We start from the raw sequence: 126,791 nt of genomic DNA on the forward strand, positions 1-126,791 counted from the left end.
GGAGCACCTAGACTGGAGCATCGCAGACCGCCCACAGCAACTCGTTTTCTAAAGGACTGCCACTACGTAACGGAGATCAATGGGAGGGCCGTGCAGTTTCCAGCGCAAGGCAAGGCACACGTCAAGGTGAAGATTGAGGGTCAGCAGTGCGACATGGAGGTGGACTCCGGATCTGCATTCACCATCGTGTCAGACCAGACCGCGAAGACATTCTTCCCCAGGGGTAAGTTGCCCCCTCTGGAGCCCTTTCCGGCAACCTTGCAGTCGTACTCAGCAGGCCGCATCCATGTTATGGGAATGTGTGCCGTGAGAGTACAGTTCCGGGACAAACAGGCTGTACTCAAACTGGTGATTGCGAAGGGCAGTCGCCCCAGTCTCCTGGGCACTGACTGGTTCCCTGCCCTGGGACTGAGTATCTCAGGGCTTAATTCAATCCAAACCTGCCCTGAGATGAGCGAGGTATTATGCAAGGAATTTGCTGGTCTCTTTAATGGAAAACTGGGTTGTTATAAAGGGCCCCCAGTTGACTTCGAGTTGGACCCCGGGGTGGCTCCAATCCGACTCAAACCAAGGCGAGTGCCATTTGCACTGCAACCCAAGATCGAGGCAGAGCTGGATAAATTGGTCAAGCAGGGAGTTCTCTCACCCGTGGACTCTGCTAAGTGGGAGACTCCAATCGTCACGCCCCTTAAAGCAAATGGGGAAGTCAGGATATGTGCAGATTACAAATGTACTATCAATAAGGCACTCAGGGGAAACTCATACCCCATTCCAGTTGTATCACATCTGTTGGCTAAACTGGCTGGGGGCAAGGTGTTCGCCAAAATTGACCTGGCACAAGCTTACCAACAGCTGCCAGTAACCCCACAATCAGCGGAAGCACAGACTATTGTCACACATAAAGGGGCGTTCAGAGTTAACAGATTACAGTTCGGCGTTTGTGTGGCCCCAGGGATTTTTCAAGGGCTCATGGAACGCCTGTTAAGAGGTCTGCCGGGGGTCTTGCCATTTTTTGATGACGTTTTGATTGCTGGAAAAGACCCACAGGAACTGGTTGCGCGTGTCCGTGCAGTGTTGCTCAAGTTCAAGGAGGTGGGGTTGCAACTGAAAAAGGAAAAATGCAGTTTTGGGGTGCCAACGGTGGATTTCTTGGGGTTTAAAACTGATGCATCAGGCATCCACCCCACAGATGCCAAGATTAAGGCCATCATCGAGGCACCACGACCACAGAACAAGACGGAGTTGCAGTCATTCCTGGGACTTATTAACTTTTATCATTCGTTCTTACCCCAGAAAGCTTCGGTAGCTGAACCATTACATAGACTATTGCAGAAAAAGAATGTGTGGCGATGGGGGCGGGAGCAGCAGAAGGCTTTTGACTCCTTGCGAGGAATGCTGAGTAGCAGGAGCGTCCTTGCTCATTATGATGAGTCAAAGCCGCTGGTCCTGGCATGTGATGCCTCTCAATACGGTCTGGGGGCTGTGCTGAGTCATAGGGAACCGGATGGGTCGGAAAAGCCCATCTCTTTCTATTCCCGTACGTTGTCGCCCACGGAGCGCAACTATGCTCAAATTGATAAAGAGGCACTGGCTATTGTGTCCGGAATCAAAAGGTTCTATGATTATTTGTACGGTCGCCAATTCTCCATTGAAACGGACCACAAACCACTGTTAGGGTTGTTCAACCCAAACAAACAAACGCCACAAATTCTCTCCCCCAGAATGTTGCGTTGGTCAATATTCCTGAATGGGTTCCAGTACACCTTGACCCATGTGCCGGGGAAACAATTGTGCCATGCTGATGCGCTGAGTCGCTTGCCCCTTCCTGGCGGGAGCAATGAGGATCCTGCTCCGGCGGAGCACATTATGATGCTAGAAACACTTCCGGGGACTCCTGTAACAGCTACGGATATAGCTGAGAAAACGAGGAAAGATGCTGTTCTCTCCCGTGTGCTCACTTGGGTGGGGAGGGGGTGGCCAGGTGGTCCGCATGAAGAAAAATTCAGGCCTTATGCGACAAGGCAGCACGAATTGTCCATGCATAAGGGTTGTCTCCTATGGGGAGATAGGGTGATCATCCCAGCACCACTGAGAAACAGGGTTCTTGAGACGCTTCACATGGGACACCCGGGAATGGTCAGGATGAAGTCGCTAGCCCGATGTTATGTGTGGTGGCCTGGAATGGACCAGAACATAGAACAATGGGTACGAACATGCAAGGCATGCCAAGAGGTGCGGCCAGAAGTGGCCAGAGCACCAGTCCACTGGTGGGAGCAGTCCAGGACTCCCTGGAGCCGGCTGCACATAGATTTTGCGGGGCCATTCCAAGGGAAGGTCTTTTTGGTTATCGTTGATGCATATTCCAAATGGTTAGAAGTGGCGATGGTCCCTAGCATGGCATCAGCTGCCGTAATCAAGGTGTTGAGGCAGCTGTTTGCTACCCACGGGTTACCTGAGACCATTGTATCAGATAATGGGGCAGCTTTTGTATCCCAAGAATTCTGGGCATTCTTGGCTGATAACTTCATAAGAGGGGTCACATCCGCGCCCTTTCACCCATCCTCCAATGGGCAGGCTGAGCGCATGGTAAGAACAGCCAAAGAATCCATTGCGCGCTTAATGGAGGGTAACTGGTCGGCTCGCATTGCGCGAATGTTATTTTTGCAGCATGCGACGCCGTGTACTGCGACGGGCAAGTCGCCAGCCGAGCTGCTCTTAGGTAGAAGACTGGTAACGGTGCTGGATTATGTCCACCCAGATAAAATGCCAAACCGTAATTCAAGAGCAACCCCCCAGGCTGAGACTGACACAACAAGGTATCTCGCCCCTGAAGATCTGGTCTGGGTGAGGAACTATTCACGAGGTCCGCGGTGGGTGGCTGGTGTGATCACCCGGGCTAGTGGACCTGTGTCCTATTATGTGACCTTGGAAAATGGGCAAGTTTGGAAGAGACATATAGATCAGCTGAGGCGCCGGGCGCTCAGCAGGGAGGAGTCAGATAATTCATCCCTGGCTAATGACGCACAGCTGCGAGACCAGAGTGAAAATGGTCCAGAGGTGCAGTCACCAGGGGCTTCAGCAAATGAACCAGGGTCTGCTAGTCCTCATGATGACGAGGTACAGGTCGGGGACCCTGAGATGTCTGGGACTCCCTCTGCTCCTGATGAAACCCCTATAGCAGCCCCTCCACCACAGGTAACACCCAATCCAGAACCTGCAACACCTGTTGTCAGGAGATCAGGTAGAAGTTGTAGGACCCCACAGTACCTGAGGGATTACGTCTGCTGTGCTCACTAGGGGGGGAGGGGTGTTGTGTATTGAGTCAAAGGATTTTATATCTGTATTATTATTGTCTGTATTTGCATTAGGATAAAGTAACTGCCTTTTGGTCCCAGAGGGTACAGCTACTATTGGTTCATTTAAGCTGCTGTATTTGGATCCTCTGTCTTATTGGTTTCCTCCAAAAGGCAGCACTGTGATTGCGTGATATTGTTCCCTCCAAAATGTATCCCTTCCTAGCTAGTCCCCTGTCCCTATAAATGTAGCTTTCCTCTCCTCAGTCTTCAGTCTTGTTCACTTTAATAAAGAGCTGTTACTAGAGAACTGTCTCCAGCATGTTTTGTCAAGAGAGCTGAAATCACAAACCCCACGTCACAACAATCCCTAGCATGAAATTTGCCTTCTTCATGGCCACCAAGCATTGGCTCGAAATCTTCACTGAGCTATCTGCTTCCTACTATGAACTACTACCGGTATGCAAAGGCCTTTGCATCACACTGCCAAGAACCGAGGCAGTAAAAAATGTCGCTCTCAGATCTGCAAGTCCTCAGAGGCCTCCTTTTTTTCTTTCCGGGATGGTCAGATCCCAGCAGACAAAACGCAAGAGAGCCTTGGCTGAAGTTGGTCCTTGCGCGACTGACCTACCTCGCAGGGTCACTGGGAGGATGATGGCAGGATGTTGCAAAGGACCGTTGAGAAAGGCCTGAGATCATCGTCCCGCAGTAATGGATGGGTTATTTCATTTGGAAAAGGGCCTGGAACAGAGGCTGCTGAATAATGAATGCTGCCTTCCCAGCCGCGTTAAGACAAAACGATCAGCTGGAAGCTGAATGCCTTGAAAGGGCAAGCCAATTAAAGCCGAGTTTATCTCTGGCACAAAGGACGGAAACGTCTCCCACCTGTTGCACCGCCAGGAGCCTGGACTGAAAAGGCCAGAGAAAGGGGTGTGTGACAAAGAAGGCGAGAAGGGTCTCTAGATACAGAGATCACAACCTTCAGGGGCCCTAAGCACCTAAGTTGGTGGTGGGCCCCCACATACATAACACAAAATAAAAAACAAGATGAAACCCTAAAACGAAATGTTAAAATAATGAAATGAAACATACGTCCAATTGCAACACATGATGGGATCTGATTTTTTCGCATTATTTCAATCTGCATTAGTAGGATGCGCCCCTGACTTAGGTGGGGATCAGTAGTGAAAAGGGAACAGAAAGATGAGGGAAGAGTGTGGAGTGTAAGGAAGTCTAATAAAGCCATGTATTATTATTATTATTATTATTATTATTATTATTATTATTATTATTATTACAGGTACTACTACTACTAAGCTAATGGGTTTCAAACAGCAAACTTGTTCAGCAGGGGGTCGGTCCACTGTCCCTCAGACCTTGTGGGGGGGGGACTATATGGGGGGGGGAGAACAAATTCTTATGCCCCACAAATAACCCAGAGATGCATTTTAAATAAAAGCACACATTGTACTCATGTAAAAACACACTGATTCCCGGACCATCCGCGGGCCGGATTTAGAAGGCGATTGAGCTGGATCCGGCCCCTGGGCCTTAGTTTGCCTACCCATTATCTAGGAGAAGGAAAACTCTGATCCTACGACTCTGCTACCTTTCAGAGAAAAGGCTAAGGCAGGGGTCAGCAAAGTATTTGTGCTTTGGACCGGTTCACGGTTCCACAGACGCCCCGGTAGGCCAGTGTGTGTGTGTGTGTGTGTGTGTGTGTGTGTGTGTGTGTGCGCGTGCACGCACGCGCAAAAGCTTTTTCTGGCGCTCTTTTCAGTGCGGAGGAGGTGTGCGCTTCCCATTGGCTGCAGGAGCTTCCTGCAGCCAATGGGAAGCAGGACAGCACCGCGGAAGACGGTCCCCGCTCTGCTTTCTGCCGGTTTAACACAATGCATGGGAGCCAACCGGGCAGGCGGCGGGGGTCCCCGAGCAGGTGACAGGGGTCCATGGGCCGGTTAAACGACCCCCATGGGCCGCTTGTGGCCCATGGTCCTTAGGTTGCCGACCCCTGGGCTAAGGGGTAAATCCTACACAAATGTGGAGCGGAATCCCTAAGACGATTGGATGGCGCCTTGCGTGCCTCCTTCCAGAAACTCCTGCAGCCCGACTGGTGCCAAACATCTTGCTCTGCTTTCCTTTGGACCACATTGGACCACAAGGGGGGGTCTTGTCATCTGGGCAGCCCAGCACCCCCAGACACAGTGCCCAGGCTTGTGCCCCAGGGAGGTCACTTCAGTGCTGCTAACACAGCAGCTTGACTTCACCCCTGGAGGCGCACTCCGTTGTCTCTCGAGACAGACGGATGCCAGCAACAACAACGTTGTTCCGTGTCTGCTGGATCCGGCCAGTGGGAACCAGCAAGCAGGACCCGATCGCAGGAGCCCTCTCCCGCCCTGCTGTTTCCAGCAACTGGTGCTCAGAACCATGGAGACAGAGCACAGCCATCAGGACTAGTAAGGAAGACATCTAGGCGCTGGTAAGGAGAGACCTGGAAACACATTCCACTGTGCTGATGTGCACAACTATTCACAAGTGCAATTCGAAACACAGTGCGGGAGGAAGGACCTCTCAGGTAATGTGCACACAGCCTTAGTGTGCCCAGGTTACACTGGTGGTGTCGAAGCAATGATTCTTCAACATCAACTTTGTTGGACTGGTCATGTTGTATGGATGCCTGATTGTCGTCTTCCAAAGCAACTACTCTATTCCAAATTTTAAAATGGAAAGCGTAATGCTGGTGGTCATCAGAAGAGGTTCAAAGACTCTCTTCAGGCAAATCTTTAAAAAGTAGGACAAACGCCGACAACTGGGAAACACCGGCCTGCGAGCGCTCCAATTGGAGAAAAGCCTTTACCAAAGGTGCCATGGACTTTGGAGACGCTCGAACTCAGGACGCAAGGGAGAAACGTGCAAAGCGGAAGGCACGCTTGGCAAACCCTCACCGTGATCAACTCCCGCCTGGAAACCAAAGTCCCCACTGTAGAAGGATGTGTGGGTCCAGAATTGGCCTCCGCAGTCACGTACAGACTCACTTTTAAAACCATGTTTATGGCAGACAATCTTACTCAGCTACGAGTGATTGTCCAAGAAGAAGAAGCCCATGGTAGTGTCCTGTTGCAGACATTGGATGCTACTACCCAAGCTGCCCAGCAGGGGAAGCCGAGGTCTTTCTTTCCAGCAAATTATTGACCGCCTCCATTGCTCGTTCCACGCCAGGCAGCCCTAAGGTGGATCTGCAGGACTCTTCTCGAAGGACCCTCCCAGAAAACAGTTGACAACCCCGGAGGAAGTATGGGTGGAGATGGAGAGAATGAGAAGGCTGGAGAAAAAAAAGACACACAAATGGCTCTTTCAGTGCAAACGACGCCAGTTGAAAGGGGGCGAGAAAAGGCTGTTGTGCAGGATGCTGGATACTGTCTGATGCCGTGCAAAAGAACCTCGTGCGTCCAAAGTGGCAATTGGGAAGCATATATTCAGTTGCCCTGATTTCACAGAACCATAGAGGTAGAAGGTCTTTCAAAGGTCATCTAAGCCAGCCTTCCCCAACCTGGCGCCCTCCAGATGTTTTGAACTACAACTCCCATTGGATGGTGGGAGTTGTAGTCCAAAACAGCTGGAGAGTGCCAGATTAGAATCATAGAATTGTAGAGCTGCAAGGGACACCAAGGCTCATCTAGTCCAACCCCCTGCAATGCAGGTTGAGGAAGTGCCTGCCACAAAATGTGTTCCCACTCTGTCCGTAGGTTCCAAAGCTTTCAGCTTTCAAAGACTACAGAGAGCCAGAGAATGAACCCAGCTTCCTCTCCCTGACACAGCAAAAAGCACTCCTCTTTTTTCCAGCCCCATCTCAATGCAGTAAGGGTTGCCAACTTTTTAAGCTGGTTCCGCTCCTGCGCCTTTCACCGTCCAGCCCAAATTAAGCAACCAATGGATGGATGGATTTATACCCCACCCTCCCTCCCCAAGGAGCCCAGTGCAGCCAAAGGACCTGCAATTCAAAGACAAAAACAAAGCACGAACAATCTAAGATGGTTAAAACAACCCAATAACAATAAAACCATATCTAAAACCAGCTGCAGCTTATAAAGTCTCAATTACAGTTAAAAATATCCACCCATCCAAGTTGCCAGGAACTGTAATAATTCCATCTCACATTGTCTCGACATCAGGAAAAGGCATCGCCAGTAAAATCCCTGTCCCTTGGGCTGCCTTTAAAGGCAAGAAAGCTGGTCCGGGTCTGACAAGGTGGCAACCATACTCACACATTGCTCAGCTTCCCAACCGAGAAGGGCCAGGGCTGGCTCAATACCATTTGCTGCCTGAGGACGCTACCTCTTTCTTGTCCCATGCACAAAAGCTGGCCAGCCTGCCAGTGGAACTTGGAAGACCACGAAGCAGGGTGGCAGCAGAGCCCTTTAGCCACTCTCTGCTTCTCCCCAGCTTTCAGAATTTGCCGCCTGAGGCAGTTGCCTCACTCTGGCTAATGGCAGTGCCGGCCCTGAAGCCAGGCAAGTTGGCCAACTCCTCCTCCCAGTAGTTACGAACATTAGAAGAACCTGCTGGATCAGGCCAGTGACTCACCTAGTCATAGAAACATAGAATTGTAGAGTTGGAAGGGACCACATGGGTCATCTAGTCCAATCCCCTGCAACACAGTTTGTTTGTTTTTTGCCCAAGGTGGGACTTGAACCCATGATCCTGAGATTAAGAGTCTCATGCTCTACCAACTGAGCTATCCCAGATAGCCAGCATCCTGTTCTCACAGTGGCCAACCACATGCCTAGGGGAAACTCAAAAGCAGTACCCGAGCACAAAAGCCCTCTCTCCTCCCGCGGTCTCCAGATCAATTGGTGTTTGGAAGCATCAATACCTCTGACTGTGGAGGCAGAGCAGAGCTGGGGGCATCGTGGGTAGTTGTTGCCATGGATAGCCTTATCCTCTGCGCCCTGGGGGAGCAAGTTCAGTACTTCATCTGTGCCCTCGTTGCAAATTCTTACGGTCTGGTTGTGGTTAAATCATGGGTGACTTAAGTTCCTGTTACTAGGCAGCCCTGGGGAGCCTGCAGCAGACTTTCCTCTGGATTGCATTAGGGCAGGTGGGTGGGTGGGTGGGGGCTCTGTCTGTATAATAAGGAATGAGTCTCGTTGACGGGGCAAGCTTTCATGCCTTTACTCAGCTGACGAGCCAGTTTGCAATCATTGAAGGAAGGAGAGAGAGAGAGAGAGAAATAAGCGTGGGAGTCTGGTTGGAAAAAAGAAAGCTATCAGCACCCATTGGGTGGGTAGACCAAGCCCCACCCACCCCGTCCCTCCCCAGTCCCCGCCTGCCTACTTGAGTAGAAAGCTACTCCCTTACGAGCTCATGACAGCTCAAATGTTCACCCACGCAAAGCCGGCAGAAGCCAGACACACTTTCGACGCTGGGCGACTCACTCGGAGGCAAGCAGACATCTTCACACCCGGCCAGGGATGGGATGGGACAGGCTCCCTCCCCAGATACACCATCCCAGAATTGTCACATCTGGGAACTCCTGAGCTGCAGGGGAAAACAGAGCCTTGGCTTAGCCCCTCTTCCTGCTCTCTGACTTTGCCGCTTTCCTAGAGCTGGGAGGAACAGAACCCAGGACCATCCACTCAGTCCTTTTTTTGGGGGGGGGTCCCCACCGCCACCTGCTTTAGCCAGGGGGCATGACCCCGTCCTGACCCTAACCCTGCTGGCTGAATTCTTGCTCCGTAATCTGCTGGACCCCGAAGTCTTCTTTTGCAGCTTCTGGGAACAGGACTCCGGGCTCATCTATCGTGACTAGGGGCTGCCCTCTAATGTGAATTAATTGGGAATAGAAAGCAGGAGGAAGAGGAGAAGCTGAACCCACCATTCCCCTTCTTCCTTCTCGAAACTCTGAGGCCTCACATCTGAGAACAAGAAGTTCCAAAGCTTCCCCCTTTCTCCTCCTGGCTTTCCCCCTCCGAGACCCCCAGCTCCCTCTCTGTGCCAATGCATGAGCCGCAAGCAAACCTGACCCCTCCGGAGGACTGCAGCGGCCTGACCCGACTGCAGAAGGATGGCAACCCGGGAATGAGCTCCTTCATGTTTGCGGCAGGGGTGGTGGGCAACGTGGCCGCCCTAGCCATCTTGGGCTTCCACCGGAAGGAGCTGCGGACCAAGAGCTCGGCCTTCTGCATCCTGGTGACTGGCCTGGCCATCACGGACCTGCTGGGCACCTGCGTGGTCAGCCCTGTGGTCTTTGTGGCCTATTCGCGAAACGCCACCGTGCTGGGCCTGGTGGATGGAGGGCACTGGCTGTGCGACCTCTTTGCCTTCTCAATGATGTATTTCAGCCAAGCAGCCATGCTCATCCTCTGCACCATGGCGGTGGAGCGGTGCCTAGCTATCAGCTACCCCTATTTCTACTCGCAGCATAACATCCGCCGGTGGGCCAAGCTCTCTCTGCCCGCCACCTATGCCTTCAGCGCCCTCTTCTGCAGTCTGCCCTTCCTGGGTGTTGGGCAGTACAAGCAGTACTGCCCGGGCACCTGGTGCTTTGTCCAGATGGACGTGGAGCTGACAGGGGGCGACCGCGGCAAGGCCGCCTTCTCGCTGTCCTACGCCACGCTGATGGCGCTGCTGATCCTCGCCATCTTCGTGTGCAACGGCCTGGTTATCATCAGCCTCTGCCAGATGTATCGCAAGCAGAGGGCCCGCCGGCGAGGCTCTATCAACGTGGCCCAGCAGCGGCGGCGCAAGAGCTGGCTCGGCCAAGGCGAGGAGGAGGTGGACCACCTCATCTTGCTGGCCCTCATGACGGTCATCTTCGTCATCTGCTCTTTGCCCCTCACGGTAAGTACTGCCATGGGGGTCACGGGGGGCAAGGAGGGATAACGGAGAGGGGCTGGTGAGGTGAGGGAGAACAGCTTGGCTCAAGGGAGGCAAATGTCTTGGGCTCAATGGAGGCAAATGTCTTGGCTCAATGATGGCAAATGTCTTGGCTCTATGGAGGAAAATGTCTTGGCTCAATGGAGGCAAATGTCTTGACACAATGGAGGCAAATGTCTTGGCTCAATGGTGGCAAATGTCTTGGCTCAATTATGGCAAATGTCTTGGGGACAAGAAGTGACATGATAAGGGTTGGCCAGGTTCTTAACTGAGACAACACAGTTTTCATCCAAGGTGGTCAAGAATTGTGGGCCGATCAGCTCCATCTTGCGACCAGGGAGCCTTGATTGCTCACCTGTGAGCGCAGTGGGAGAGTCAAGCTTCTCGTGACCTGCCACAGCCCGGGTCTTCCACATGGCCTCAGGTGGCTGTTGCAGGAGGCATTTCCACAGCCATATCCTGCACTGCCTGCCACAACAGCAAACACTGTGCCACATTTTCATCTCCCGCCTGCGTGTGAGTGAGGAGGGTGCACAAGACTGTCCCAGGCTGGGAGCTTTTTGCAACCTGCTTTCTGTAGGGGAAGGAATGTGGCTCAGTGGTTAGAGCAGCTGGAAGTCCCAGGTTCAATCCCCCTGGGATTCCTCCAGGCAGGGCTGAGACATGGAGGGGGGCCTCTGTTGGTCAGTGTAGACAACATTGAGCTAGATGGCTCAGTCTTTCTGTGCATGCAGTGACTTCACAGAGGCCCCAAGTGACAGAGGCCATTGTGCAGAAGCTGTCAAAACCAAGCTGAGATCCGTGGTGCGGTTGATGTGGTCCGATCAGCAAGTCACAGACTTCCTCACCAGAGAGATGCACACACACATAAGATTAGACAGTTACGCAGACGGGTCTGCAAACAGTTATTTAACCAAGACAGATATCCAGGTCAGGGACGATGTGAGACCAAGCTTCCGATCTGAATTTCAGTGCCCCTATTGCTGTGCCATAACTGTCATAACCAAAAATAACATGACATAAAGGATCTCCAGGTTCAGTGGCAGTCTATCTCTGAATATCAGAGTCTGGAGACGAACAGCAGAGGAAGCCCATTGTCCTTTTGCCATCCTTGGAAGCCACCTGGGCTCTGCTGGAGATGAAGTTTGGGCTAGCCTTGTTGGGTTTGGGGCACACAGTCCTTTAAGGGTGCCCTTTAGATCTGGCCCTGAGACACGCACGGCTAGAGAAATTGTGACATTCAGCCTGTATTTCTGGTTTGCTCCTCCGGCTACTAAAAGGAGGTTTAATTGGAGGGAGGATGAACTATAAAAACCTTTGCAGTGCTGTGGCCAGTGGGAGTTGTAGTACAAAACATCTGGAGTGCGCCTGGTGGGGGGAGGCTGATCTATAACATCACCATGATGGCAGATCTCTGTTCAGCCTGGGAGAAGACGAGGCCAGTGTAAAGCTAGCAAGGCAAAATGTTGGGAGCAGATGAAGAATGTGTGTGCCTTGAGATAAGAGGTAAGACCTCACACCCGTTCTCTGCTTCATATTCCATATCTTCCTTGCTCTGTTTCCTGTTCCTTTTCTTTCTCCATTTCCTGCTGTTTGCCCAATCGAAGAAACGCAACGGCAAAGAAATGCGTAATGTTTAGGTTATAAAAAAGGTTTGCTAAACAGCTGGAGCAAAACGGGCCCCCGGCCCATTTCTGAGCATTTCACAGCAGCTTAGGATCAGAAGGCTTTCAAGGCAGAGACATAGAATTGTAGAGTTGGAAGGGACTCCTGAGGGTCATCTATTCCAACCCGCTGCAATGCAAGAATCACAACTAAAGAATCCCTGATGGTTAACCTCTGCTGGGGGGGGGGAGAACCTCCAGTGAGGAAGAGCTCACCACCTTGTGAGCAGGGGCGGAGGAAGGTGGGGCAGACCACCCAGGGTGTCACCACTGAGGGGGGGTGACAAAATGCCAGGCGGGGCCTGCAGCGTCTCTCCTGGGAGTGATGCGGTGGCTTGGGGGCCCGCAGGCTCCGCGCTGCCCCAAACGGTCCACCCACCGCCTCCCCCCAGCTGTAGGGCGGCTGAGTGGGAGGAGGTAGGCAGGCTCCTTGGAGGCCCTGCGGAGCATCCTGCCCCGGCCCCGCGGGCAGCTGGCCCCACCCCTGGGCACAGGACACACGTGCCATCCCAGATGCCCAATCTGCTTGTGCGGTTTCTGGCAACCAAGCTGTTGTTAAAAGCAGAAGAGCGTGAGCCAGCAAAAGAATTGGCTACCCTACACACAGTCAGACACTCACACATAACCTGCCTGTATTAATACAGAAAACTAGACCTTAGTCTGCAGGGCACCAATGATTTCTTCATTTTCAGCTGGCAGGAGTTGAAGCCTATTGATGGCTCCTGGCTATGCTCTGCCTCCACGGTTGGAGGCAGCAAGGCTTCTGGATCCTGGTTGCTGGAAACCAAAGGAGGGAAGAGTTGCTCTTGTGTTCGAATCCTGCTTGCTGGTTCCCCACAGGCATCTGACTGGCCTCTGTGAGAACAGGATGCCAGACTAGATGGGCTATTGGCCGGATCCAGCAGGCTCTACTTACGTTCTGAAAGCAAACATCCACCTGCCATTGAGATTCCTACATTGCAGGGGGTTGGACTGGATGACCCTTGGGGTCCCTTCCAACTATTCTATGATTCTATTACCCTTCAGCCCTTTTCTTTCAGGAATGTCTGTTGCAGACATTTTGTAGTTGCCAATTCCCTTCCCAACGCCTTTCTTCTCTAACCAGTTCTCCTAGAAGCGTCCAGAACTGTCCCAGACATTCTCATGCTGCCTTTCCCAGTCCCCTGCCGCTGCCAGAGGGGAATCCAGCCTCAGACATGTGAATCAATTCCGGGAAGGGCCCTGCCCTTCTTCCGCATGAGGGACCTGGTGCATGTGTGGGCTAGAGTGACGAGGGAATGGAACGGCAGCGTGACTGTTCAGAAACTCTGGAGGGCCGGCAGCTGACGGGGCTGGATTCTGATGAGAAGGGAAGCTTTCATCATTTCCGTTCTTTGCAGATGGGGCAATGGCAGGGTTGCCAAAGAATGGGAGGGAAGGCCTCCTCCCATGCTTTTAAGAGCATCCTGGCCTGCAAAGCTGGGAGATAGGTAAGCATTATCAACTGATAATGCCTGCAGGGCATTAAGGCACAGGAGCAATGCTGGATACGAATAATGAGAAGCTTGCAACTAATGAGACTTTTAATCTCAGGGTCGTGGGTTCGAGCCCCGCTTTGGGCAAAAGATTCCTGCATTGCAGGGGGGTTGGACTAGACGACCCCCATTGTCCCTTTCAACTCTGCATTTCTATGACCCTAAAGTCATGGGGAGATTTATTCTCACCAATTACTTATTATTCTTATTGATTACCGTCTCACCTTTTCCCTAGGAGGCTCAGAGCAGCGTCAGCTGTGCACACGCTACATTTCATAGCTGCCAAGTTATCCCTTTTTTAAAGGGATTTTCCCTTATGCTGAATAGGCTTCCTCGCGAGAAAAGGGAAAACTTGGCAGCTATGTACATTTTAAAACCATCTCTCTCTTTCCCACCCACAACTACAGGAATTCTGGGAACTGCAGTTTAACAGGCCATGCACAGGTATAAGATAAAAGTGGGCTGCCTGGGGGAGTGAGCAAGGCTCCTTAGTGTCGACTCCCCAGCAAGATCCACGCCATTCATTTAAAGCAGGGTTTTCAAAACTTAGGTCTCCAGCCATGGGAGCCAACTCCTAGGGGCTGAAGGGGCTTCACTCCCCTAATAAAATATTTGAGGGGGCCGCCCCCCTCCAAGTTGATGAGCATTGCCATTCAAATGGCAGGACTGTGCCTAATCATGTTACCAATTATGCAGGGCGAAGCTTACCTGCCCCCCCCCCATTTTATTCCAGTGCGCACCCCTGTCTCCAGCTCTCTCTTTTTTTTTACTACAACTGCCATCATCCCTGGCTGCTCGTTACGCTAGCTAGTGTTGATGGAAGTTGAAGTCTGAAACCAGCTGGAGACGCAAGTTTGGGAAACCCTGATTCGAAGCATATTTGTGCCATTTTAACAACCGTGGCTCCTGAGAACTCTAGTTTACTAGGAGTCCCAGAATTCTTTTTGCGGGGAAACAGGACTGTTAGAGTGGTTTAAGAGTGCTTTAAATATATGGGGTGGATGTGACCCAAGTATCAGGGCCGCCACATTGGCCGTCGTTCAGAATGGGGTACACCGTGGATGGAAGCGCCAGTCGCTCTCTCCGCTTTAGTCTGAGGTGCCCACTTGCCCTCAGCCCGCCCCCACCTGCCTGCCTTCTCAATGACAATCTTCCCAGGCGGTTCACCCTGCTTGCCAGCTTCCTGCTCCTAATTTCTGTTGCTCAGCAGGCGGGAGGATGGGAACAAACCCAGAATTAACTGGCTCTGGCTCCCCCTACTGTTGACCTCCTTGCTTTACACCCTATCAGCTCCAATGGGGACCGGCCTCTGTAAAGTAAGACACACGGACACCCTAGCTTGGTTGAGCCGTGTCCCCTAGGTGAATTCCACACATGGGACTCTGAGGCATTTGCCCTACTTGCAAGACCCACTTACTTCCCCAAGCCCTGCTTCTCCCCTTCCCCACAGCTATGGGGCCTTCCTAGAACAAGCGCTGCCTCTGCCCCTCCAAAACATTTGGGTTTGCCACCCACGTCCAGGCCCAACCCAGCTGTTCCAAAACCTGGCCTTGAAGCTCTCACCCCGCCGCCTTGCAACCCGCCCACGCTGCAGAAGTGAGCAAATTGGCACAACCGGAATTGGCATGGAAAACAGCCAGACTCCCTGAGGTGTTGTCGATTTCCTGCATCTCCTCAGCTGCCCCACATCCTGCCACTGAGGCAGCCAAGTCGAGGCGAGTCGATCTGCAGTATCCGCCTGCGGGTGCCAACCTCTTCCAGGATGCCTGGTCCAGGAGCTGAGAGAGCTCACACAATTTACCAATATTGTCTCTTAGTTTTAGACAAACTCCCAGCGAAAGAGACCTTCAGAGCCTCCGAGTGTCCCTATTTTCCAGGACAGAAGCCATCCTGGTTTCTGACTTGTTCCTGCAATGCCCCGCTTTTCCTTAGGACACCCCTATTTTCACTGGAGAAATGTTGGAGGGTATGAACCTTTATTTGATAAGAGGTGCAGCAGGGCAGGATCGATGGGCCAAGTGCTGCTTCAACCTTCGCCAAACCTGTTGCCCTCCAGATGTGGATTGCAATTTCCAGCAGCCCCATCACCAAGCATCAGTTGAGCTATTGAATTTTATGGTTTCAGGACCAGCAGGGGAGGGTGGGCAAGGAGAGATACTCTAAACATCATTCCCAGGGGCTGTTGCTTTTTTGTGACCTAGTTCCCTACCCTAAGACATTAATCATTATTATTTACATTAGTGATTCCCAAACCTTTTGGGGCCACTGCCCTCTTGGCTCCATAAACTCATCCTCAGTGCCCCCTACCTTATAAAAAAACATTATTCAGAATAGAGATTTGCATGCCCCCACTAAGGAAGTTAAGAATGCAACGAAATTTGAAAGGGCCGTTTGTTCAACATCCGATTAAAACCAGTTGAAGTAATTCAACAACTGATGACCTCGATCCAGTGATACCAGATTTCCGAAGCCTGATAGTCATTCACAGCTCAGCAGCCCCCCTCACGTAACCCCACCCCAAGGGGTAGTACATCCCACTTCCACCGATTTACACTTATAGCCCACCTCTCGCTTCAAGGGGCTCAAGGCGACATGCATAGAATCACAGAATTGTAGAGTTGGATGGGACTCTGAGGATCATCTACTCCAACCCTCTGGAATGCAGCGGGGCTCAAACCGGCAAGCTTGGTGTTACCGCCACCACACTCTAACCAGCAGGATGGGTGTTGCAGCCAGCTTGCTGTTTGTGCCTCAGCTGGTGGTGTTTCCAGAACACAACTTGTCTTTCCTTGCTCATAAAGGACGGAATCAGGGTAGGCAGGGGGGGGGGGCCTGCCAGGCAGCTGAATTTGCTGGGGCTCCTCGGGCATCTGGTTGCGAATCCAGATCCGTAGGCTGACCAAAGGTGGCGGCAAGAGTCGGATCCTGTTATCTTTCCCCCTTGGGTGTGTCTCCGCAGGCCTCCTAACAAGGGTTAGGCAAACAGAGATACCTACAAGCAGGTATGAAACACGCTGCCAGTCCAAGGAGCTGTGCTTTCTAAGACACAGGTGCTAGGAGCAGAGGAAGCTGTTTTATTCCAAGTTCTGGGGTCCTCGAGGTGCTTACAGATGCTCCCACTTGGCATCTGCCAGGACCCCTCCAATTACTTTTTTTAAAATTGATTTTTAAAGAGAGGGTTGTTTGCTTGGAGCTCGTACATTCAGAGGAGTGGGTGGCGGTGGATGCTGCTGTTGTTTTGGCGGGGGCAGTCCGCTTTCTCGCCTCAAGGTTCAGTTTGCACTTAAGGGGGCACAAACTCAATTCTCGCTTTCCGAGGTTAGTGTGCATGCTGCCAGAGAAGGCACAAACCTGTGCTCTCAGAAGCAAGGTGCAAATGCAAACACAGCCGTCCTTGGAAATCTGCACCTGTCCAAATTTTGCAATGCAGTTCTCTAGGCAAGTAACATGCAGAGAGATACACAGGCAAAGTGTGCTTATGCTAGTAAAAAAGAAATTATACATAATTGCATAAGAGGGCAAGCTGCTTTGCAAAAAGGAAAAAGGAAAAGAGTGTATATTAAGGGAAATTGCACGAAATATATATATATATTAGGAGAAATTTGCACTATAATGCAGATGAATGTTCATGAGCGCTTTATAAAATGAATAAATTGCAAGCTAATGTGGAGAACTGAATGTAAGGCTGGGAAAACAAGGAACGGAGAGAAGGCAAAACTGAAGGGTTGTGCCCAATGCTCCTTCCAGATGACATTGTTTATTGAGCACTGAGCCTGATTTCTGTGCGAGAAGAATAGATGTCGATGGCTATTTAATGAACATTAATCCTGATTCGTTTGTGGGGAGGTTAGATGATGTTGCATTGCAGCAAATATTACCCGACACTTTCCACGACATTTCTGAATCACTTTCTTTTTTGTAAACAGTCTGATCTTTTGGGAGAAGTGGGTTAGTAACCTGAATATGCTAGTATATGTTTGCTTCCCACCAGCCAATAACGACAGTCTCCAAGTGTCCTGTGTTTTCAGGGTGGTGGTGGGAACGTGCTTTGCCTGTTTCCGGGGAGAATCTGAGCAGCGTCAGTTCTTCTTCTGTGAAATGGGTATTTTGCAGCGCCTACGACATTTTCTAACATTTCCATCTGTGCCAGCCTCAGGCCCAAAGAAGTTTGGGTTCCCCTAGTTAGACCTCTGGTCACTCTACCTCAGTGTTATCAACATGGTCCATGGCTGTCCCGGGTTTGGGGCATATAATTTGATCACAACAGATCTGTTTCTCCATTATGGTCAGCACTGCAGCAGGGGGCAAAGGGTTAAAGACCTGCTCCCCCTCCACAATTCCAATACAGCGGTACCTCGGTTTACAAGCACAGTTGGTTCCGGAAGTCTGTACTTAAACCTAAGCGTACTTAACCTGAAGCGAACTTTCCCATTGAAAGCAATGGAAAGTGGATTAATCCGTTCCAGACGATGAAAAACACGCCCTAAAACAGCAACTTAACACGAATTTTACTGTCTAATGAGGCCATTGATCCATAAAATGAAGGCAACAATCAATGTACTGTAAGGGACCCCTGACCATTAGGTCCAGTCGCGGACGACTCTGGGGTTGCGCGCTCATCTCGCATTATTGGCTGAGGGAGCCGGCGTACAGCTTCCAGGTCATGTGGCCAGCATGACAAAGCTGCTTCTGGCAAACCAGAGCAGCACATGGAAACGCCGTTTACCTTCCCGCTGTAGCGGTTCCTATTTATCTACTTGCATTTTGACGTGCTTTCGAACTGCTAGGTTGGCAGGAGCTGGGACTGAGCAACGGGAGCTCACCCCGTCACAGGGGTTCGAACTGCTGACCTTCTGATCAGCAAGCCCTAGGCTCAGTGGTTTAACCCACAGCGCCACCATTGAGCCATAAAATGAAGGCAATAATCAATGTACTGTACTATAAAATAATTAAGACAGTATTGTAGATGAATTTTTTTAAAAAAAATTATTACCTGGGCTGATGATAGTCATTGTTTGGATGGGGGCTCAGGGTCCTCTTCCACAATCACTTCTCTCCTGCCATTCCGCAGCTGTCCGGAGCGTCCACAACTGGGCCGCGGCCGCGGAAGCGCTCCGATGGCTCCGCGAAGGCCCGGAGCGGAGGCCCGGCCTCCGGAAGGCATCGGAGCGAAGGCCCCGCCTCCACGAAGGCATCGGAGCGTCGTAGGCCTTGGAAACCTCGGTTTACTTACTTCCGGGTTACGATTGTTCGTAAACCAAGGTTCCATTGTATAGCTTGGTGCCTGCCTGCCCCGCCCCATACTTCTGGTATATTACTTTATTTTTGAACCATGCATGGTGAAATAAAGTCATCCTGTCTACCTCAGCCCTCGGAAAGACTTATACTGAGTCAGAGAATTTGTCCAACTAGCTCAGTGTTGTCTACAGTGACTGGCAGTGATAGGGGTCTCTCCCAGCTCTACTTAGGAACATAGGTGTTATGATAATAATAATAATAATAATAATAATAATAATAATAATAATAAATTATTTATACCCCACCCTCCCCAGTCAAAACCGGGCTCAGGGCAGCTCACACTAATAAAATTACAATAAAACATAAAAAGCAATTAATTAAAATACAGACCAAAATACAGTATTAAATACAGTATTATGCTGAGTCCAGTGACTGTTCCAGCTAGCTCAGTGTTATTGCTCCAGCTAGCTCAGCAGTTTTGCTGTACAGGGGTACCTCGGGTTACGAACAGTCTTGCTTACGAACGCTTCGGGTTACAAACTTCACAAACCCGGAAGTAGTGTTCTTCCGGGTTGCAAACTTTGCCTTGGGATACAAATGCAATCCGCTTCCGGGGTCGCGGGAGGCCTATGTAGGGAATGTGCGCCTCAGGTTAAGAATGGACTTCCGGAACGAATTAAGTTCGTAATCTGAGGTACCACTGTAGTTAGTGTGGGATGGAACACTGGGGCAGACAAGTCACAACAGTTCCTAGAGTGTCCACTAAGATGAACTCACCTGGAGGGACACCTGACTAAGCTCAGCTTTCTGTTCCTCCAGATGAGATGGATTAGCTGGCAGACAAAAGCCCCTAGCCAGCAGCCATTCTCTCTCTTAGCCTTTTCTTCTTCAACGGGAACACATCTCCAGAGAATCTCCAGTTAGGATGGTTCTCCCTCTTGGCCTGCTGCTAAGAGAGAGACCAAATGGAGCCTCACTTTACTAAGTAGTCTCCAGATGTATATATTTGTAACTTTTCCACGTAAGCCTGCCTTTCTGAGATTATGCTGTTAACTCAGGATGTCATGTGAGTAAACTCTATCTTATTTTAATACTATTGTGTTGTATATTTCTTTTAAGAGGGACAAAGGGGATTTGCCAGGAAGTATAATATTGAAGTATAATATTGTTGCAAAGGTTCTAAAGGATCTATCTCAGGGGTCCCCAGACTACGGCCTGGGGGCCGGATGCGGCCCAATTAGCCTGCCAATCCGGCCCGTGACGACCCCCGCCGCTGCCGCCCGCTCTTACGGTGCGTAGCGCGGCAGCGCTCTTCCGGGTTGGGAAAAAAGCGCCTAAAATCCTTTGTGCGCATGCGTATGGGACTCTCCCGACCCGGAAGAAGTCATTTCTGGTGCACTTCCGGGTCGGGGGAGGCCCACGCGCATGCGCACAACGGATTTTCGACGCTTTTCCCACCCTGGAAGCGCGCCGCTGCGCCAGTAAGCGCCCGTGCGCATGCGCACAGGCACGCACTCCCCCGCCCGCCGGCCCGCCGTGCGATCGGCGCGGTGGGAACCGGCCCAAACGCCGGTAAGTCTGGGGACCCCTGATCTATCTAATAATATATCCTAATCCACATCCCTAACATTCCCACAGTTAGCTCAGTGTTATTGCTGTAGTTAGCTCAGTATTATTGCTCCGGTTAGCTCAGTATGATTACTCTGGCTAGCTCAGTACAGTATTATTGCTCCATCTAGCTCAGCATTATTGCTCCAACTAGCTCAGTATTTACACTGTTTGTTTGGCAGGGACTCTCTAGGATTTCCGGCAAGAGTCTTTTAAAGACTGACCTAGAGATGCTGGGCACTGAAGCTGGGACCTTCTGTAGGCCAAGCAGATTTCCTACCAACTGAACTCCAGCCTCCCCCCCCGCCCCCAACCCCTTTTCAATATTTCCCCATCTGAATCAGACCAGAGGCCCACGCAGCCAGCCAGCCAGAAGATTCTGGAAGCTCACGGCCAATATCAACAAACAAATAAAAAGTTTTCCCGTATTTTTTTTTTAAATGTTAATGATATGGCATTACTTACTAATTGACTTTAAGTGTTTTTATCTCCCATTCTCCACTTAAAGAAATGCTTAATCCACTTTGCAATCCAATAATCGTTAAAAAGGAAGATAAAATATAAAAGAAAAAGATGAATAAGGAAAACAAAAAGCAATATGAGAGAGAAGGAGAGAGGAAATGGCAGATAAAACATTTAACCTCCTGATTAAAATTTATTTAGAATTAACAACTGAGCAGGGTGAACGTCTGCTAGAAAATGAATCGCTTTGCATGGCGTAGGAAAGTCGTGGGGAAGTGGGTGCAATTGCAAATTTATTTGCAAATAAAGTGCAAATGCAGCTTAGATTGGCCTTTGCCAATCTAGCACCCTCCATATGTTTTGGACTACAACTCCCAGCAGCTCCAGGAAGCATGGCCAGTGGCCCGGAAAGATGGGAGTTGTAGTTCAGCAACAACTGGGGGACCAAAGTTTTCCTGCACCTGGAGGACATGGAGGTGAGCCTCCTCGGAAGATTACAAGGGACAGACGGGATCTTGGGAGAAAACAGTTCACTGGTAGGTTCATTATCTGCGGCAGCATTATCTGGGACCTTGCCTGTTCTCAGAAAAAATACGTCTCTGCCCATGTGCAGAGTGCCGTTTATTCAGCCCAAGTTGTTCACCTCCGTAACCTTTCCCCGCTACTGTCCTCATTTCTTCCTTCTGTAAACATTTCCCTGGAGATACACGGGGCCCGGAGATGAAGTCGAAAGGCCGGTTTTCATTTGCAAAAGAGGAGGGGGAGCCGTGAATCAGCCTCTGAAAGCCTGATGGCTGAACTGCTTGTTGCAGGAAATGCTGCCTGCTCTGCAATATTGTGCATAAGTGCATAAGGAGATGCTCTGAAGCCAATGCCACGGCGAACACAGCTCAGAGTTTCCAGGCCACATGTGCATCTGACTTGCGGATAAGCAATCTTATTAAACCACCCACAACAGTGTAAGAAGAGTCCTGTGGGATCAGGCCCATGGCTCATCTAGTCCAGCATCTCGGGGACCCCCTGCAAGCCAGGCTCGTGCATCTTCTTACGAACTGGTATTCAAAAGGATTGCTGCCTCCAACTGCGTCGGCAGAACACTGCCATCGTGCCTGGCAGCCATCGATAGCCCTCTCCTCCATGAATTTGTCCTCTCTCAAAGCTTTCCAAGTTGGTGGCCCTCCCTGCCTCCTGTGGCGGGGAGTTCCATAGTTTAACCATGAAGCAGTCATTCCTTTTATCTGTTTTGTATCCTCCAACATTCAGCTTCTTCACAAATCCACGAGTTCTGGTGTCACGAAGAGAGGGAGAAAAACCTTTGTCTGTCCTCTTTCTCCCCACCACACGCCATTTTATGAACATCTATCCTGTCTCCACTTTCTTGCCTTTTCGCTAAACCGAAAGCTCCCAAATGCTGCAACCGTTCTTCATCGGGAAGTCACCCCACCCCCTTGATCATGTTGGGGGTGCTTTTCTAACCCCGTGGGCACTGGGTCCCTTATAGGTGCCTCAAGCGCTCCTATTCCCTAGTTCTCAGGAGCCGGAGACAAGCATAGATCAGCAAAAGCCCCTACGGTGTCCGGGAAGTTAACGCTTTCTTCAAAGCAACAAAAACAGCACAGGTCTAGGAATCTCAGCAACTCTTCTTGTGGGTCTTGCCCCAATGAGGCAAGACTACAGACCCCTGCCTTCCCACAGCTGCCCAAGTTAGGGTTGCCATATTTCAAAAAGTGAAAAATCCAGACACAAAAGTTGTGAGGTTATGGGCTGCCGTACGCCCAGGTTTTCCCAGACATTTTAGTTGCTTTTCAAAAATTCTGCCCAGATGCCATTTTCGAAGGACAAACCTCGGCAAAGTCTGGGAAATTACGGGTGTATGGCAGCCCTACCTATTTTTATTTTTATTTTAAAATTGTTTATTTGGTTCTTCATAATATTATACATAACAAACATAACCATTGAAAGATAGAATTAAAACAAAAGGTTCCTCGAACCTTTGGACCTCCTCCCATCCCTCGATGGGTTCCATTTCAAACTTTCATTCCTGCATTTTTTACTGTAATTTAACTACCGGTACTAATTTTCCATGGTTTCCAAAGTTCATGTTACTTTACAAGTGTCTTTGTATTCCTGCTAGTGATTTCAACTGTTTACAGTGGTCTCTCAAAAAGCTATTCCAGTCTTCCATAAAAAAAATTGGTCTTCCTGGTTTTTGATCTTTCCTGTCAATATTGCCATTTCTGTGTACAGTACTGCAATTTGATCTGCCATTCTTCTCTGGTCGGTACAGTACTTTGTCTTCTTTCCATCTCTGGGCTAGTAACGTCCATGCTGCTGTCGTCACATACATGAACAGTCTTGTCTTTTCTTTCCTTAGTTCTGCACCTACCTACCAGTAAGTCCCCTCCTCTCCAGGGTTTTCACCAGGCAATCGCAGACTGCGTCTGAGCACAACCAATCTCTGTTCTGCTCTTTTCATTTCTCTGCATGCTCTCTAAGAGACCAGGCGGGAGGGGAGATGGTCGCAGCAAGAGGGGGAGACTTCTGGGATTCTTCAGCAGCCTGTGTCTGAGTCTGCACTGCTTTCTGCCACAGCCTCTTCCCTCTCACCAAACCCTGTTACTTCTTCCGCTTCCCACTCATTGTCATTTTACCGCAACAGCCTCTTCGTTTGACCAGTACCACCAACTCCCAAACGTGGTTTGCATGTGAGTAAAGGTGGCTGGGAGACAGAGACGCTCAAGGGGGAGGTAGATCTTTCTCCCTCTCATGAGAATGGGCCAGGGGAGGCGTTGAAGGGAATCAGGACGGGGGAGAAAAGATGGATATATTAGGAAGAGGAGGAATAAACAAACTAGGAGAAGATAAGAGAGGGAAGCTCTTGCAGGAGGAAGAAATGACCGTGGTGCAAATCGAGTGTGAAAGCAGCAGGAAAGGAGAGGAAATGGGTTAAAAGACTGAGAGGCCTGTGGGGGTGGAAAGGGAAATCTATCAAAGAAAAAGCCATCTCTGTTTAGAATCTCTGGATCAGCAAATGTTGCCTAAAACGGGGAGGCTGAGTCATGAGACCCCCGGAGCAAATGTCTACACATGTTTCAAGGAAAGCTGAGCTGTGGAACTCCTTGCCACAGGGGAAATTCTGTGGGAAAGAGCGTGGGGATTTCCGAAGATGGGTAAGATATCAGTAGAAAACAATGTCAGCAATTGATATTGGGTTCTGCCAAACTCTGTCCTCAGCTGCCACCATTTTGTGAGTGGCTCTGCCCCTGCACCGCCATTTTGTGACTGGTGGACCTCAGCCTCTATCCGGTGGGTAGAAAGTTTGAGAATGCCTGACCTGCAGTGTAGATTCCATGCCAATGTTTTGAGGGAGAAAATAAGAATGATAGAACATTTTGTGGCTGTTGTCAGATGAGACTGCCTCATATAGAGCCAAAGTTCCGTGTCTTGGGTACAAAATTCAGCACCATGAAAATCTCACCACAGACTGGGGAGGAAAAGACCAGACCAGTTAGAAATAATCTCGGGCAAAAATGTTAAAAAGTTAAATCTGCAGACAAAATGGCATTAGGAGGAATTCACATGAACATGTTCAAGAGCTTTCGGGAGGGTGCTTTCTTAAAAGAAAATTCACACATTGCTGCAGAAATGTGGAAAACCAAATTTAAGTTCATGAAAATGAGAAATGGAGAGAACCAGAATGGACCGATTCACCCCTCCCTAGTCATGATGGCTCTATGTAACCTTCTGGATCAGAGACAGGATGCCTTTGAAGAGGGTTGGGGAGCAAGTTAATAAAGTTTGCAATAATAATAATAATAATAATAATAATAATAATAATAATAATAATAATAATAATTTATTTGTACCCTGCCCATCCACTTGGGTTTCCCCAGCCACTCTGGGTGGCTTCCAACAAAGATTAAAATACATTAAAATGTCGTCACATATTAAAAACTTCCCTAAACAGGGCTGCCTTCAGATGTTTTTGAAATGTCAGGTACCGGTAGTTGTTTATCTCTTTGACATCTGATGATTTAAAGGCGAGCCCATGTGATTCGCGCTTTCCAAAATGCTATGTGAACCGAAACGCAGAACCTGACAAGAGCAGGTGCCAGGAACTTGTCAGCAACAACTCACATGGCTTCAGTGAACTTTTCATTTAAAGAAAGAAAGAAAAAACCAGCTCATGAGGCCAGTCCTAGTGAGCACAGCAACTCTTCCCAGTAGATCTTGCCCCAACGAGGCAGTTGTGAGGCCTGAAGTTCCCCGCCTTCCCACAGCTCCCTAAGTCTCCTCCCCCAAGTCCTTCCCAAGCAATCTGAGACTCTGTTGTCTTATCCATCTTTGCTCCACCCTCTTCATACCTCTTCTGGTCCTGGGAGACCAGGAGATACAGCCTGCCACATCTCTGCCTCTTGGCCTCCCTCCTCTCCAGCTTCTGCTTCTGCCTCCGATTCTGAACTGCTCTCTGCCACAGACTCTTCCTGCTCACTAAACCTTGTTACCTCTCCAGCTTCTGACACCTCCTCCACCTAGTCTGCTCCCTCTTCTCCCTCTCATCGTCATCCCACCATCACTCCCCTACCCTTCTTGCCCTGGGGATTCCCTTGGGTGTTCCCCAGCTTGTGGCTTTCACCTTTCAGCCAGTCCATAAACACCAGCCTTCAAAATCTTGCACTTCTCTGAATTTTGCATCTTTGGCCAAATTGCATTCAAAAGCCTGTACATTGTGCAAAATTTCACTAAACTACTGGTGAATTTTCACAAGGATTTTTTTTAAAAAAAGAATTCCATGTGTGGAAGCTGATGTGCAAATGCACTGAATATATGACTGGAAGGATGAGCAATGGGAACCGAAATGGGCACATCTGCCCATCCCTACCGCTGAGTAAAAGTTGCTAGGGGAGGGAAGGCGGAGTAAACGACTGGGCTCAAGTCCCAAAACATCTGCTTGGCTAATGTGGGAAATGGCCCATTGAACTTGACAGGCCTTAGCTCTCTTCCAGCAAAGCTCTTCTTCTATTTTGGTGAAAGAAGCTTGAAAAATGTTGGATGCTCCTGAGGGGAATCTCTCAGAACAGCCAGAGAGAATCACCAGAGCGGAAGACATTGCCCAAGGCACTCCATGAGGGGGCTTTGGTCTGTGCTTTAACCTGCATCGTCTAGACCCCAGAGCAGCCACAGTGGGCTCTCTGGCCTGGGAAAATTCAGGTTGTTTTAAAACCTCTGGGCCAGTACCAGGAATTTTAAAGTTAGTCTTTCGATCGTATGGGGGTAGCTCTTTAATAACTGGGTCTTTATGGCACCCGAGAATTTAACTGTTTCACCCACCCCTGCCATCACCCTGGAGGTTTCTGTGGTTGGTTTGAATACAGTGGAACCTCGGTTTATGAACACCTTGGGTTACGAATTTTTGGTTTACGAACGCCGCGGACCCATCTGGAACGGATTAATTCACATTCCATTACTTTCAATGGGAAAGTTCGCTTCAGTTTATGAACGCTTCAGTTTATGAACAGACTTCTGGAACCATTTGTGTTCATAAACCGAGGTACCACTGTAAAGCAAATCTAGACTGGTGACTGGGAACGGCCGCCGAGACCACATAGCACCAGTCTTGAAAGACCTACATTGGCTCCCAGTACATTTCCAAGCACAATTCAAAGTGTTGGTGCTCACCTTTAAAGCCCTAAACAGCCTCAAAGGCCCAGTATACCTGAAGGAGCGTCTCCACCCCCATCGTTCTGCCCAGACACTGAGGTCCAGCGCCGAGGGCCTTCTGGCGGTTCCCTCATTGCGAGAAGCAAAGTTACAGGGAACCAGGCAGAGGATCTTCTCGGTAGTGGCACCCACCCTGTGAAACGCCCTCCCATCAAATGTCAAGGAAATAAACAACTATCTGACATTTAGAAGACATCTGAAGGCAGCCCTGTTTAGGGAAGTTTTTAATGACTGATGTTTTAATATATTTTTAATCTTTTGTATGAAACCACCCAGAGTGGCTGGGGAAACCCAGCCAGATGGGCAGGGTATAGATGATGATGATGATGATGATGATGATGATGATGATGATGATGATGATTAACAACATGAGTTGTTATTTATTACGAACATGAGTTTGACCAAACTGTGGGAGGCAGTGGAAGACAGGAGTGCCTGGTGTGCTCTGGTCCATGGGGTCACGAAGGATCAGACACAACTAAATGACTAAACAACAACATTATTAACAATCAGCTCAGAATCTTTCTACAGTAGTAGTAGTAATAATAATAATAATAATAATAATAATAGCTTCCTTCCTTCCTTCCTTCCTTCCTTTTCCTCTGACAGGACTTAAGGTGGCTTACAGACAAAAATAGGAACCGTTCAAAACATTATTTTAGTAGTAATTGAATTTATACCCACCATTCCTCTCCCAGATGCCCAGGGCGGCAGTCTTAGAACAAGTGATGCAACAACAAAGCAAACACCTTTTTTGTGTTAACACCACTGAGCATGTACAGAGTGTCTCCCCTCCTCCCGCTGGCGCGCGCACACACACACACACACACACAGCTGAGCAACCCAAACCATTGCCCATCTATTTTGGATTAAAGAGAAAGAAGTCCAGGGTTCTGATTACCAGGCGGTTTTTAGAATTTAAAACAAATACAAATCCAACTCCTTTGTTAGCCTGCCTAGGAATAATAGATGAACCAACAATTATCTCACTGGGAGACGCTGACTTTTTTGCTGGTAGCTGCTCATTTAGAAATTGCTAAATGTTGGCCTGTCGACAGACGCACAGTGCGGTCTCAGATGTCAGGTTAGCACGGTCAGAAGCAAGTCGAGTCCTTTACCCTTTTTATAACACCAGGCATTCATTTATCTCCTCTATGAGACGATCAATGGAGGCAACATCTCTCCAGAAGCACGGAAACATCTGGAGAGACTTATTGGCCGAGATACTTTTGTGTGCATCGTAATAAACTTGTTCTAAGTAGTGGTTCCAACTTTAGACTGCTGTTACGCATCTTTCCAAGAAAGGGCAGGCGAGCTGCTACCGTACTTTGGTTGCCTGCTGTATACTATATGTGAGATAGCCATAAAATGTATATATTGTAAAAACAGAACAGCTTGCATCCATCGCCCATAAAATGCCAGGCAGTTCTAACCACCCACGGTGGGGTATCCGGCCCAAATCGGGGTTGTTGAAGGATTGTTTTGCATTACTGTGGCAACGAGAAAGGGGCAGGGCAGGGCTTTGTTGAAACAGCTGAGGATGCCAACTGGGCGTGGACAGAGGGTTGTGCTACAGGCAGGTGATAAGGAGCCTGGGCTCAAGATGCCAGAGGTGACTGCCGAGTTTGCTAGTGCCACGTGGCTGAATCCAAAGAACGGTGCTCTCTGGCACCGGCCTGGCAAAGGACAGGCTGTGCTTCCAGGGGCTGCTGTTCCTTGAGGAGAACTTGTAGGGGGATATCCCTGCAGCAGGGCCAAATTTCAGCAGCAATCGGAGCACACATCCTGGTTTCAGCGCCACATCTGGCGTGCCAAGCGACGGCAAGGGCAAGGAGGTCTCTGGGCGTGCTGCAAAGAGCCCATCTCCGCTTGCCGGCGAACCGCCGCAGCCACTCTCACGGTTAAGGCGCAAAGTGTCGTGGGTTCAGAATCGAGGCCACGCTGCGCGGTATCAGATGGAGACTTGCAGCTGCTAATTTCTGCACATCGAGCAGAAGTGCGGTTTCAGGTTTCAGCAGGGAAGAAATCAGCTTTTGGACACGGCAAGGAGAGGCCAAGGTTGAAAGCGCTTCGCTGTTCTAGATTCAGATGATAACTTGGGGGGGAAAGGCAATTCTTCAGAAGTCTTTGTGGTTATTACTTCACCTTATTTCTTTCCCGTGGGTTTAGCAATCAGAGATATTGTGAGCTTTTCCGCAAGTCCTCTGAGCGACCCAGAGGCCTCGGGACAAGAGCTGACAGAGGAGGCCCATCTCTCCACTTCCTGGGTGGAGTTTAGAAAACACCTCGAGGAGAATTAGTCCAGTTCAGCATTCATGGAAGACAGGGCTATCGATGGCTATGATGGCTCGGCTCTGCCTCCAGCAAGATTCCCTTATGTTCTTCTGAGTTTGGCGCAGCTCTGAATTACTTGGCTAGTGAAATGTACTCGGAGTCGAGAGTGAATTTCATGCTCTTTATTCAGCTCATAGTCATCAAGGAGAAGAGGAGAAGAAGAATGGCTCTTTCCCCAAAACCATCTGCTTATATACATTATTTACACAATGGGCCTTGCGTGATTGGCTACTTCAGGGCTACACCTGTGGGCCAATTATATTGTGGATTGACTTCTGCCTGCAGCCTGATTGGCTGCTCCTACAGGCCAATCAGGTAGCAGATTCACTTCTGCCCGCCGCCTGATTGGCTGCTCCAGCAGGCCAATCAGGTTGCGGATTCACTTCCACCTGGAGTTGGATTGGGTAGCTCCCGCTGTTTCTGAATCCTATTGTTCTAGGATTCAGCTCAGTACATAACAGCTATATTGGCTGTTTTCACCGGTGCCTTTTCAATTTGGATTTCTAAAATACATTTGAACTGTCCCTATTTTAGGCTACCTGTCCCAGATTAAAATGCTGCCCGTAATTTGTTCCTGCTTTGCTTGAGAAAGAGCACAGGCTGCTTTTCGGAAACGTTGCTTGTAGCCCTCCCTTTCCCCCAGAGTTGAAAGGGATTTCATTTCGACCCCCTCCGCCGGCTCCGGAAGCGTTTCAACCTTAGTGCGCCTGCAAATGCAAGTGAGCACATGGTCACCAAGGCACCCCAAAGCGTGCATGCTGCGACTGAAGTGCTATCATTTCTAAATGCGATTTTCATAGAATCATAGAATTGCAGAGTTGGAAGGGATCCAAAGGGTCATCTAGCCCAACCCCCTGCATTGCAGGAATCGGAACTGCAGCTGATGGGGAGAACTGAACTTTAGACTGGGGAAACCAGAAATCGAGAGAAATCAAAATTAATAGATTCACCCAACTCTACTAGACAGCATTCAGCAGGAGGGGTGTGTATGAGAGAGAAAGAGAGAGAGCATCCCTTAACATAAAAGCTTGTGCATTTTCTAAATACACAAGATAACGGTCCCTATTTCTATATCTGAAATTTCTGAGGATAGTATATATTTCTTTCGACGCTTGTGACTGTTGAAGCCACCCTCAAGCATAAGTCGTAAGATGCAGCTCATCTGTTCAAAAAACAAAATAGACAAGCCCAATGAGAAACGAGGAACAAGAAACCAAAAATCAATTAGGCAGCAAGCAGAACAGTTCAGATCAGGAAAAAGCCCAGACAGCATCACCTGGGCGTCTTTTCCCAGAGGTTTCAGGGAAGTGAGGTAGTGTCTACCTGTCGTTCACATATAGGTCAGAGAGGCAGAATGGAGGGGCATCCACCTGCCAATTTCTCATTCCTTAACTGATCTTGTTCTGGGAGGAATTACTGGCAAGAGGGTGGATGTCCCAGGGTGAATCGAGCGCTGCGTCTACCAGCTACAGAACCATGCTTTAAGCCAGACTTTGTCAGATGTTTTGGACTACAGCACCCATCAGCCCCAGACAGCACAGCTGCCAAGATGTGTTTAAACCGTAGTTAAACCACAGATCTACCAGGCGCTATTTGAGCACTAAAGCATGTGCAGATCAGGAGGGCACAGATGCGCCACTGAGTCATGTGAGCTGCACCGAGAGGCCACATCTCCAAAATGTGTTCATTCCTGATTTTAGCATTCTTTTCTGCTGCCCAGTTCCCGCAGCATTTAGGCCAGCAGCACCTGCTTACACAGACCCCAGTGTTTGTAAGAAGGAGGGTCCTAAAACAAGTGTATAAACAACATTTTGCCATTGGGTTTTATGGTTGGTTGTGTTTTCCCCCTTTCTTTTCTTCTTTGTTTTAAACTTGTTTCATTGGTATTACGTGCTGTGGTGTTGTTCATTTGCTACAATGAAGAGCAGGCTGAAAGTGCTGAAAGTAAATAAATTAAATATGGGGTGATGTGTTGGGGGCATAGGCTTGGCCCCCGCCCCTTCCTCTCTTTTTTTTTCTTGGAAGCTAAACACTTTGCAAGTGCAAGTGGTGGAGGATTACAAAAATTTGGCATGGCATGGAGAGGATGGATAGAGAAAAGCTCGTCCCCCTTCTCTCTGGAACTCATGGACCTCCAGTGACGCTGAAAGTTGAAAGATTCAGAAAAGAGAAAGCGCTTCTTCATGTAGTGCATAATCTATGGAACTCCCTGCCACAGGAGGCAGAGATGGCCACCAACCTGGATGGGTTTAAAAGAGACAAATTCATGGAGGAGGAGAGGACTATTGATGGCTGGCTACTAGCTACGATGGCTCTGCTCGGCCTCCACAGTCAGAGGCAGCAATGCTTCTGAATGCCAGCTGCTGGAAACCACAAGAGGGAAGAGGGCTTTTGTGCTCAGATCCTGCTTGTGAGTTCCCCAAAGGCATCTGGATTAGATGGGTCATTGGCCTGATCCATCCAGCTCTTCAGCTGTTCTTAAGTAGCAGGATCCAGCTGAAGCTCTCCGTCATCTTCACTGCTGATCTCAGAGCGGCGGAAATGCAAACCTTGCCTGATCTTCACATCCCCCTTTTGCAACGCTTTCCCTCTTTCCCCATCCCTTGCGTGCCAGCCACAGCTCCTGCCCTTCTGTGATTCATTGCCTTCCTTAAAATAACCCCAAGTGGGGCAAAGATCACAACGCAATAGAAGCTTTCCCTACAAACTCTTGTTTTCTACAACACTCCCTTCTCCCTGCTGTCAAAAAAAGCACACCCCACTCTACCCCAAACCCCGGAGACTGGAGTTTGCCCAAATGCCGTACTCTCTTTTGAATCGAGAAACAATTTTGCCTAGGTTCACGTCTATATGGGATGGAGCTGCTCAGGGGGTGGGGGGTGGAATGCTCAAAGGTGAGGAGGAAAAGGCTCTCAGGCCTCACAAAGAGAAACTTTGGTACACTACTCAAAAAAACGTAAGGCCATAAATTATAATTATAAGGAGAGCCCAGCAGGATCAGGCCAGTGGTCCATTGAGTCCAGCATCCTGTTCTCACAGTGGCCAACCAAATGCCTCAGTGGGAAAACCGCAAGTAGGACCCGTCCTGAGATTTCCAGCAACCGGCCTGCCTTCTTCATGCAAGGTGAGAAGTAGGTAGGACCTTTGGCAACTTAAGTTGACAGAATATGCGCAGCTTGCAGACTTAACATGCAGAATAAGAGAACAAGAAGAACATACGTTTGGAGAAGGTTGGAAAACGTTTATTGAATATACGGGAAATAACTGCACAGCTGAAAACGCTGGCAGCGTGAAGATAAATTCAACAGTGTAAATAAATATTGATGGATGTAATAGTGGAATACTGAATGGTATAGTTTTTGTAAAATATGCAGGGGTTTATGATCTGCAAAATGGAGCATGGAAGGAGAAGAAGGGAAGTCATTGATATCTTAAGGATGCAAAAACGAGTACTTTAAGTTGTAAAACAGAAAATTTAATAAATAATATATTCCTTGGGATTCTCTTCCTTGGGCTTTCCTGACCCAGGTGGAGACTGGCCCAGTCCACTGGATCCCTTCCCAGGGTAACCTGTTGGCCCCTTCTCTTCTCCATCCTGGCCCAGCCAGTCGCCCCCCCACCCCCCCAGGGTCCCCCAACACAGAGTTTCATTTGTCCCCCTTTGAAAATGCTGCCTGCCTTGGCTATGAGATCCCACCTGCCTTCACTTGCATAGCAGAAAGAAGGAGAGCGATGAGCACTGGATTAAATTCAACGCGACATCTGAGTAGGTTATGCAAAGCAGAGCCTGTTCCAAGTATGTGGTTACACTTGGCTTACAATGTGGGCAGCTTGTGGGCTCCATGTTCTTTTGTCGAGCAATGATATATAAGGAGGTGAGCTTTATTCGAAGGGTTGAGAGTTGCTCATTAATGCCGGTAGGGGCTTCTGACAGGAGCTTCACAGGATTGTTTTTGATAGCGAAGCCTACGTTCTTCTTGTTCTCTTATTCCGTGTGTTAAGTCTGCAAGCTGCACATATTCTGTCAACTTAAGTTGCCAAAGGTCCTACCTACTTCTCACCTTGCATGAAAAAGAAAGGATGTTCTTGTTCAGATAGACCTTTTCAGAAGAATGTGTAGCATCCTTTTTCTTCCTTCAGTTGTCCATCACCTGCTCTTAGAGTCTCTTGAAGCCCTGCAATAGCGATACTAATACAGTGGTACCTCTACTTACGAATTTAATGCATTCCAAACGCACATTTGTACGGTAAGTAGAAAAAAATTGTAAGTCGAATCCCATAGGAATGCATTGGGAGAAAAAATTCGTAAGTAGAAAAAATCCTATCTAAACCGCATCCAAGATGGCGGACGGAGCTCCATTCATAAGTAGAAACATTTGTAAGTAGAGTTATTTGGAAGTAGAGGTACCACTATATGCTCCATGATGGCTATCAGGATTCTACCTCAACGCATGCTTCAAGGAAGGAAACCAAGGCGCAAAATGAACACTCGAGCCCTTCAAGATCCCATTAAGCGAGATTGCTTCCAAACGACTCTTAAGGACCACCTGCTTTCAGAATTCCCTGATAACATCGAGGAACACTGGGCCAAGCTAAAAACATCCATTATTGCGGCCTGTGAGCAAACTATTGGATACCAAACCAAGAAACACCAGGACTGGTTTGATGAGAATGACAGTGAGTTTGAACGCATGATTGACAAGAAAAGGAAGGCCTTTCAGAGCTGGCAAAGAGATAGAAACTGTGCCACTAAGACAAAAAAAAGGCCTTCACAGTCACTTACGGACTTATTGTTCAAACTGTGTTTATGGAAGACAGTCTTACTCAGCTACGAGTGATCGCCAAAGAAGAAAGATGATATAAGGAGGGCTGTTTGACTTCTGCAGTCTCTCTCTCTCACACACATACACACACAGGCATGCGCGTACGCAGAGTCCCACATGAAATCTGACATCTAGCAGAGAATTAGGAAGTATTAAAACTGTACACTGCCTCAGGGCGGGTCGGGGGACTTGGCAGAAAGGCTGTATATCCATCCAATAATTTATCATTTGAAATCCCAGTTCCGCTGACTAGCTTGCATCATGACTGTGAAGATGCAACCGCAGCCGCATCGTTGTTCACGGTGCTTTCAGAAACGTTGACCTTGGATCAGACCAACTGCCACTTGAAATGCATGGGTTCTTATCTTATCCACAGTAGATAAGGGAGTGTATCTTCCCATAAATTTAAATTAGCTTGAAACCAATGTAAACGAGCTTCATAACTGTCGCAGCTCCCCCTCCCCGACCAAAATTGCAATTTTGTGAGGGCTCTTTGAGATCTGTAACCCCTTCACAGGACTTCAGTTTCAAAAGTTCCTCAGTTGAGTGTGAAGGATCATACAGTTTAAATGGTTTAAATTTGTAGTGTAGACATACCTAAGGGGAACAATAAACCTCAGTCCTACTGAGGGCAGCCCTTAAAATTTGAAAGTAAATGGTTGGGAGCACAGGGAAATGAACATGATCTCTGTTTTGATTGATGCGAGTTGAAAATATAAAATGGCATGTATAATGGCAACCCTGACATGCTTTGTTTAGAAAGGAAGTTGGCCGAATCTCTGGTCCTGGCTGCAAATCCTGCTGTCTATTTTATGTTTCCCTCCTGACAAACCCACATCCTAGTTCAAACACTGTTGAATGGATCCGAGTGTCATTTCACTAAGTATACAATATTGTATTTCCTGGAGCATCTGCCTCAAAAAGGTAACACTGAGGCCTCGCTTCGCTCCAAGGCTTGGAGTCATCAGCCTTAATTTGTGCCATCCAATTATGACGAGGTCCGCAATTACCTAGCAATCTCATTAACTCCCTTGTCATAAAACCATGGCGGGATTATTTCTGGTATGATTACGGTTGTGGCAGCGGAAGTAGCCGGGGGGTTCCTGCGTGATAACATCCAGGGTGCAAGAATCATTAAGCTACCTCTCTGGGATCTGGATTTAACTTATTATATTATATGCAGGAAGGTTGGGGGTGAATTAAAGCACAAAGAGATCTGTGCTCCTCATCCACCTGCTGCTGGGACAAAAAAAACAAAACACCCTCCACTGTGGGCACTCCCAGATATACCGTAGACTTAATATTGTAAATCGGTCGTTCCGATATTGTAAAAAAAGCCGTTGGCATTGCACTTCTTTTTAACCTGATGGATTTTCCCCAGAAAGAGTAAATCCAGATTAATTAGGTAGCCGTGTTGGTCTGCTGTAGTCGAAACAAAATGAAAAAAATCCTTCCAGTAGCACCTTAGAGACTAACTAAGTTTGTCATTGGTATGAGCTTTTGTGTGCATGCACACTTCTTCAGATACACTGAAACAGAAGTCACGAGACCCTTATAAATCATGAGAGGGTGGGGAGGGGTATTAATCAGAAAGGTGGTGGAAATAGGTGATTGGCTGTGTGGTAAACCTGTAGACGACTGTTAACGGCTGCAATTGGTCTTGCAGGATAAAACAAGGGGTGAGATGGCTAAAAATAGCTTTATCATGTATAATGAGATAAGAATCCAATGTATCTATTCAGACCAGGTCTCTCCATGGTTTTAAGTTTGGTTGTTGTTGTTGTTTAGTCGTGTCCGACTGTTCGTGACCCCATGGACCAGAGCACACCAGGCACTCCTGTCTTCCACTGCCTTCCGCAGTTTGGTCAAATACATGTTCATAGCTTCAAGAACACTGTCCAACCATCTTGTCCTCTGTCGTCCCCTTCTCCTAGTGCCCTCAATCTTTCCCAACATCAGGGTCTTTTCCAGGGAGTCTTCTCTTCTCATGAGGTGGCCAATGTATTGGAGCCTCAGCTTCACGATCTGTCCTTCCAGGGAGCACTCAAGGCTGATTTCCTTCAGAATGAACAGGTTTGATCTTCTTGCAGTCCATGGGACTCTCAAGAGTCTCCTCCAGCACATGATTCAAAAGCATCAATTCTTCGGCGATCAGCCTTCTTTATGGTCCAGCTCTCACTTCCATACATCACTACTGGGAAAACCATAGCTTTAACTATACGGACCTTTGTCGGCAAGGTGATGTCTCTGCTTTTTAAGATGCTGTCTAGGTTTGTCATTGCTTTTCTCCCAAGAAGCAGGTGTCTTTTAATTTCGTGACTGCTGTCACCAACTGCAGTGATCAAGGAGCCCAGGAAAGTAAAATCTCTCACTGCCTCCATTTCTTCCCCTTCTATTTGCTAGGAGGTAATGGGACCAGTGGCCATGATCTTGGTTTTTTGATGTTGAGCTTGAGACCATATTTTGCGCTCTACTCTTTCACCCTCATTAAAAGGTTCTTTAATTCCTCCTCACTTTCTGCCATCAAGGTTGTGCCGTCTGCATATCTGAGGTTGTTGATATTTCTTCCGGCAATCTTAATTCTGGCTTGGGATTCATCTAGTCCAGCCTTTCGCATGATGAATTCTGCATATAAGTTAAGTATGGTAATAAATTGCAATTCAGCAACTTCTCTTTCCAGTCTATTTCTGAAATGCTTTTGTAATAAGACAGCTACTTTGAGATCTTGTATAGAATGTCCTGGGAGATTGAAGTGTTCTCCTACTGGTTTCTCTGTCTTGTGATTCCTTTTATGATTCTACAATCACTGGCCCCATCTCTGCCACTATGACGCTGCTTTCCCTCTCTCTCACACACACACACCCAGCTCACACATTTAGCCCTTGAATAACACCTAGAAAGGGCTCCAGAACCATCCTAGGAGCAAAATAACATCATCATCATCATCATCATTATTTTAAAACAGAAGAAAATTCAAAACTGCCCATGCTGAGAACACTTCTTGTTTTTTGTTTTTTAAAAAATCTGTGTTGGCAAACTGTTGCACTAACATATCAGGAATGCGGAAGCAATTGCAAAGCATGACCTAGTGGAAGAGAAAGGAACAGCCTCCCTCAGGAGGTGGCGAGCTCTCCTTCCTTGGAGGTGTTTAAGCAGAAGTTGGGTGGTCATCTGTCAGGGATGCTTTAGCTGAGATTCCTGCCTTGCAGGGGGTTGGACTAGATGAGCCTTGTAGAGCCTTCCAGCTCTACCATTTTATGATTCTTACTCTTAACCCATATATTGAAACGTGCTCCCCGTGATTAATCAGTTAGAGCTAGAATTGATTCACAGCGGTTTGAGCAACAAAAGCTTGCAAGACCGTATTCCTACTAGGCTAAAGACCCCATCTCTTTTCTGTCATGAAACAGGGAAGAAGGGGAATAGCCTGCAACCATCAGTGGGGTGGTCCACCCGTCTGGACCTCCACTGAGCTTGTGCGGAAGGCAGCCACAGCAAAAGGATCACAGCTGGCCCCCTAAGATTCTTGAGGTATGAGGAAATCTCCCTCTCAAGCAAATTGCTACACGCAGCCCATTGAGCGTGGAGGGACTTTCTCTGTTTCAGTCACACTTCCCTCTCAGAACAATTGCACAACTCTCAGCGTTTGGTGACCGTGAGAGTTGCCAACTTTTTGATTAAAAACAACAACACTTGCGCTATGTTCGCACGATGGACTTTCATGAGCAAAAAATCCCTCTATCAGAAGAGGGGCTTTCGGCTGGTTAACAAGATCTGGGCCTAGATTGGTTACACACTCAGCAATTACCATATTTTCTAAGTATGCCTGAAGTACGGGAGGCAGCCACCAGGAATTTGAATTCATTCGAAGGTTTGGTTAAATCCAGAATGACTTGTCTTTTTTTATACGCTCTCCACTGTTAAACCTTCTGTCTTTGCCTCTCCCTTCTTTGAAATCTGCTTGGTCTTCGAAGCATGTCGACTAATGTGTGGTGGGGAAAGCTGTGGCTTGCTCTCCCTTTTTGATCTGCCTCTGCAAATAACCGAGGAAACTCCTTAAAAACAACTTGCCGATGGTTCTTGACTCCAGTCCGCCTTGCAGATATATAAATAGAGTTGGTTCCCTGATGCGCTGCAGGGGATGTAATGAAAGAGGAACCTATTGGCCTGGCAAACATGTGTACAGATTTGAGGAAGAGTCAAGGAAGGAAATTCCTGAAATGGCAGGTGGATGAGTTGAATACAGACTTAATATGAAAACCGCTTATCGTTTTTCTCTGAGTAGCTTGCGTGCCTTAGCAGCTACTGTAACTGACTTTTAGAAGACATCTGAAGGCAGCCCTGTTTAGGGAAGTTTTTAATGTTTGATATTTTATCATGTTTTCAATATTCTCAGGGTTTTCACTCACCTCCTAAGATGCAACTGGAGGTGCCAGGAATTGAACCCAAGACCTTCTGTGTGCATTAGCTGGCTGCGATCCAACTAAGCTGTTTGCAAAGAAGGTGGAAGGGCGGGCAGGGAACTTGCCCAAAGCAGCCAGGGGTTCCTTTCATTTTTTTTTTTAAAATTTTTTTATTGGTTTTGTATAACAACACAAAAAAGACAAAACATATAAGACATTTCCATCTACCTTCCCTCCCTCCCCCCACAAGTCCACTTCTGCCACAAGTAGATCCTGCAGGTGTTGAGAGTCAAAGGTAGTCCATTTTAAAGCTGGGTTTGTCTTCACCCCCCTCCTTTGCCCCTGGACCCCCCCCCCTGCCACCAGGAGGCCCCAAGACGAAATGAGAGATTAGGGTAGGGTGTCCCCCAGCTATTTCTGTATAATCCTACCAACATGCTACACAAACAGACAAACAAACTATTAAAAATATTAATTTCTTTGTTAAACATTGTGTTTGTGACTTCCTCAGATCCCTTCTTCCTGATTTTCATGATTTCAGGCACCCGCACGGTACTGGGCTGAAAGCGGCTACTGCTGTCCTCCTCTCCTGACTCCTTCTATTCTCTTCCGCCACAGATCCGGGCTTACATTGGGGGCATCAACCCTGACCACATAGAGAACGAGGACATGAAAGCCTTCCGATTCAGCGCCTTCAATCCCATCGTGGACCCGTGGCTCTTCATCATTTTCCGCAAAACCGTCTTCCGCAGCATCCGGAACTTTTTCTACTCCCAGTTCTGGTGGCCCTGGTGGTCCAGGACGCAGAAAGTGTCGTCCACGCTCGGGACACAGGATGGCATCCCTTTCCAAGACTATTCCGCCTGCTGAGAGCCAAAGCCACCCTACGGACGAGGCGCTTCCTGGCAGTGGGCGCAGAGGGACGGGGTGAAGACTCAGAGGAGGAGCTGAAATGATTCCCCACCCGCAAAGCACCTCAACAAGGATCCAGGAACTGGTGGGGCTAGGTTGGAGCAGGTGCGGGTGGCGAAGGAGCATTTATTGACTGCAGGCAGGTCTTTGGAGAGGAGAGATTCTTTCTCCCTACAGTGGCATCCCCCATAGGAAAGTTTCCAGGAGGACATAGGAAGTGGCCAATTAGTCCGTCTAGCTCAGGAATGTCTCTACACTGATTGGCAGCAGCTCTCCAGGGGTTCAGGCAGGAGACAATTCCAGCCCCACCAGGAGATTCTGCTGTGGAGTGAACCTGGGACCTTGAACAGGGGAATGATGACCCTTTCCATAGGGATGCTCTGCTTTGCGTTTCTTCATTAGTTAAAGAGGACGGGAGATCAGGGCGTCTGTAATTCAACCACCAAGAGGGCAAAACAGAGGAAGAGGATGGAGAGAGAGAGAGAGGAGAAATGTGACTGTGTAGCATTGGGTTACCTGCATGTTGAGCAACCTGTGCCAGTCCCAGCTCTACCTTGTTTGCTAACATACCAAAACAGATAACGGATATTAGTTTGTCTAGTTTCACGCTTCCGGCATCGATTAGCACACAGGGTTTGATTGTGAAGCTTTACTGTGAATCTTCGAAGCTGCAGAAATAAAAAGCGGCGAGTTTCTATCCAGCACGCCTGCGTGGCTGTACTTTAAAATGCACACAGACAGAGCTCAAACGGGGCCTGGCGAGTCTGTGGCTTAACTCTCGCGTAAACACAGCATGGAAGAAACCTTCTCCAACCTAGGATCATAGAGTTGGAAGGGGTCCCCAAGGGTCATCTAGTCCAACCCCTTGCAATGCAGGAATCTCAACTAAAGCATCCATCACAGATGGCCACCCAAACTCTGCCCTACAACTTCCCATCAGCATCAGCTGTGTCTGATGGAAGCTGTAGTCCAAAACATCTCCAGGGGATCAGGTTGGGGGAAAGTTTCCAAGGCGTACACAACTTTCTATTGCCATGTTGTTGAGCCAATACAAGCCAGCTAATGCTCCAATCCTAAACAAGTCTATTCAGAAATAAGTCCTGCTGAATTCAATGCTGCTTACTCCTGGGTAAGCAGGGTTAGAACTGCAGCCAAAATCTTTTCCCCAGAGGCTCAAAGTGGGGCGAGCCTACAAGCTATAATCCCTCTTTCCCGCTGACGTCGCCTTTCTGCTCTCCAGTCTACAGCCTTCCACTCAAAAGAGAATCAAGTTGCTAGTCCATATGATTATAGGGATGAACTTGAAAATATATGGCTAAAGACCAGCGGGAGAGCTGAGCATGACAGGATGGGGCTTCAATGTCAAGCCCTGCTTAGATGGCTACTCTCCGAATGCCCGCTTTTGGAAGTAGACTGATTTGGGTGAGCAAATTTGTTCTGCCCATCCAAGCACCTGTAGCTCCTGTTCTTCCTCCCCCAAGTTGCACCACACTTGCCAGAAGTGCCGGAAGACTTAAGGCCCCAGAGTAAATATTTCCTTTACTTGCTAATCTCCTGCATGTTCCTCCAGATCTCTCCATCCCCGCCCCCCTCCGCCCCCCTCCACCATCCAGCTAAGCAATAATCCCCTCTGTGTAAATATTTGGAATCCAAATCCCAAGACAGGAGTACTAGAATTCCCCCATCATAGCTCTCTCTGCACATGTGCCGAACCAAAGAGCTGTCTGTTAGAGGGCACTCTTAGCTGCCACCAATATTTGGGGCACCAGTGGGAGAGGAAATACCCCGTTTCCCCTATTTTAAGACGTAGTCATAAAATAAGCCATAGCGTAGGGCAGGAGAGAAAATGGACACCCTGTAAGTACACACAGAACTGCCACCTACCCCTCACCCTCTCTATTCAAAAGTGCCACCAAGGGGACTTTGCCATATACTTCATTTTATGGGGTGCAGGAGAATCTATAGGTAAATCTCAATTTTCGTTTCTCTCAGTCTCTTTTGCTTTTCTCAATCTTAAGTCCAGTTCTCCACATTTCCACATGAGTTTGCAATTTGCATGTGTCTGTGTGTTTAATAATAATAATAATAATAATAATTGATGCTTTTGAATTATGGTGCTGGAGGAGACTCTTGAGAGTCCCATGGACTGCTAGAAGATCAAACCTATCCATTCTTAAGGAAATCAGCCCTGAGTGCTCCCTGGAAGGACAGATCGTGAAGCTGAGGCTCCAATACTTTGGCCACCTCATGAGAAGAGAAGAATCCTTGGAAAAGACCCTGATGTTGGGAAAGATTGAGGGCACTAGGAGAAGGGGACGACAGAGGACAAGATGGTTGGACAGTGTTCTCGAAGCTACGAACATGAGTTTGACCAAACTGCGGGAGGCAGTGCAAGACAGGAGTGCCTGGCGTGCTATGGTCCATGGGGTCACGAAGAGTCGGACACGACTAAACGACTAAACAACAATAATAATAATAATAATAATAATAATAATAATATTTTATTTATACCCCACCCATCTAGCTGGGTTTCTCTAGCCACTCTGGGCAGCTCCCAACAGAATATTAAAAACATGATAAAACATCAAACATTAAAAAAAATCCCAAAATAGGGCTGCCTTCAGATTTTTTCTAAAAGTCAGATAGTTGTTTATTTCCTTGACATCTGACGGGTGTTCCACGGTGCGATCAGCACCAACGCTTTGAATTGTGCTTGGAAACGTACTGGGAGCCAATGTAGGTCTTTCAAGACCGGTGTTATGTGGTCTCGGCGGCCGCTCCGAGTCACCAGTCTAGCTGCCGCATTCTGGATTAGTTGCAGTTTCTGGGTCACCTTCAAAGGTAACCCCATATAGAGTATTGCAGTAGTCCAAGCGAGAGATAACCAGAGCATGCACCACTCTGGCGAGACAGTCTGCAGGCAAGTAGGGTCTCAGCCTGCGTACCAGATGGAGCTGATAGACAGCTGCCCTGGACACAGAATTGACCTGCGCCTCCATGGACAGCTGTGAGTCCAAAAAGACTCCCAGGCTGCACACCTGGTCCTTCAGGGGCACAGTTACCCCATTCAGGACCAGGGAGGCCTCCCCACCAGCCCACCCCCTCCCCACCCCAAAACAGTATTTCTGTCTTGTCAGGAGTCAACCTCTATCTGTTAGCTGCCATCCATCCTACAACCGCCTCTAGGCACTCACACAGGACCTTCACTGCCTTCACTGTTTCTGATTTGATAAGAGAAGTAGAGCTGGGTATCATCCGCATACTGATGAACACCCAACCTAACCCCCCTGATGAGGGGGGAGTGAGGAGGTTGCTTTATAGCCCAGAATTCCCTTTCTCCCTCCTCTATATGACATCCTTTTATATATTTGAACATGGTTATCATATCACCCCTTAACCTTCTCTTCTCCAGGCTAAACATACCCAGCTCCCTAAGCCGTTCCTCATAAGGCATCGTTTCCAGGCCTTTGACCATTTTGGTTGCCCTCTTCTGGACACGTTCCAGCTTGATGACACTTGAGATAGGGGCTTAGCCCTTGGGTGTTCTGGAAATGACTGCCATTAGCCCTGGTCAAGTCCGCAGTTGTAATTTTTAGGTCCTCATGAAAATTCACCAGCATTTTGGTGCAAATTTCTCCTCTAACATACACATTTTTGCAAAACGTATCTGCCCAGACATTTGTCCTTCCCCCAATATCATGCATTTGATACACTGTTTTCACATGCCTTTTAACACACTTTACACACTGTAGATGCATAAAACTCTGTTGGAGAACTGAACTGGAGAATTTTGCCCTGTCATGCTGCTTTCCCCTCTTCCCAGTTGTCACCAGGATGCAGTTTGCAGGGATAGCGCCATCTGTCTGCAGCCACGCCAATTACAGTGTGATGACAGTCTTGCACACATATAGCAATGGAGAGAAATAAAGCAGGCTTCTCAGCTGTGCATAAAGCAACTCATTTCTACATTTGCATCCTTTAGCTGGAATCCAACACCTGAGGATTCAGCTTTGCGGCCCAAACTTAGCAGAACCCTGATACTTCTGACCGTGGTGGCTGGACTGCGCAACGCTCTTCCTAGCACTGGTTGTTAGGCAACACACAGGCAGTACAACTCAGGCACACTCTAGCAGTCATGGCAGACTATGATAAAATGGCTTTAGCACAGGGGTGGGGGACGTGTGGCCCCTCTAGAAGTTCCTGGACTACAATTCCCATTATTCCCGACAGTTGGTCACACCGGCTGGGGCTAATGGGTGCTGGAGCCCAGCAAAACCTGGGAAGCCATTGGTTTCAAGTAGTTGTTTGAGAGAGATGTTTGCCCACCACCCCTCACACACCCCTTAGAAGACTCCACATGGAAAGCAGCTGCTCACACTAAATTGGAGGTCAATTTTTGTAGGAATCAGTCAGAAGTTTGAAAACAAGAGACCTAAGAATGTAAGGCCAGAAGCCTATCCTTCAATCTTTTCCCAATAAGAATAGGGAAGCACTGGCGCTGTGGTTAAACCACTGAGCCTAGGGCTTGCTGATCAGAAGGTCGGCGGTTCGAATCCCTGTGACGGGGTGAGCTCCCGTTGCTCGGTCCCAGCTCCTGCCAACCTAGCAGTTCGAAAGCACGTCAAAGTGCAAGTAGATAAATAGGAACCGCTACAGCGGGAAGGTAAACGGTGTTTCCATGTGCTGCTCTGGTTTGCCAGAAGCGGCTTCGTCATGCTGGCCACATGACCTGGAAGCTATACGCCGGCTCCCTCGGCCAATAATGCGAGATGAGCACGCAACCCCAGAGTCGGTCACGACTGGACCTAATGGTCAGGGGTCCCTTTACCTTTTATTCAATAATAATAATACCGTAAAGGTAAAGGTAAAGGGACCCCTGACCATTAGGTCCAGTCGTGACCGACTCTGGGGTTGCGGCGCTCATCTTGTGTTATTAGCCGAGGGAGCCGGCGTACACCTTCCAGGTCATGTGGCCAGCATGACAAAGCCGCTTCTGGCGAACCAGAACAGCACACAGAAATGTCGTTTACCTTCCTGCCGGAGTGGTACCTATTTATCTACTTGCACTTTGATGTGCTTTCAAACTGCTAGGTTGGCAGGGGCCGGGACCGAGCAAGGGGAGCTCACCCCGTCGTGGGGATTCAAACCGTCGACCTTCTGACCGGCAAGCCCTAGACTCTGTGGTTTAACCCACAGCACCACTCGCATCCCATGTAATACCGTATTGGCCCGCAAATAAGGCGCACCTTCAAAAATCACTGGGGGAGGGCGAGACAATATCAGAATATAAGCCACTCCCTTAAAATTCCAAAGGCACTCACACCTGTTCTGTTTTACTACCGGTATATGTCTGTTTCAGCAGCGATATCGCAAAAGCCCGTTTTTGCAAGGTTGTGAATTTAAGCCGCACTTTAACTTTTCACGGTCGAAATTTGGAAAAAAGTGAGGCTTATATTCAGGCCAATATGGTAATCGTAGTAGTAGTAGTAGTAGTAGTAGTAGTAGTAGTAGTAGTAATTATTATTATTATTATTATTATTATTATTAGTAGTAATAATAATAATAATAATAATAATAATAATAATAATAATACCCTGCCCATCTGACTGGGTTGCCCCAGCCACTCTGGGCGGCTTCCAACATTTATAAAAACATAATAATTTTTTTATATAGAATTACTTATCTCCTTGGCTCGGGGGTGACATAACTCCACACCACCCAATGTTTCTCCAATTAAAATAGGGACATCCTACAATACCCTCCAACATTTCTCTGGTGAAAATAGGGACGTCCTAAGGAAAAGTGGGACATTTTGTGATCAATTCAGAAACCGGGACGACTTCTGTAAATCTGGGACTGTCCCTGGAAAATAGGGACGCATGGAGGGTCTGCAGAAGGAGAGAGCGCTGCTGGATCAAGCCAGTATCCTGTTCTCATAGTGGCCAACCAGATGCCCGTGGGAAGCCTGCAGGCAGGACTTGAATGCAACTCTGATGTGGTTTCTGGCAACTAGTATTCAAAGGCATACCATCTCCAAAACTAAGGTAGAACCCATACAGACAACCTGTCCCCCTCCCCACCTTCCATGGCCACTTAGCAATCAGTGAGTGTGTCACTGGTGCTGCCCAAGAGCTGGGAGGTGTAACAGCCTGTCCAGTTTTCCTGGAAGAGACGCAAAGCACTGGACGCCCAAGGACCATTGCAGAGACCAGCATCCTTTGTACAACACAAAGGGATGGTTCCGGGCCTTCCATTATCCCTGCACAGTCGAGAGCCTGCTCATTTGGGGGAGGGGGATTCAGCATCTTTAGCTCAATCGGGGGGGGGGGCACGCACCATTAAGTCTCGCTTTGAAAAGCTCTTTGCTGCCAAGCGTGAACCTCTTAATGTCTCTGCTGGGAAGAGGAGATCCCAGGTCGCCCTACCTGGAGGCAAGACACAACACGTTCAGCCACCTCCAGCTGACCGGCAAAGGGAGCTGCCGGGATGGAAATGCAAGGAAAGAGATATCTGGTTGCCCCACCTCAAAAAAGAGATTGCAGAGTTGGGAAAAGATTTGGAAGAGAGACTGAGATGATTAAGGGGATGGCGCAGCACCTCTGTAAAGCTGCAGCGGGAGAGACTTTTTAGTTTAGAGAAAAGGCAAGGGAGGGGGTGACCCAAGAGAAGTTTATAGAATTATACTCAACTTTGAGAGAGTGGGCAGAGAAAAGTTTGTCTCCCTCTCTTAACACTAGAACCCAAAGACTTCCAATGAAGCTGAATGCTGGAGGGGGTTGCCTCCTCTGTCTGGCGCAACACGTTCAAGAAGTTCCCACCACTTTCCTGACCCTCCACCTCTTTCTGTGCACATGACCCGCCTTGCGGAAGTGCCTGGTCATTGCCATTCACCAGGCAGATGGGTTCGCAGGATGCAAGGGCGGGTCCTTCTGCTGTCCTAGGGGTGGTTCGGCCCACGGTTTGAGCAACTGTGCTTCTTCGCAACAATCCCCGACTTTGGCTGGAGGAAACAACACCAGTAGATGGGGAGCAGTCAGTTTTACCCCAGAGTACATGTCAGCATCAGAAGATTTTCATGTGCTTCGCCCCCAAGAAAACACACAGGAAGAGGCCTGCACATGCTGCATCAATAGGAGTATAGTGCCTAGATCAAGGGAAGTAATAGTACCACTGTATTCTGCTCTGGTCAGACCTCACCTGGAGTACTGTGTCCATTTCTGGGCACCACAGTTCAAGAAGGATACTGAAAAGCTGGAACGTGTCCAGAGGAGGGCAACCAAAATGGTCAAAGGCTTGGAAACAATGCCTTATGAGGAAGGGCTTAGGAAGCTGGGTATGTTTAGCCTGGAGAAGAGAAGGTTAAGGGGTGATATGATAGCCATGTTCAAATATATTAAAGGATGTCATATAAAGGAGGGTGATAGGTTGTTTTCTCCTGCTCCAGAGAAGCGGACACGGAGCAATGGATTCAAACTACAAGAAAGAAGATTCCACCTAAACATTAGAAAGAACTTCCTGACAGTAAGAGCTGTTCGGCAGTGGAATTTGCTGCCAAGAAGTGTGGTGGAGTCTCCTCCTTTGGAGGTCTTTAAGCAGAGGCTTGACAGGCATATGTCAAAAATGCTTTGATGGTGTTTCCTGCTTGGCAGGGGATTGGACTGGATGGCCCTCGTGGTCGGATCCCTGGGAACTGTAGTTCCCCCCCTACAGAACTACAATTACCAGCACCCACAGGAAACTACTGTTCCCTGGATTCTTTTTTGGAGGGGATGTGCTTTAAATGTATGGTGTGTACGCCAGATGTTGGGACAAATAACAGGAGGAGTTTCGTCTTCCATATTCGGCTTTGGAGTTTCAGGTGACCGCTGTTGGGAACAGTGCCCTGGGCCAGAAGGAACCTAGTTCTAGTGCATCACAGCTCTACCATTTTTAGCCAATTTCTGAATCCCTGCTGGTAGTGCAAGTGAGCTTCGAGGAGGCTACAGAAATAGGCATCTTCATTGGTCACGGGACCTCCACATATTCTGACTCCCTGCTAGGTTAACTCCACTGTGCTCAACCACTGATCTCTTCACCGCCAGAAGGAAAGCAGAGGAAAAAGAGAAGATGGAAGTTTTTCACAAGCAAAGACAATGCGCATGACATAAATTCCCAGATAACTCTGCGGAGGTTTGCACACTTCATTCCTGTGGGAGCAGTTTAAAGCGGGGAAAGGTGTCTAGGTCCATTCCCCTCCCCCTCCCCTCTTAATCATCATATCACGTTATCGAAGTCAGATTGACAGCCATTAAGGCTCGAATGTGGCTTCTGCAAAGCGGCATTGTTTCATTCTTTATGTTGACAGAGAAACCCACCGGAAGACTATTTGTGGAATGAGAATGATGGTGCAGTTTTAAAGCATGTGCTTTTATTGGAGCGCACTAAAATATACACGTATCTTAATGGCAACCGAGACACTGACTTATTTCTGACTTTCCTTTTCAACAAGTTTAGGATGATGAACAAAGCAAATCTAACATGGGAATTGGTTAAAACAGCCCAGAAGGAGGGCTTTGCTCTATGCCTCTGGGGTAGGTGTCCTGGTCACTGGTGGGGGCTTGAGAAGGTTGGAGGTGGGCAGTCAGTCACCTAGGAAAGACCCCCCCTGCCTTTCCTTCAGGCAGGCTGTGGTCCAGCTTGCATTATTTTTTTTAGGGGTGGTGGAGCCCAGCATCATCTGAAGGGACAAAGGTCCCCCATCCATGTTCTACAGAGCCATTGGTCCATCATACCCATTTGGTCTTGTCTGGCTGGTGGTGCTTCTCTAGGATCTTTCCCAGGCCTTGAGATCCTTTCACCAAAGATGGACCAAGGATTTTGTATGTGTAAAGGAGGTGGCTTTAGCACTGAGCTATGCTCTCTCTGTATACAATTGGGCTTAGGTGGGCATGCGGCATCCATCGTCCTAATTTAATTTTACCCTTTGCAAACTGCAAGTAGAGGTAGCAGATGGACACACACACACAGAGAAATGTGGTATTCAACCAAGTTTTAGTGCTCATTCACACTTCTGCTTGTGCCTAGAAAGCACAGGGATGGGTGGTTTTTCACTTGATCACACCTTCTAGGCATGGGTTCAAGCAGTTTCTTCCCTGAGCTCCTGCTTTCCAAGGGAAAACTCACTCTTTAGTGATAGGTTGGAGCAAATGGCAATGCGGGGTAAACCTGATTTGCCACTTGCTCAAACAGGACCATAGGATGTGCAAATGAGCCCTTACTCAGAGTCGACCAATTAAAATCAATGAATGAGTAGGTGAAGTTCTAAGGAGTGTGCAGAAATGGCACTTGTATGGCTCAGGCGGCAAGAATGAGTCCATTTGTTCTGTGCCTGCTACTGCATGGCATCTCCTCCGAAAAGTCAAGTGGTGGTGTGTGTGCGTGCGTGTGCATGCTTGAGTCAAAGCACCTGGTGCAATGGAAAAAATGCCAAACAAGGCATTGACCTGGCTGCCTTTGAATAAACAGCGGCGCCTGCATCTCATCAATCCCAAGGTGGAATGTCAATGCATTAGCTGAGCACCCCATAGATCTCAACTGTCCTTGCATGCAGACAGGAGGGAGGAGTGGGTGGGCAGACCCCACACCCCACCTATCAGTCACACGGAATTCATAAAAGCGGAAGAGGAGAAACATTCTTGAAGGATCTGATTACTTAGAAGCCTGAGCAACCAGATACAGACTGTTAAGCAACCAGATACAGAGAAGGTTAAGGGGTGATATGATAACCATGTTCAAATATATAAAAGGATGTCATATAGAGGAGGGAGAAAGGTTGTTTTCTGCTGCTCCAGAGAAGCGGACACGGAGCAATGGATTCAAACTACAAGAAAGAAAATTCCACCTAAACATTAGGAAGAACTTCCTGACAGTAAGAGCTGTTCGGCAGTGGAATTTGCTGCCAAGGAGTGTGGTGGAGTCTCCTTCTTTGGAGGTCTTTAAGCAGAGGCTTGACAGCCATCTGTCAGGAATGTTTTGATGGTGTTTCCTGCTTGGCAGGGGGTTGGACTGGATGGCCCTTGTGGTCTCTTCCAACTCTATGATTCTATGATTCTATGATTCTATGTTGCTGAGAAATGACTTTTTCAATGTTATTTCAAGCAGTAGGGTGGGGGGGCAGGCAACCCTTGCTCTCCAAGGGCCCCCACACTTCTGGTAGCTGAAGCGTTACATCTGCTTGTGATGGCCACACATTTCAGCTCCCCCCCCCCAAGTCCTTTTAGAGAAGAGTTGAGGAGCAACATGTTGTTGGACTCCAGTTCCCATCAGCCTCAGCAATCCTGGCCGATGGTTAGGCATTATTGGATTTAGAGAATCCCAGAATTGTGGAGCTGGAAGGGTCAACTAGTTCAACCCCTTGCAATGCAGGAATCACAGCTAAGTGCTATTTTCACTCATCATGCATTCTTCGTGCCAAACCTTCGATGTCCTTGTTTGCCGTGGCTAATATTGCAAAAGCAAAATAAAAAGTATCATCTAAGATCCATACAATATGAGAAGAACTGGCTGCCAATACGCTTCCAGCCCACTTTCAAGGTAAAATGTCTGGGGGACCACAAGTTCTCAACCCATTTTAGAGTAGTGGGGGGAGAAGCAGAGTCACCACATACCATATCTACCCTTATGTTAGACCAGCCCTTGTGTTTCCTGTGTTTCCAAGATTGAAGGGAATGTCCTGAGTAAAAATGAATGAATCTCTCAATTTCAGCTTCCTTCCATCCTATTTCTCGTTTTCAAAATCTTAAATGCAGTCATCTACTTTTTCACATCAGTTTGTGGACTTTTGGGGGTTTTTTTTAATGAAAACTTCTCAGCCTTTTAATGCTAATTTCTCATAACATGCATACATTTTTGCAAAGCAATTTCTCCTAAAATAGTGCATTGTTTTCAATAACATACATTTGTATGGATGATTTCTTCCATTATATGCCATTTTGTATGCATTGGTAGGCTGAAGAACTGCACTACAAAATCAGGAGAAGCAGACATTTCGACGGGTGGCCGTGTTTTAGCACCCAGTTCTGCAGCAGCTCTACCTGAGAAGTGCTCAGTTCCTGCATTCACCCCCAACCAGTGTCAACACAGATGTTTCCATGCTGTACCATACAGATTAAACAGCAAACCACACAACGGCCATTTGAAGAGGGAGAACTTCCTCTTGAAAGAATGATGACTGCAGCTGCTCCCATGCTAAGACCGCAACCTTAAATTTGCTGCCGCCTGGACAAACAGCTACATATAAACAGTCACTTGTTGTTGTTTAGTCGTTTAGTCGTGTCCGACTCTTCGTGACCCCATGGACCATAGCACGCCAGGCACTCCTGTCTTGCACTGCCTCCCGCAGTTTGGTCAAACTCATGTTCGTAGCTTCGAGAACACTGTCCAACCATCTTGTCCTCTGTCGTCCCCTTCTCCTAGTGCCTTCAATCTTTCCCAACATCAGGGTCTTTTCCAGGGAGTCTTCTCTTCTCATGATGTGGCCAAAGTATTGGAGCCTCAGCTTCAGGATCTGTCCTTCCAGTGAGCACTCAGGGCTGATTTCCTTCAGAACAGTCACTTCACATACACAAATCCAAACATGCTACAATATAGTGGGGGGCGGGGTAGGGAGAGAATGGTGGCCGCAGTTGCTTAAGGTCAGATGTGTACTGTACCTTTCTTTAGCCATTTCTGCTTTGTTTCTGCAGCTGTCCCTTTTTGGACCAGCTCTTGCACTTCCTCCAGAACAGCCCGCAAAGATAGCAAAAGACAGACCACAGCACGCGGGCAGGGCAGCATGTCACGCACTCGACACTTAAGCAAATTATTGACATCAGGCTTCCCCAGTCTGGCACCCTCCAGATAACTATAGAATATTAGAGCTGGCAGGGACCCCAACGGTCGTCTAGTCCAACCCCCTACAATGCAGGAATCTCAGCTAAAGCATCCATGAGACGGCCATCCAACCTCTGCTTAAAAACCTCCAAGGTAGGAGCGTCCACAACCACCCAAGGGACTCCGTTCCACTCTGGAACAGCTCTTACCATCAGACAGTTCTTCCTAAAGTTGAATCGGAATCTCCTTTCCTGTAACTCAAATCCATTCTCCAAAGCAGGAGAAAACAAGCTTTCTCCATCTTCCATGTGACAGCCCTTGAGATATTTGAAGATGATCTTTATATCTCCTCTCAGTCTCCTCCTAAACATACTCAGCTCCTTCAACTGTTCCTCATACGGCTTGATGGAGTCCTTAGGGAGTTGAATGGCACCTTGAATGCCTCCTTCTGCCAACTCTTGCAGCCCAGCTGATGCCAAATGTCTTGCTCTGCTTTCCTTTGGCCGCATCAGTGAGGCAGGGGGGGGGGCTGGTATTGTTTCCTGGGCAGCCCAGGACCCCCATACACTGTGCCCAGGCTTGCGCCCCGGGGAGGTCACTTTGGCAATGCTAATGCAGCAAAAACAATGCAGTTACCCGTCTCTGCAGCTACAGTGGGCGCTGTGATTCTTCAGTAGTTTGACTTCACCCCCAGAGGCACACTCCATTCTCTCCAGATTCACCTTGAGATGGTTTGTTGTTGTTGTTTAGTCGTTTAGTCGTGTCCGACTCTTCGTGACCCCATGGACCATAGCACGCCAGGCACTCCTGTCTAGCACTGCCTCCCGCAGTTTGGTCAAACTCATGTTCGTAGCTTCGAGAACACTGTCCAACCATCTCGTCCTCTGTCGTCCCCTTCTCCTAGTGCCCTCAATCTTTCCCAACATCAGGGTTTTTTCCAAGGATTCTTCTCTTCTCATGAGGTGGCCAAAGTATTGGAGCCTCAGCTTCACGATCTGTCCTTCCAGGGAGCACTCAGGGCTGATTTCCTTAAGAATTGATAGGTTTGATCTTCTTGCAGTCCATGGGACTCTCAAGAGTCTCCTCCAGCACCATAATTCAAAAGCATCAATTCTTCGGCGATCAGCCTTCTTTATGGTCCAGCTCTCACTTCCATACATCACTACTGGGAAAACCATAGCTTTAACTATACGGACCTTTGTCGGCAAGGTGATGTCTCTGCTTTTTAAGATGCTGTCTAGGTTTGTCATTGCTTTTCTCCCAAGAAGCAGGCGTCTTTTAATTTCGTGACTGCTGTCACCATCTGCAGTGATCAAGGAGCCCAAGAAAGTAAAATCTCTCACTGCCTCCATTTCTTCCCCTTCTATTTGCCAGGAGGTGATGGGACCAGTGGCCATGATCTTGGTTTTTTTGATGTTGAGATGTTGAGATGGTTTAGAAGGTGATTAATAAATCAAACAGCAGCCGCAATCTGGGCTGGCTGACCTGTAGCCATCTGGGGTTGTGGGACTACAATTCCCATCATCCTTTGCTTTTGCCTACAGTGGCTGGTGCTATTCGGGAGTTAGGGTCCAACCTCTTAAGGTGCAGAGGTTAGCAAGCCCGGTGTAGTCACACTTAATTTTTGAAGTTCCCCCTTACATGCAAGATATTGAGTTGCCATAGCAGATTTTTTAAAAATTGTGTGTAAAATGGGCACAGAGTCCAGAAGCTACGAATGAGATCCTGGCTGGCCTGAAGGCTTTGGCCTACTCTTAAGAAGGCAGGAGAAGCAAAGGGTTGGGTGTGCAAGCATGGAAGCTGCAGTTGCAGCCATGTAATGAACATAGTCTGCACCTAGCAGGTACCTAACAAATGAGATTAGGCAGGCGAGACCTAGCTGGAAAGAGACCAGGGCTTCGACAGTTACCAAGTAAGAAAGCCTCTTCAAGAAGCCATCTCCCCATGGTGGCTGGCTCCCTCTGCTGTGCGCAAGGAGACTTTGCAGATTCGGATACCCTTTGTCTCCCGTCAACTTCACAGCCAGCCGTCAGTTTTGCTTGTCTTCATGTCAGCTCCCAAATCTGCCCTCCTATTATTTCAAACTGCAAACGCCAGAGATTTGAGAGATGCCCAAGGCTATTTTGAAGAAAAAAGAAGAAGTCAGCTTTCCCCATCGACCTCTATAACCTATTTAGAATCTCAGGAGGACGATCAGAGCTGGCAAATGCTTGGTCCTGTAGGAGGAAAAAGTGAAAGAGGCAACCATCATCTTTAGGAAGGAGAGATGAACCCAAAACTTTTTTTTTTAAGATCCAAGCAATTCAGGACTAGGAACCTAGCCACGGGTTATCATTTATTAGACCCTGCTGTTTCACTTGCTCTGAATTTATATTTATCATATCCTATTCTTACTAATTACAGGTAGATAGCCGTGTTGGTCTGCCATAGTCAAAACAAAATAAAATATATATAAAAAATTCATTCCAGTAGCACCTTAGAGACCAACTAAGTTTGTCATTGGTATGAGCTTTCGTGTGCATGTATCTCGTGTGCATGTATCTGAAGAGGTGTGCATGCACACGAAAGCTCATACCAATGACAAACTTAGTTGGTCTCCAAGGTGCTACTGAATTTTTTTTATTATTATTCTTACCAATGTTCACTTGTGCTCTATCGTACACCACTTTGGTGTTTGCATATGAAACCATCTCTAAATACTGTAAGTAAATACTTGTTTTCACAACAGATGTTTTGAGTGCAAGAGTAGCCGACACAGACCCCATCATCCCTGACTATTGGCCATATAGCCTTGGGCTGATGGGAGTCAGAATCCAGAGCAAAGTCCTTGGGTCCCCAGCTGTGGTTGGACTACAAATCCCATCATCCCCGGCCAGCTTAGCCAATGGCCAGGGGTGATGGGAACTGTAGTCCAACAACATTTGGAATACCAGGTTTGAGGAAGGCTGATCTAGAGGGCCCCGTGTTTGAAAACACCAAACCACTAAAAAGGGGGAGCAGCAAAGACATTACCCCAACTTAAGCTTGCCAAGGATACAACTGATAAGTGTGCTGAAAGAACAGCAGGGGCTCCCACAAGAAGGTGCCATCAAAGGAGGCTGTGAGAGGCACTGGTCTGGCCCCACCTCCTTCCAAACATTACCTTCCAGGGCAAGTCAATCCGCTGCATCTTTGAACAGTGGAAGTGCTGATCAGAGGCACCATCTTTACTTTTCTCAAGAGACAGCTTCCCATTGCATCTTGGCACAAGCCCCTTCCAGTCAGACAAATCCACCTCAGAAACAGAACACAGGGCTCCAGCAAGGGTGGGTATGTATGTGAGTAAAAGCAAAGTATAAAGGTAGTCGCGGTTGACTCTGGGGTTGCGGCGCTCATCTCGCTCTACAGGCCGAGGGAGCCGGCGTTTGTCCTCAGATGTGGCTAGCATGACAAAGCCACTTCTGGCAAACCAGAGCAGTGCACAGAAACATCGTTTTACCTTCCCGTCAGAGTGGTACCTATTTATCTACTTGCACTTTGAGGTGCTTTCGAACTGCTAGGTTGGCAGGAGCTGGGACCGAACGGGAGCTCACCCCATCGCGGGGATTCGAACCGCCAACCTTACGATCGGCAAGCCCTAGGCTCTGTGGTTTAGACCACAGTGCCACCTGCATCCCTAAAGCAAAGTATAGGAACGCTTAAACTTGATCCCGAGAGAACCAGGATGGCAAACTGGTTAGAGCAGCTTTAGGACACCTCCAGCTAAGTGGGGCTTAAGTGCAATGAACGGATGGATCCAGGGCGGCTGGGATTCTGCCTCGAAGCAGCTCATGGCTGACCCCCTACGAGCAAGAAAGCTGGCATCTGTCAGGCAGCTGTAACCAAATACCCGTATTTCTGAGAACTCAACTTTAAAAGAGGTCTTTGCCATGTTTCACAGCAGAGGGTGTCATCTTCCGCTCTTGCAACTTGCAAAAACCACAAGCATTAGAAACCCCAAAAGTGCACACTATACTTTTAACAGCTGCAGATTTGTTTCTATCCTGTGTTTCTGGCTGTTCTTACTGTTCCCGGATTTTAATTTCTCTTCTTGTTGACAACCACCAAGAGGACTTGTGTTCTAGGGCAGCCTATAAATACTGTAAATAAATATTGCATGCAAGAGGAACTGGGTGGCCAGTGGGGCAGGGTTTTGGCAGCTAGTGTAGAATTTAAGTGCGCAGGCCACAGATAAACTCTCTTGGGCAGCTGTCCCCAACCTGGTGTGCTCCAGATGTTAAGAGACTTCCAGCTCCTATCGTCCGCAGCCAGCACAGCTCTAGGTCTTGCAGACAATGTTGCACTGAAATGCAAATGGGACTGGCTCATCCGCAGGTAAGTGCATGCAGACACACACAGGCACACACAAATGCCTGCTGGATCAGGCCAATGGCCATCTAGTCCAGCATCCTGTTCTCAGTGTGGCCAACCAGTTGCCCGTAGGAAACCCTCAAAAACAGGATCCAGGAACAAGAGCAACTCTCCCCTCTTGTGGCTCCAGCAAGTGTTATTTGGAAGCATTATTACATCCTGCTGTGGAGGCACAGCAAAGCAATCAAAGCTATCAGACAAGTGATAGCCCTCTCCTCCATGAATTTGTTATGAGTGTGAAATACAGTTCTCTATGCACTTTCCCCATGCCATGTATAATGTCATAAACTTCTATCCTGTCCACTTTAACTCACCTTTTCTCTTAACTAAAAAGTCCTGAACACTGCAACCTTTCTCTTGCCGTTTTCTGAACCATTTCCAACTCTTCAATATCCTGCTTGAGGTGAGGTGACCAGAAACATACACAGTATTCCAAATGCAGTTGCACCATGGAAGTTTGTAATGACATTCTATCAACCATTTTATTTTCAATTCTTTTTCTTAATGACCCATAGCATGGAAATTGCCTCACAGCTGCCACACACTGGGTCAATGCCTTCATCGAGCTACCTACTTTAACCCCAAATTTTTATTTGAGGTCAGTCACTGCCAATTCAGACCCCATGAGCATATATAAAATTAATGTTTTTTGCTCCAGTATTGCATTTGCCATTTTACCACCCACTCACTCAGCTTTGGGAGGTCCTCCTGAAGCTCTTTACAATCTCTTTTGCTTTAATGACCCAGAACCATTTAATATCATTTGCAAACTTGGCCACCTCACTACTCACTCCTTTAGATCGTTTATGAAGTTAAATAGCAGAGGTCCCAATACTGATCCTTTCTACTTCTCCCCATTGTCTATTTGTTCCTACTCTACTTCTTGCAACTTAGCCAATTCCAGATCCATAAAAGGACCTCTCCTCTTATTCCTTGACTGCTAAGCTTACTCAGGGGTCTTTGATGAGGTACTTTGTCTAAAAGCTTTTGAAAGTCTAAGTACACTGTGTTAACCAATCTATACCCATATGCTTGAACTCCAATAGATTTGTGAGACAGGATTTTCCCTTGCAGAAGCCATGCTGGCTCTTGCTTCAGCAAAGCTTGTTCTCCTCTATGTTTGGTTATTTTATCTTTAAGGACACTTTCTACCAGTTTTGCTGGGGCCAGACAGTATGCTAACAGCATTATGCTAACAGCATTCCCCCCTGCATCCTTTAAAAAACAACAAAAAAACTAGCATTATATTGGTTACTTTCCAGCCCTCAAGAATGGAGGGGACAAGTTATATACTTTAGACAGAAGATCAGCAAATTCACATTTGAGTTCTTTTATAACTCTCAGGTGGATGCCATCTGGACACAGTGATTTGTCAATTTTTCGTGTTGCCTACTAGGCTCAGAGCATCATTTCTCATCATAACTATCTGCCCCAGTTCCTTACTCGCCCCCTGCAATGGTTAGGTTTAGGCACTGGGATCTGCCTGTATCTTTGGTTGTGAAGAGAGGCAAAGAATTCATTCAGCTTTCTTTGCAATCTCCTTACCCTCTTTTCACGATTTTTTTGCTCCCTTTTCCCTCCATTTCCTTCCTTTGCCCACCCAGAATCAATGGGAGCAACATAAAGACAGAACGTGGCTGCTTCTGCTCAGAGCGACTAAGTCAAATGATGCTTTCCAATGCAAGTAGCTCCAGGCTTATACCAGGAGCCCATGGAAGTGGCTCAGCGATTACAACCTTCAGAGGAAAGCTCTTACCAATTTGTTTTCAAAAGGTTTCCCCAAGGGGCATTTGCTGCATTCGCCCCTGGGGAAAAGAGACACTCACATCTTAAGCTGTTCCAGCAACTGTGAAACAAAACAACAGAATGAGGTGGTCCACAGGATACCAAAGCAAACAGCCATTTCAGGTAGTCACTGCATTTTATTGGAAAACATTGATATAATTTTATTTTCACAGCTTGAACTGAACACAACACCACCTGCTTTCAAAGACATTCTTGCTCCAACCTTCCCCACGCCCCCTGCCTAAGTTCTCAGGTGAGATCCCTCCACCTCTGCTCAACACAGGAGTGCAGAAGACAGGAAATAATAAGAGGGGGCGTGGTCAAATCCGCCACGGACTGCGCAAAGCACTCTTCTTTCACCCGGTTTCAGGGAAATTCTGCAGCTCTGTTTCGATTTCCCCTCCAAAACTGGTTTTTCTTTTCTTCTTTATTTATTTAAATTTTTTTGGATTAAAAAATAAAAGTGAAAAAAGTAAAGAGAAGCAAGTTTGCGGCCCATGCTGTTTTGCCGCGAGGAAAGGGGGCGGGTGGGGACGGGCGGAGTTAAGGAAGCAACATTAAAAGAGCACAGACACTGAAGCCAAAGGTGCGGCACAAGCGTTAAAACCGAGAGCCACTACGAAAAAAATGAAGCGTCGCATGAGGAGGGGGGGAGGGGGGAGGGAGAAGAGGGCGTTCTGGCGCAGTTGGCATTCACTCAGCAGCGGCTTCACTGTTTTATTGCGGTTCCGTTCTGATGCCTCCCCCCCCCAAACCCCTCAAGCTGCCAATCAAAAGCATTCGCCATCGCCATATGTGGGGCGACCCCCCCTCCCCACAAAAGGGGCCTGTAGCATCAGGTATTTACATAGCAGCTCCAATGTCTGGACACAATGCTTAGGAAACTGTAAGGACATTTACAATTTATACAAGGTTAAGAACAAAGACAGAAGTTAAAATTATGGGCGGTTGGTTCGGTTTTGCGTGTGTTTTTTTTCCTTTAAAGAGCCAATCGGGCAGTTGTCGGACGCTCCCCCCTCCCCCTTTTAACAGCCTCTTCTCCCCACATCATGCTGACGGAGCTCTCTGGAACCCGCCTTCAGCCACAGGCACCCCGGCGGTGGGATAGCGCCCCCCTCCCACGAAAACGAAGGGGGGAAATCAACAACCCAGTTTCCTCCTTGTACCCCTCCTCGGTGTTCCCTGGGGCAAGACCTTCGGTGGCAACCGCCATGTCAATGCGCACGACCACAGTGCCAGACACATGCAACACGATTAAGAAGGTTTTTTTGCGCTCTCTCCACCCCCATCGTGTGGATTCTTGAAAGAAAGAGAAATAATCTGCGCCCTGGGAGACAGGCCAGCTCTGGCTGCAGAACAGAAGACCCGATGGAAACAAAAGACATCCACAAGGTTGGAGGAGGTTCTCAGGGAGGTTTTAGGGGGGATGCACCAGGAAGAGGTGGAAGGAAAGGCGGGGAGGAGGAAGGAGGGAGAGCAAGAAGGAGGAGGGAGAGATGAGTGCAATCATGCAGCTTGGGAAGTTTCTTTTTCTTTTTTTAATTGCTTGGTCAGATTTATTCCACAGCCGATTGTTTTGCTTAGAGAACCAGGTTACTTAAGTAGAGAGAGTGTGTTGGAGAAAAGTATCGAAGGAGAATGGGCATTGCCTGCCACCCACTCTGCGGGCTTCACTTTGCGGTCATCATCTGCACAAACTCTGCAAGAGACACAGTGTAAGGAAGCAAAGTCAGTACGGGGATGGCCACACCCTTTTAAGCTGGAAGACTTGAGATCATGTAGTCGCAAAGCTCCCTAAAATAGACATTAGCCCAGTCAATGGTCATACTGTTACTTTGGCTTGACATGATTCGACTCTTACGCTCAATGTAGTTTTCAAAAGATAAAAGCAAACAGAGCTGTGATAATGCTATGAACTGTGTCTGCTCCACTCTCATAATGCCTTCATCCAGAGAAAACTACCAGAGGGGAAGTCAAGGGTACGCCCGCCACTGAACACAACCTTAATGTGTACCCTGCTATATTGAACAATGTGTGGAGTACCGTAGGCTTCAAGAACCAAAGAGAAGTCCCCAGAATAGTACCATCAAGATTTGAGGGGAAGGGCTAAGAAAGCCCCGGCTTTATCCAGCCAAGGTCTGTGGAAACGGCAAACTTCAAAGCCTTTGAATACGTTTTGCATATATGTGAACCTCACTGACGGACTCGGGAGTATTAAATTTGGAGTTATTTCCACACAGCTCAAAACTGAAGTGTGATACATGTATAATCCAAGGCATCTCCCCCTCAACAGGATATATATAAATGGTTACAGTGCTTCCACACCACCCAGATGGCTGAAGTCTGTGACACAATTACTGCTCTCGAAAACCAGAGGAGGGGTCCATACAGTTATTTAGAGACCCTCTGCCTAAGCAGAACCTCAGTTCTTTCATGCAACTTTCTGGCTGCCAAAACAGCAGCAGGCAAGATGCTTTTCCCATCCCCGACTCACCTTCATAGTTGACCTGCCCGTCCCCATCAATATCTGCCTCCCTTATCATTTCGTCCACCTCCTCATCAGTGAGCTTCTCCCCTAGGTTTGTCATCACGTGGCGTAACTCTGCTGCGCTAATGTAGCCATTCCCATCCTGGAAGCAAAGGAATCAGTTAGCAGGGAAGAGCACAGCAAGGCAGCACCTTCCACTTTTATCCTGACAGCTGGTGTTTCCTTCTCCACTCTGTATGCTCCAGATTAAGGGAAGGGGACGCTGCTGTTTCCTTGCCATTCTCCCTGAGAGTATATGGGGATGCACAGCAGTATTCTGTCCACTCTCCTCCCTCCCCTCCAGAAGGCGGGTGGGTGGTCCTTCTCAACTTCCTCACCTTATCAAACACTCTGAAAGCCTCTCGGATCTCCTCCTCACTGTCTGTGTCCTTCATCTTCCTTGCCATCATGGTCAAGAACTCTGGGAAGTCAATTGTGCCGTTCCCTGAAAACAGAAATGAGCACCAGTAAGATGAAGCCAGCAGAAACCAAAGCAGTTGCAGACTGGGATGCCGAGACCAATCTCAAATAGCCACCCTAGGACAAAGCCAGCCTCGGAAGACTGAAGCCCTGCTTGGAAGGGAACCTAACTAGCTGATGTAATGTGTTGGAGTTGGCCACATTATGGCACAAAAGTAGTTCCACACCCCAACACTGAAATTAGTGCCTGCTAAATGGTCTGCCTGTGAAGCAATCACAAAGAATATCTCAGGATACTGCAGGTGTAATCCAATTGTTGATATTTTGTTTTTATTTTAAACATCTTGGACAGTGCTACTGTAAGGCAGTATATACACTGAAGAAAGTGAGTGGCATTTTCAATACATCCATGTTGTACCCTTCCGTTATCCTTGGAAGGAAATAGGGTGCTACTTCCTATTATTGCTATTACTACTACTACAACAACTATTGACTTTCTGGGTCGTTCACAAGCCTTGACCCACCCCCTACTCCACAGTCAGCTAGTACCCCATCAGAACCAGCCCCCACCACTGCATTCATTGGCAACTTAATACATAGGCCAGTCTATGTTAGTCTCCCAAGATCAAATAAATCAGTACAGTATTCCTCTTGCTTTTACCTCTTAACTTGCCTCTCAGTCACAAAAGGCAGGGAAACAGCAGGGGTGGGTGGATGTCTAAGCACAGGAGTCAAAGAAGCTCAGTGGGCAAGTGGTAAACTGTTCCTCTTGTCCACCAAGAATAGATAGAGCTTGCTCCCCAATCTAAGCAACCCCAGCTGAATTTCTGCATAAAGTACCAGCAGAAGCTATGGGTTTTGGATCACTTACTCTGCCCAGACCCCCTTAGTGCTGGGGCCACTTACCATCAGCATCAACTTCATTGATCATGTCTTGCAGTTCTGCCTCGGTGGGGTTCTGACCCAGAGACCTCATCACAGTGCCAAGTTCCTTGGTGGTGATGGTGCCATCCCCATCCTTGTCGAAGAGGGAGAAGGCCTCCTTGAATTCTGCGGGGGGGGGGGGGAGAGCAGGGTTGTTGAAAGCTACATAGAGATCATGTACTTGCAACCAGTGATTATCCTAGAAGACTAGCCAGCCCCATTCCAAACACTTGGGAGAGAGGGAAACCAAGTGAGTCTGGTGATATATTTGAAATCCCAAGTGCCTAAAATGCTGGTGGAAGCACAAGCCTGTTCACATTTTCCCAGTCCAGGGATTTGTTTTGATCTTTTGTGGCCTTGCCCTCACACCACCACCAAACCCAGCAGATGGGGAAATTATCTCTCCTAAAGGAACTGTAGTAAGGATTCTGCACTTTAAGGACTACCAGGAAAAAAATCCTCCTTCTCTGCAGAGAAGCTCACAAGCTGCCCCTCACCATGTGCATTCTGGCTCAGTTTGAGCAGTAGTTAGCCCAGCTTCAAAGCCAGTAGACAAGGGGATGTACTGCTCGTCTTCCCTCAACATGCAGATCAATTCAGTGCCAGACAAGTTAACATTTGCTGCCACTGCATGCTGAGGACTCACCTGCAATCTGCTCTTCGGTAAGTTGGTCAGCCTGAAAGAAGTGAGAGAAAAACAAATATAAAATGAAGAGTCATCCCAAGTCAAACCTCGCTACATCTCTTATCAGCCTCCTTGGTGGGGAGGCAGCAGTACCCGTGCCATTTTCCACATCACCTGTAAGCCTCCAGCTCAGGTTTGCACACCTTGTGACCTACCAAGCTGGATGCAGTCCACTTGCAGTATCCAAAGGATCTCCTGCTGCTATATGCGGCTGTATTTGGCATAACCCCCAGCCTCAGAGATTGTAGCAGCAGCCCAATCCACAGAGGGTGAGAAGGGGCTTCCAAGCACACCACTCCTCATACCAGGATGGGCCATGGCCTCTAAGCCTGTCCCATCATTCTATTGCTTTCTCCCTACGATTGTCATTGCTGCCTACCTTCACTCTGGCTCTCACCAAGAAGTCTTAAACCTGGAACTATGCACATTGCCCATAATATGGCATAATGCAGAAGAACTGCAGGTGGATGGTGACAGCTGCATCATTGGGACAAGCAGGGCAAAAGATTCCTGCATTGCAGGGGGTTCCCCTAAATGACCATCATGGTCCCTTCCAACTCTACAGTGTTTAAGTCACATGCAGAGACCTAAATGTATCGGAGCAGGATAGGTGGGTTCTGAACCTCACTGGTTAGCCTGCTCCATTAAACCCCTCAAAAGCCAATCTATGCCTGCTTTGCTGAGCGCTGACCCAGTGGATTGTGTCCTCTTGAAAGGAATGACCCTGGTGAAATAACGTTCTCCTTCCTCTTTCTGCTGGCTTTCAAAAATTGTCAGGAAGGAGCAAATAAACAATTAAGACCAAGTCGGGAGAATTTTTTCTTTAGGTGGCTGGATTCTTCATCAAGTAACTTACAGCATCTGCTGAAATACCATAGAAATTAAGCCTAACACTCTCAAGCCCACTTTCCCCAACCTTTGCTCTGAGCTAGACATGCCCAGCCCCCTTCTGCATCATGCCTATGTTTACAGGAGGCACCAAAAGGCCCTTGAAGCCATGCCAGTTTAAGGAGCGGTGGCAGCACCCACCCACTCATTGGCCTCTCACAATCTTAGGTTCTGCAATCTAAGCCACAGTGTATCATGACCAGAGAGCAGATGCATCGCAAAAGGTGCAGACAGAGACCATCAGCGCCAGCTGCTTCATGCAGGAAGGACTGAAAAAAAGCCACAGGGGTGGAGTCATTAGCTAGCTTGCCCATCAAATATAGAATTCACTGCCACAAGATATGGTGATGGCCATTTACACAGCCAGAAGTAACAGGACTGGGAAAGGATCTCAAAGCAATGATTTCTTACTGTTTCCCATTTACAATGCTTTCAGAAATGAAACCCAAAATGGCATGCCTTTAGACACAGATAATCTATTTATGCTGTTTCGTTGTATTTATATTGCAAATTTGTGATTTTATTGATGTTTTCTTTGCACTATATTAATGCTTTGCCTTTGGGTTTATGCTAAGCTGCCCCAGAATGGAGGAAAGGCAGGATATAAAAAAGGACAGACAGTGCAACACTGCAGACTCATTTCTGTTGGGATCCATTGAGCATTCAATGGCTGAACCCAACCAGTATTCTTCTTCCTTAAAATAAGGCAACATTCAGAAGGCAGTTTTCTGGCTGAATTTTATTGCAGAACTGTAGGGCTCCGGGATGACAAGGGCAAAGTTTTAGAACTGAATCAGGAAGACACTGGCTCAAATCCTTAATCAGCCATGGCACTTAATGGGTGACCGTAGGCAACTCAATAACTGAGCCTACCTTATGTCAAAGCATTGTTTTGAGAATGATTCATATCTTAGAAGAATGATGGGATAAAAATACAAATGTATTGGTCTAAGGAGGAGGGTGCTTATCAGTACAGGTAGTGTACAGGTACTGAGTAAAGTAGATTCCAAGGGGAAGTGAGGCACATTGCCACCTTTGCATTACCACATCATGGGACTTCTGGGTCTGCCATCCAAGTGGCACATCCTGGACAATAGCATCTCTGCCGCATTCCCCCTTGTCTGGCCTTGCTGAAGTTGGCTGCACCACTCCATCATGCTTCTGCGTTGGCTAAGAAGCAGCCTGCAGCTCACACCCATTATGGTGCACTTGTTTAAAAAAAGGAGTTTTAACATTCTACTTCAGTGCTTTTGGAAGTAAGAACTGCAAAACACGAGGATTGCTTGGACTCCAGCCTTCACTGCAGTCCCAGCCAGCCCAACACTGCAGCACAGCTAGAGCCAGAGCAGAAGATACAAGGCAAACCTGATCCTGCGTGAGAGTCGCTCCTTGCAAAATGCAGATATCACCAAGGACTGCCAAGGGTGCAACATGCAGAAGGGCGAAGCCCGCGGGGGGGGGGAGGGTTAGAGGAAGGGAAGTCCAGATGCAGCCATATGAAGTCCTCCCCATGCCCCAGATTCGGGGGGGGGGGCATTTAGGCTTAGAGCTAGAGGTATTTTTGCAGAGAAACTAATGCTACCCCGGATTAACAGGGGGCAGGGGCTCAGTTAAACAGACTGCAGTGGACTTAGGAGCCCTCAACTGTCGGAAAAGGAAACAACAATTATAAAGCACTTCCAATGCAGTGACAGAGAGTGAGGATCTGGGGAAGGTTTTAATACACTGCACCACAAAGGGTCACATCAATGCAGGAAAGGGTGGGTGGGTCCACCCACATCTCAGCCAAGAGAGGGAAAATCCTCATTTTGAGCTCAGGCACAGAACTGTTACGGGCAACAGGGCAGGAGGCAGTCAGAACAGCAACCTGACTTTCATCTTGGCCAAAGATTTCTTCGGGGCAAAAGCTTGAACTCTGACATCCCTGTCTAAACTTGTCAGATTGCATAAGCTACACAGGGTCTGCTAGACGAGAGGGAAATGCAAAGAGCAAGAAGAACTGCATTGCTCTTCAGAATCAGCCTTCAGAAGTGGCTTGGCATTTATAATGGCACCCCTACAGGACAGAAGACCAAGGGCCATGGTTAAGATCAAGGAAGGACAGTCCTGGCCTTCATCTCCCTCCCCAATCAAATCATGCTATCCCCACCCCCCACCCCCAATCTCACTGGCCTTTTCAGCATTGCTTAAGATGGCCTACATCTCAGTAATTGCTAGAGAGAGAGAGAAAGAGAGAGATGGTGGCCCTTCAGAGTAGCCAATCTAGATGGCTTGAGGGAAAGATGCTCTAGAAAGTAGGTTAGCATGGCAAGAGCAGCCAGCATGAAAATAATAATCTAATAGCTTCTGGTAGATAAGCCAAGCCACCAGAGGGAAATGCAGACTCAAACAGGAAGCCACTCTTCTATATTGCAACGGGCTGAGGGAGGCTCCAGCAAGGGACTGAAGGAATTAGTGCGTCATCCACGCGCCGGAAGCTGCAGTAGGGAGAGCAAGATCAAAACTATAAGGACCCCTGGCTTCATTACAGGAGGGTGGCTCTTTAAAGGCATTCTTTCTCCATTTTGATCACCCTTCCCACTCACAGACAAGTGACCCTGTAATACTGATACACCAAACCTTGTACTTACATCTGGGCTACATGATATGCCACCAATATGGGACAAATCGGGAGCACCCAAATACTTCTCTAGAAGTCAATCGTCTTGGCCTTCTTTTCAAACCTCCTGGCTGCTCTCCATAGGAAGCAGAGTCCTTATACAGAGTCCTTATACAGAGTCAGACCATTGGTCCATCTAGCTCTGTACTGTCTACACTGACTAGCAGCGGCTCTCCAGAATTTCAGACAGCCTTATTAGGAGATGCCAGGGACTAAAACATGGGTCCTTCTGTATGCAAGGCATGTGGCTCTATTACTGAACTATGGCTCCTCTCCAAGCATCCCTGAGGTCCCCAGGATTCCCTCGCCTCGTCACCAGACTACAAAGTAGTCTTCACACTATTATTTCTTGCCAAATTGTTTGTCACGCTGCAATTAGACCAGAACTACCCACTACATTTAAAATTACAGTATCATGTTGGATGGCTTCTCCACTTCCCCCCAAAGCCAGTCAGAGGTGAGACACGGAGTGGATTGGTTACTTCCACACTTTTGTTTGAGCCAGGAGTTCGTCAATTTCCTTGCTGAGGCAAATCAAAGTGGCTTCTGAGGCCCAGTGAATGAGAACATCAGATGCTGCAGCTAAACAGTAACCTGGAAAGCAGATCACCAGGAGTCTCATGGAACCGAAGGACATTCATGCAATAAAACCTTCATTAAGAAGACAGGTCAAATATATTTGTCAGGATCCACACCCATGTTCTCCTGCATCCCCAGGACAAGCCTGTCTGGCTCTTCCAGATGATGGAAAGTGAATTCTCATCAGCAAACCAGCCACACCATTTCCAGCCCCAACACAGCTTATGAGGAGACCATTCAAAAGACTACTAACTCCATGCATTATCTCTTCAAATCATACCCCAAGCTCTCTCAATACACTTCCCCCCTATCTTTTCTGCCTATTAGACCTTCCACTCCTAGAAACACCAGCCTGACCTTTGAGGGTCCTGTCAGTTCACTTCCTCCAATTCTACACCATTAACTCAACTCACACCAGATACTCTACATGGCCACCTCCCACAAAGGCTCATTGTCTGTCGGCTTCTGAACAATGGGCTACAAACTCTCCCACACATCCCCTTCAACGAATCACCTCCAGCCCTTTCCCCATGGCCCTCGCAGCAACTCTCAGCTGCATCATTCAGCAGCCATCATGTCTCCTTACAGATTCTCTCCCCAAGAGAACATCTCCAGAAACAAGACCCCCTACCCAAGGTACTCCTGAAGGGCAGACCCAAACACCCTCAACGGCTTCATGCCAAAGGCCTTGTGATGATCAGCTGGCACACTCGGCTGCCACCCTTCCCCAGCCCCACCCCACTCCTGCCCCATGACACCCCGCAGCCAGGTGGGCCTTCGGCCCAGTGCCCCTGCTGCCATCACCTCCTCTATTCAGCACCTGTGGCGCTCCCACCCCCACATCACCTCCCACCCCAAAAGCCAAGCTCCCCGAAACCTCATCCACACCTGAGCTGTTCTACATGCCAAGCCCTGCGTTTCTGCTCCACTCCCATTAACCCTGCCACCTGCTCCTTGCCCCAATTGCCCAAGAAACTAACTGGCCAGGTAGCCAGTCATTCCGGAAAACCTAGCATCCAGGGCACTTCCTCCCAGCTTTCTGGAGAATTAACGCCAGAGCTTTCTTCCCTTCTCCGCGCCCCATCAGCTCTCCACAGCCTCACCCCCCTTGACCCCCAGCACACACGCCAGCATCAACAGCCCCCCCCCCACTGCTCATCTTATCACATCTCGCCTCTCCCCTTCGTGCTTCTTCGGAAGGAGAGCTCAGGAGAGAGAGTGGGGGATGAGATCAGCCTCCCCCCACGCCTCGCCTCTCTCGCTGCCCCACTCATCCCAGCCCCCAAATGCTCACTGCACCCCCCTTCACTTCGTAGGAGGGGCGTCCTAAGCGCCCAAGTCTCCCCCCAAAAACCTCCCCTGCAGTCAAGCCGGCACCCCAAAAAACCCTGCGCTCAAACTGCGCCCCCTCCTCCCCATATCAGCTTCCTCTCCAGCTCCATTCACTGACCCGCCCAAAAAACCCTCCCCCAACCACTGCTCCCCACCTGCAACCCAGAACTTGCACACGCCGACCCCCATGTGCCCTGCACTGCGGTTAACCCCCCCTCGTTTCACGCACCCCAAATACCCATCATTTGATTCTGCACCCCCAACAATTTCACTTGCGCCATTTCTCCCCTGCCCCCCATTAACACCCCCCACACACACACAATAAAATCCATGGGCCACTTACCTGGCCCCCTCCTCAGAGACCCTCGGCCCCCTTCCCCCCATACAGCCCCCCTGAAGACCCCGCTCCATTAACCCCTTCCCCCTCGCCCCCACCCCCTTCCTCAATTAACCCCTCAGGCGCCCATGCCCCTCACCATGGCTGGGTCCGGGTGGCGACAGCAGCTGGAGCGTCGAGAGGCTTCGCGGAGCAGCGGCGGCGATGTCGGGAAGGGAGGTGGAAGCAGCACTAGCCGGAACCCGCTGCGGACCGCCTCACGCACACACGGCGCGAGAGGGATTCCTCCGCCAACGGCACACCAACGGCCGCCAGGGCAGCACCCCGCCCCTTTCTTCTCTCCGCATTCCGTGTGTCCGAGCTGCTCTCGGCCGCCGGGCAAGCCCCGCCCACTTTCCCTCCTCTTTGCGGGGTGGGGTGGGGAAGAAGAGGGGGACTATTTTCCTCTCTCTCTTTTTTTTCTCCACCCGCTGCCGCTTTTTCTCCCGTCCGCCCCTCCCTCGAACCGCCTTCCAGCGGAAGGACACAGTATTGTGACTGCGCACTTGTAACGCGCCCCCCCATTGGCTGGGGAGCGAGGCGCAGGATGAGACTGCCGCGGCCATTGGTCGCCTCTCACCTGCAATGCGTCAAAATCGGAGCGGGCCATGTCGGAGCGGGAAAGAGGGGGGGAGGAGGGAGGAACTAAATCGGGAGGAATGGGCGGAAAGGCAGGGTAGCCAGCGGGGCAGCGGGCTGCTTGTTTCGTGGGTTTCAGGGAGGAAGGCAGCCGCTCGCGCTCTTTCGAATGGTACAAGCCAACTATCCCCCCCCCACTCCCAGCACAAATAGATCAATCTAGGCATAGGGGGCGGAGCCACAATAACAACCAGGCCAGTCAATAGCCCCGCCTCCTTCATGCAGCCACGCGCTCCTCGCAATCAGATAGGCCACACCCCTGTCCCTCGCCGCGCCCCATCCCATGTTTCCCCGCCCCTTTCCGCTCCCAAAGTTTTTACAGTACAGTACCTGCAATTTTTTTCCTAGCCTGGTGCGTTTCCTTTTGCTACGTGGATGAGACTGGGTGTTAACAACCGCAGTTTTCCCCACGCAGTGCAGTGCTGGAGGGCGCTTTACCTGTTGAACTGCAGCCTGTCAATGAAGAAGTTAAAGCTGCAGCTGCTCTCCCTGGTTTCTCTCCTGTCTGTTTATCTGGCCACATTAGAAATAAAGGTCCACTAAGCTCAGTAGTCCCTGCACAGACTGTCAACTATTCTCCAGCTAGGGTTTGAGATAAGAGGCCCTCCCAGCTTTCTACCTGTTAAAAAGGGTTTGAATGCATGAAACGTAGATCTGTTCATGCCCCTTCCAACCACAGATACCATCTTTCAGCAGGTGAGGAATAATTTGGTCAGCAAAATGTTCACAAGGAGTTATGGGGAAGTACAGTAGACGGGAACTCTAGAATATCTCCCTGTGAAATCACTGAATTTGATCTTTCTTTCATTATTATTATTTTTTAAGTGGAGTTTTGCTTGGAGGGGGAAAAGCATAAGAAACAGGATCTCATGCATTAAAATGCACAGGCAACACAGACATTTGGCTCACACTGCTGGAGGGGGTCATGGAAAGCATCTAATGTTTTGTTTCCAGTCATGCCTCCAGCAGAAATGAAGTCCCCCTAGAGAGAGGAGTGCCTCTGAGAACACACAAAAGGCCTTACAGACATTGCTGGGGTAAAAACCTAGGAAGCTGCCTTCCACTGAACCAGACCATGGGTCACTTGCTGTTTATACCCCAAGTGTTTCCCAAAATGTGGTAAGCATATATACCCATTTCAAAGAGTACACAGAAGAATGTTTTATTTTACTTTATCATAGGGCTTTTCTTTTACCTCTGGAAAACAATTCAAATATTAAATAATATTATTAAAACAAACCCCCATATCTTTGCCCAAGAAGGGGGATGTTGGTAAGACTCAACTCTCAAAAGCAGCATGCAATTATTGTAAGTTTGGGAAACCCTGTTCTACAGAGATTGGCGAGCGCTCTCCATGGTTTCATGCAAGGAGACGCCTGGAGATGCTCCCAGATTTGAACCCATGACCTTCTGCATGCAAAGCAGATGCTCTGCCTCTGCGTTTTGTCCCTAGGTGACGCCTAACCTCTCAATCAGCAAATTGCTACTTTTTCAAGGGGTTAGACTTCAGGCGAAATATTTGACAGCCTTCAGTCATTGTTGCCTTGAAAGCAGGTCACGTTTGTCCCTATTTTACAGACGCAGCACAGAAAGAGTTAATCTATACCAGTGGCAGAGATGGAGTATGAGCCAGGAGCCAAGCCAAACTCTTCCACTATATTAATCTCAGGATATTAAAGTCTCAGCAACTGTGGTATTCAGTGACATACTGTCTCCAACAGGGGAGGCAGAACATAGTCTTAACCCTCCACAAATTTGTCTACCCCTCTTTTAAAGCCATCCAAGTCCAGGGCCACCCCTGGCTCCTGCAGGAGGGAGTTCCACAGTTTAATCATGCGCTGCATGCAGAAACACTTCCTTTTCTCTGTGCTCAATCTTCCAACCCTCAGCTTCCTCGGGTGGCTCTCAGTTCTAGTACCGTGGAAGAAGAGGGGGAAACGTCTCCCTGTCCAATTCCTGGACATTTGTTGTTTAGTCGTGTCCGACTCTTCGTGACCCCACGGACCAGAGCACGCCAGGCACTCCTGTCTTCCACTGCCTCCCGCAGTTTGGTCAAACTCATGTTCGTAGCTTCGAGAACACTGTCCAACCATCTCGTCCTCTGTTGTCCCCTTCTCCTAGTTCCCTCAATCTTTCCCAACATCAGGGTCTTTTCCAGGGAGTCTTCTCTTCTCATGAGGTGGCCAAAGTATTGGAGCCTCAGCTTCACGATCTGTCCTTCCAGTGAGCTCAGGGGCTGATTTCCTTCAGAATGGATAGGTTTGATCATAACCTGGACGTTGTTGTTGTTGTTTAGTCGTTTAGTCGTGTCCAACTCTTCGTGACCCCATGGACCATAGCACGCCAGGCGCTCCTGTCTTGCACTGCCTCCCGTAGTTTGGTCAAACTCATGTTCGTAGCTTCGAGAACACTGTCCAACCATCTTGTCCTCTGTCGTCCCCTTCTCCTAGTGCCCTCAATCTTTCCCAGCATCAGGGTCTTTTCCAAGGATTCTTCTCTTCTCATGAGGTGGCCAAAGTATTGGAGCCTCAGCTTCACGATCTGTCCTTCCAGGGAGCACTCAGGGCTGATTTCCTTAAGAACCTGGACGTAATCATGCATAATCTTACACACCTCCTGCTTGCTCACCTTCCCTCTAAATTAAAAAGCCCCAAATGTTGCAACCTGTCCTGTTTCTCCAGTGCCTCGGTCATTTTGCTCGCCCTTTCCTGAACCCTTTTGCAGCTGCACAATTTTCTTTTTTGAGACGGTTCGTCCCTCATTCTCCTCCTCACCAACCCCTAAATGCTAAATGCTTATCCAGAAACACACACACCTGGCCTGGCGCCTGTCCGTATCCTGATCTCTCGGTGCTGAGTTTATTAACGATTGAGCAAATGGCTCTGGGCCACGGATCCTGTAACAGAGACCTCTTCTCGCCCGCTTACTTGCCTGCCTTTCATGGACTGTAATGGACTTTCGGTGAGCTTTAACAGGGAAGATAATGTTACCCTGGAGCCTTCTAAGCAGGGCAGAGAGTGCCCAGCCTGTGAGACGAACTTGTTTTTCGCTGTTGCTGCTTTTACAGCCAAAAAAGTGACCTTGGTGGTTCTGATTCCACCCAGAATCAATGTGGCTTCTTCAGGTCTTATCAGGAATGGTGCAAGAACATAGGTTTAGATTTTTGTTACTCTATCCATTTTCGTTCTCACAAATGAAACTGTTGAGTTCCCCATTTGCTTTGCTGTATTTCACATTCCTTTTTAGTTTGGTGGTGGCTGTAATAATTTTCACAGCCGCTCTTGAGGGCTGCCATTTTGTTTTCCCAGAATGCCCCACATATTGCATCGTTTTGGGGGGTGGCCCCCTTGCCAGCAGAGGCCACTATGATGTCGCGATGGCAGTTATTCAGCCTCACTTAGTACAAGTAGACATACAGGTTAATTTCCCCCGCCACTCTTCCCTATTCCAAAGATATATGTCCCGGTTCTCCCTCAACAGCAGCATATTAGGAACAGTTTATCAGGAATAGAAAATAGGATTCTCTGACACTGAGGGGATGCTTGTTGCTCCATGGGCTCCCCTCTCTCTCCAAAGCGGTCCTTCTGTCAGATGTCGCTCAGCAGGACTGCACATGCTCAGAAGAACTCTCCCCTATTCTACAATACTGAATATTGCTCTGATGTAAGGCTAGGCCAGGCTTTTGTGGAAAGATCTTTCTGCTCAAAACGCCTAAAAACCTCGTGCAGGCAGTTAAGTGCACATCTTTCCACAATTGCCGGTTTCTGCTTTTAGCTTTCTGCCGTATGTATAATTGCTGCAAACCGCTCAGATATATTTTACGAGTACAGTGGTACCTCGACTTACGAACGACTCGATAACCGAATTTTTTCGACTTATGAATGGGGCAAATGGCCACACGCATATGAATTTCTCGACATCCGAACGGAAACCGTGCGGTTTTAGATAGGGTTTTTTCGACTTATGATTTTTTAGATGGGGTTGCTTCGACTTGCGAATTTTTCCGTTTCCAATGCATTCCTATGGGTATTTGCGTTTCCAATGGCGCTTTTCGACTTACGAATTTTTCAACCTACGAAGGTGCCTTCGGAACGGATTAAATTCGTAAGTCGAGGCACCACTGTAGTGGCACAGAAATATTGTCAAATAAATGCGTGAATTCTGAGACCTCAGCTGCCAACCCCAGTGTGGACCCATGAGGTCTAGAAACTTGCTCCAAAGCAATGGTTGGCGCTGCGAGAGAGCTGCCCCTGTTTCCGCACTGCAGGCGGCTGGTTACAGTGGTGCCTCGACTTACGAATTCAATCCGTTCCGAAGGCACCTTCATAGGTCGAAAAAATCGTAAGTCGAAAAGCGCCATTGGAAACACGATATCCCATAGGAATGCATTGGAAACGGAAAAATTTGTAAGTTGAAGCAACCCCATTTAAAAATTTGTAAGTAAAAAAAAAACCCTATCTAAAACCGCTGCGGTTTCCGTTCAGATGTCGAGAAATTCGTAAGCGTGCGGCCATTTGCCCCATTCGTAAGTCGAAAAATTTGGTTGTCGAGTTGTTCGTAAGTCGAGGTACCACTGTATTTTGAAATGCTCAGGAGTTGGAAATTCCCATCCGCACCGGGATTTCTCCATCCCAGTCCCACACCCTCCTATAGCCACTGGGGCCGGCAGCTTGTGTGTATATGTTTGTGTGTGGTGAGCCAAGTGCCCTGATGCCGGTGTGTGTGTGTGTGTGTGTGTGTGTGTGTGTGTTTTGCAAACAGTTTGCCCTGCCCATACAGGCTGGGAGCCGAGGAACCCAGAAACACAGCCTCGCTCTGTTCTCAGGAGCCAAGAGCCGAGGGCAAGGCAAGGGCAGGCCAGAGCCTGCCCCCAAATCACTGCCATCTGCAAACAGAATGAGCTGTGCTCCACTTTGCCTGGCCACCCGTTCTTCCTGCGGCTACTGCGAGGAAGGTGGCGAGGTGCAGAGAGCGAGAGCCAGGCAGAACAGGTCAGAGATGGGGATCGGGTGCCAAGGAAACTGATCCTCCTCGCGCCCAAGACAGGAGCACCCGGAGGGGGTTTCGCTCGCTGGGAAAAGCGAGAGAGGAGATCCCGTCGGCCTGGGTTTGTCAGAGGCTGGCATTGCCGTCACTCAAAACTCCCAAAACAACAGGGGTGGGGGTGGGGGCAGGGAGTGCAGAAAGACACCTATTTTTGCCCACAAAAACACCCCGTTTGTCGTCTTTTCTGGTGTGAGAGAGGCCCGTTTCCAAACTCCTGGATGGATTGCTTGACCCCAGAGATTGGACGTTTCTGAACTCCTGCTTTTATCATGTTGTTTTAATGCTATTTTTGTACACCGCTTACGAGGTTTTTCTTTTCTTTTTTAGAAAGTCAGTTAAAACAGCTTTTAAATGAATAAAAGAATCTATTGGGATTCTCCCTCTTGTAGATATTACACCTTAATAACTGCTGATATATACTATTGCTGTATGGTGTATTTGGGGTCCATGGACCGCAATAAAGCTGAGTGTGGCTTTTTTGAGATGGCTCTTAAACCGGCATTGGCTGCTGCAGAAGCCCAGCGTGACGATACATCTGCGAGTGTATTGCACTTATTGTGGGTGCATTTATTCACATCTCACCTTATTCTCCAAGGAGTTCAAGGTGGCGCACATGGACCACCCTCCTCCTCCTCCTCCTCCTCCCTGAATCCCCACAACGACCCTGTGAGGTAGGTTAAGCTGTGAGATGCAGTGCCTGGCTCCCCAGTGAGTGTGGATTTGAACCCCGGTCTCCCAGGAGGGAGGGGGGCAGCTCTTGTGCTCAGGTCTCATACAGGGCATCCGGGTGGCCACAGTGGGTACAGGATGCTGCCCTAGATGGGTCCCCTGTGGCCTGATCCTGCAGGCTCTCCTTAGGTTCTTTGTTGAGGGCCGGAGGGTGGTAGGGTAGCCAAGCTTAGTCAGTGAAAAGGAGGGCGCGTCAAATTTTCCAACTTTCAAACTCCAAAAATGAGGGGTTCCAAGAAGCTGCAGCATGACTTGGGAATTCAAAAGGGATTTTGGTTAAATTCGGGGCTTTTCTTCAGCTGGAACTTACCAGCACCTCTCATCCAATGCAGACTTACCAAGCTAAATGTTGTCCAATTGCAAAAGCAAAAAAAAAAAAACACCAGCAGATCTGAATTAAAGGTAAAGGCAAAGGGACCGCAGACCATTAGGTCCAGTCATGACCGACTCTGGGGTTGTGGCGCTCATCTTGCTTTATTGGCCGAGGGAGCAGGCGTACAGTTTCCAGGTCATGTGGCCAGCATGACTAAGCCGCTTCTGGCGAACCAGAGCAGCACACGGAAACGCTGTTTACCTTCCCGCTTGGAGCGGTACCTATTTATCTACTTGCACTTTGACATGCTTTCGAACTGGTATGTTGGCAGGAGCCGAGACTGAGCAATGGGAGCTCACCCCATCGCAGGGATTCGAACTGCCGACCTTCTGATCAGCAAGCCCTAGGCTCTGTGGTTTAACCCACAGCGCCACCTGCGTCCCCAGCAGCTCTGAATTACTCACACCCAAAAATAATATTTTAAAGACACCTCACTGAAGAAATTTGCAAAAATTAAGTTTCACCCCCTAAAATGGCACACTCTAGTGACACAAGGAGCCAGTAGGGTCCCTTGTTTAAAGCTGCCCTCTGGTGAAGTGGTTTGGATGCCATAGTATCCGCGATGACAATCGGAACTGTCCTGGGACAGACCACCCCAAGCCAGGAAATGAAATTTCTCCCAAGCCAATAAATGAGGCAAATAAAGTATTTACTCGGGTTTCTTCAACTGTGCCCCAGTACAAAATAACCATCAATTATCATCTTAAAAGTATCCAGAAGATCAACAACAAAAAGTTATAAAGTCATCTTTACAGTATATTACAATTTAAATACATTCACCCACTCCCAGTTGGGGTTGGGGATACTGTTACCCTCCCACCCACTGTTCCTCCCCTTTTTTCAAATCTGTACAAGTTCTATTTGGTTCAAAGTAATGTATTATTCTTATGACTGACAATGGCAACAATGAATACTCTGCCCAGTAGGGAAGGAGGGAGAGACGGGCCTCGATTTGGGTCGGCAACTGGCGGACCTTGGTCCGGATATGCCCAACAAACTCTGGATAACTCAGTCGATACAGCGTGAGACTCTTAAATCGCTTTTTTGTGGGTTCGAGCCCCACGTTGGGCAAAAGATTTCCTGCCCTGCAGGGGGTTGGACTAGATGACTCTTGGGGTCCCTTCCAACGTTATGAGATTCTAAGGAAGGGGACTGTGGGGTCCCCTGTTGGCAATGCGGTAAGCAGAGTATATGGAGGCAGGAGGATCTGTGGCAATGAACATTTGTGATCTTCGTCAACCTAGTGCCCTCCGGATGTTTTGGACTACGACTCCCATCAGCCCCTGTCTCTAATTTCATTCATTTGGTCAGCTAACGTTGCTGCCTCCTGTATAGTTTTGGGGTGTCGCTCTTTCACCAGATACTTCAGTTCCCTATTTATGTTGGAAGTTAAATGTGCAATAGGTAATGGTTTGACAAGGATACGTTGAGCATGTATAACGTATTATTTTGGTTTTCCCCAGCTGCCACTTCCAGTCTCCGCATTTCCGTGCCACATCTAGTTAAGGGCGCGCATTTGAGAAACCGTTCTGAATATATTTAAAACTTGTTTGTTCTTCAGTAAGCTGATCTCAAGCGTTTCCCTGAATTCAAAGAGAAAGTTAATCCGGAGGCTTTCCTCATCTCGTTTGAAAGAGCATGCAACGGCTGATGGGAGTCGTAGTCCAAAACATCTGGAGGGCACCAGGTTGGTGAAGCCTGCTGTAACCAACAATTGAACATCTCCTTGGAAGCACCAAGCGCAACTTGGGGTATGCAATGCGCAGGACTACGGCAACCGGGATGGTTTCACAAAGGAGTGGCTGGCAACTGGGCCGCCTCAGAGGCAGATAAGGGGACACGAAGGGGTCCAGCTTGGCTGCAGGCACCAGACTCAAACAGGCCATTTGCCATACAAGACCTGCCCATGACACTATGCTGCCTGAGGCAAAGGGCAAGATGGTGTCGCCCTGTTCTGCGTACAGAATCCAACCAGACCGACGGGTGACTCTGATTTCAACACTAGGTTGGCATCTTCCGCTACATCTGAAGGTCAGCAAGCTAGCTTAGGAGGCAGCGAGTCAGCTAGCTTAGGGGACTTGAGTATTGGGGTGTGTTTGTGTGGAGAAACTGCTTCCACCTCCCTGCTAACTGCCGCCTGAGGCAGCTGCTCGCTCAGACCAATGGTAGGGCTGGCCCTAGCTTTCCCCTCCGCAACTGCTCCCTGTGCAAACTGATGCACACCTTACATCGTCTTGTGCAACAGAAACCACAGCGGGCATCTCCTAATGTGGAGCAGCTTCTACAACCCATCATGCATTAGGACCAACACCCCAGCTCATTTGGAGATTACGTTTTTAGTCTCAGTTTAGACCACCGGAACCCCCCCCCCTTCATGGCTGTGAAGCTGGCCGGGGAGCAGGGGCAGGTGTCAAGGCGCTAGATATCTATAGCCAGAACTCACCAGCTGCTGCTTCCGGAGGCTAGGAAAATTCTCGAGGACGAAAAGTCTTACATCAAATGGCTCTTAAGCATGTTGGACTAAAACTGGGCCTTCCAGACGTTCACTAGACTACAACTCCCAACACTGGCTGGGAGGGCCAGCGGATGGGAGCTGTAGTCCAGTAACACCCAGAGGACCACAGGTTCCCCCATCCCTGGCTTAAAACATCCAGGAGCACAGAGGCACTAGACTTAGAGGGCGGACAGTGTGCCCATCCCAACAAGAGCATCCCGAGTCACCCGACAGGCTCTTATAGGCAGAAAAGATGACCTCTGGCCTGATCCAGGAATGGAGGTCTTAGCTTTGATGCCCCGTGACAAGAGGTGGTCGATACAACTGGGGGGGAGGGTGTGCGGCCTTCAAATGGCTTCTCCTTGGCACATGCGGCACCCCTCCCAGCAGGGCCGGCCCGTCATGACGCTTGATGAGGCAGTTGCCTCAGGTGGCAGGCTGTGATGGGTGGCAGATCCAGCCCTCCAAGGAGTGTGACACTCGCTGCTTCCTGGGCTTTTCCTGTTTTCCCTCAAGTGGCAAACCAGCCCTTCCTCCCAGGTATGTTATGGCCGGCAGTTGTCAGCAACACTTGACCACAAGGCAATCTTCCGCCCAACCCCCCCTGCACTCCATAATGTTGCTCGCCGGACCATGTAGCCAATCACTGGCTAGGTCCAGATGGGCGTGGCCCAGCTCCTCCAATCCCTTCTCTCCATTCAAATTACACCCCCCCCACACACACACACCTTTAACCCCTTTGGAAGCAGAAGCAAGGCATGGTGACTTTTCATCGTCCTCCGGCCAACCTGGACTCTCTAGGAAAAGTCCGGCAAAGGGAAGTAGCGGAGCCAAAATCCTCCCGGCTTCCATATTGCCTTTGCCAGACTAAAGTTTGGAGGGACGGCCTTTCTCGCATCCAGAGAACTAATTTCCCCAACTGATCCCCCTTTAAGGGGTGGGGTCGTCATCCGGTGACCCAACCTGTTGGGCTTCCGCCAGCCAGCACACATGTTTCACAGAAGCTGCTCCTCGCTGCCCTAAAGTGAGAGCAGACAGGAACCCAGAAATACAGCAGCGCTGGGCAAGTATGGACGGACTGCTACTACGAAAGGCTTGATTGGTCAGGAAGGTGCTTTGGCGGTAGCACCCCCCACTTTTTTTCGGGGGGGGGCATGCCACTGGGCTCTTTAGCCCCTGATCGCAGGGCTGACGGAGTCCTCCTCTGCGCGTCCAACTCCCCTATCTGCCCTTTTTTTGGCGCACAGCTGAAACACCGTCCCCTCTCCCGCTGGGTCAGAGCAGAGGCCTCGGCAAGGCCGGGGCGGCGTTCAGCCGGTTCAGTTTGGCCCTCTCCTCGTTGGAGATGTCTGTCTTTGGGAGCCCGCAGGGAGGGCACGTTCCAGGGGGTCGCCCCGCCTTGGCAGCGGCATCGTCCTCCCCGGGCCCCTGCTCGGCGTCGCCGTGGGTGAAGTTGCGGATCAGGTGCACGGCGTCGGGCTGCAGGCTGTTGTTGGTGGCGGGCTCCGGTGCCGCTGGAGGAGTCCCCTGGGATTTGCGGTGGATCCACAGCGCCAGGAGGACCAAGGTGGGGACCGCCAGGACGAGCAGCGCAGCCAGCGGCAGCAGCACGTAGAGGATGGTTGTGTTGGCAGCACCTGCAAGGGAGAGGAGTATGAATGAGGCCTTGCCCGCTGGGAAACAAAAAACAGGCATTCTCAACCTGGAGCCCTCTAGATCTTTCGGACTTCCACTCCCGTCATCCTCGGTCAGGCAGCGTGGCTGATGGGAGTTGTAGTCTGGAGGGCTCCGGGTTGAGGAAGGTGATCCCAAATCACCCTAGGGCTCTGTAAGCCTAGGCGGCCCCAAGTTCAGTCCTCGGCCTCTCCGGGGACGGAAAAGGTGTTTTGCTGGACTACAACTCCCATAATCGTCTGAAGAGGAAACAGGGCTGAGTGAGCTGGAAGAGTCTGTGGCAGAGAGCAGTCCAGAAGCAGAGGCAGAAGCAGAGGCTGGAGAGGAGCAGGGCCAAGAGGCAGAGATCAGACAGGCTGGTGAAGCCAGGAAGTCTCCCCTTCCTGCTTCAACAAGCTCCCCTCCTGCCTGGTCTCCCAGGACCACTAGAGGCATGAAAAGGGGGAGGAGAAATTAGCATCACACATATGCCCTGGAGAGGAGGGGACTGAGGCTGCTGTGGGAAGGCAGGGACTTTCAGTCTTGGGAACTGATTCATGGGGCTAAACCTACCAGGGTGAGCTGCTGTGCTCCTTAGGCCTGACACTGTGCAGATCGTTGTTGTTTTTTGGCTGATAAACAGTTAACTCCAACTTCTAATGGTGTGATTTCCTGCTGGCTCGCTCAACGTGGCCCACCGGGCTTCTCTATGTGGCCCCTCGACAGCGCTTGTTCAGAGGACAGAGAGGGGTATGTATACAAATGACAGCTGCTGTTGACCTCTCCTATAGCACTCTTACAGTGTTACCCTGGGCCCCGCCAGCGGCTCCTGGCACCTACCTTGGCACACGCCGTCGAGGCAGGCCTCTCGCAGTTGCCGGCAAGCAGCACCTTCAGAGCAAGAGCAGATGTAGCTGCCCTTGCTGCCCACACAGGAAGCATTGTCAGGACATGGGTTCGAGGAGCAGGGATCCACAAAGACCTGCCGGATCCAAACAACAAGGACACAAATCGGTTGCGGAGGGGTGGAGAGGGGGCTGCAACCGGGTGGGGCAGAAATGTTACATATCACCAGAGGTGGTTCTTAAGATGACAATCTGCAGAAAGCCTGGACTCCACTCTTCTCCCCCCCCCCCCCGAAAAGGCATAATTTGCACAGGCAACATTCTGCAATCCATACATCACACAAAGTGAACGCGTTTGCATGCATTTTGCATAACATATTCAAATTCCGTTTGTTAATGCACTGCATGAAAGCACAGGTTCTGGAAAGCAAGCCTTATGAGGAAGGTAGGAATGTTTAGCCTGGAGAAGATGGAGAGGTGATACACAGGGAAGTTTTTTTTAAATGTTTGATGTTTTATTATGCTTTATATTTGTTGGCTAGGGAACAAGTGGCTAGGGAAACCCAGTCAGATGGGCAGGGTACACACAGTAAAATTATTATTATTATTATTATTATTATTATTATTATTACTACTACTACTACAGCCACCTTCGATCCGAACCAATGGATTCCAACGACAAGAAAGGAGATTCAGACTAAACACCAGGAAGAACTTTCTGACAGCAAGAGCTGTTAGACAGCAGACTCCCTCAGCAGGTGATGGACTCTCTTTCCTTGGAGGTTTTAAGCAGAGGTTGGGTGAACATCTGCCACGGACGGTCTAGTTGAGATTCCTGCATTGCAGGGGGTTGGACTAGATGACCCTCGGGGTCCCTTCCAACTCTGCGATTCTATGAAGGCACAGGGGATCACGCTCAGCTTTTGAGGCTTCATGAGAAACAACGCCCAGATTAATGAAAGAGATCCACGCAGCACTGTCTCGACACCCTTGCCCTGTGATTCCTTTTAGGAAGTGTTTTAGTTTGGTGCTTTGACCTTGCCCCACAGAAGCCCCAGCCACCCCAGGACCAGGGGACAATTACCTCGCAGCGACTGCCACTAAGCCCAGGAGGGCAGCTGCAAAAGAAGGTCTTGTTTTCCATCTCCTGGCATTGCCCTCCGTGCAGGCAGGGGGCGCCACCACAGGCGCTCAGCTCTGTCTCACACTCTGCGCCTGTGTAGCCCTCCCGGCAGGTGCAGAGGTGCCTTCCATCTTTCACCTGTTAGGAACAGAGAGGAGGAGGAGAGAGAGAGAGAGACAGGAACTGGCGTTAGCAGGTCACCAAGTTGCATAGGGAGGGGAATTGTGGAACACAGGAAGGGGCACAGGAATTGTGGAGCCATAGAGTTGTTGAGTTGGAAGGGACCCAAGGCCATCTAGACCAGGGGTCAGCAAATTTTTTTAGCAGGGGGCCGGTCCACTGTCCCTCAGACCTTGAGGGGGGCCGGACTATATTTTGAAGGGGAAAAAATGAATAAATTCCTATGTGCCACAAATAACCCAGAGATGCATTTTAATAAAAGGACACAATCTACTCATGTAAAAACATGCTGATTCCCGGACCGTCCGCAGGCCGGATTTAGAAGGCGATTGGGCCGCGTCCGGCCCCCGGTCCCTAGTTTGGGGACCCCTGATCTAGACCAACTCACCGCAATGCAGGAATAACGCAAATGGGCTAAAGAGGATCCTGCTAAACGAAACTGTGGACAACTCACAGATGAACTTGCACCAAGGGAAACTGGCCCTCCAAGTATTCCGAACTTAAAAATGGAAAGCGTAATGCTGGTGGTCAACAAAAGAGGTTTAAAGACTGTCTCAAGGCAAATCTTAAAAAGTGTAGTATAAACACTGACAACTGGGAAACACTGGCCTGCGAGCGCTCCAGTTGGAGACAAGCCTTTACCAAAGGTGTCATGGGCTTTGAAGAAACTCGATCTTAGGACGCAAGGGAGAAACGTGCTAAGAGGAAGGCATGCTTGGCAAATCCACACCGTGATCAACTCCCGCCTGGAAACCAATGGCTCCACTGTGGAAGGACGTGTGGATCCAGAATTGGCCTCCACAGTCACTTATGGGCCCATTGTTAAAACCGTGTTTATGGAAGACAATCTTACTCGGCTACGAGTGATCGCCAAAGAGAAGAGAAAAGAAAGAAAGAAACCACAACCCTTGTCATCCAGCTCATTGGGATCTTGTGATCCCAATGAGCTTGGGGGATCTGCAGTCAAAGAGGTTCCCCATGCCAGAACGAAGTGGAAGTCTTCCTCCAGGAGGCAGGCGTAAGGCCCACAGAAAGATCATGGGCCGGCAGATATCACAGATCTAGAGTACCTAAGCTACTTTATACTGAGGCAACCCATCTACTATATACTTTGGAAAGTTGTCCATCCTGTCTGTTCTCTATAGGTTCGGCTGTCTCTTGATCTCTCATTGCCAAAGTCAGAGGTTCCTTGGGGGTGGCGGGGAGGCAATCTTTGTCTCTGTTTGGACGCCATGTTGAATCAAGATGGCAGGCCAAATTGGGCCTGACACAGCCCAGTCTGTGGAGATGGTGTTTTCGCTAACAAAGAGCTAACTCCGTCTTTGAACTTTGTGATTACTGGCTGGTGGGCTTCTGTGACAGCAGGGCAGTGGCCCAAGAAAGTCGGCATGGCTGTGAGGATGGAAACAACCTGGCGGGAAGTCTCTGAATTTTTCAGGGTAGCACCCCTTAAACAGCACCCCCCCCCCCAATTCTTGATTTTGAATTTTTTTTCTCTTTCTCTCAATCCGACCTGAGCACCCACACACTTACCTGGCAGGTCCCTCCATTGCGACATTGTCTCTGGCAAGAGTTTTCTCCTATTTGGGAATAAGGGAGGGAAAGCAGAAAATGAGTGTAACCAGTTCCCCTGAGAGAAATGCACTATTTATTTAAGACAGTGGTTCCCAATGGGTGCTTCCACATAATCCATTTAGGGGTTCTGTGGCACAACTCACATAACAAAAACTACCATTGAGATATCAAAATTTTCAAAAGTAAAGGGGTCCAAGGGGTCCATGGCTTGACTTTCAAAAAACAGGGGGTCCGCAGTACTTTGCTAATTGGGAACCATGGGTTTCAGACATTTCTATACCCCTTGCGGGACGAGGTGGCGCTGTGGGTTAAACCACAGAGCCTAGGGCTTGCCGATCAGAAGGTCGGCGGTTCGAATCCCCGCGCCGGGGTGAGCTCCCGTTGCTTGGTCCCAACTCCTGCCAACCTAGCAGTTCGAAAGCACATCAAAGTGCAAGTAGATATATAGGTACCACTTCAAGCGGGAAGGTAAACGGCGTTTCCGTGTGCTGCTCTGGTTTGCCAGAAGCGGCTTTGTCATGCTGGCCACATGACCCGGAAGCTGTACGCTGGCTCCCTCGGCCAATAAAGTGAGATGAGCGCCGCAACCCCAGAGTGGGGTTCACGACTGGACCTAATGGTCAGGGGTCCCTTTACCTTTATACCCCTTGATTATTCCCCTTTCTCAGCTGTGTACATAAAAAAACTACCTATGGAAAACAGGTCAATAAAACAATAACCCTTTTATCCGTAAAACCAAACACTACCTTAAAATGTCTGCCGGAAAAAGAAAGTCATACATTATATCCGCACTATGCATTGAAAGTGCATCCAGTGCACAGTTAAAGCATGTGGCTTTCCTCAAAGAATTCTGGGAACTGTAGTTTACCCCTCGCAAAGACACAATTCCTGGCACCCTTAAGAAACTACAGTTCTCTGATTCTTTGGTGGGGGAGTCATGGGCTTTAAATGTGCGTGGGGTGTGCTGAGGGATCTGCCCTCAGTCTTGCGACTGAGTTCAGCAAGGAAGCCAACCAGATTGCAAAAGGCCATGATGGTTTTCAGCTGAGGTGTCTGGCTCAAAAGCAGCAGTGGGCAACTTCTGGTCTACAAATCCACCTTACAACACCTCCATCCCTGCTTTATTCAAACCTCTACTGTTGCTTAAAACCGCCATTTTAACACCCGCCTTCCCTTTTGCTCTCCTCCTGATGCAAATCCAGAATTGTGATGTGGCACCCCTTGTCCTCCAAAGGCGTGACGACAGCCTTACAGTTCTATGTCTATAGGAAGATAGCTGCCTGGTTCAGAGTCTCACTAGTCATCTATCCAGGGCTCAGTTGTCTCATCTGATTGGACAAAGGTCTCTCTGAAGTCTCAGGCACAGGTTTCCCCCTAGCCTTGCTAAGGTGCGCATGTGTTCTTATCGCTGGGTAACAGCCCTTCCCCTTGCTATGAGTACAACTTGCAGTGCGTCAGCCAGATTAAGGCTTACTTTGCTCCGACTCCTGAATGCATGTCGCACCCCACTGGGGTCCCCCGTCCTTACTGATATTGCAGTTTGTTCCAGTCCAGCCATCCAGACAGTCACAGAAATAGCCCCCGATGAGGTTTTTGCACCCACGCGCGTGGAGACAAGGGTTCTTCTGGCATTCGTTCACATCTGGAAACAAGAACATGGGGAAACGCCAAGCCAAATCAGAGCAAAGGTCTATCAAGGTCAGCACCAACAGCTTCCAACAGTGATCAGCCAGATTGCTCTAGGAAGGAGGGGCGTGATGTCCTAAGGGTTGCCTCTCACTGGTTGTACCCAGCCACTAGAGATATACTACTCCTGTAAATGGAGGTTCAGTCTAAGTATGTGACTAAAACCCAAATGCACCCTTCCTCCGGCAATATGCCCGGTCTGATTTGTAAAGCCATCTAAGAAGAGTGTGCTTTGTGGCAACTGTAAATCACACCAGTTAATCATCAGGGTTCAGAACCTCCATAATGCTTGGGCAGAAGTCATGCCCAAGGACTCCAACCCAGCTGACTCAGGAGAAAAACCACAGAGATTACACCACTTTGCAAGTATCTGGCCTCACGGTTACAGAGAAAAACCTGAAACCAAGATGGAAAGTATCTGGTATAAGTGCAGGATTTGGGCCAGTGCGGGTGGCTCTCCTGGGGATGCAAAATTGAAATGATCCATAATGGGAAAAGATCCATTTGGGGGCGCCCAATCTTGGCCTTGCACAGGGCGCCACATTACAAAAGATTACCCAAAGTCTGCCCCGGTTAAAAGGCTAAAGGCTCCCTGTTTTTCACCTCCTCTAAGTGGCAGTTCTACTGTGGAGCAGCGGAATGAGCACAAACATTCTAACATCCGAGGAGGAAGTCCCAGCCTTCCAGAACACTGAAAACAGGGCAGGGGCGGCGAGGGAAAGAGGGGTGTTGATTTGGGGGCAGGAAAGAAAAGGAAAATCACACGGGACCAACTGAAAGGGCAACTGAAAGGGAAGAGCAGAGCTGTATTTCCCATAGGGCATAGTGGTGCGTTGTGCCAGGGTGCCAGGCTCTCAGGGGCGCCCCAGCAAGTGGGAGAGCTGTGTGGCTTTGCCGGCGGCCTTCCCTTTCCCTGCGCACCTGCCAGCTGCGCCCCGTCAACCATATGTCTGGCGGGCGTGCAGCTTGCCTCCCAAGCCTCCGCAGGAGGAGAGCGATCCCTGCAGAGGCTTAGGGTGGAAGCTGCACACTGCTAACTATATGGTTGGCAGGGCGCAGCTTCCCCCCCCCCCCAATCCATGGTAATTTGGGGGCGCTGGGCAGATATTTGCACCCCGGCACCACATCTGCTAAAGACGGCCCTGGGGAAGAGGGTAGGAGGGGGTGATGTGACCCAAGGAGGAAGAGCGACTCCGGAGCACAGAACGTCATGCAACGAAAGGCAAAAAGCCTCACCAATCTGGCAGGTCTTCCCTGTCCACTGAGGAGGGCAGAGGCACTTGAAGCCGTCAGGGAGGTCCTTGCAAGTCCCGCCGTGGCTGCAGGGCTGTGAGAGGCAGTCGGTCACCTCTAGGGGGCAGCAAAATAATGCGCTGCAGTTAGGAGGATCCGCAGCAACAGAGGCAGAGGAAAATCCCTGTGCCTTAATAATCCCTTAACTTTACAGCCATCTAACGACAGTGGAATTAACGCAGCGCCCAGCGGTTTGCAAAAGTGCACTCCTGCTAGCAGTTACGGCAACCTGAACCTAATTTGTCTCCGGAAAAGAACAGAGATGCTGCTTTTTAAGGTTTATGCCTCTTACCGTTACAGAGTTGGGGAAAATGAAACCACTCAGAAAACATGCATGTGGAATTCAATGCATAAATAGTAGAAGAGTTGGAAGGGACCCCAAGGTTCATCTAGTCCAACCCCCTGCAATGCAGGATTCTCAGCTGAAGGATCTGCGGTAGATAACCATGCAATGTATTGTGGCAAAAGACTTGTTAGTCTAGCCCAGCCATCACCAATCGGGTGTCCTTCAGCTGCTCTGAACTACAACTCCCATCCCACACTGGGGCCGATGGGAGTTTGTAGTCCAAAACAGCTTGGGTCTCTGTTGGCTTATAGCCCAAACATGGCTATTCTACTGGAATGAATTAATACCAGTTTAGCATTTATTGCGGCTTTAAAGTTCCCACACTTCAGCTTTCCTTTGGAAACACCTTGGGCAGCCCTGACTCTGACATCCAAAAAACCTCTGAAACCGTTGTACTTTAAAAAGTAGCCTCTATTTTTGGTGAAGTTTATAATTCCTGGGGCCTATCTCTGGACTGCGTCTCATTTTTAAGCATCCGTGTCCCCAAAACTCATCAGTCCTTCCCCCACCCAAAAAAGTGGGAGGAGGTCATCCCGTTAGCTGAAAGTACTGATGTTTGAAACATCAACAATTTATTTTTATTTTATTTATTTCTTAAACATCCAGTTGGCATATACAGAGTTTTAATGCATAAAATCTATCAGCAAAATTAACTTGATGCAAAGTCGAATTTTGCATAACTTGGGCTGGAACCTCAATAAAGGAGAAAATAAAAGTAAGAAAAAAACCAAAAAAGGAAAAAGCGAGGGAAAATAGGAAACACTTATTCATCCATTTGAGGTTCCCTTTCTACTCGATGGAAAAATTGAAGTCACATAAAAATTAGGCATGTGGAATAAATGATTAAGTAGGCTCGATCTTCTAAAATTCATGCCCATCTATTAAACGGTCTGAACTCAGTAAAAGATCGACGTTTAATAAGCATTTTCCATTCAGATTTCATTCCATTCCTCCTCGAAAACATTTGTGCATTTCCACCTTTGAAAAACTTTACATCTGTTCCCAAAGTCTGCATTGTGAGAGTTCTAACACTCTGTTTCCTTCTTTGTAAGTAAACACGGTCATTTCTTTATTTTTTAAAATGCCCTTTAGACCTGGACTGTTAAGATTAGTAAATGCAAACATCGCATTTGAGCTCTTCTCGAGCTATGGAAATTGCATGAGGTTCCCCACAGCTCTAAAAGGACATACTTGGCCTGGCAGAACAGAGGCAGGGGGCAGAGAGAGGGGGGGGGAGAGAGAGAGAGAAAGGGAAAGAGAGAGAGAGAGAGAGACTGGCTCTGAAGAGTCATAAGAACCTAAGAAAAGGGTGAAAAGAAGAGAGAACTCCAACTAAAGAAGAATGGATAAAAAGATGATGGACTACACAGAAATGGCAGAAATGACCGGCAAGATCAGACACCAAGGTGATAACAAATTTAATAAAGAATGGCATAATTTTTTATGGATTACATTAAGGAGCACTGTAAACAACTAAAAACGTTAACAGGATTGTTATAACACTTGTAATGTGTTAAATGGTACAGGTTAAAAAGGGATGTAAACAAAGCTGGAAAAATGAAATTAGATGCAGTAAAAGATAAAAAAGATATACTTTGGAAACCATGAGGGAGGGGAAGCCTGCAGGTTCAGAGAACCCCATAATTGTGTAAAAATGATTATGTTTAAGTATAAACAATATTATTTGTAAAAAAAGCGAAATTTATTAAATAAAAAAAGAGCCTAAGACGTGTTTGCTGGATCCGGCCGATGGCTCATCTAGTCCAGCATCCTGTTCTCACAGTGGCCTCCCAGATGCCTGTGGGGAGCCCGCAAGCAGGATTTGAACACAAGAGCCCTCTCCCTTCCTGGGGTTTCCAGGAACTGGTACTCAAAAGGATTGCTGCGTCCAACCGTGGAGGCAGAGCAGAGCCATTGTGTGGGACCGAACATTATCACTGACTTCTCTTTCTCCCCAACACCTCCCCAATTTCCTCCAAGCTAGAAGCCGCTTACCGTGCTGACACAACTCCCCACTCCATCCTGGGGGGCACACGCACCGGAAACCAGATGAGGTGTTGAGGCACGTTCCGCCATTGGCACATAGCTCAGGAGTGCAAGTTAATTCGGCAACGGGTAACGGAAGGAGAGCTGGCGTCGGGGAGATACAGGTAAGAGAAGGCACAAGGCTGCTTTGCAAACGGGCCTACCCCAAAGCTGCTAGTCCACAGTAAGGTCTACTAGCTGGCCCTCCCCTTCATGCTTACGGCCGCCATGGGGTTGGGCACGAAAATTAAAACAGACCCCACTCTCAAGAAGTTCCTCTGTTCACCTGGAAATTATCCTCACCTCGCCAAAGGCGATCAGGCAGGTGGCTTAGGAAGCGAGCCCTCCCAGCTTCTCCAAGCTCCCCACTTTGACTGCCGAATCCCACCCAAATTCCAGAGCTGGCGCGAAATGGGCGAGGGAGACACCCTCCCAGCCTGGATTGGAAAAAGAACCCTCCTCCGTTTATGACCTCTGCATCTCCTCCTGGAGCAAAGAGTGGAGTCATTTTCCATGCCCAGACTATCATTCCGCCCAGTTCTCTGTTAACAGACCAGCTTCTGATTTCCAGTCCCTCCCATCACACAGCTGAGAAAACATTTCTGAAGCAAGGAGGGGGGAAAGGAGGGGATTTTGTCCCATCCCAAAAAGCAAATGCACTTCCTGGCTTCCAGGCTGTAGCTAAAAATTAATCATCTTTTCTGGGAGCCAAGGACAGCCCGGATATACAAGTGACCCCACCAAGTAAAATGCATTGCAAGATTATATTTTATGTACCATGTTTCTATCTCAAACTTCCTCCGCGGAGCTGAAGCTGGCATAGATAGGAAGTGGGGGCACCTCTTTTTTCTTTTCTTTTTTTTGCGGTAAATATTTATTTCTTAGCAGGTGAAATTTTAAACTGATTACCTGATTAGTCAAATAAACATTCTAGGCCTACTTATAAGTCAGGTGACTCCTAGGTTGCTTGGAGGTTTTTTTATAGAATCAAGCATTATATGAGTTTTACAAAAGATATAAAAAATAAATAAACAACATTAGTATATTTGGAAATAAGTTTCTATTAGCTCCCAGTTAGGTCACTTTGTGTCCTTGGGTGCTAACAAGGTACCAGTATTTCAATCAGAAAGTAAGCTGTCCATCCCACAGGGTTTTTGGTTCTTCTTCTTTTTTTGAAATTTTAAAATGTGCGCTGTATTTATCCTCTTTAGTTTGTTCCTTTGATTGTTTTGTGGTTTATATATTTTGGGAAGTGCAATTTGTATCGCATCCCTGCCCTGAGGCTTTTATGATGATGGGGAGATTAGAAGCGTGCTTAACAACAAATGGGGGCACCTCATTCAATTAGCTCACCGGCTGAGTGGGGGTAGGGACCCCTGCCACCCATGTTCAACTCTGACACCCAACCACTTTGCTAGTTTAGTTTACAGTGGTACCTCGGTTTAAGTACACAATTGGTTCTGGAAGTCTGTACTTGAACTGAAGCGTACTTAACCTGAAGCGAACTTTCCCATTGAAAGTAATGGAAAGTGGATTAATCTGTTCCAGACGGGTCCGCGGAGTACTTAAACTGAAAGTACTCAAACCCAAGTGTACTTAAACCGAGGTATGACTGTATTTGATTCTACTTTGGTTTACTTTTGTATAGTTAGAAAGTATAAGAAAAGAGCACGTTTAAATCAATATTTAACGGTATAATTATTTAAGGTTATCATCATCATCACTATTACCTTTTCTTTGTACGTGTATTTAAGATTGTGCATGATATCCATGGATTTCAATTAATAATAATAATAATAATAAGGGGGGGAAGCGGGTGGCCAATGCAGTGCCCTGAAGATCAGGGGTAGGCAACCTAAGGCCCGTGGGCTGGATGCGGCCCAATCGCCTTCTCAATCCGGCCCACGGACGGTTCTGGAATCAGCGTGTTTTTACATGAGTATAATGTGTGCTTTTATTTAAAATGCATCTCTGGGTTATTTGTGCAGCATAGGAATTCGTTCATCCCCCTCCCCCCCAAAAAAATATAGTCCAGCCCACTACATGGTCTGAGAGATGGTGGAGCGGCCCACGGCTGAAAAAGATTGCTGACCCCTGCCTGAAGATGGACTACAACTCCCATCATCCCTGACCGGCTATGGCCAATAGGAGTTCCACTCAAAGCATCAGGAGGAGTATACCTGCAGCACACCAAAATAGCTCTCTGCAAGCTAAACCCCCCCCCCCGCTCCAAACTCTGTGCAGCATTGCAAAGGATTAGGGGAGGGATCCTGCAAGGCAACCGTTCTGGAGGGGCTTTTCTCACCCGACATTTCGAGTCGCCGCTCACCTTCCTCGCAGTTCCGGCCGTGGAATCCATCGGGACAAAGGCACTCGTACTCGTTCGGCTCATTGTTTGCACAGGTGCCGCCGTTTTTGCACGGGCGGTGCGACCCGCAGTAGTTCAGATCTGGGCAAGGAGGGGAAAGCTAAGGTGATCCCTTGGTTCCAGAGAGTTTGCATCTTTCCATCATCTCTGTGCTTTGATCTAAAGCAGTATCCCCAGTCTATTGGCACGTATGAAGAGCACTTCTATATATCTGACAGCGCCCTTGCTATCAAGAGTGCTTATGAAGGATTTGCTGGAGAGTACCAGCTTGTACCCAGGTGGCGCTGTGGTTAAACCACTGAGCCTAGGGCTTGCTGATCAGAAGGTCGGCGGTTCGAATCCCTGTGACGGGGTGAGCTCCCGTTGCTTGGTCCCAGCTCCTGCCAACCTAGCAGTTCGAAAGCACATCAAAATGCAAGTAGATAAATAGGAACCACTACAGCGGGAAGTTAAACGGCGTTTCCATGTGCTGCTCTGGTTTGCCAGAAGCGGCTTTGTCATGCTGGCCACATGACCTGGAAGCTATACGCCGGCTCCCTCGGCCAATAATGCGAGATGAGTGCACAACCCCAGAGTCGGTCACGACTGGACCTAATGGTCAGGGGTCCCTTTACCTTTACCAGCTTGTTTATCAGCAAAAATGACTCCTGTGTGCTTCAATTCTTCCTTAATATACCTGTTTCAGGTTCAGGATGCACATATATCTGGGTGTACATCACACTAGGGATTGTCATGGTTTGGCTGCTGTGTTGTAGAATTAGTTTAGCAAAAACTAAAGAGAAGAAGTGCCCATTTAACCTTGCTGCTTAGCAAATGGACCTCTGCTTCCTGGGTCATCAGAGGTGCAAGAGAAGTGGAAGAGAAAATGCAGACTCTCTTATCCCTGGGAATAAAAACTTCGCAGTGTGTGGCTGCAGAACAGAAGCTGCAGGATCTTGACCTCTCTGTGTCTTAGAAGTATTTATTGTTGGGTTTTTTGTTTTTTTTGTATCTTTAGTATATAGATCTTATTGTGGTTTATGTGGAAATCGTTCAGTTTGGTTGAGTATTTGTTTAATATTTTATGTATTGTTTATGACCAATTTTGTTATGTTGTAGTTATGTATTTTTTCATATTGTAAGCCGCCTTGAGCATGGTTTGAACTGTGCAAAGGCAACATACAAATAAAATTATGTTTGTATGTATGTATGTATGTATGTATGTATGTATGTATGTATGTATGTATCTACCTGTTTGGGCCTGACTCTGCTCCCTTCTCTGGCCTACCATCGCCAGGCTTTTCAGGCGCAACACAAAATAATTTAAAACAAAGGAACCTGTCAGTAGAACATGAAAAGCAATGGCAAAGAACCCCAGAGGTTGGGTTCAACTTGTGTCATAGAGTAGCCTGGGGGAAATTCCAGACTGTCCCATTTCCAGTAGTAGCCAAGCCTCTATTGAGCATGCTCCAGCTGGAGAGGGCTCACCTTTGTCGCAGAGGATGCCCCCCCAGTTGGTCTCGCAGTCGCACTTCCAAGGCTCGGTGCAGCTGCCGTGGACACAGCCTGGGAAAAGAATGCACTCGTCGCAGAGGTGGCCGGTCCACCCATAGTGGCACCTGGGAAGAGGAAGGGGAAAGCTCAGAGCTGGTGCAGCACAGTGGTTATGAGCAGGAGATGCGAGCCAGCCAGCTCCAATCTGAGCAGAGAGATGGTTTCATCACACAGTTATTGGCCTCATCGTTTTAAATGTATAATGCTAGTCTCACTTGAGAGCATCTTTTTAAAAAATACCTCCTCTCTAAAAGCGATTCCTCTCCTTCTCCTCTCCTTCTCCCTGGCTGTCCTGGAACTGCCTCCTAGAATGGACTCTATGACTCTCTGGTGCCATCTCTCTCTCTCTCTCTCTCTTCATCCAAGTCCCTCCTCAGAATCTACTGAGGGCAAGGGACTGTTCTTTTGTCCTCATCATACTGTAGCAGGGGCCCAAAGGGCCACAATTAAGGTGATAATATAAATCCTTATACATATTGGAATATGCTTATATTAGAAGAGTGGTGACATTTATTAATAACAGAAGATGGGTTGAGTTTACTCATACACTGCTTTTCCACAGGTAAAGGTAAAGGGACCCCTGACCATTAGGTCCAGTCGCGGACGACTCTGGGGTTGTGGCGCTCATCTTGCATTATTGGCCGAGGGAGCCAGCGTACAGCTTCTGGGTCATGTGGCCAGCCGCTTCTGGCGAACCAGAGCAGCGCATGGAAATGCTGTTTACCTCCCCGCCGGAGTGGTACCTATTGATCTGCTTGCACTTTGACGTGCTTTTGAACTGCTAGGTTGGCAGGAGCTGGGACCAAGCAACGGGAGCTCACCCCGTCGTGGGGATTTGAACCGCCGACCTTCTGATCGGCAAGCCCTAGGCTCTGTGGTTAAACCCACAGCGCCAGCTGTGCCCAAAGTCGCTTACAACAAACATTTGAAACATAAAAATACAGAGCCCTGGGGAAACACAAATATACAAATTACAGAGCATGTCAGCAAATTCCTATAGTATTAATAATAATAATAATAATAATAATAATAATAATAATACATGCCATGTGCAACAGGGGAAGAAATGGCAGATACTTATCGTATGAAGGAAATGTACAGGGGGGGGGGGAGAGAGACGTTTCTTCCTCCCCTTTTCCTAACACTAGAAGTCATTGGAGTCACACAATGACACTGATTCACAGAGATCGGCAAGGCCAACAGGCACAGTGTTAACCTCTGGGACTCACCGCCTGCCGCAACAACGTGGTGATGGGCACTAGCTTAGACGACTTCGAAAGGGTGATAGGCAAAACCAGGCTCTTTCCGGGAAACATAGTGGGACTTTACCTCCTACGCCAATGCAGAACAGTGACAACAACGGCTTCACGCTAAAGAATTGTGAGGGCCATCACCTGTCCAGGGTGCCAAGAGGTGTTAGGAATCACACACACACCCCAGTCCCCTCACAGAGCTACAATTCCCAGAGCAGTTTGACAACCAATCCTTCTTCCTGGGGAACTCTGGGAATTGTAGCTCTCTCTGGGAGGGGGATGGACGTGGGTCTCCTAACCACTCTCAGCACCCTGAACAAACTACAACTCCCAGGATCTCCTGGGGGGGGGGAGCTGTGGCTGTCTAAAGGAGGGTCACAGCACTTGGAAACGGATGGTGTAAATGTGGCATCGGAAACCCCATTTAGCTATCTTTGACGCAGCTGTTGCTCAGCTCGGCTGCCCCGCAGCTTGCCAAAAAAGCCTTCTTGCCCCACCGGGGCCATCGCGCTGGGCGGCCGGACAAGATCCTGGCCCCTGCCCAGCCTTCCCAGTCAGGGGCTGGGCCTCCTCATAACTGCAATCGGTGCCACACCCCATCCTTATCGGCCCTGGGATCCAAGGGTGACATCATTTTTCCAGGCCGGGACCCAGAACTTCCTTCTCCTCCCAGGGGGGTTGGCTGGCTGTTTCCTGCCCTAGGCCATTGCCCCGGCGTCAGAGAGGAGCTGCCGGGCTTCCACTTGCCGGGGCTGGCCGGGAAATTGGCTCCTTGGGGGCAAGGGGAGAATTTGGGAAGCAGGGAAAAGGGGGAGAGGTAACCCAGTTCCCAAACATTATGTACCTCGCAGAGCTGTGTAAAACAAATTTTACGCAGAGAAAACCCACTGAAATTAATGGCCCCTGATTTCAACAGGCTACATCCACACGGCACATTTAAAGCACTATGATGCCACTTTAAACAGACATGGCTTCTCCCAAAGAATGCTGGGAAGTGTAGTTGGTTAAGGGTGCTGAGAGATGTTAGAAGACCCCCCTATTCCTCTCAAAGTACCGCAATTCCCAGAGTTCCCTGGGAAGAGGGGTTGATAGTTAAACCACTCCGGGAGCTGTGGGTCTGTGAGGGGAATTGGGGCCTCCTGGCAAACACTCAGCACCCTTGACAAACTAAAACTCCCATAATTCTTTAGAAGGGGGAAGCCATTGCTGTTTAAAGGGCTAGTACTGTTCACAGGGGTGTGTTGAACCACCCTGGGAACCATAGCGCTGTGAAGGGAATAGGGGTCTCCCGGCAATTTTCAGCACCCTTATCAAACTACAGCTCCCAAAATTATTTGGGGGAAGGAGGGTGTGACTGTTTAAAGTGGGATCGTAGTGCAGAGGGGGCCAGATCCACTGTTCTGAACTGTGCTCCATTCTCCTTTTTACCTTTTGACCAGAAACATGTGGGAAATCCTGAAGGGACTGACAACTTAAATTCATAGGTAGCCGCTCTTGAAAGGATTGGGACAGGCTGCCCCTGTCCTAATGGGCCATGTCTAAAGTCTTCCATTTTGTCTATAAAGCACTAAAGAACTCAGGACTAGGTTATTTTAAGAGACCACCTTGCCCCCTCCCCATAGCCCCACCTGGTGGCTGAGCTCAGCTGAGGGGGCCAGCCTGGCAGTGCTCCAAAACCAGTGGGAGCAGGGCCTTCACTGTGGTGGCACCCACATTAGAGAACTCTGTCCCCGTGAGACAGGCACCTCCTGTTCTGTGCTTTTGAAAGCCTCTCTTTTTATTCACTCCTTCCCCAGCTGAATTGTTGTTTTCAGTTTGCGGCCAGTAAGATCAACAATGCAGGATTTGCTTTATTACTATTTACTTTATTAAATTTCTATACCGTCCTTCATCTGTGGATATTTTTATTTATTTACAATTTTCAGGTTTATACATTTCAGTAATTTTACAGTCATTTTAACATTTCAGAACCTCAGAACCTGACTTCCTTCCCCCTCTTTCTGCGGTTCCTTACATTTATTTTCAATATCTTCTGCATATCCAAATTAACTCAATTTGATCATTTATTCATCTGCTTTAAATATATACTCTTACAAAACTGCATGTTAGTGCAATAATCCTGCCAATGTTCTTATCTGTTTTACAATTTGTCTGTAAATATTCAATAAACCATTTCCATTCTTTTTTTAATAAAAAGTTTGTTATCTCGATTTCTTATTTTTCCGTTAAGCTTCGCCATTCATCCAGACTCAACTGTACATACCTGCATTCGCCAGGCTCCTCACAGGTCCCATGTGTTTCGTGGCATCCTGGCCGGCAAATGGCTGCAAAAAAACATGAGGGGAGTTTATGTGAGCGTTGCAAATTCAGCCCAGGGCAGAGCGATGGTATTCATCACCATTACAATCTAACAAATTTATAAATCTAAAAGACAATCCAGATAATTAAAAGCCAAAGGCCTGGCAGAAAAGAAGTGATTTTGCCTGCCGCACTGATGACGCCAGGTGAGTCTCTGTGAGAGAGAGCATTCATTCCACAAGCAGGGAGCCACCACGGAAAAGGCCCTTCCCGGTGGTGCCACCCTCCGGACCTCTCATGAAGAAGGGCCTCAGATGATAATTGCAGGGTCTGGGACAGTTCCTAGGGGGAAGAGGCATTGGGGTCCTTGAGGTATTGGGGTCCTGAGTTGCACATGGCTTTATAGGTCAAAAGAAGAAGTCAACTTTCCCAGAGGTATGCTCCAAAGTTAGGCATTTAGGAGCACTAAAACACAAGGTGCTTCTGTTTCAAGAGAACGAGACACAGGTTCTTATTAGATAACAATGAAACTTCACAGAAAACACAGCTTAGGTCACTTGGAAAGAAGATATCTGAGCACTCCAAATCATCTAGCTAAAACTGATCATTGCAAGCAGTGTTTGAAACTGAGATATGAAAGCTAGGAGCTAAATGGCACCTTGAACCTAGGTTATGGGTGCAACAACGGAATGCCTAGACGTGCTTTTTTATAATACAGTGGAATACAGTGCTGAAAATGAATGAACTGCAGCTTAAATATTATGTTCATTTTTCACATGGTCTAGTCCAAGGGTCAGCAAACTTTTTCAGCAAGGGGCCAGTCCACTGTCCCTCAGACCATGTGGTGGGCTGGACTATATTGGGGGGGGGGATGAATGAATTCCTATGCCCCACAAATAACCCAGAAATGCATTTTAAATAAAAGCACACATTCTACTCATGTAAAAACATGCTGATTCCCGGACTGTCTGCGGGCCGGAATTAGAAGGCGACTGGGCCGGATCTGGCCCCTGGGCCTTAGTGTGCCTCCCCATGGTCTAGTGTCCTTCCCCTGCCCACAACCCTAATATGCTTAAGAGGGTCTCTTCACCAGTCTTCAGAGAGTAGCTGGAAGTGGGGAGGCAGAAAAAAGCTCCTCCTTTTCTTCCACTCTGCAGTTTTAATTTGAAATCTTAGATGCACTGCTGAGCTCAGAGCTTAGAAACTGCTCGTGCTAATGAAATTCACTGTCGCAAAATGCGCCTAGAACAATGGGAGTTTTGAACGCTGGTTGCAAGGTGTTCCTAGTTATGATTACTGCATAACTGTAAGTTCACTGTACAACCTTAAAAAGCTGTCTAATCTTAGAAGGGGCGTGGCTGTGAGGAGCCATGGGACCCTACACTTCTGAATTTGCCACTACACAAGTGGGCACTTCAGTGTAATAAATGAATGAATGAATGAAGGGGCTGGGTAGGGTTGAAGCAGAGCCTCAGGTTCTCTTTCCCAAATTTGTGGGTGCGTACCAAGGGGGATGTGGGTGGCGCTGTGGGTTAAACCACAGAGCCTAGGGCTTGCTGATCAGAAGGTCGGCGGTTCGAATCCCTGCGACGGGGTGAGCTCCCATTGTTCGGTCCCAGCTCCTGCCAACCTAGCAGTTCAAAAGCACATCAAAGTGCAAATAGATAAATAGGTACCGCTCCAGCGGGAAGGTAAACGGCGTTTCCATGCGCTGCTCTGGTTCGCCAGAAGTGGCTTTGCCATGCTGGCCACATGACCCGGAAGCTGTATGCCGGCTCCCTTGGCCAGTAAAGCGAGATGAGCGCCGCAACGCAAGAGTTGTCTGCGACTGGACCTAACAGTCAGGGGTACCTTTACCTTTGCCTTTTAACAAGGCTTCATTACTGGCAGGAGGCCGGGATGGAAAATGGCACCCAGTGCAGGACTCCTGGGTTCTCTCCCCGCCCCTGCCCCCGGTCCCTTCTTCCTCTCCTCCGCCCCGTGCCAGCCAGACGTCCCGGGACATACCCCGTGTACATTCGTCTCCCGTCCAGCCGTCCAGACAGACCTTGTTGCCCGCAGCGTCACAGCTGTGGTGCCCAAAGAAATCGTCGCGGGGACGGCACAGGAAGTTGCAGGCCGGGCCGTAGTAATGTTCCTGGCAGCGCACTCGCACCCGGTACTCCAGCGAGGTGCTGCGCCCGTGATGCCCCAGGTCCTGCCAGCCTTCGCCAGGGTTCAGCATTCCCGAACGGGTCACCCGCTCCATCAGCTGCCCTCCACCTGGAAGGAGAAGGCGAGAAAGGCAAGGGGGCGGGAGCTGCAACTCACTGCATCACCCGGCTAATTTCCAAAGACAGAGGCAGAGGTGGAGGACCCAAGAAGAGAGGAAGCTAACTTACAGCCAGTTGGGCCACTGGTCCACCAAGCTCAGGACGCTCTGCACTGGCTGGCAGTGGCTCTCAAAGTTGCCAATCAGGACTTTTTCCACGCAAAGCAAGAGATTTGCCACCATACTATAGTCCTGCACCTGGGTGGCACTGCAAATGGGCCTGCGCAAGTCACCAGTCCACAATAAGGTCTGTGTGGCAGCCTGCCCGTGAGTCACTTGCAGAGTGGCAAACACATTAAAGGAACCCAAAACTATATTCACCCGGTGTTGCAAAAGCTTCCTTGCCTCCGCGCCTAGAGACATCTAAGGAGCTCTGCTGGATCAGATGAAAGGCAGTTCATGGGCAGCGAGCAAGCAGGGTTTGAAGGCAAGAGACCTCCTTTGCCGCAACTGGTATTCAGGGGTAGACTGCTCTGAACATGGAGGGTCTCATCCTTACATGCCATGGCCAAAGGTCATGATTGACCAGCTTGGCTTTCCAAACCCAGTGCCCGCCCATTCAGGGACTGGACCACAAAAATCTTAACCATGTCCCTGTCTGGAATCCCACCCTGCTGGCTCCCACAGGTGAGAAAGTAGCTCCTTACCTTGGCTGGTGACATCAGAGGCATTGGCGGCATCCCAGGCCTCCAGAACCAGAGAGTACGAGCGCTAGAAGGAACAAGGCATTTGGTTATGGGAGATTTTCATCCTGCAACACCATACATCTAAAGCACCATGGTCCCAATTTAAACAGCCATGGATTCCCCCCAGCCCAAAAAAGCATAGGAGTTGTAGTTTGTTAAGGATGATCTGACGTTTGATATAAAAGACCAATTATTTTTCTTTTCGTAGGAACATGCCAACTAGTGGCACAGAACTGGAAAGCATTCTGTTTTTCTCGTTGGAAACAGAATGTATGGTCAACATCTGTATCAGGAAAAATTGGCAAAGAAATTGCATGCATTGAATAATACAAATGCTGGAAATGATTCTGGTGAAATATAGCATCTTTTTAGGAAAATATTTTACTGAAGAATGGAAACCACCAAAATCACAGATTGAACTTCAGCAAACTTAAATAGACTGATCCGTCCCGGAGGGGGATAAAATGGGATTCTGCTTCTGTATTTTTGCTTTCCCCCCCCTTTTTAATTGTTATTATACAATGGAAATCGGTAAAACTATATTTTTAATTTTTTAGTGGAGGGTAAAAATGGTAGAGTATATGGAGTTGGCCAAACTGACTGGAAAAGTGAGAGAACAAAAAGACCAGAAAGCCCAAAAAGAATGAAGTAAATTTACAGAATATCTAAAAAAATATTGTAAACCAACAATAACACTAGTCGGCATGAGTTAATATCTACAACTGTAACAATGGAATATAATCGAGATTTGGATAAAAGAGAAAACATATGGAAATGAAGGATAAGGAGCAGATAAAAGATAGAAATAGGATAGAAAACCAAATGTGAAGGAAGGTGGAAGTCTGGTTCGGCGGAACTAAAGGAGACAGAAGATAGAAAAAGATGTTAAGACAATAAAGGGGTGAGGTTTGTGGTATTTTGGTTGCATTTTGTGAGATAATTGTTATTGGTATTGTTATTGATTTTATTTTTGAACACATATTGATATTATTTTGTTACTGATATTTATTTTGAACAAGAATATATAAGTCTGTATAAATGATCATGTATTTTAAAAAAGGGTGTTGAGACTCATTAAGACACCTTTAATTCCCCTCACTTGTTGTGTAGTCGTTTAGTAGTGTCAGACTCTTCGTGATTCCCCTCACAGATTCCCAAAATTCCCTGAGAAGAAAGATGGATTGTAAAACCACTCTGGAAACTGTAGGTCTGTGAGGGGAACTGTGGCCGCCTGACGTCTCTCAGCACCCTTCACAAACTACAGCTCCCAGAATTCCTTGGGGGGGGCATGACGGTTTTGAGTGCTAGCACGGTGCTTTAAATTAATGTGGCACGGTACTGGCATGCCCCATTTCCCAGAAGCTGGGAAGGGGGTGGGGAAGGGGCTCACTCTCCAGCAGCCATCCCAGTAGGGCCAGCCAAAGACCTTTTGCTGAACAAGGTGAATGACAAGATGGCGGCCCCAACGTCTACCACATTCCACATACAGAAGCCAATTGGGTGGGCCGCCGAATCTTAATCAAACACTGGTGACGGCACAGCATGCTCCATAACACCTGAGGCGCAAATTTAGGGGCAGGGCAGCAACATGCTCAGTCCTCCAACAGAGGGGCCTGTTACTCCCTACGTCCCAAGCATTTTGCTGCCTGAGGCAGTGGCCTCATTTTGCCTAATGGTAGGACTGGCTCCACATACTAGGAAATAAAGCAGGGCTCACACACATCTGGAATTTCCCAGACATAGCCGGGATTTGCCCATCAAAAATGGTATCTGGGTAGAATTATTATTATTATTATGAATTGAATTTATATATACCGCCCTATACTCGATTTTGTAAAACGGTTTAAATGTTCAGGAAAACCTGCCCATATTGGAGGTATAGATTTTTTTTGGCAATTTTCCTCCAAAATAGCTTTAAAACTTCTTCTTTGCAAAAAAAAAAAAAAAAAGCTCAAGAGCTTTGGCCAAGAAGGAAGCTCAGCAACTTTTGTGTCCCGATTTTCACTTTTTGAAATACGGCAACCCTAAAATAAAGGAAATACCAGGTTCAGTGTCCTTGTATTCATTTACCAAGCCCTGAACAGCTTAGGTCTAGGGCACTTCAGGAATCACCTGCACCCTCAAATCCCAGCTCGATCACCGAGATCACCTGAGTTGGTGAGGCTTATGTGACAATGACAAAAAACCAAGCCTTTAGTGTCCCCAGCCCGGTCCTATGGAACGTTCTGCCACTAGAGATTCAGCAAGCATCTTCTCTTTCAACTTTTGAATGCCAGCTGAAAACTCTTCCATCCCACCCAGGCCTATGCAGGCAATTCACAAAATACATTTTCATTCCTTTATTTAATATACAGCCGAACCATCATCTTCAAGACAGCCCCCATCAAAGCCTGGCAAATTTGGAACTAGATCTGATAAGGTTGATCATCTTTACTTGGACTTTGTTATTATTTTAATTCACGCACAAGTACTCATTCCTCGTGGCTATTTGACAGTTTCGTTTTTCATCTTTTAATTTCCATCCGTCGCTATAATTGTTCTCTCTGCCTTTTTATACATTATAAAATGAAATGGTAATTACTAAAGCAGGGTTGAACAGTAAACGTGCTTTCACTTTGAAGTAAATGATTCTTTACTGGTGCAACCCCTCCAGTTCATATGCAGTTCATTAGGAATATATTGTGATTTTATCTGTGAATCACCCTGAGATCTACAGAATAACAAAAACAAAAAAAACAAAAAAAACTTTACCCCTCAAAAAAGCCCTTAACAAAATACAACTCCCAGGATTCTTTGGATAAAGGGCTGTGTACAAATATTTTTATAGAAGTATTTTTTTATAAATAAATAAATAAATATTTATATTATTATTATATTATATTATATATTTTTATAAATAAAATTTCGGATCTAGGGTAGATGGCTGCACCCATTTTAGGGAGGTGGAAACTGAGGCACATGAAAAAGAACAAAGGATTGGTGGACAGAATCCAGGAGTCCGGGTTCCCAAAATCCCAACACACACACACACACACACACACACACACACACAGTCCCTTCCAACTCTATGACATACCCCTTTCGCACATTACAAAATTCTCCCAACGATTCATCTGCACTTGGGAAGATCTGGAGACAAACAAGAGGACGTCTCCCTGGCTCCCAGCCCCTGAGCTGTAGCCCTCGGACACCACTCCCTCAACCACCACCAGAACTCCAAAGCTGGGAAGAGAGCTCAAGAGAGATTGGCGAGGTTCCTCACAAATTCCTTCTGCCCACACAAAGATCTAGTTTTGGCACACAGAGAGAGAGAGAAAAGGAAAGAGTCACAAGCAATGATCGCCCCCACAGCTCCCCTTTCGGGGAAACCCAGCTTTGCTTGCAGGTAGGGCAGATGGAAAATGTTCACACAGGAGATCGGATCTGAAATTGGATCGGATCTGTCAAAACCCTGACTTGGAAATGCATCTTGTGAGATTTCCCATGCTTGAGAAACCCAACAAGGAAGGAAACCATTGTGGTCAACGCAAGTCCTACTCAGAGTAGACCCTCTGGAATTAATGTAGGCCCATTCATTTCAGTGGGGGGGGGGTCCACTCTGGCAGGACCCAACCCCAAGGACCTGCTCCCCGAAATTTAGAATATTCTTCAGATGCGTTGCAACAACAACAACAACAACTATTTATTATTTATACCCCGCCCATCTGGCTGGGTTTCACCAGCCACTCTGGACAGCTTCCAACCGAATATTAAAAACAGTACAGCATCAAACACTAAAAACTTCCCTAAACAGGGCCGCCTTCAGTTGTCTTCTAAAAGTAAAATAGTTGCTTATTGCCTTGACATCTGCTGGGAGGGTGTTCCACAGGGTGGGTGCCACTACCGAGAAGGCCCTCTATATGGTTCCCTGTAACCTCACTTCTCGCAATGAGGGAACTGCCAGAAGGCCCTCGGCACTGGACCTCAGTGTCCGGGCAGAACGATGGGGGTGGAGACGCTCCTTCAGGTATTCTGGACCAAAACCATTTAGGGCTTTAAAGGTCAGTACCAACGCTTTGAATTGTGCTCGGAAACATACTGGGAGCCAGTGTAGATTTCTCAGGACCAGTGTTATGTGGTCCCGGCGGCCACTCCAGTCACTAGTCTAGCTGCCGCATTCTGGATTAATTGCAGTTTCCGGGTCACCTTCAAAGGTAGCCCCACGTAGAGCGCATTGCAGTAGTCCAAGCGGGAGATAACCAGAGCATGCACCACTCTGGCGAGACAGTCCGTGGGCAGGTAGGGTCTCAGCCTGCGTACCAGATGGAGCTGGTAGACAGCTGCCCTGGACACAGAATTGACCTGTGCCTCCATGGACAGCTGTGAGTCCAAAATGACTCCCAGGCTGCGCACCTGGTCCTTCAGGGGCACAGTTACCCCATTCAGGACCAGGGAGTTCTCCACACCAGCCCACCCACTCCCCCCCCCAAAAACAGTACTTCTGTCTTGTCAGGATTCAGCCTCAATCCGTTAGCCGCCATCCATCCTCCAACCGCCTCCAGCCACTCACACAGGACCTTCACCGCCTTCACTGGTTCTGATTTAAAAGAGAGGTAGAGCTGGGTGTCATCTGCATACTGATGAACACCCAGCCCAAACCCCCTGATGATCTCTCCCAGCGGCTTCATATAGATATTAAAAAGCATGGGGGAGAGCAGCCAGGAACGAGCTACCGTATTTTCCCGTGTATAAGACTAGGGTGTTTTCTTTAAAAATTCGTTTTCATATTTGCCCCCGTCTTATACATGGGTAGCGCATGGGGGGGGGAGGAGTTGGGTGTTTGGTTGCAGCCGTGAGCAGGAGATGTTCTGTGGCAACAGGGCAGGTGATTGGAGGGTCTGCGAAGGACTGTTTGCAATTGGCTGTCTCTGTGGCAATAGCGCGGTCGATTGGCGGCTGTGGCAGGATCGGCAGGTGAGCGATTTTTGGCAATTCCACCCCCCAAAAAGCTCAACAACTCTGCCGGCGATGGGACAGACAGGAGACAGATGTAGCAATGCGTGTGGGTGAGCAATTTTGGGCACTCCCCCCTAAAAGAAGCTCAACAACTGTTTCATCTCCCTCCCCCTTTTCATAAATTGGAGTCCCCCAAAATAGGGGTAGTCTTATACACGGGGGCGTCTTATTGACGGAAAAGTACGGTACTCTTTTCTGCTCCGGGGAGGCCCTGTGAACTTGGGAAAGTCAGAGCCTCAGTTCTGCCGTCTGTGGAAGGGGAACACCGGCAGCCTGCCTCACAGGGTTGTTGTGAGGGCAACCCGCTCTGAGCTTGTTCCCCAGAAACTGGTACTTCAAAGAAGCCTGTCTCTGATCTTGGAAACATTGCACAATGCACTCCTTGGAAGTTTCTAAGCAGAGGTTGGACGGCCATCTGTCATGGATGCTTTAGTTGAGATTCCTGCATTGCAGGGGGTTGGACTAGATGGCCCTTGGGGTCCCTTCCAACTCTACAATTCTATGATTCTATAAGTCCTCATCCTCTACAACCCCAACCCCACCTGTTCAGGTGGCAGCTCCACTGAAGCCAATGGGACGTACTTCTGAGTAGGATTGCACCGTAAGTTTAAATGCAGGTAACTGCAATAACCTGACTTTCCAAAGACATTTGAAGGCAGCCTTGTATTGAGAAGTTTGTAATGCTTGGTGTTGTGTTTTTCTAATTATGTTGGAAGCTGCCCTGAATGCCTGGAGCAACCCAGTCAGATGCGTAGGGTATAAATCAGGGGTCAGCAACCTTTTTCAGCCATGGACCGGTCCACTTTCCTTCAGACCATGTGGTGGGCCAGACTATATTTTGGGCAGAAAATGAACGAATTCCTATGCCTCATAAATAACCCAGAGATGCATTTTAAATAAAAGGACACATTCTACTCATGTAAAAACACGCTGATTCCCGGACCGTCCATGGGCCGGATTGAGGAGGCGATTGGGCCGCGTCCGGCCCCCGGGCCTTAGGTTGCCTACCCCTGGTATAAATTATTATTATTATTATTATTCCACTATTTTACCCCATTTTCTCTGTGTCGTTCCCTGCACCTGCTTTCTCGTTCTTTGCAAAACGCCACGTTTGCAGATGGCTCGGCTGCTCCCCTTTATTTATTATCTTACGAAGCATTTGAATATTTAAATGCATACCTTCGTACGATCCATTTAAATGAATGCATTCCTATTTATTAAATGCAATTAGAACTTTTCAGTACTCAGCACAGTCTCGGCTCCGGCTTACTGGAATCCTTGGGAGCGAGTGTGCGTTTGTTTGTGTGTGTTGAGTAGAATGACGAACCCCAAGACCCAGCTGTTGGCCTCAGGCTGTGAGCCAGTTGGTTAGGTTTCAGCTTGCTGGCCTGGGACCTGACAGAGCAGGTCACAAAAACCACCCCAGGCGTTTTTGTTGCCTGCCAGCCAAGCCAATGGTCAGAGATGCTGAAAGTTGTGGTCCCATAAAATCCGTAGGTCTACCTCCCCGCTCTCCAAGGGTCCCTATTTTCCAGGGACACTCCTGAATTTACGGAAGCCACCCCAGTTTCTGATTTGATCCCGGAATGTCCCGCTTTTCCTTAGGATGTCCCTATTTCCATCAGAGACATGTTGGAGGGTATGGAGATATGCGACCCTCGAGCCAAGGAGATAAGTAGCTATACAACCTTTAGAAGACATTTGAAGGCAGCCCTGTATAGGGAATGTTTTATTGTGCTTTATATATGTTGGAAGTGGTCCAGAATGGCTAGGGCCACCCAGTCAGATGGGCGGGGTATAAATAATAAAAATATCATTATTATTATTATGGAATAGGATGTCCCTTTTTTAAATCAGAGGAAATTTTGGGGTATTGGACTCTTAGAATATAAGAAGAGCCAATGGCCCATTTAGTCCAGAATCCTGTTCTCACACCAGCTTGTTGGAAACCAGCAACCAGGATTCGAACTCGAGGTCCCTCTCCCCTCCTGTGGTTTCCAGCAACGGAGATTCAGAAGCATTGATGCCTCTGACTGTGGAGGCAGGGCAGAGCCATCGTGGCTAGAAGCCATCAGAGGCTTCTCATCCAGCCCTCTTTTAAAGCCATCCAAGCTGGTGGCTTGGCAGCCTCCAGTGGAAGGGAGTTCCACAGTCTATGCGCTGCATGAAGAAGTCCTTTCTTGTATCTCCGCCTCGTTGGACGTCCACCAGTTCCAGTGTTGCGAGAGACGGAGAAAAGCTTTCCTCTGTCCTGCCTGGTTTTATAAACTTCCACCCCCCTCGCCTGTTCTCTAAACTCTTTCTGCTTCTTTTCACTGGGGCTGTTGGGAGGACTGGGGTCTGAGCCAACCTCCCCGCTGAGCTGGCAGAAAGCAGCAGGGAGGTTTTCCGAGCCACAAGGTTGTGATTTCCTGAAACTCAAGGTTAAACTACGGAACTCCCTCCCACAGGAGGCAGTGATGGCCTTGGGTAGCTTTGAAAGAGGATCAGGGAAATTCGCAGAGGATAAGGCTATCCACGGCTTGTCCTACCTCCTCTGTAAATGGCTCTCTGCACACCAGGTGCTGGGAGTCACAACATTTTCTAATGTTCTGTGTGCATGTTATGAAATAAAGGTTTTAATCTTAAATTAAATCTGCCCCCTCAGTGCTAAGCCACATTTGCAATGTACATATAAAGCACTCTGATACCACTCTAAACAGTTTGGTTTCCCCCAAAGGATTCTGTGAGCTGTAGTTTAATAATAATAATAATCATCATCATCATCATCATCATCATCATCATCAGTGCTGTTTTTCTAGAAAAAAAAGAGATGCCAAAATCGCTTCACTTATAACACCTGAGAGCTGATGGAACTGAGTTCCGGCTGAAAAAAAGCCCTGACGTTGTTGATGATTTCATTATTTATTGCCACCCATCTGAATAGGCTTCCCCCAGCCACTCTGGGACGCTCCCAACAAAATATTAGGAAAAAATATATAAGGATGCTGAGAGTTGTCCGGAGGCCCCCTGATTCCCCTCCCAGAACTAACATTCCCAGAGTGGTTTAACCGCCAACCCCTCTTTCACAGGGAACCCTGGGAACTGTAGCTCTGGGAGGGGAACAGGGTGTGTGGGGGGGAGTGTCCTAATAACTCAGCACCCTAAACAAACGACAACTCCCAGGGGTTTGGTGGGGGAGTCACAGCTGTCTAGACTGGTATTAAAGCGCTTTAAATCTATAATATGAACATGGTCTTCTTCTGGTCTGCTTTACTGCAGCCTTGCCAGAATGGAGTATCAGGAATCTATTGAAACTTATCATCCTGTTTGTCTTGGCTCTCAAATCTGAATCAAGTTTCTAGTCCTTCTAATTAGTAAAATAAATAGGTTAGGATGGATGTATTGAATATTATATATGAAATATGCAGCATTTAAGGGCAAATATGAAAACCGTGGAAGGCGGGTGGGGCAGGAAGTCTGTAAAGTGGTGTTTTGTTTTGAAAAAATCAATAAATGTATATTTTTTAAAGTTGCTAGTCCTTAAACTTGGAAGGGAGGCACACAATATTTTTCTTCTGCCTTCAAGAAACCTCAGCTAAATCTCCTGGCTTAGAGGAAACAACTAGCAGGGCCAACCAGTCCCCACAGTTCTGCCTTAAAAACATTCACGGGAGGATCTGGGTTTGACCCACAGAAGACCCAGGCCCCGAGATTTGCCCCATCTCCACCTGCAAAGCCTTGCATGGCACATCCAGAGCGCTGTGAAGAGTTAAGCCGTCATCTGGGGAGGAGGGGAGGAAAGTGACTTTGCATCAATTAAGGAGAGAGACTTTAATTAAGTTATTTATCTCCAGATCTCGCTCCTCTTCTCTGCCCTCCCCCCACCCCAGAGGGATGGGCAGAATAACACAAAGAGCTGGCAGGGGGAGGGAGGGAGGGAGGGAGGCGGAGGAATCCCAACCCTTCTTTGCCCTCCCAGCGCTGGAAATCCCCTGGGAGAGAGAGAGAGAGAGAGAGAGAGAGAGAGAGAGAGAGAGAGAGAGAGAGAGAGAGAGAGAGAGAGAGAGAGAGAGAATATCAAAAACGGCCACATTATAGGCTCACCTTTCCGCTGCACATAGAGATCTTGCATCGCATTTAGCAAGCTCATTTCCAGTTCTGAAATGCGACCCTTCAGAGGCTGTGGGCAGGCGTGGGGGGTTATTCAAGCCCAAGGATGCAGCACTCTGCACGTGCCTAGGAGATCCTCACCACACTGAGCTTACAGGCTTGGCTCTGAGTCAGAGTCACAACGCAGCACCATGAACAAATATTGCTTTGATACCACTTTAACTATTGCAGATTCCTGCAAAGAATTCTGGGGGGGGGGGTTTCTGGGGGGGGGGAAAGGGGGATTATGAGGATCCCTGGCTTGTTGAGGGGGTGATTACAGACCCTCCAAGTGTCCCTATTTTCCGGGGACAGTCCCGGATTTAAAAAAGCCATCTGGGTTTCTGATTTGATCCTGGAATGTCCTGCTTTTTCTTAGGTCGTCCCTATTCTCACCAGAGAAATGTTGGAAGGAGATGTCTCTATATTCACTGGAGAAATGTTGGAAGGTACGGAATACGATGTCCCTATTTTCTTCAGAGAAAGGTTGGGGGATATGTAATTGTGAGGGCTTTCGTCTGAGATGGCTCACGTGCCTCTCCATTCCCCACCTGGAGAAAAGCTTTAATGATGAGCGACACAACCTTACGCATCCTTACTCAAAAGTAGGTCTCTTCAAGGGAACCAAGGACATAAAATCCACACAGAACTATATTGTTGTCTGTTCTAACTCACTTGTGGGAATACGGTAACTCAGAGACTGTGAATGAAGGAAGGACGACAACAGAAGAGAAATAAGAATTTTCAGGTGATTTGAAATGCAGTAGGGTTATGATGTTGATTAGAGCCCTCCGAAGTTTCGAAGCATGGGGAGTCCCCCCAAAATTATAATCCGACAGAATATTTGGACTATTTGATATGTATATGTATAATGTGGAACATTTGATGTGATTGGATTGGATTGTTAAAATGGAAAATTTAATAAAAACGATTAAAAAAAACAAAAGTAGGTCTCTTCAATTGCCATGGGACTAATGCTCAGGTAAGTGGGCATAGGATTGCAGCCTTAAGCAAATGCCCTACCAGATCGGGCCAATGGCTCACCTGGGAAACCAAAAATAAGGACTCAAACACAGGATTACTGCCTCCCTCCTTGAGAGCACAGCCACTGAAAGCCTTCTCCCTTATTGAATTTGCCCAATGCTCTCTTTTAAAGCCATCCAACTTGGTGGCTATTGCTGGCTCTGGTGGCAGCGAGTTCCAAAGTTTAACTCTGTGCTGTGGGAAGAGACTGCATTGTGTCTCAAGCACCAGTTGCAGAATTCTAGAGTTGAACCCCAAGGGTCATCTGGGGCAGCCCCCATGGCGTGTGCATGAACGCTAAGGCATTGCGCTGTTCCTCATGCACCTTCCAGCTGCCCTGGTATGCTTTGAGCCGTTGATGACCTATTGGAGGACAACAATTTTTCTGCATATCTCCTTGAGCCAAGAACCATGACCCTCTTAGGGCAACCATTTTTGCAAAGACAGTCCTCTCTTCCAAAGGTTGTCGCTGCAATGGTTAGAGTTAGCAGGGTTCGAATCCCCCACTTAGCCATGAAGCTCAGGCCAATCTCCATCTCCCAGTCTAACCTACTTCACAGGGAAGGAGGAGGAGGAGGAAGAGGAGGAGGAGGAGGAACCCTAATCTAGGACAGCAGGCCAAAAGGACACCCAGGCTGCTTGCATTTCTGTTTATAAATTGCAGTATTTCTAAATTTTCCGCTATGCATAAAAATTATGCAAATCTCTTTTAGCCTTTTTTTAAAAAAATAAAAAAAATAAAATACACATCTCTTTTCGGCAATGTGTTAAGTGGCCACCCTGGTGGAAGACCAACATTTGCAGAGTAAATTAATACAAAGCACAGATGGTAGAATTTGGCTTTCGGCTTGAGAAGTGAAATCTACAAGAAGCATGTCCTTCTTTTCGCAAGCGGCGCCGCAGAACTTGCCTGCGTTCGTCCTCAGGACCGGCTCAAAGTTTAAGGGTGCTTTGTCTCAACTGAAGTAGAATCATGTGAGTTGGAAGGGACCTCAAAAGTCATCTAGGCCAACCCCCTGCAATGCAGGATTCCTGCCCACAGCCATCCCTGGGTGGACTCGAATCACCAACCTTCTGGTTAACACAACTAACCCATTGTGCCACAGGATTAGGGCTACTCCCTTGATGTTTTTTGTCCATGGGCCTTGGCACACCTACCTGGTGGCGGTGGGTAGAGGGGGTGGGTAGAATGTGGCTAAGTCCAGGGCATTCTGGGAAATTAAAATGGCAGCTAGAGGTTTGGGATTCCCGGCACTGCTCGCTGGTGGGGAGACCAGGAAAGCTAAAGGAACCGCCAGGGCACAGAGTGCGAGGTCTCCAACAACAAATGCCCGAGGATGCCAGATTCTGGCGCCAGCCTTGCTTGTGCCAGCAAACCTTTGGCACAGCCCTGACCCCAGACAGGTATTTCCAAAGTGATTTCCGCCCTCCGCTGGGAGAAGGGAAATTGAGAGGCAGATGGATGGAGTGGCCAGGCATATATACAAGCCAGCGGAACTTTTTAACCCAGAGCCAAAGTATCCCACCCACTTAGCTGCTGTGCTCTTGCGGCGGGGGAAAGGCATAGGGGCGGGCCCCATAGAGAGTCAAAGGTCATCGGTGCTCTGTGACCTTTCCCAGGGCCGGAGGAGAGGAACGGCTGGGCTGTCCTCGCTCTTGCTGTCTTTCCAAATCTAGGTGGACCTTTTTAAAGGAACAAAACAGAAGCGGCAGGCCAGCCTGTCCAAACAGAGATCGCACCACCCAAAAGCATCAGTTGGGTGTGCTGGACGCCGGCTGTAAAGTTTCGACCCAGGCACTTGAAAAGAACACTTTTCATCAGTTTAAAAGGAGCGAAAGAAAACGCTCTCTTCTCATTCATCGGGGAGGAGATCTTTTCCCCAATTTGGATGACATTAAGGGACGTTTCGGTGTGAATAAATAAATAGAAGAGGCCTCGGAATATTCAGAGAAAATCAACGCATGCTTTGTTTTTTAATACCAGGGCTTTTAAGAGCTGCAGGTGGCTAGCATCCTCTTTGTAGAATCATACGAGTTGGAAGGGACCCCAAGAATCATCTAGTCCAACCCCCTGCAATGCAGGAATCCTCTTGGTAAAAGAGGACTGCGAGGGCACCCATTTGCAAACATCAAATTATTATTATTATTATTAATAATAATAATAATAATAATTAGTTGCTTTGCTCATAAAAATGTCTTGAAGCAACTTGCAAGCACAGCAGAAATCAATTACAATGAACAGAATTAATGAAAACCTAAGCAAGCAAACACATTGATACAAGTAAAAGGCACGTCTAGCAGATCCTGTCCCCCCAAAACAAGTTATTATGGGTTACATTTGATTCTCGAGAGAGAGAGGGGATGCCAACAGAAGCAGCCGCACCCATAAACCCTGGGAAATCTGTCCTGACCCCCACCCAGCCCGTCACTTGAGCCACAATGTGCTGGGGTTTCCTTGGCCCCGGGACCTGTTTCAAATAGCAGCTCCCCACCACGGGATACTTCAACTGCTACTAATATAGAGAAGAGTACCTCTGAACACGTGCAGAGCGTCTCTTCCCTATCAGGCAGGCCAGGCCTGAGCGTCAACCCACTTTTTAGAAAACAAGCAGGACCACACCCCACACCAGATCTGGATCTGGTAGAGGCAGAGAGCAAAGATCGCTGCAGGTTAGGAGCAGATCCACGCCCAGCATTTTTACCCTTTCAAGACAGAATCTGAAAGGGAGAGCGGGTGGGTGGGGAGCGAAGAAGGCATTCCCCCCCCCCGCTCCCCTAGCAACCGTCTGCAGCTCTTGACTTTGAAAACAAGGGTTGCCACATCCAGGTCTTTGCAGGTTCTTATGCTGTTAAGAACAGCTTGGAAAGAGAACTTGGCCAGGAAGCAACTTTCCTCCGCCCTGCGTTTCCGTGAGGGGAGAAGGTGCACATGGCAGAATTCCCCCTTCCAACATATAATCTCAAAAGGCACAGGAGTCCCGATCCTAGGACCAACCCGATCCTTTCCCACCTCCTGCAGGCATTTGGGGGTGAAGGGCAAGAAACGGGGTTCCCTCTGCTCAGAATCTTCCCCCCATTTCCCACTGGGCTAATATAATCGGAGACCTAATTAATTAGAATGAGGAAATGGCGTGCACACACACCTATCTCTGTGTCTTTGGCATGGAAGGCAGCCGGATAAAAGCTCCGGAAATCAATAAATCACTAGGCAGACAGTTTGTACAGGAGCTGCCTTGCCCAGCTGATTGGCCAAGTGAGCTATTGCATCTGCCTCAGTTCCCCCAGGGGAAAAGAGAGTCTAAACAAAGTCCATCTGGCTCTCTCCTGTTCCCTCCCCCTCGGCCCCTCGCCAAGAGCACCTGGGTCCCACGCTAGCAAAAGAAACTGGCTCCGGTTTCAGAGGTTAACACCACCACCCCACCCTACAAAATATCGCCACACTTCAAAGGGAGATTATTTGTGGGGTGAAAGGAAATGGTTTGCAATTGGATAGACTTAGGCAGCAGGGGGAGGGGAGAGTATGCAAGCTTCTGGGTTTCACCGAGCTCTGCGCCATCCCTGATGCAATGTGCCAAAGCGTTCTGTGAAACGTTAAAGCTTGCACACCGGCTTCAGTTAATCGAGGCATTTCTCTCTTTGTCTGCACCTCTTTCTATGCTTTAGGTTGTGAAGTCAGAGCGGAGGTGAGGGCTCAGTGCCTGGAATGAGTTTGTGCCCCTTCCCAGTCTGGCAAGGAAAAATGGTTCCATTCTCAACTCCGGAAGGGGAATGCTACCTAGTGAGGAGAATGACAGGGAACTGGGCTTCAGATTTCAGGGCCCAAAACTGAGACCTGGGGGCAGCCCCCTGGTGATGTCACGATGGGAGGTCCTAGTGATGTCACAAGGTAGACCCTGGAGACGGAAGTTAATTGGGAGAAGGGAGCAGAGGGGGGAACATTTCTCAGAGCATCTAATTTGCAGCCAGCTCCTGCTAGCCTGAAGCTTGCAAACTGCATGTACAGCCTTCTTAATTTTTTTTTAAAAAAATATTATTATTATATTTATTTATTTATATCCCGCCTTTTTCCCCAGACTCAAGGCGGCTCATACAAATCAAAACAACAAAACACAGAAGGCTAACTACATACAGAAGGCAATAGTTGAAAAGCAATTGAACTACAATCAGAATTTAGTTACAGGTAGGTAGCCGTGTTGGTCTGAGTCGAAGCAAAATAGAATTTAAACATTTCTGTTAAAATAGCAAAATCAGAATTTAAACATTTCTGTTAAAATATAAATAGTGAAAACAGTGCAGCACTATTTAAATTAAAGCCACTCTCGCCCACCTGGAAGGGGGAGCAGGCAGCCTTCAGGTCAGGCCTGGAGATCTGGCACCCTAGCGAGGTGAAGCGAGCCCCTGAGCATGTGCAGAATGCCATTTCCCCCATCACCACTGAGCCAGGGCTGGAGCTGCCAGCTTTCTTGAGCTCCGGCGCTTATTTCCCGAGGAATTCGCAAGCTCCCCTCCGAGTGGCCCCCTCCCACACCTGCCACCCACCCACCAAGAGAAGGAACCCGAGTCCACCTTACCGGCCAGGCAAAGTCAAACGGGATCACCACCCTGCCGGTGTGGTCGCTCCTCTTCTGGTGACCGGTAGAGAAGACATTGCCCCCTAGGACGGGTGTGGTGGCGGCACCCAGCACGCAGGGCCCCCCGGGGAGAGCCCGCAGCTGGTATTCCTTGAGGCAGACCCGGAAGAAGGTGTGGCATTGCTGCGCCACGGGGCACGGCGGATCCAGGCCACTGCGGCAGCACCGCCCGTCAGCCAGCACCCCTTTCTCGTTGCGGGCAAAGCGGATCTGCAGCTCGAAGGTCCCTGCCGCCTCGGAGACCTGGAGGGGCAGAGCAGACAGAGAGGAGAGATTGGGGTGGTTGAACTGCGGAACTCGCTGCTGCAGGACTCGAGGAAGCGACAGCCCCCAATTTGGGCAGCTTTGAAAGAGGGTTGTAGACAAATCCATCCAGACACCTATTGAGGGCTACTAGCCAGAATAGCTGTGCTCCACCTTCAAGGTTGGAGGCAACAACGCTTCTGAAGGCCTGTCGCTGGAAACCGCAGGAGGGGGGAGGAGAGAGGGCTCTTGTGTTCGAATCCTGGTGGCTGGTTTCCCACAGGCATCTGCTTGGCCCCTGTGAGAACAGGATGCTGGGCTTAAAGGGCCATTGGCCTGATCCAACAAACTCTCCCTGCGTTCTTATGAAAGAGGCACACTTGTCATTAAAAAAAAGAAGAGATTTTATTGAAGTAAATCAAATCAATCAATACAATAAAAAAATTGAAGTACAAAAAAATCAGCACTGTGTATCTGGGAGTAAAACCAAATTTCACCCCATACTGTCCATTGCTCAGCCAATGCTAAACTCTGGTTTTAAATCAAACCAAAAACCGGCATCCGAATCTCCTGCTGGTCTGACAGCGATTTCAGATTTCAGCGATTTCAGACCCAAAAGATCTGTGCTGCATCCAGAGTTCTGAAGCTCCCAACAGCAGCACGGCCAAATGCCTCTGGGTGTTCACAGGCAGGAAAAATATTTTTCGTTTTCATGTTTTGAAAGGTGCTGCCGTTCTCCCCCTTCCCCACCCACATCCCAAGTTGTATGGCCTTCTTGGGGATTTTCACATGCACGCACACACACAAAGCAGAAATTATGCCTCTAGATGTGGCTATCCTGGCTCAGGATCAGGGCTGGCTGTGAATCAGAGCCTGGCCCCAGAACCTGTTTCATAGATTCACAGAAATGTATAGTAGTCCAACTCCTGCAATGCAATATTTCATGGAAATGGTGCCTCTGAGCATATGTGGAGTGCATTTCCTTATGCACAGCCACCCAAACAGCTATGGTCCCAGAGCATGTGCAGAGAGGTGCTCCTTTGCTAGAGAGAAGCCCGCCCAGGTGTTCCATTCACAGTGTCACAAACCTCACACAAGGTAGAAATTTCCAAGCCTGCCCCTGTGGCCTGTTCCCTGGGCAAAGGAACATCTGCACATGCTCAGGGGAACCCACTAAAAAAAAGGAGCACAGAAATCCCACTCTCAGACTGCTACCTGGGAATGCCAGGTGCACATCTTGGGCTGTGGATAGGGAAACAAACTCTGCTTATGCCCAGAGGCACCTTTCCCATTATTGTGCATGTCACACTGCGAGGTCAAAGCAGGTCCTTGAGGTTGGGTGGGCCCTGATCCCAGGCCAAGGTAACCAGGTCTCGGGGCATGATTTCTACTCAGGAAGGGGCAAGAGCCCCCAGAATTTAATGGCCAACCCCCAGATCCCCACTTACGAAACGGCTGCTAAGAATTCATGCCTTTTGGTAGGAAGGGAGAGGGGTGCCCGCTGGGGGCCAGGGGGGAAAGGGGGCCGAAATGTCCCCCACCTCCTTCCCCGCTCCTAGCTGGGGAGGCCGGATCCATTCCCCGCCTTCCCCAGTGAGGAAATCCATCTTCCAGTAATGCTGGGCGTTACTGGAATCGCAGCAGGCAGGATTTCACCTCTGCCCCCCTCTCCTGCGGGGAGGGAGGCTCCTCATTTTGCTCTTTGCGCCTGCCAGAAGCGGAACCCTGACAGTGGCACAGGGCTGCCAAATACCACCAGCGGCCGGGGGGGGGGGGAGGCTGCTGCCCGCCCACCCACCCACCTGGTCCAGCCCACCCGGCCCTTGCCAGCTCCCCACAGGACTCTGCAGCCTCTTGCAGCCGCAAGAAAGGAAGCTTTTCTCGAAAACACACACACGGACGCACCAACTCTGCCAGCCTTTTGTTTCATGTCTGAACAAGGAAATCAAACCCGAGCCAGGAGCAGGTGCCTGAGGTGCGAAATCCACTGAGCGCCCTGCCTCCTTGCCAAGCACCACGGGACCCAATCCACCGGGAAGTTCCCATTCCGCTGAAATGAAACAGGAGGCACGCAAGTGATCTTGCACAACGGGAGGTGGACCCAGGGAGACAGTGGGGTGCAGTGGTTAGAGTGTTGAACCCTGGGAGACCTGGGTTCAAATTCCCGCTTAGCGACAGGAAACCCACTGGCTGGCCTTGGGCCAGTCACTGCCTCTCAGCCAAGCCTACCTCACAGGGTTGTTGCAGAGATGAACTGAGGAGGGGGCTGAACCATGCATGCCACATTAAGTTCCTTGGAGGAGAGGAAGGGTAGAAAAAGAACAGCCTGGGATAACTCAGTTGGGAGAGACTCTTAATCTCTGGGTTGTTGGTTCAAGCCCCATGTTGGGCAAAATATTCCTGCATTGCAGGGGGTTGGAATAGATGACCCCCGGGGAACCCTTTCAACTCTACTGTTCTATGAAACAAAATCTGGTTGGCCATAGGATGTTGGACTAAATAAAAAAATTCCTTCCAGCAGCACCTTAAAGACCAACTAAGTTTGGATGTTGGACCAGACAGCCCTTTGTCCTGATCCAACTATGGGCCCCCCAGATGATGATGATGATGATGATAATAATAATAATAATTTATTATTTATACCCCGCCCATCTGGCTGGGTTTCCCCAGCGACTCTGGGCGGCTTCCAATAGAATATTAAAATACAATAATCTATTAAACATTAAAAGCTTCCCTAAACAGGGCTCCCTTCAGATGTCTTCCAAACGTCTGGTAGTTGTTTTTCTCTTTGACATCTGGTGGGAGGGCGTTCCGCAGATGATATTAGGGGCTCCCACACGGTCCGCTTTCCATGCAGCTTCTACAGAAGACCCGATCAAAGGATCGGGGCTCTCAGATCTGCCTCTTAATGGCGCCCAAACCTCACAGCCTGAAAAGGCTCGGCCAAGCTGTGCCTCCCGAGCGTCCCTCACCCGCTCTGACTTCTGAGATGCTGTCAGTCGTGGGGTGAGCTTGACGCAAAGGTGCCTCTGGGATGGGGTGACTGCTTCCCTCCCAGTCCAGAGATGCAGCTGATTCTGGGGTGGGGCACAGCAGCTGCCAAACTGCCACACAGCACAGCAGCAGCAGCTTTTGCAGTGGAACCGAATTAAGATCGCATGCCCTCTTCTCACCCCTGGTTGGTGGCGGCGGGGAAATACAGGGAGGTCGCGGGAGCTTCATCTGGAAAGGTTCCTTGGAAGTGAACGAGGGGGGTGACGAGACGACAGATAGGACCCTCTAGGATCCTGCAAACAAAAGAGCTGCCCCAGCTGCAAACGGAAGCCCAGTACAGCAGGGGTTGATACAGTGCCAGAGCTACCCCGGGGGATGAGGCTGGTTCAACACCAAAGAGATGCACCCACACCTAACCAGTTTAACCAGGTTCCTTCCTCCTCCTCCAGGACCGGGAACTAGGGGAACTATAGTTCTGTGATGGGAAGGGGGGGGGGTCTGGGAAAATCTCTCATAAGAGAGCAGTCTAGCCGCCTCGTCAAACTACAAATCTCGGCCTTTTTTTTGGAGGGGGAGGCAGAAAGTTGTCGCTCAACCGGTATATCAAGCAAACCAAGCAAACCAAGAGAACGATCCAGCGCATGTTGCCTTCGCCGGCGCTTACTCCCTGCAGTCAGTCAGTGTGTCACCCGATGCCCCAAAGATGGTGGCATGTCAACTCAGGCAAGGCAGCACCCACTATGATCACAGATCTCTCCCCCAGTCTGTTTACCCCCCTCTTGAAAAAAACATCCCCTGCCCGCCCCTCTCAACCCGGAGATGCAGACATGCTCTCCACATGGCGCATTGATGCTCCTCGCCTTGTGGCTGGCCAGGCAAGACACCACGCCTAGCTCTCAAAGGGATTGCGCCGTCCGGACTGAGTTCTCTCTCTGGACAGGGTGCGATGCACAGAGACGAGAGCGCAAAGGGTTCTCGGAGGTTGCCAGGGGCAAAGTGGCACCCAGAGGCGGCTGAGAGCCTGGAAATGGGTGCAAAGCAGCCCTCAACGAGCCTCATGCTCAGTGGTGCCCACACCCAGCCAAAGAGCCCAGGTGCCATGGTGCCTCTCTTCAAATGCCACCCCAGAGAGAATGCTAGGCACCCCTAACTATCCAAACCTGCAGTTCGCAACTTGGGGTAAACAGAGGCTGGGCATGCCTGGGCAAAGTTGGCACCTGTCTCTTCCAGCGTGGGGTTGGTGCACCCATTTCAAGCACCCACCCCACCCGCAAGTGTTGGAGGGAGCCTTTGGAGAGGCATGCCTGAGTGCCCCGCGCGGGCACCTCCAGGGCCCCCCAGCAAAAGGGTGTGGGTGGGTGGGCGTCCGAGAAGTGGGGGTCTCACCTGGGGCCTCGCGTAGCAGAGGAGGAAGAAGAGGGTGCACAGCACGTCGCCAGGGGTCCTCCGCCGTCTCATTGTGCTGGCGGCGGTGGGCGGCGGACAGCCCCCTGCCCCTCGGCCGCGGCGCCCCGGCAATGGGAGCCCCTGGCCGGTCGCCCAGCGCGGGGCATCCAGGACTCGCTGCCCAGGCCACGCCGCCGACGGGTGCCCAACCTCCCGGGAGCGCAGCTACGGTTCGGATCGGGAGCCAGAGCCAGAGCCGTCGCTGTTGCTGCTGCTGTTGCTGCTGCCGAGGACGCCCGGCTGTGCTGGGCAGGGCCGCCTGACATCACGCGCGCCGGGGTGGAGCCTCGTCGCCCGGCCACTTTCCCTGGCCCTCCGCCCCTGCCAAGGGGGCGGCGGCCGCGGCGGCAGAAGCAGCATCGTTTCCCGACCCTCCGGGGCAGGGAGGGGTCGGCACCGGGACCGGCCAGGACGAGCAGCCGGTTCCTCCGCGGTACGCGGGGTTCATTGCGCCCAGGGCGCGTCAGCCGGAGGAACGCTGCGTCTCCTCCTCCTGGCGAGGGATGGAGCGCGCGGACTCGGACCGGCAGCACAGCAGCGAGCCCCTGGGTGCCTGCACGGGCCGGCAGCAGCGGCAGCTCCTCTCTGGGGTTTCAGGCGAGGGACGACCCCAGCCCTGCGCGCACATGGCTTGATCAGGGATTGGGGTTTCTCGCGTGCCCGGCAGACGCGCTTCCCACAGAGCTGCTTCCCTTTCCTGCAAAAGGAAAAGCTAAGGCGCTAGTCCTCGTGGTTAAGAAGAAAGGGTCCGTTTGAGTAGGTGCGCAGAGGGTGGATGGCTGCCTTCTGCCAAGTCATTGAAACATCCATTTGGAGAGTTGGAAGCTCCAAGGGGGAAGGAGGGCAGCTGCCTTCCCCCCCCCCAAAAAAATCAAGTGAATAAATAAAAATACTTAAATAACCGACCAAACGCGTAGCAGATAGCTCGGTTCAGCCCTCCCCAACATAGATCCTGTCCCCCTCCCCCGGCAACGTAAATCATGGTTACGCCCATGTTTGGAAGGGACCCAAGCGTCATCTAGCGCACCCCCCCCCGGCAATGCAAGACTATTTTGCCAAACGGGAGGCTTGAACCCACGGCCATGAGATTAAGAGTCTCCTGCTCTACCCACTGGACCATCAATAGTGGGATCAATCAGGGGTCCTTCTGCCGCATTCTGTTGGGTGGTCCCAGCCCCTTCCAGGGCTTCACCACTGTGCGTCTCTGGCTGTTGTTAGACTGCGACTCCCATCATCGCTAGCCAGCATGACCAGCGGTCAGGGATGATGGGAATTGTAGTCCAGCAACAGCCAGCTGGGGACCCAAGAAGCGCTTCCATAGCTGCCAAGTTTTCCCTTTTCTCACGAGGAAGCCTATTCAGCATAAGGGAATTTCCCTTAAAAAAAGGGATAACTTGGCAGCTATGAGCGCTTCCCGTTACAGACTCTTCAGCTAGGCCAGTCCAACTGGCTGTTGCAAGACCCCACATTCCCATCAGCCCCTGCAGCAGTCAGCAGGGCCAGTGGTCAGGGCTGGCGGGTGTCCAGCAAGGTCCAAAGGGACCCAGTTGGCTCCACCTGGGTGGAAGGGAGCAGGGAAACGGGGGCTGCAGCTGGCCAAGGTCCAGGGTGGATGAGGGGAGTGGCAGCTTCAACATCTGGAAGGCTGCACTTGCCGTATTTTGACTCATGGAAAGAGCTCCCCGGTGGACTAAGGGGCTGTGTTGGCCAAAACCTCAAGACCGCAGCTTTTGTGAGATCCTGGAAGGAAGACAAAGCTCTTTCAATTAATGTGTGTGTGTGTGAATATGACGGAGCCACAAAACTGGCCACTCTCCTCTTTGTTAAATGGCGTGTGATTAAAGGGAGAAACACCTAGCTTGGATCATTTGCTTTTATCCTAGACAGTGGTGTTTCATGGCAGTCTCCCTGGCTGGGGGTCTTCAAGCAGTTGGTGAGGCAGCCGCCAGCTGAGAAGGCTCAAGGTGTGGCTTACTTGCTCTGAGGAACATAAGAACAGCATCCTCTTCTCACAGTAGTCAATTGACTGCCCTGAATGGGAAACCTGCATGCAGGATTTGAACCCTCTCCTCTCCTGTGGTTTCCAGTGACGAGGCAGAACATCATGGCTAGTGATCACTGACATGAATTTGCTCATCTTCTTTTAAAGCCATCTCATTTGGTGGCCATTCCCGATTCCTGTGGCAGTGAGTTCCATCGGTTAACCTACACTGTGTGAAGAAGGACTTTCTTTTGTCCGTCCTGAATCTTTTAGCATTCAGCTTCATTAGATGCCCACGAGTTCTACTAGGAGTGAGGGAGAAAAACTCTTCTCTATCCAATTTGTCCGTGCCAGGCATGAGTTAATAAATGTCAACCATGTTTCCACCTACTCGCCTTTTCTCTAAAAAACCAAGGTTCCCCGAACTTGGGTCTCCGTCTGTTGTTGGACTACAACCCCCGTCATCCCTAGCTAGCAGGACCAGGGATGGTGGGAGATGTAGTCCAAAAACAGCTGGAGACCCAAGTTTGGGGAACCTTGCCTGAACTAAAAAAATCCCGAATTCTGCAAAGTTTCTGCGCCGGGGAGTCTCTCCACCCCCCTTCATTACTTTGGTTGCCCTTTTCTGAAGCTCTCCGCCAAGATGGGTCAGCCCCAAAATACAAAAGAAGAAGAAAAGAAGATTTTAAATGGGGTTGCCAGCTTTGACAGTGGGCCCTGTTCTTACCTCTTTGTTGGCAGCAGTTGGCATGAGGAAATGTTTGTTTCTGTCCATGCCTAAACAAGCCTCATCCCCTTATTTCTGCAGATGCAGATACTGCCATAAAAGGCACAGCCACAGGTGCTGGTTGGAAAATTGGCAACCCTATTTAAAACTCAACCCTTTCTCTCCCCATCCCGCAGCATACTGCATGTTTAATTGGTCCTGTTAACAGGAATATGGGCATAGGATCATTTTGGACTCCCTTTATCCGATATACCTCCAGCATATCCGGGAAGAAATTAATCCGGCCGTTGCCGGGTCGCTTGGACAATTCCAAGGACTTTGCCTTCTGTCCAATGGAGAAAAAAAACAGTGAGAGCTATGGAATTTGCTTTAGCCACACAGACACTGAAAATATCATTCATGGCAGCAAATGCCATCAACTGAAGACAACACATATTAAGATATACCTTTAAATATATGGGCTGCCAACTTGCACCCTGTTTGCTGGCGTGCTTTGCTTTTGTTTCCGTTTAAGTCTCGATTTTATCTGCTTGCAGGAATGACAAAGTCTTAGCATAAACTAATTCATTAAGCAATTAATCTTGGGCTGACTGACCTCCTTATCTATCTGTGTATGAATCTGCGCACAGCGGTTGTTGCTCTGTGCCTTTCTTATTTATATGTTGCCATGAAAGCATCAGGCATTTCACAAAGCTACCCAAGTCAAAAGACCTTTGCGATTTTGATTGTTGAAAGCGTGGGAGAACACAAAGGGCAAGGAGAGGCTGGCTTTTCGTATCCTGGTTGTGAAACGCCATTTCTGCATCTCACCTAATTCACGCCAGTCAGGGGTATCATTGTTCTTTTAATCCACTTTCGAACCTTCCGTCCCATTTATTTGCATTAATAGCTCACCTTTTTCCCCAAATAACTCAGTGTGACATACAAGCTTCTCCCCGCTCTTCATTTAAGCCCCAAACAACAACCCTGCAAGGTAGGCTTAGAGGCAGTGACTGGCCTCCAAAGTCACACCCAGTGAGTTTCATGGTCAAGTGGGGAATGAACCCTGGTTTCTTCCAGGTCCTACTGACACTCTAACCACCGCACAACACTGCTTCTTTAAAATGAAACTCCCGGTGCCTCCCGGGTAATTCCCCTTGATGAAGAGCTCTGTGCTTCTCACAACCTTGCACACTTCATTGGCAGCAATCCGTGGCCTCAATAAAGTGCATTTCTGTATCTCTGTGCATTCCTTACTGATCTTTGACATACTGCCCACAGGTATCCCATGGGCAAGACAACCTTTTGGTCAGCAACCTTTTGATCCCATGGCCAGCAACCTTTTTCAGCCGTGGGCCGGTCAACCGTCCCTCAGACCATGTGGTGGGCTGGAATATATTTTGGGGGGGGAAATAATGAACAAATTCCTATGCCCCACAAATAACCCACAAATGCATTTTAAATAAAAACACACATTCTACTCATGTAAAAACACCAGGCAGGCCCCACAAATAACCCAGAGATGCATTTTAAATAAAAGGACACATTCTACTCACGGAAAAACCCACTGATTCCCAGACCGTCCGTGGGCTGGATTGAGAAGGCGATTGGGCCGCATCCGGCCCACAGGCCTTAGGTTGCCTACCCCTGGGCAAGGGCACAAGATTCAATCAAGTTTCAATCAAGTATTATTAGTACAAAAAGAAAACAATAAGAGAACCATGTACAAGTGCTGACACAGAAGCCAAAACCAAACGTCTTTGAGGCTATATAGCGGTCAGCAAAGTGGCAGCAGGTCGAAACCCAGCTGACACTTTGCTGACCTCTATATAGCCTCAAAGACCATAAAGACTGGTTTGCCTTTCAGTATTTATTTGTATATGCTATCTGCTTGACGTTTGATTTTGGCTTCTGTGTCAGCACTTGTATATGGTTCTCTTATTGTTTTCTTTTTGTACTAATAATACTTGATTGAATCTTGTGCCCTTGCGTGCTGCTTGTTTTGTATTGGACTTTTGAAGAAATTGGCAGCATTAGCCCATTATTTCAGTTTTTGTTGTACCCCTGGGCAAGAGCATCACTGCAAACTTCCCTCAGCTGTCTATTTAAGTCAGAAACAGGATGCAGTCTCCCCCTTCTGCTTACCTACGGTAAAGACACCCACCTATTGCGGGGGGGGGGGGACTAGGAATTGTTTCCAGCACAGCAAGAATTTGATATTTAAACCGGTTCCCGCACTGTGCTTGCATTTTGAATGGAAAGACAACTGAGTCTAACAGCTCCTTAAAGGCTAAGAGATCGGTTGTGGCAGAAACTTTTCATACGTCTCATGAGTGCTCCCTAGTCCACCAATACTTTTGTGGGCATTTGTCTGACTTGGGGGGACAATGGAGGACTGCGCAACCAGGTTATGAAGTCAAACCGTCGGAGAGTCACTCACAGCGCCTGTTGTGGCTGTAGAGACTGATGCAGGAAAGACATGTTTCGTTACAGGCGGGGCAAATGAAGGCGTCTGGTTTTCCAGTTACAGGTGCACTGCGGCATTTTGTATGTGTCAAATGAATCGGTTAGTGCAACAAGATGCTGGTGTTTGTTTTGCAGCAGAGTAGCATTGGTGTCGAAAGCCCCAAATGACTTAGGTCCCAAATGTCTGAAAAACTGCCTCATTCCCTACAGACCCTCTTGGGCATTCAAGATGGGCAGAAGGCCCTCGACGCTGGACCTCAGTGTCTTGGCTGAACAATGGGGATTGAGACGCTCCTTCAGGTATACTGGGCCTCTGAGGCCGTTTAGGGCTTTCAAGGTCAGCACCAACGCTTTGAATTGTGCTCAGAAACATACTGCGAGCCAATGTAGGTCTTTCAGGACCAGTGTTGTGTGGTCTCGGCGGCTGCTCCCAGTCACCAGTCTAGTTGCCGCATTCTGGATTAGTTCTAGTTTCCTGGTCACCTTCAAAGGTAGCCCACGTAGAGCGCATCGCAATAGTCCAAGCGGGAGATAACTAGAGCATGCACCACTCTGGCGAGACAGTCTGTGGGCAGGTAGGGTCTCAGCCTGCGTACCAGATGGAGCTGGTAGACAGCTGCCCTGGATACAGAATTAACCTGCGCCTCCATGGACAGCTGTGAGTCCAAAAATGACTCCCAGGCTGTGCACCTAGTCCTTCAGGGGCACAGTTACCCCATTCAGGACCAGGGAGTCCTCCACACCAGCCCGTGCCCTGTCCCCCAAGAACAGAACTTCTGTCTTGTCAGGATTCAACCTCAAAAGCACAATAAAACACTAAACCTTTTTTTTTAAAAAAAAAACCCACCCCACTTCCCTACACAGGGTTGCCTTCAGATGTCTTCTACTCCAACAATTCTCTGATGAAAATCGGGATGTCCTGAAGAGAAAAACGGAACATTTCGGGATCAAATCAGAAACTGGGACAGCTTCTGTAAATATGGGAATGCCCCTGGAAAATAGGGACACTTAGAGGGTCTGTAAGATCAGCTTCCGCCAAATATGCATACCCTCCAACTTTCCTCCAAAAATAGGGACATTCTCTTTGACATCAGGATCACTGCTTGAGCATATCCTACAACAAAAGTTATTAGAGGAATCGTAATAATAAAAATTATAGGACCCACCCTATTTTTCTGGTTGGAAATGGTTTCACCTGATCTTAATCTAGATGTTTTTTAACATTGTTGTAACCTGCTCTGGGATCTTACAGTGAAGGGGAGGTAACTAACATCTTAGAAGTTGCTACACCAGATGGCCTCTGGGATTTTAAATATAAAAGGAGGCTTAAGGAAGCTGCTCCTGAGAACCTGGATGCAAGATGGGGTACGTTTCTTGGACGTCAGATGCTCGGAGGAGGTCAAAGGTGCTTTTTAAAAAAAGTTTCCTGCACATAAAAAAGTTCTTCAAAATGTGCTTCTAGTGTCATGTAGAAGCATGCCCTCTTGGATCACTCATAGAGAAAAATTAGTTGATGAAAAGCCTCTAGCCTTCCCCCTGCTTCCCAGGATAAAAAACATCTCTAGCTCTCTGAAAGGGCTTCTTAAATCTTCATGTGATCCAAGAATGAAAGGGGGGGGGGAGAGAATCAGGCCAGGGTGCTCAATTCCCAGCCAGTTGGCACTGCAGGGATCTCTTCAGGGAAGAAGTCCAGATCCTGTAAACTGAATGCAGCTCCTCAGCTTCTGCATCTTAGAATCATAGAATCATAGAGTTGGAAGAGACCACAAGGGCCATCCAGTCCAACCCCCTTGCCAAGCAGGAAACACCATCAAAGCATTCTTGACATATGCCTGTCAAGCCTCTGCTTAAAGACCTCCAAATAAGGAGACTCCACCACACTCCTTGGCAGCAAATTCCACTGCCAAACAACTCTTACTGTCAGGAAGTTCTTCCAAATGTTTAGGTGGAATCTTCTTTCTTGTAGTTTGAATCCATTGCTCCATGTCCGCTTCTCTGGAGCAGCAGAAAACAATCTAAATATTCCAAAACTATGCCTAATGTCCCCTGGGTATACACAGAGTGCCTTTCTCCCAAGGAAAAGCAACATCTCTCTCTCTCTCTCTCTCTCTCTCTCTCTCTCTCTCACACACACACACACAGAGAGAGAGAGAGAGAGAGAGAGAGAGAGAGAGAGAGAGAGAGAGAGAGAGAGAGAGAGAGAGGAAAGGGACATTTAAGGGATACAGAGTGGCCTTCTCCCGAGGGAAAACAAATTATAAAAAAAATTCATAGAAACTGCAGGAAAATTGTTTCTCATACAGAATGCCTTTCGCTTATGACAGAAACGCCTGCTTTAGGAAAGTGAAGGAGAGCTTCCACTTGGGGGGGCTCCTCAGACACCTCAGTTAGGAAATGATGGAAGAATCTATCACATTTCCTTTGTTTTCCAATTCTTCTGTCCTTTGAGCTGGGCTAGGAGAATGAAACTCTGCTCCACCGTCAATCCCCCCACCCCCAAAAGAGTGGGGTAGCAAATGAGCCAAGAGGGGAAGATAAGCCCCGACCCCACTCAGCTCCCCCCCCTCCAAAATGGATACTCTGCCCCCTCGTCTGTTTGTTTAAGGCATTAGCAGAAGCCACCCACTGCAGATTCCCACAAAACCTCTTTTGTTCTCTTGGAGAAGGAGGGGGCAGCCGGCAGAAAGGAGTCAATGGGCTTTAATGCTGGGAAAAAGAAAAGCCCCCACTGGCTGCAGCCAAGGGTCAGGCCTTTCTCAAGCCCCCCCCCCCAAAAGGAATTAACCATCAGCTCACCAGCAAGCAGGGCTTGTACTGCCTTAAAACAGCAGCACAGTGCATTCCATGCAGAAAACAACCTTCCCCACCAGTCTGTGTTCTAAGCCTAGAGGAGTTTGGGGTGTTTTTTTTGGGGGGGGGGTTGCAGGGGGTGTGTGTGAGAGAGATTACAAGCTAGCATTGGTCAGAGAAATGCATCCTGCAGACAATTGTAGAATTGAGAGGGACCCCCAAGGGTCATCTAGTCCAACCCCCTGTGATGCAGTTGCTCTGAACCACCCCCTGAGCTGGCATGAAGCAGGATCATCTCTGCCCTGGGGGAAACTGGTTTACAGCTGAGGAAGGAAATGTTGTTGTTGTTCTTGTTGTTGTTGTTGTTGTTGTTGTTGAAACTACAACTAATCTAGAATGCGGCAGCTAGACTGGTGACTAAGAGCGGCCACCGAGACCACATAACACCTGAAAGACCTACATTGGCTCCCAGTACGTTTCCGAGCACAATTCAGAGTGTTGGTGCTGATCTTTAAAGCCCTAAATGGCCTCGGTCCAGTATACCTGAAGGAGCGTCTTCTGGCGGTTCCCTCGTTGCAAGAAGCCAAGTTACAAGGAACCAGGCAGAGGGCCTTCTCGGTAGTGGCACCCGCCCTGTAGAACGCCCTCCCATCAGATGTCAAAGAGAAAAACAACTACCAGACTTTTAGAAGACATCTGAAGGACAGCCCTGTTTAGGCAAGCTTTTAATGTTTAATAGATTATTGTATTTTAATATTCTACTGGAAGCCACCCAGAGTGGCTGGGGAAACCCAGCCAGATGGGTGGGGTATAAATAATAAATTGTTGTTGTTGTTTGGTTTGTTTTCTGGAAAAATGAGGTGCTGGAACTCGCCATGAACACATCACTCGTTTTCTAAAGCCCTAATGATGACGACGATTCATTTCATTTCTTATACCGCTACATTTTTTAAGGGGGGGGGGTATCAAAAATTAGAATCACCTGTAGCATGCCCCAGGGATGAGTCCTAACACTACGTAAGTCCCAGTTCTGGGGGATATAAGGCAGGATATAAATAAAACAACCAAGAATCATAGAATCATAGAGTTGGAAGAGACCACAAGGGCCATCCAGTCCAACCCCCTGCCAAGCAGGAAACACCATCAAAGCATTCTTGACATATGCCTGTCAAGCCTCTGCTTAAAGACCTCCAAATAAGGAGACTCCACCACACTCCTTGGCAGCAAATTCCACTGCCAAACAGCTCTTACTATCAGGAAGTTCTTCCTAATGTTTAGGTGGAATCTTCTTTCTTGTAGTTTGAATCCATTGCACCTTGTCCGCTTCTCTGGAGCAGCAGAAAACAATCTTTCTCCCTCCTCTATATGACATCCTTTTATATATTTGAACATGGCTATCATATCACCCCTTAACCTTCTCTTCTCCAGGCTAAACATACCCAGCTCCCTAAGCCGTTCCTCATAAGGCATCGTTTTCAGGCCTTTGACCATTTTGGTTGCCCTCTTCTGGACACGTTCCAGCTTGTCAGTATCCTTGAACTGTGGTGCCCAGAACTGGACACAGTACTCCAGGTGAGGTCTGACCAGAGCAGAATACAGTGGTACTATTACTTCCATCTAGATGCTATACTCCTATTGATGCAGCCCAGAATTGCATTGGCTTTTTT

General features: G+C 48.7%; 3 protein-coding genes across 6 annotated transcripts; 1 reads left to right on the plus strand and 2 right to left on the minus strand.

Annotated features, from left to right (window-relative positions):
* Positions 1–8,656: 8,656 nt before the first annotated feature.
* Positions 8,657–39,545, plus strand: PTGIR (prostaglandin I2 receptor). Its single transcript, XM_035120995.3, has 2 exons — positions 8,657–10,133; positions 38,555–39,545. Exons 1-2 carry the CDS (start codon positions 9,291–9,293, stop codon positions 38,804–38,806), a joined length of 1,095 nt encoding a protein of 364 aa, XP_034976886.1. The 5' UTR covers positions 8,657–9,290; the 3' UTR covers positions 38,807–39,545.
* Positions 39,546–56,989: 17,444 nt separating this feature from the next.
* CALM3 (calmodulin 3) lies at positions 56,990–67,872 on the minus strand. The gene is made up of 7 exons (XM_035119432.3): positions 67,843–67,872; positions 67,363–67,626; positions 61,390–61,420; positions 60,726–60,869; positions 59,738–59,844; positions 59,367–59,502; positions 56,990–58,571 (listed from the first exon to the last, which is right to left on the minus strand). Exons 1-7 carry the CDS (start codon positions 67,870–67,872, stop codon positions 58,543–58,545), a joined length of 741 nt encoding a protein of 246 aa, XP_034975323.2. The 3' UTR covers positions 56,990–58,542.
* An 8,165-nt stretch (positions 67,873–76,037) lies between these two features.
* LOC118086696 (protein jagged-1) lies at positions 76,038–117,419 on the minus strand. 4 transcript variants are annotated; one of them, XM_060275568.2, is made up of 14 exons: positions 117,122–117,406; positions 112,439–112,741; positions 97,680–97,743; positions 96,729–96,983; positions 94,687–94,747; positions 91,105–91,235; positions 89,599–89,718; positions 87,240–87,374; positions 84,842–84,955; positions 83,448–83,561; positions 81,878–81,924; positions 80,126–80,302; positions 79,037–79,178; positions 76,038–78,180 (listed from the first exon to the last, which is right to left on the minus strand). In XM_060275568.2, the coding sequence occupies exons 1-14, from the start codon at positions 117,191–117,193 to the stop codon at positions 77,819–77,821; spliced, it is 2,097 nt and encodes a 698-aa protein (XP_060131551.2). In that variant the 5' UTR covers positions 117,194–117,406; the 3' UTR covers positions 76,038–77,818. The 4 variants fall into 4 exon arrangements, with proteins under 4 accessions (XP_060131551.2, XP_034974524.3, XP_088528823.1 ...); XM_035118633.3 differs by having other exon boundaries at positions 77,671–78,180; positions 83,394–83,561; positions 117,122–117,419; XM_088672697.1 differs by having other exon boundaries at positions 77,671–78,180; positions 89,575–89,718.
* Positions 117,420–126,791: the final 9,372 nt, after the last annotated feature.

The sequence above is a fragment of the Zootoca vivipara genome, chromosome 6 (genome assembly GCF_965207765.1).
Source record: "Zootoca vivipara chromosome 6, rZooViv2.hap1.1, whole genome shotgun sequence".
Classification (NCBI taxonomy): Eukaryota; Metazoa; Chordata; class Lepidosauria; order Squamata; family Lacertidae; genus Zootoca; species Zootoca vivipara.

What these genes read in the sequence shown, in the direction of transcription:
- LOC118086696 (XM_088672696.1), bottom strand. Translation starts at nt 117,193, where the DNA reads ATGAGACGGCGGAGGACCCCTGGCGACGTGCTGTGCACCCTCTTCTTC. An exon ending in TCTGCTACGCGAGGCCCCAG is followed by an intron (nt 112,742 to 117,121) that starts GTGAGACCCCCA and finishes CTGCCCCTCCAG; the next exon opens with GTCTCCGAGGCGGCAGGGAC. An exon ending in GGGAGACGAATGTACACGGG is followed by an intron (nt 94,748 to 96,728) that starts GTATGTCCCGGG and finishes GTTTTTTTGCAG; the next exon opens with CCATTTGCCGGCCAGGATGC.
- CALM3 (XM_035119432.3), bottom strand. Translation starts at nt 67,872, where the DNA reads ATGGCCCGCTCCGATTTTGACGCATTGCAG. An exon ending in TACCGAAGAGCAGATTGCAG is followed by an intron (nt 60,870 to 61,389) that starts GTGAGTCCTCAG and finishes CCCCCCCCGCAG; the next exon opens with AATTCAAGGAGGCCTTCTCC. An exon ending in CAATGAAGTTGATGCTGATG is followed by an intron (nt 59,845 to 60,725) that starts GTAAGTGGCCCC and finishes TTCTGTTTTCAG; the next exon opens with GGAACGGCACAATTGACTTC.
- PTGIR (XM_035120995.3), top strand. Translation starts at nt 9,291, where the DNA reads ATGCATGAGCCGCAAGCAAACCTGACCCCTCCGGAGGACTGCAGCGGC. An exon ending in TCTGCTCTTTGCCCCTCACG is followed by an intron (nt 10,134 to 38,554) that starts GTAAGTACTGCC and finishes CTTCCGCCACAG; the next exon opens with ATCCGGGCTTACATTGGGGG.